This window comes from Salmo salar, chromosome 28 (genome assembly GCF_965601325.2).
Source record: "Salmo salar chromosome 28, fSalSal1, whole genome shotgun sequence".
Classification (NCBI taxonomy): domain Eukaryota; kingdom Metazoa; phylum Chordata; class Actinopteri; order Salmoniformes; family Salmonidae; genus Salmo; species Salmo salar.
In genome coordinates this window covers 9,130,975-9,252,870 of record NC_138318.1, presented here as the reverse complement: position 1 = coordinate 9,252,870, position 121,896 = coordinate 9,130,975, and the positions used below count along the sequence as shown (strand labels likewise).

The 121,896-nt window shown below is 42.2% G+C and overlaps 4 protein-coding genes, 1 long non-coding RNA gene and 1 pseudogene across 8 annotated transcripts in view; 3 read left to right on the top strand and 3 right to left on the bottom strand.

Annotated features, from left to right (window-relative positions):
• The first annotated feature begins 1,480 nt into the window (after positions 1 to 1,480).
• Positions 1,481 to 5,433, top strand: LOC123731414 (antiviral innate immune response effector IFIT1-like; annotated as a pseudogene).
• A 5,125-nt stretch (positions 5,434 to 10,558) lies between these two features.
• Positions 10,559 to 41,220, bottom strand: LOC106589385 (monocarboxylate transporter 12-B). Of its 2 annotated transcripts, none has more exons than XM_014179289.3 (6): positions 41,201 to 41,220; positions 27,974 to 28,077; positions 15,647 to 15,790; positions 14,862 to 15,450; positions 13,642 to 13,901; positions 10,559 to 12,857 (listed from the first exon to the last, which is right to left on the bottom strand). In XM_014179289.3, exons 2-6 carry the CDS (start codon positions 28,044 to 28,046, stop codon positions 12,613 to 12,615), a joined length of 1,311 nt encoding a protein of 436 aa, XP_014034764.1. In that variant the 5' UTR covers positions 28,047 to 28,077; positions 41,201 to 41,220; the 3' UTR covers positions 10,559 to 12,612. The 2 variants fall into 2 exon arrangements, with proteins under 2 accessions (XP_014034764.1, XP_014034760.1); XM_014179285.3 differs by lacking the exon at positions 41,201 to 41,220 and adding an exon at positions 35,146 to 35,340.
• Positions 20,589 to 35,150, top strand: LOC123731472 (uncharacterized). The gene is made up of 3 exons (XR_006762616.2): positions 20,589 to 20,867; positions 30,753 to 30,828; positions 31,042 to 35,150. It is a non-coding gene; the product is annotated as an uncharacterized LOC123731472 (long non-coding RNA).
• A 5,650-nt stretch (positions 41,221 to 46,870) lies between the features above and the next one.
• Positions 46,871 to 57,942, bottom strand: LOC106589384 (pantothenate kinase 1). Of its 3 annotated transcripts, none has more exons than XM_014179279.3 (7): positions 57,258 to 57,940; positions 54,072 to 54,424; positions 53,494 to 53,753; positions 52,826 to 53,002; positions 52,585 to 52,708; positions 50,224 to 50,349; positions 46,871 to 49,802 (listed from the first exon to the last, which is right to left on the bottom strand). In XM_014179279.3, exons 1-7 carry the CDS (start codon positions 57,544 to 57,546, stop codon positions 49,743 to 49,745), a joined length of 1,389 nt encoding a protein of 462 aa, XP_014034754.1. In that variant the 5' UTR covers positions 57,547 to 57,940; the 3' UTR covers positions 46,871 to 49,742. The 3 variants fall into 3 exon arrangements, with proteins under 3 accessions (XP_014034754.1, XP_014034756.1, XP_014034755.1); XM_014179281.3 differs by lacking the exon at positions 57,258 to 57,940 and adding an exon at positions 56,299 to 56,539; XM_014179280.3 differs by lacking the exon at positions 50,224 to 50,349 and having other exon boundaries at positions 57,258 to 57,942.
• A 2,048-nt stretch (positions 57,943 to 59,990) lies between these two features.
• LOC106589226 (5-hydroxytryptamine receptor 7) lies at positions 59,991 to 62,786 on the top strand. Its single transcript, XM_014178943.3, has 2 exons — positions 59,991 to 60,421; positions 60,848 to 62,786. The coding sequence occupies exons 1-2, from the start codon at positions 59,991 to 59,993 to the stop codon at positions 61,602 to 61,604; spliced, it is 1,188 nt and encodes a 395-aa protein (XP_014034418.2). The 3' UTR covers positions 61,605 to 62,786.
• A 40,154-nt stretch (positions 62,787 to 102,940) lies between these two features.
• Positions 102,941 to 121,896, bottom strand: part of LOC106589381 (kinesin-like protein KIF20B) — a 25,049-nt gene continuing 6,093 nt past the window's right edge. The window contains exons 13-27 of the mRNA XM_014179274.3: positions 119,740 to 119,879; positions 119,515 to 119,644; positions 117,717 to 117,921; positions 115,976 to 116,037; positions 115,756 to 115,875; positions 115,473 to 115,623; positions 114,213 to 115,370; positions 113,982 to 114,106; positions 113,675 to 113,839; positions 113,147 to 113,293; positions 112,117 to 112,299; positions 107,310 to 107,375; positions 107,095 to 107,230; positions 106,844 to 106,977; positions 102,941 to 103,561 (exon numbers count right to left, since the gene is read on the bottom strand). Of these exons, the coding sequence (XP_014034749.2) occupies positions 103,478 to 103,561; positions 106,844 to 106,977; positions 107,095 to 107,230; positions 107,310 to 107,375; positions 112,117 to 112,299; positions 113,147 to 113,293; positions 113,675 to 113,839; positions 113,982 to 114,106; positions 114,213 to 115,370; positions 115,473 to 115,623; positions 115,756 to 115,875; positions 115,976 to 116,037; positions 117,717 to 117,921; positions 119,515 to 119,644; positions 119,740 to 119,879 (3,006 nt within the window). The 3' untranslated portion in view covers positions 102,941 to 103,477. The remainder of the gene's footprint in view (positions 103,562 to 106,843; positions 106,978 to 107,094; positions 107,231 to 107,309; positions 107,376 to 112,116; positions 112,300 to 113,146; positions 113,294 to 113,674; positions 113,840 to 113,981; positions 114,107 to 114,212; positions 115,371 to 115,472; positions 115,624 to 115,755; positions 115,876 to 115,975; positions 116,038 to 117,716; positions 117,922 to 119,514; positions 119,645 to 119,739; positions 119,880 to 121,896) is intronic.

The following is a 121,896-nucleotide window of genomic DNA, read 5'->3' as shown; positions in this document are numbered from 1 at the left end:
AACAGTTTGACATGGGACATACACACGCATAGCCCCGGTCTCCAGAATCCCAAGATAATTCCTTTTATTGGGTGTGCTCACTTAGCCTACTAGCCTAGTTGTTAGAATGATAGTTACCCTAAGGGGGAAATACCACCGTTAGTAAAGGACCATGGATAAAGTCGTTAATAGTTCTCATTATGCACAGACTCTTGGGGGGGACTCCCTCGGAGTTTGACAGTGAGTTTCCCTTCCACTTAGTCGAAAATGAACAATAAGAAACAAAAATAAAGTTTCTTAAAAGTTGTTCACTTTTAAAAGATATATTCCTTGAAGAAATAAAACAGTCTTCATTACAGGTATTATCAAGTGTAGTGAGTTGACTACATATAAGGGGATAGGTCATGTCTCTGGTGACAGTGAAATTGTAGTGCTGACTATCAGCTTTTGAAGACGGATATTATCATGGCTGACATCATTCAATGAAAATATTCAGAAAAAGTGAAGGCATAGAGCAGCCTAATTTAAGAATTGCATGTGAAAAAACGGATGGGATATGCATGTAGCCAACTGGCTGAAAATTGTCATCCAGTGTCTCCTTGACCTGCAGCCACTTACCCAGTACACTCTCTCTCTCCCTCTCCCTTTGTGTGTGATTGTGTGGTTGGAGACTGGTGTGCTGGAGTCAGAGCGGATCCCCACCAGCTGCAACCCGTTCCATAATCAAGACCTGTACAAATGCTCAGTTCTACCACTTCCACTCTGCCAGATCGTATTCGCCGTTCAGTCAGTCATGCGTCTAGCTATTTGTTATCATTTAAGATTCTGTATCCTGTTGTGCCTGTTTCCCTGCCTTACGCGGTTTATCCTCTCACTGCAGTTTTGCTGCTCTTACTCTGGTTCCTGTCTCCTGTTCCACATCTCACCACCCTGCTACCCTGTTCTGGATTCAGCTCACCATCACTCCCTTGGATACCCCTCTGGACCCGTTTACTCTGTCCCAACCCAGCTCACTCCAACCTCAGCCTCCACATCTGGTTTCCTACAACTCATCCGAGCTTCCCCGGATCTGCACTCCATCTCTCCCTGTTACAATAAATATCTTGGTTCATTCATCCCTGTTTCCTGGTCTGAGTCTGCTCTTGGGTTCCCCTGTGCTGCTCCGCCTAACAGGTATTGTATGTACGATGCAACTTCCCTGGGAATTCTTCAAAGCCATTAATAAATTAAAGCTTGCATCAGAATTAAAGTCAGTGAGAGATCACCAATCTCTTGTCTTAAAGAGGCAATCAGCAGTTGGAACAAGGAAAAAAGCCTGTTGATGGCGCTGTGACAAACAAAGATATCAATCTGTGTGGGAGTTTGGAGGAAGCCTTAATTATATTTTCTGCATGGAACAGCTAGTAAGCCTATAGGTATTTACTTAAAAAACAGTTGAAAGCATGTCCTCAGTAAACAAGTCTTTGAGGACCAGATTGTGCAAAACCCTATTCCAGTTATAATGTATATCTCTGGGGATGCGCGTGTGAGGTAATTGTTCACTGGCTGAGAAGAAACAACATTAATGCCATGAACGTGGTTGTGGTAACTAGGGAACACTTAACTTTCGACTTGCTAACTGGGGGTAGTTCTACACATGCCTGGTTCAACCAATTAGCAAGTCGGACATTTCTGAATTTCATAGTTCCGACTAGCATGTGAACGTGGCATTAGGCTACTATAAGCAACTGGGAAAAATGGTATTGAATTGGTCGTCCAACTCAGATTTCCAAGTCGGCAATTCAGGCATCTTTCTAGAGCTGCGACTTTTCAACCTGAGAATCACTGACGTCATGATTTGACATCTTTTTTCTAGAGTTCCCAGTTGTCTTGAATGCACGATAATTGTTGTACTAATGCCACTTTCAAAACAACTGAGAACTTGGAAACCTACAAGGTCAAATTATCACTTCAGTGATCTTCATGTCGGAAAGTTTGAGTTGGATGACCGTTCAAATCTTTTTTTTTCTTTTCTTTTTTCTTCTTCTCCCATTTGGAGCTAATTTATTTTCCAGAGATCCCAGCTGTTTTGAATGCACTGAAGTCAGAGATTTCCGAGTTCCCAGTTGGTTTGAACACTGCATATCTTCCAAAGTGAAGATGCTCGCAGACAAAACATTTTTTTATTAACTTGAATCGCTATGCAGTCGATACTTTAAAAATGTACATTCTTAAACCCTTACCATGTGCCTTTGTTTAAAACGTTAATAAAAAACAACCACTGACTTTCCTCATTGCTGCATGTGCCAATTAAATCTCAACAAGGAAACAGTCAGTGGTTGTAGACCTATTTTGATTAACATTTTATTGAAAGGTATAGATTTCAGCAAATAAAGGCATGCAACAACAGAGGATAAACATAGGTACAATGTAAAGGGTTTAATAATTTACATTTTGAAGTATAGACTGCTGTCACATCCTGACCATAGTAAGTTGTTATTTTCTATGGTAGAGTAGGTCAGGGCGTGACAGGGGGTGTTTGTCTGTTTTTATATTTCTATGTTTAGTTTCTAGTTTTGTATTTCTAGGTTAGTTTTTGTTTGGCATGACCTCCAATTAGAGGCAGCCGGTTGTCATTGTCTCTAATTAGAGGCCATATTTAGGTTGATGTTTGTCCTACTGGTGTTTTGTGGGTGATTATTTTGTGAGTAGTGTATGCCTGCTCTGCGTCACGGCTTTCTTGTTTTTGTATTTCAAGTTTATGGTTTATTGCATTAGTTTCACGCCTGAATAAAAGATGTGGAACTACGATCACGCTGCGTATTGGTCCAATCCTTCTGAAAGCCCTGACAGAATCACCCACCAACCAAGGGCCAAGCACCGTGGTATGGAGCAGCGGGAGTCGTGGACGTGGGAGGAAATCCTGGATGGCAAAGGACCCTGGAGGCAGGCTGGGGAGTATCGCCGTCCGAAGGAGGAGATCGAGGCAGCAAGAGTGGAGCGGCAATACTATGAGGCGCGATATCCACCAAGAGGCAAGGACGAGAGTCAGCACCAAAACATTTTTTGGGGGTGCAGGCGGGCAGATTGGCTAAGGCGATTTTAAGACCTGAGCTAACTCCCCGTGCTTACCGTGGGGAGCGAGTGACCGAGAAAGCACCTTGTTATGCGGTGGTGCGCACTGTGTCGCCAGTGCGCACTCACAGCCCGGTGCGCTCGGTGCAAGCTCCTCACCGTTGCCGTGCTAGAGTTGGCCGCCAGCCAGGTAGAAGTGCGCCGGTTCAGCGTATCTGGTCTCCAGTGCGTCTCTTCGGTCCAGGTTATCCTGCGCCTGCTCTACGCACGGTACCCCCTTTCACCAGCACAGCCCAGTTCGTCCTGTGCCGGCGCTCCGCCCTTGCTTGGCGCAAATCACCATTCAGTCAGGACGGGGTGTGCCAGCTCTAAGCTCCAGACCTCCGGTGCGCCTCCGGAGCCCAGTACGTCCTGTGCCTCCTCCTCGCACTCGCCCTGAGGTGCGTGTTACTAGTCTGGCGCCTCCTATGCCAGCTCCACGCATCAGGCCTTCAGTGCGCCTGCCCAGTCCGGGGTGTCCTGTTCCTGCTCCCCGCACTAGCCCTGAGGTGCGTGTTACTAGTCTGTGCCTCCTATGCCAGTCCCACGCATCAGGCCTCCAGTGCGCCTGCCCAGTCCGGGGTGTCCTGTTCCTGCTCCTTGCACTAGCCCTGAGGTGCGTGTTACTAGTCTGGCGCCTCCTATGCCAGTCCCACGTATCAGGCCTTCAGTGTGCCTGCCCAGTCTGGGGTGTCCTGTTCCTGCTCCCCGCACTCGCCCTGAGGTGCGTGTTACCATTCCAGCGACGCTCCTCAGCCCGGAGCCTCCAGCGACTCTCCTCAGCCTGGAGCCTCCAGCGACGCTCCTCAGCCCGGAGCCTCCAGCGACGCTCCTCAGCCCGGAGCCTCCAGCGACGCTCCTCAGCCCAGAGCCTTCAACGGCGGTCTGCAGCCCAGAGTCTTCAGCGGCGGCCTTTAGCCCAGAGTCTTCAACGGCGGTTGGCGGTCCGAAGCCTCCGACGATGATCCATGGTCTGGTTCCTCCGGACATACAGAAGCAGGGGGATCAGCGGGCGGTGGGGGTACTATGCCCAGAACCAGAGCCGCCGCCATAGACATTAGTCACCCACCCTACCCTCCCTTTGTGTTGTGTCTTTTTTTTGGGGGGAGGGTTTGTTGTTTAGGTTTTTTGTTTTTGTTTTGTAGGTGCGGTCGGAGTCCGCACCTTTGGGGGGGGGGGGTACTGTCACATCCTGACCATAGTAAGTTGTTATTTTCTATGGTAGAGTAGGTCAGGGCGTGACAGGGGGTGTTTGTCCATTTTTGTATTTCTATGTTTAGTTTCTAGTTTTGTATTTCTAGGTTAGTTTTTGTTTGGCATGACCTCCAATTAGAGGCAGCCGGTTGTCGTTGTCTCTAATTGGAGGCCATATTTAAGTTGATGTTTGTCCCACTGGTGTTTTGTGGGTGATTATTTTGTGATTAGTGTATGCCTGCTCTGCGTCACGGCTTTCTTGTTTTTGTATTTGAAGTTTATGGTTTATTGCATTAGTTTCACGACTGAATAAAAGATGTGGAACTACGATCACACAGCGTATTGGTCCGATCCTTCCGAAAGCCCTGACAACTGCATAGCGAGCAACTCAGAGGAGTCAGAGGTTCATTTAAAAAAAACTCTAAGGAAAGTGGCTGGGGTTGCAGGTTCCTTCAGCTTTCTTGCCAACATCAAATACCTGGAGGGTTACCCAGAGGAGGCCGTGGCTAATTTGTTAAAGGCTGAGGAGCTCACAAGAGAGCAGTATGGAGAGAACTGTGAGAAACATCTGTGTCTTCTATGGAGACCTCACCTGGTTATATTACCATGTGGGTGATTACATCAAGTGCCAGAGCTACTTAGAGAAGTGAAGATCAAGGAGAAGTTTCCAACTGGTTCCACATCTGTCTTGTACCCTGAGGTCTATCGGGGAGAAAGGCTGGACCTACCTCAAGTTCTCCTATGACAAAGCTGTAGTGTGCTTCAAGAAAGCTCTGGAACTGGAGCCTGAGGAGAGTGAGTAAAATGCAGGCTATGCAGAACAAGAGCTCTCTAATTTTGACTTGCCAGCTATCAAACAGCTGAGACGCGCCATAAATATCAACCCAGAAGTCGCAGTCCTGATGGTCCTACTGGGCCTGAAACCGGCTGTCTATAAAATATTTGGCGAGACAGAGGAGCTAGTGGAGAAAGCTCTGGAGATGTCCCAAGACTGCATGCATGTGACACGATATGTAGGGAAGTTTCTCCGACCAACAGGAGCACGGTGGCAAGTCCATTGATCTGTTGAATAGAGCACTAAAGCGTACAAGCTAGTCTGCCATAATACATCATCAATTGGCTTTCTGCTACAAGAGGAAAAATGGCACTGCACTACGGAGAGGATAAAGACTCCGCCAAGGCAGAGGAACTGTTCAAAAAAGTCTTAGACAAGACTGACATTCTGCAAGTGGTCAGCCTATGCTACGGCCAGTTCCACCAGTATCACAACAAATGTGAACCTCTGGCCATCAAGCACTACAAAGAAGGTTTGGAGCTGCAGAAGGACACTGCTGAAGAGAATAGATGTATCCAGAAACTGAAGATGATCGCAGAGAAGCGTTTCTCCGAAGACCCCACAGATGAAAAGGCCTGTGGTATTCTGGGGGTTGTGTATAAAATAACAGGGGGAGAAACAGCAGGCCATAGAGTGGTATGATATGGCTGTGGTGTATGATATGGAGAATGACAAATACCTCTCTGTGCACTGTGAACTTCGTCTCTCACTGCAGTAATAATATACCAGAGTAAAACATTCATTTACAAAGTGATCTAGTAATAAATCCTGCAAGGGTGCATGCATCAACTTTATTAGACATAGTTTAGATTCTCTCTGAGTGGAGAATGATGTGTTTTATAATAGCTTTAAAAAATATATTTTAGCCAATGTATTTATTGAAAAGGAAAAGGCGCAACACTTGCACACCATAACAAAATATTTATTTTATTAAGCAAGGTTCAAAAATAAAAGTATAGTTGCTAAAATATACTTAAGTATCAAAAGTGAAAGTATAAATAATTAAAAATTCCTTATATTAACAATTTTCTTGTTTTTTAACATTTACGGATAGCCAGGGTCACAATCCAGCACTCAGACATAATTTACAAACAAAGCATTTGTGTTTAGTGAGTCCGCCGGATCAGAGGCAGTAGGGATGACCAGGGACGTTCTCTTGATAAGTGTGCAAATTGGACCATTTTCTGTCCTGCTAAACATTCAAAATGTAACAAGTACTTTTGGGTGTCAGGGAAAATGTACTGAGTATAAAGTACATCATTTTATTTAGGAAAGTAGTGAAGAAAAAGTAAAAGTAGTCAAAAATATAAATAGTAAAGTACAGATACCCCCAAAAAACGACTAAGGACAACTTTAAAGTATTTTTTACTGTAATACTTTACACCACTGACAATTGGGGAGAAAACTCTTCAGCTGGAGGTGCTAATGAGAGAGTATGTGGTAGACTTCACATGTTGGTCCTCAGGGTGAGGGGTACTGTGGACTATGTCTCCACCTAGTGGTAAAATACAGAAATGGAACCAGTAAAACAATTGGGAAGACAGTATATTTCAACCTGCAGGGTTTATAATTGATGTAAAACCATTACTATAGAATACATGTTGAATGTTAGGTATTTGGAAAAAAACAAGGCTAAGCAAACTAAGGGTATCAAAGGGCCCCTTCTCTTTGTTAGGCCAGTGACAACCAAAGGCCGAATCGTTAATATTTTAGCATTTACAATTCTTTTTATTTTAGTCATATAGCAGACGCTTTTATCCAGAACGACTTACAGTTAGTGCATCCATCCTAAGATAGCAAAGTGGGACAACCACATATCACAGGCATAGAAAGAACATTTTTACTCAATGTAGCTATCAGTAGAGTCAGAACTAGAAGGGTGCAAGTTAAAGTGCTGGTTAAGTGTTTTTTGTTGTTGTTGGGGGGGGGGATTATTTAAAATACTGTTTGAAGAGGTAGGGTTTCACATGTTTTCAGAAGATCGGCAGGACTCTGCTGTCCTATCATCAGGGGGGAGCTAGTTCCACCTTTTGGGGTGCCTGGACATAGAAGATCTGGACTGGGCTGAGCGGGAGCTGCCTACGGGAGGGCCATGAGATCTGAGGTGGCAGAACGGAGTGCTCGGGTTGGGGTGTAGGGTTTGAACATAGCCTGAAGCTAGGGAGGGGCAGTTCCTCTTGCTGTTCTGTACCATGGTGTTGTAGTGGATGGGAGCTTCAACTGGAAGCCAGTGGAGTGTGAAGAGGAGCAGGGTCACATGAGAGAACTTGGGAAGGTTGAAAAAAAGGCAGGCTGATGCATTCTGTATAAGTTGCAGGAGTTTGATGGCACAAGCAGGGAGCCCAGCCAAAAGCGAGATGCAGTAGTCCAGACTGGAGATGACAAGTGCCTGGATTAGGACCTGCGCCACTTCCTGTGTGAGGTAGGGTTGTACTCTACATACACTACCAGTCAAAAGTTTTAGAACACCTACTCATTCAAGGGTTTTTCTTTATTTGAACTTTTTTCTACATTGTAGAATAATAGTGAAGACATCAACTATGAAATAACACATATGGAATCATGTAGTAAGCAAAATATATATTTTATATTTGAGATTCTTGAAACAGCCACCCTTTGCCTTGATGACAGCTTTGCACACTCTTGGCGTTCTCTCAACCAGCTTCACCTGGAATGCTTTTTCAACAGTCTTGAAGGAGTTACCACATATGCAGAGCACTTGTTGGCTGCTTTTCCTTCACTCTGCGGTCCGACTCATCCCAAACCATCTCAATTTGGTTGAGGACGAGGGATTGTGGAGGCCAGGTCATCTGATGTAGCACTCCATCACTCTCCTTCTTGGTAAAATAGCCCTTACACAACCTGGAGGTAACCTATGCCGCTCTGACATTGCTCATCCATATATTTATATATTCTTATTCCATTCCTTACTTACATTTGTGTGTGTTAGGTATTTGTTGTGGAATTGTTAGATATTACATGTTAGATATTGCTGCACTGTCAGAACTAGAAGCACAAGCATTTCGCTACACTCACACTAACATCTGCTAACCATGTGTATTTGACCAATACAATTTGATTTGATTTGAGTTATGGGGTCATTGTCCTGTTGGGTCATTGTCCTTTTCTCTGTATACATCAATGATGTCGGTCTTGCTGCGGGTGATTCCCTGATCCACCTCTGCGCAGACGACACCATTCTGTATACATCTGGCCCTTCTTTGGACACCGTGTTAACAAGCCTCCAAACGAGCTTCAATGCCATACAACACTCCTTCCTTGGCCTCCAACTGCTCTTAAATGCTAGTCAGACTAAATGCATGCTTTTCAACCGTTCGCTGCCCGTACCAACCCGCCTGACTAGCATCACTACTCTGGACGGTTCTGACTTAGAATATGTGGACAACTACAAATACCCAGGTGTCTGGATAGACTGTAAACTCTCCTTCCAGACTCATATTAATCATCTCCAATCCCAAATTAAATCTAGAATCAGCTTCCTATTTTGCAACAAAGCCTCCTTCACTCACGCCACCAAACATACCCTCGTAAAACTGACTATCCTACCGATCCTCGACTTCGGCGATGTCGTTTACAAAATAGCCTCCAACACTCTACTCAGCAAACTGGATGCAGTCTATCACAGAGCCATCCGTTTTGTCACCAAAGCCCCATATACCACCCACCACTGCGACCTGTATGCTCTCGTCGGCTAGTCCTCGCTACATATTCATCGCCAGACCCACTGGCTCCAGGTCATCTATAAGTCTTTGCTAGGTAAAGCTCCGCCTTATCTCAGCTCACTGGTCACGATAACAACACCCACCTGTAGCACGCGCTGCAGCAGGTATATCTCACTGGTCATCTCCAAAGCCAACACCTCCTTTGGCCAGTTCTCTGCTGCCACTGACTGGAACGAATTGCAAAAATAGCTTATATTTCCCTCACTAACTTTAAACATCAGCTATCTGAGCAGCTAACCAATCACTGCAGCTGTACATAGCCCATCTGTAAATAGCCCACCCAATCTACCTACATCATCCCCATGTTGTTTTTATTTACTTTTCTGCTCTTTTGCACACCCGTATTTCTACTTGCACATCATCATCTGCACATCTATCACTCCAGTGTTCATTTGCTAAATTGTAATTACTTCGCTACTATGGCCTATTTATTGCCTTACCTCCTCATGCCATTTGCACACAGTGTATTTTCATTCGTCTATTGTGTTATTGACTGTACGCTTGTTTATCCCATGTGTAACTCTGTTGTTTGTGTCGCACTGCTTTGCTTTATCTTGGCCAGGTCGCAGTTGTAAATGAGAACTTGTTCTCAACTGGCCTACCTGGTTAAATAAAAGTGAAATTAAAAAATGTGTTATTTCATAGTTTTGATGGCTTCACTATTATTCTACAATGTAGAAAATAGTAAAAATAAAGAAAAACCCTTGAATGAGAAGGTGTTCTAAAACTTTTGACTGGTAGTGTGTTGTCGAGCATGAACCTGCAGGAGCGGGTCACTGCTTTGATGTTTGCAGAGAATGATAGGGTGTTGTCCACGGTCATGCCAAGATTCTTTGCACTCTGGGAGGGCGACACTGTGGAGTTGTTAACCGTGATGGATAGGTCTTTGCGCAGGCAGGCCTTGCCCGGGAGGAAGAGCAGTTCTATTTTGTTGAGGGTGAGCTTGATGTGGTGGGCCGACATCCAAGTTGAGATATCTGCCAGGCATGCAGAGATGCGTGTCGCCACCCGAGTGTCAGAAGGTGGGGGAGGAGAAAAGTTGTGTCATCTGCATAACAATGATAGGAGAGGCCATGTGAGGATATGACCTTGCTTAAATAAAACAAAGCATGTTTAATGGTGAGCGAGCCTTTTCAATTCTGATATTTTTGGGGGATTTCACCTTGTCTCACATTCGTTGAGCAGATGTATTTATGAAGATATCGCAGTTATGATGGTTATGAAAACTTTATGTTTGTGTGGAAATATGGTTTGTGTCATCTGAAGATATAGTTGTGAAATTTAAATATATTGTATTCTATATGTGCTTTTATTTACAATACACAAATGGCTATATTTCCACTACTGTATGATTTAAAAAATAATACTTTTATTTAAAGAAAAATCAACATAAATTCTTAGGTTTCTTCTGGACATTGTAACAGTTTTCAGAGTAAACATTTTAAATTGTGATATATTTCATTTAGCAGAAGCTTCTATCCAAAGTGACTGAGTCATGGGTGGATACATTTTACGTATGGGTGGTCATTGGAATTGAACATACTACCCTGGTGTTACAGGCTAACTCCATTAAACCCTCTGTGGAAAAGGTTCTACATGGAACTGAAAAGGGTTCTAGCTGGAACCCAAAATTGTTATTCAAAAGGTTCTCCTATGGGGACAGCAAAGAACTCTTTTAGGTTCTACACTGAACAAAAATAATAAACGCAACATGCAACAATTTCAAAGATTTTACTGAGTTACAGTTCATATAAGGAAATCAGTCAATTGAAATAAATTCATTAGGCTCTAATCTATGGATGTACCATGACTGGGAATACATATATGCATCTGATACCTTAAAAAAAAGTGAGCATGGATCAGAAAACCCGTCATTGTCTTGTGTGACCACCATTTCCGTCACATCCCCTTCGCATGGACTTGATCAGGCTGTTAATTGTGGCCTTTTGGAATGTTGTCCCACTCTTCTTCATTGGCTGTGCGAAGTTGGTGATATTTATTTATTTTAATTTATTTAACCTTTATTTAACTATTGTTGGTAACTGGAACACGCTGTCATACACGTCGATCCAGAGGATCCCAAACATGCTCAATGTGTGACATTTCTGTTCAGTATACAGGCCATGGAAGAACTGGGGACATTTTCAGCTTACAGAAATTGTGCACAGATCCTTGCGACATGGGGCTGTGCATTATCATGCTGAAACATGAGGTGATGGGGGAGGATGAATGGCTTGACAATGGGCCTCAGGATCCTAAGTCGGTTACGATGCTGAACTGCAGTCAGGTCAAGACCCTGGTAAGGACAACAACCACAGAGATGAGCTTCCCTGAGACGGTTTCTGACAGTTTGTGCAGAAATTCTTCGGTTGTGCAAACTCACAGATTCATCAGCTGTCCGGGTGGCTGGTGTCAGACGATCTCGCATGTGAAGAAGCTGTATGTGGAGGTCCTGGGCTGGCGTGGTTACACGTGGTCTGCGGTTGTGAGGCTGGTTGGATGTACTGCCAAATTCTCTAAAACGACATTGGAGGTGGCTTATGGTAGTGAAATGAAAATTCTATTCTCTAGCAAAAGCTCTGGTGGACATTCCTGCAGTCAGTATGCCAATTGCACACTCCCTCAAAACTTGAGACATCTGTGGCATTGTGACAAAACTGCACATTTTATAGTGGACTTTTATTGTCTGCAACACAAGGTGCACCTATGTAAGGATCACACTGTTCAGTCAGCCTCTTGAGGGGTTGGATTAAATGTGGAAGACACTTTTCAGTTGAATACATTCAGTTGTACAACTAACTAGGTATCCCCCTTTCCCTTTCCTGATATGCCTCACCTGTCAAATTGATGGATTATGTTGGCAAAGGAGAAATGCTTACTAACAGGGATGTAAATTTGAGAGGAATAAGCTTTTTTTGTGTGTATGGAACATGGGACCAACACTTTACATGTTGTGTTTATATATTTTTTTCAGTATAGATAACACCTTTTTTCTAAGTGGATCCAATGTGTATTATTATGTCATATTGCTGAGATGGCCTATAGCTTTTACGTTAAGCTCAGAAAGGTCAGACAAGGGTTGTTCTAATATAGAACAAGATAATTGTCCTCCTAGCCCTCTGGTGTAACTACAAAGTAACAAGTGGCAATGTAATAATACATTTTGTATATCTTTACAAAACTATACATTTGGTGTACACATATAAAGCAAATCATCCTGTCTTTTAATGTCATCAATTATTGTATAGGAAATTGGTACGAAAATGCATATACCTTTATAAATGAATAATGACGAATTCATTATTAACTTCTACGTTCCCGTCTGAAGGAAGTTTCCATTATCATTCATTTCAATAGATCATAGTCGTTCACAAAGGAGTGAAAGACTATGACTGCCCTCCCATGTCAATATAAAGTATTAACGAAACAACTGGGAAGACTGTTGTCTTCAGAAATAATCTATTTCAAACACCCTGTCTGAATCTTCAGATATTGAAATTGATCAACTTCTTCCGTTACATTTGGATTGACAGACATGGAAACCCTGAAAGAGAAAGGCACATAAAATGAGCAATAATATCACAGCTTTGATAGAGAGATCATCAGGGAAATTCCATAATTCAGCTGAAGCTGTTCTGGTTCCGGCAGAATTCTTTCTGAACTATCACGCTAGATTATGTGTACCAATTGACCATCGTTTCTTATAATCTTCAATATACTTTGGTATTCCAACAAAACAAATGCAAAACTACGCAAAAGCGTCCAATGTTAAGAATTTGCTGTGTTGATTGAAGGGTTCACATCTTTACTTGAGGCTATGTAGAAGTCTGATCGGCTGCCTTGGCAAGGATCCTGTTTGGGGTCTGTGTCTTTATTGTTTTTTCTGTGCTTTTGGGTCCTGCGACAGTGGCGTATTCCAGTCACTGTGCTGATGACCAGGGAGCTGGAGATGAGGGCAAAGCCACTGAGGAAGAAGGTGGCCGTGTAGGTGCCTGTGGTGTCAACTAGCCAGCCTGCGGAGGGAGGAGATATGAACATTCACTTAGGCTTTAACTTGATGGATGGAAGACTTGCTGACTATAATGTATGTATTAATAAATACAAAATAAATCATTTTTAAATCAGTAAAAGTACACTGGTGGGTAATTTAACAAGCTATTGGTGCACTTAATGCAACATTTTTGCATCCATGACAATTTTTTTTTTTTTTAAGTATAGTGAACATCTAACATCCATGGTGTACTCTTCGGGACGGTTTCCCGGAATGGTTTCGTCTGTTCCCGGGAAACCAGCCCTTCATGACAAAATATTTCTTTAATAACTCAACAACTACTATCATTTCCGAATCAGGACTGAATAAGCGGGTCACTTAAGAATGACATAAGGTATACTATAAGTGAGATTGTTTGCTGTTGCCTTATCTCAAAGAGACCAGCAGGCTTTCTCTACCTGATGAGAGGGAGTATATGAGAGGTCTAGAAAGAAGCCCACTGGGCACACAATGGTTGAATCAACTTTGTGTCCACGTGGAATAGATGTTGAATTGACATCTGTACCCAGTGGGAGGTAAATGTCTGCTCATTGTTTGCTGCTCGCAAATGTGGTATTTGGCAAAGCTTTTAGTGAAGCAATAACAATGGCCAAAACATGGCTTTTTTACCACTAAAAGCTTTCATAAAGACCACATTTGCGATCAGCAAACAACGCGTGGACATTTCCTCCCATATCTTTTGTTCACCTCCTGTGCTATGATCGGTTAGTACTTAATCCCTTTCCTTTCAACACAAGGACACTCACCTCCTATTGGAGGGCTGAGCAGGTAAGGAATGGCATGTAGGAAGTACACAATCCCCAGAGCGGAGGAGAGGTTAGTTGTCCCCACAATGTCTGAGGTCACCACAGGTATGAGGGCCACGTAGGCGCCATCGAAGTACCCATAAAGCACAGAGAAAGGCACCAGCAGGGCGAACGTCCGCAGGAGAGGGATGAAGAGGCAACAAAGTCCCTCCATGCCCACTGCTATCATGTAGCACACATTACGATACTTCTTCAGGCACCTGGGGGGAAGAAGAATAGGGCATACAATCAGTCTAAAAACACATCCTACTGGGCACAATGGTTGAATCAACGTTGTTTCCACGTCATTTCAATGAAATTGCATTGAACCAACGTGCACTAGACGTTGACTTGACGTCTGTGCCCAGTGGGATATTTCCCATATTGACCATCTGAATGATCTGCGGCTCAACTGTTCATGTCCTTACAGAAAAACCGCATGATTTCAGGTGGAAAATCACGTTATCACATGTTGCTTTACATGTTGTCACGTTATCACATTAACTTCACATAAGATCAGATGTGATCACATGAAAACATGTGTGTTTGGAACAATTCACGTGATCATGTGAAATTCATGTGGGTTTTCCTTAAGTGTGACTTCTAAGACGAAACCAGCTGTTTTTCACCATCAAGATAAAATTGGTAACAGCTCCATTTCTTAGAGCAGGGCTCTCCAACCCTGTTCCTGGAGAGCTACCTTCCTTTTCAATCTAACCCCAGTTGTAACTAACCTGATTCAGCTTCAATCAGCTAATTATTAGAATCAGGTGCACTAGATCAGCGTTGGAGCGAAAACCGACAGGATGGTACATTAGCTTTCCAGGAACAGGGTTGGAGATCCCTGCTTAAAGGTGAGACTACAAAAACTAGGTGACAGTTCAGTAAAAAGTGACACGGCAAAAACCAAGTGAAAACTGAATAAGAAAAGGCTGGATCCATTTTTATGTTAAAGCACAGCTTCTGATTTCATACAAACTCCAAGTGGAATGTTGCAGAGGAAGACCTACAGAAAGACACAACTCAACAAATACAGGTATGTTTTGGACCTGTCTTCCAGTCCAAATAAAGGAATGCCGGCCTATCAAAGAGCAAGGCGGGACAGAGGCACTCTTCATGGAATTAAAATACCTTTGTTGTGGTGGCATGTTCAATGGAACAAAATCTTAACTCAGGCCTACCTCCTGTCTACGAGCCAGCCGAAGGTGATGTTCCCCACGATGTCTATGACCCCCAGGATAGACATGAGGAAGGCGGCCTGGTGGTGGCTTACGCCCACATCCAGTGCGTAGGGCACAAGGTAGACGAACGGCAGGCTGCAGCCGCTGGCTAGAAACAAGAAGCTCACCGCCAGCATCAGGAAGTCAGGCATCAGCAGGAAGCGGTACTCCTGCATAGACTTGAAGCAGCGGCTGCCTTTGCTGTTGTTAATCGCCAGAGGTTCCTCTAACGTGCTCACCACCTGAGCTTTGACCCTATATCCACAGTCGGTATCCAATGGGACCGGACCATGGGCCTCCTCTTCTTCTTTCAGAGTGATAGGGCGCAGTAAGGCCCCACAGACACACAGATTGGAGACAACGCCCCCCAGGATGAGTAGGGCCCCGCGCCAGGAGTAGTGCTCTATAAGCAGCTGGACCACAGGGGCCAGGATGAAGGTCCCGATGCCACTGCCTGACATGGCGATCCCGTACGCCAGGGCTTTCCTCTCACAGAAATATGACCCCACCATGGCAATGGCAGGGGTGTAACAGAGGGAAAATCCAATACCTGAAAATCAAAAGAGGAAAAGGTTGTTGTTGGTATGCCATGATCCATACTAGGGCATGTTTTTGGTACAGTATGTCTACCCAGTATCCCTGAATTATATGACGTGTGAATTATAGGGGTTCCTAATGATACTGCAGTTGCCCTTTTAGGTGCCTGTCTGAGTGAGTGGGGCAGGAGGATGTCAGGGAAGACCCACCTGTGAGGACCCCCAGGGTGAGGTACAGGTACTCCAGGCTGGTAGCGAAAGAGCTGAGGACCAGGCCGATGGAGGACAGGAAGCCCCCAAGGATCACAGCGATGCGGCACGAGAGACGGTTCCCAATGAAGCTGCCTAGAGGAGCTTTCAATCACAACACAGTACACATGTTAGTATGGGACTCAATTCCTCATTTTATGATTGGATCCCCTCGCCACCAAATACGATTTGGTTGCACCCGGTCTCCAGAGGCAGCAACCCGTTCACAGTAAAGGGAAAAAGAGCTGAGCATGGCTTGTAAGGATAACGGAGAAATGCAATATTTTTTCTCTCTTTCCCTTTTCATCGGTCTGCATGTATTGTTTTAGTCTGCATTAACAGTTCAGCAGCACGCGCTACCCCGCTCTCTCTTTCTCTTTGTGGTGTTTGCTGAGGCGAGGTAGCGACATGTTTTGAAAGTTTAAAACGAGTAAAAGTTCATTAACATTTTATACATGTATTCCTATGTTGTGTAACTAGTGAACTATTGGTGATGAGATAACATTGTGTAAAAAGAGTGTTATACCGAGTGATACTGATGCATGCAATGTTAGGTTGGCTATTTTTGCTAGGCTAACGTTAGCTAGCTGCCTAAGCTTGCACCTAAAGCACAGTATGTGGACCTTTTCCTTTTGAATTGCAGTTTTAGATGAGCAGCTCTTAGTGAGTCAGTGTTCACCCTACAGAAAAAGTAGCTATTGCCCGTAATGGAGGTGCCAACATCAAAGAGGAGAAAAGTACAGAACATAAGATATTTTGGGGGAGTGCAGAGTACTGTAAATCAAAATCAAATCAAATTATATTCGTCACATGCTTCATAAACAACAGGTTTGGACTAATAATGAAATGCTTACACAGGGGCAATTTTCCCTCTAAACTGAACTGTGCCATGGACTGCCACACAAATGAAATATCAGTCCGCGCAGAGAATCACGAGACTGAATTTCACTTAACTTTCTAGAGTATTCCCCTTTAGTTAACACTATAAACGTTTCACTCTACTGTGGGAAATGTGCTCAAATCAACGCAATATTAGACACTTTCAATGTAACAAACCAAAACAAAATGAACTATGCAAAACTAACTGTGCAAGAGATTTTCTTGTAGGCAGAGCGCATTGGAGTAGGATTCTATAGCATTGACATGCCACGATTCAGGCCTGTACTCTGTGATTTGTGCCATTCCTTTGAACTGGACAGCATGAGCAGTCATGAGTAGATGCGCTTGTTTTGAGATCAAAGTGAGAACTGCATGAAGCAGTGGTGTAAAGTACTTAAGTAAACATACTTGAAAGTAACTCTTAAGTAGTTTTTTGGGGTATATGTACTTTACTAACTTTTACTTTTACTCCACTACATTCCTTAAGAAAATAATGTACTTTCTACTCCATACATTTTCCCTGACACCCAAAAGTACTCGTTACATTTGGAATGCTTAGCAGGACAGGAAAATTGTCTAATTCAAGCACTTAAAGACAAATCCCTGGTAATCCCTACTGCATCTGATCTGGCGGAATGACTAAAGACAAATACTTTCTTTGTAAATTATGTCTTTAGTGTTGGAGTGTGCCCCTGGCAATCCATAACTTTAAAAAACAAGAAAATCATGCCGTCTGGTTTGCTTAATATAAGGAATTTGAAATTATTTATACTTTTGATACTTAAGTATATTTTAGCAATTACATTTACTTTTGATACTTAAGTATATTATAAAACCAAATACTTTTAGACTATTACTCAAGTCGTATTTTACTGGGTGACTTTCACTTTTACTTGAGTCATTTTCTATTACGGTATCTTTACTTTTACTCAAGTATGACAATTGGGTACTTTTGCCACCCCTGGGATGTAGCCACCTGTGCACATTTGTTCATATTCTTTGCTAGTTAGTTATTAGCCCAGTTTTAGCTAATTTCTAGTCAACAATGGGGGAGCTGTTGCTTCCTACAAGAGCACAAAATGTGTGCATTTCTAGCCATCTTTGAAAAGCAAGTCAGAGAAGAGCTTTTTTTATGTCTTAAAGGGGCATTGTTGTATTTTGAGACAGTCTTGAATAAGCTAAGTAGTCAATAGGCAGAGGGTAGCATAATTTGTCTGATTCTCTGTATTCGTGGTATGGGAATCATAATGTTTTTGTTTTTTATAAAGTGGTTTCTTGCATCAAACAACACATCCTTTTCAGTCACCTTGTCTGAAGCACAAGTGGGTAAACAGGTTAATGTCAAGCCCTACATGTTTTTTTCAAAAGTCTCATGGAATGTAGGCCTACATTGAACACCACGCATTTGCTGCTACTGTAAGCTGAATGATAGAACAGCTATTTCCATGTTAAAATGTTATGGGATGCATTTTTCTCATTGTTGTTTATGTTAGGCCACTCTGCTAGGCCTACATTATGATCAAGTAGTCTACTTGGCCACTGCTAAAACTGTAACTTAAAGCGGGTACAGCCTCAGTGTTTACAGTAAACGCGCGTCGGAAATTGCACAGAAATTTCACAATGTTCAAGTTTGTGCTTCAAAGACCTGAAATTTGCTCAGTGCTGAATTTTTTTTGAGGGAATATTACTTGCGGGCCCTTCCCAAAAATGCATAGAGAAAGAAATAATAGAAAAGTAAAACACGGAATAATAGAAGTAATAATAGATACACAATGAGTGACAATAACTTGGCTATAGACAAGGGGTACCAGTACCGAGTCAAAGTGCAGGGGTACGAGGTAATTGAGGTGGATGTGTACATATAACTAGGAACAAAGTGGCAGATAGTAAACAGTAGTAGCATATGTGATGAGTCAAAAAAGTTAGTGCAAAAACTGGTCACTGTAGATAGTCCGGTCAGCTATTTGGTTAAATGTTTAACTATCTATTTAGCAGTCTTATGGCTTGGGGGTAAAAGCTGTCTAGGGTCCTGTTGGTTCCAGACTTGGGTGGCTGGAATGTTTGACAATTTGTAGGGCCTTCCTCTGACACCGCCTGGTATAGAGGTCTTGGATGGCAGAGAGCTCAGACCCAGTGAAGTACTGGGCCGTATGCATTACCCTCTATAGCACCTTGTGGTCGGATGCCGTGCAGTTTCCCCACCACGCGGTAATGCAGCCAGTCAAGATGCTCTCAATGGTGCAGCATAGGGTGTGTGTGTCTGTCACCAGATCTCACCCCAATGTGTGTGTGCGCATGTCTTAGTCACCAGATCTTAACCCACACACACACTTATGGGAGATTCTGGAGCGGCAGCCTAAGACAGCGTTTTCCACCACCATTAACAAAATGGTATATCACCAAAGCTTATTCCAGACACTTGTATAATCTATGCCAAGGTGCACTGAAGCTATTCTGGCAGCTTGTGGTGGCCCAATACCTTTATGTTGGTGTTTCCTTTATTTTGTCAGTTACCTGTAGCTAGCTAGCTAATTACACTGTACAATTCATAATAGACTGGTACTATGTAGTCAGCTAGCTAGCTACAGTGCATTCGGAAATCATCATTCATCAATCATTCAGACCCCATGACTTTTTCCACATTTTGTTACGTTACAGCCTTATTCTACAATTGATCATCAATTTACACACAATACCCCATAATGACAAAGGAAAAACTGTTTTTTTACATTTCTGCAAACATTGAGCTCAGATTGTTTCCATTGATCATCCTTTAAGATGTTTCTACAACTTGATTGGAGTCCACCTGTGGTAAATTCAATTGATTGGACATGATTTGGAAGGGACATACCTGTTTATATAAGGTCCCACAGTTGACAGTGCATGTCAGAGCAAATACCAAGCCATGAGGTCAAAGGAATTGTCTTGTAAAGCTCTGAGAGGCAAAGATCTGGGGAAGGGTACCAAAACATTTCTGCAGCATTGAAGGTCCCAAGAACACAGTGGCCTCCATCATTCTTAAATGGAAGAAGTTTGAAACCACTAAGACTCTTCCTAGAGCTGGCCGCCTGGCCAAACTGAGCAATCGGGGGAGAAGGGCCTTGGTCAGGGAGGTGACCAATGGTCACTGACAGAGTTCTAGAGTTCCTCTGTGGAGATGGGAGAACCTTAAAAAAGGACAACCATCTCAGCAGCACTCCACCAATCAGGCCTTTATGGTAGATTGGTCAGATGGAAGCCACTCCTCAGTAAAAGGCACATGACAGCACATTTGGAGTTTTCCAAAAGGCACCTTAAGACACCTGTCTATATAAGGTCCCACAGTTGACAGTGCATGTCAGAGCAAAAACCAAGCCATGAGGTCGAAGGAATTGTCCGTAGAGCTCCGTGACAGGATTGTGTTGAATACTTATGTAAATGTAATATTTCCCTTAAATTCTTTAAATACATTTGATAAAATGTCTATAAACCTGTTTTTGATTTGTCATTATGGGGTATTTTGTGTAGATTGACGAGGGGAAAAAAACTATTTAATACATTTTTGAATAAGGCTGTAACGTAACAAAATGTGGAAAAAGTCAAGGGATCTGAATGCGTTCCGAATGCACTGTATACATAATGCCTGCCAGTGAATCAATTATTTATCTAAAAAAAGCAGAATCGAATTAATGTTAATAATCTAACCCCATCATTGTTAAGGCCAGACATTTTTGTCATATGATAATGGTATTTGGTCATATGATTATGGCAGGGGTCAAAGACAGACAGTAGAGAGAGTGACAGAGAGAGAGTATCGACCATGTTGAGGCAGGGAGAGGGAAAACGGGTCGTCAACAACTCCCCATCTTTGCCGACTGTAGCCCATGTGCTATAACAAATGTTGTTGCCTACATTCTAATTTCATTTGGTTGTCATGGCAGGGGTCAGAGACAGGCAGTACTGTGACGGCCCTGAATTTGTCTGAACCGTCTCAGTGCTTCTCCTTCCAATAGGTGCGGTTCCCCTTTTAATTCCCTATTAAATAGCCAGCATCAGCTAAGCAAAAGTGGGGTTGTGATGGTGGTGCAAACGTGGATGTGTTCAACCCTCAGTTCCTGAAGCTTTTTTACTCTGTTTGTTTTGTTGTATTTAAAAGAGTGCTTTGTAGCCTTGTCTCAAGTTTAACCACCAGGATCGGATCCACTCATTTCTTCCTTTGGACTACACATCTCAGTTAGTCTCCGCTGTTTCTTCATGGCCTTTCTCTGCTGGATATCTGTTGGCTGATTGGATTGTCTGACAGACTACAACTTACTTGCATACGGTATTTCATTTGTTTGAGTGTGATTTATACCGTGTTGATTTATGTGGTCAGTTGTAGTTGAAGACTTCTGAGATGTGATACTCTTTATGGTTGTGTAGTAAAATAGTTTGATATGGTGAATGTATGATTGAGACTGGGTTTACGCTACACTTTATGAGCGGACAAACATTGAGTGACTAAGGTCACTTGGGTTCACTGAACTCCTTTACCGGGCTGGACTTTTTATGCCTGAGGTAAGGAACTTTTCTTGAGGAACCAGAGATCATGGTTTGTTATATTATTATGTGTGTGATCATTTATTTTGGTAATACAACCAACGCAAAAGAACAAAGTTGTTTTGAAGTTATTTCCAATGTTTTAAGAGTTTATGAAAAGTGTATGTCCACACTGACTTTTACATGAGTCCTTTGTATTGGTGTAGACTTGACGGACCGGATGGGACTCATTCCCTCTCAAACTAAAAGGAGAAATCTCTATTTTCTTTGGTAGGCACAACCTACCTGGCACCCTACAAACAATAACCTCAAGTCAAAACCGTTACAGTAGAGAGGGAAATAGAGCACTGCCCATGTTGATGTAGGGAGAGGACAAACAGGTCATCAGGTGAGAATTTGAGTTACAAGGCACTATCAGTCCCCCGGACCCCCTTAGAAGGGGTGTTGACACCGAAACATGTTGACCGTGACCCCCACCAATATGCAACATAAAAAGTTACGCCCTTCGGATTGTGTACTGCACTAGAGCAGTACATAGTGTCTTGTTTTTATCCAAGCAAATGTCTGGCAAACTGCTGCCAAAAGACCGGTGTATGAATGATTTGAGGCCCAGGGGGAATATGGGCAAACCAGAGCTTTACTTTTCTCACACCCTGACACAATAAAACACATGCAGATACAGGAAAAAAGGGTGGAACACCAATTCAGCATAATATTAAGCTCCGATAAGATACACTACATGAACAAAAATATTTGGACACCTGCCTGTTGAACATCTCATTCCAAAATCATGGGCATTAGTATGGAGTTGGTCCCCCCTTTGCTGCTATAACAGCCTCCACTGTTCTGGGAAGGCTTTCCACTAAATGTTGGAACATTGCTGCGGGGACTTGGGCTATTAGGCCTGGCTAATAGCCTTTATCTCAAAGGTGTTCAATGGAGTTGAGGTTCAATGGAGTTGAGGCCAATCAAGTTCTTCCACACCGATCTCGACAAACCATTTGTGTATAGACCTCACTTTGTGAGGTCTAAACACAAATGCTGAAACACATGCTGAAACAGGAAAGGGCCTTCCCCAAACTGTTGCCACAAAATAGGAAGCACAGACTCATCTAGAATGTCATTGTATGCTGTGGTGTTAAGATTTCCCTTCACTGGAACTAAGGCACCTAGCCCTAACCATAAAAAACAGCCTCATTCCTCCTCCACCAAACTTTACAGTTGGCATTATGCATTGGGGCAGGTAGCGTTCTCCTGGCATGTGCCAAACCCAGATTCGTCTGTCGGACTGCCTGATGGTGAAGCGTGATTCATCACTCCAGAGAACACGTTTCCACTGCTCCGGAGTCCAATTGCGGCAAGCTTTACACCACTCCAGCCGATGCTTGGCATTGCGCATGGTGATCTTAGGCTTGTGTGCGGCTGCTTGGCCATGGAAACCCATTTCATGAAGCTCCCTCCGAACAGTTCTTGTGCTGTCATTGTTCCAGAGGCAGTTTGGAACTCGGTAGTGAGTGTTGCAATTGAGGAAACACGGTTTTCAGCACTCGGAGGACCTGTTCAGTGAGCATGTGTGGCCTACCAGTTCTCGGCTGAGCAGCTGTTGCTCTTAGACGTTTTGACTTCACAATAACAACACTTACAGTTGACCGGGGAAGTTCTAGCAGGGCAGAAATTTGATGAATTGACTTGTTGGAATGGTGGCATCCTATGACGGTGCCACATTGAAAGTCACTGAGCTCTTCAGTAAGGCCATTCTACTGCCAATGTTTGTCTACGGAGATTGCATGGCTGTGTGCTCAATTTTATACACCTGTCAGCAATAGGTATGGCTGAAATAGCCAAATCCACTAATTTGAAGGGGGGAGACCACATACCTTTTCTATATATGTAACTCACCAACTGGATTTGGTCTTATGTAGCAAAATATGTTTGTTTTTTTAATTGGATAAAGTAGAGACTCAGAGCTACAAAATGGTATATCATACACTGCATTTGAGGAAACAATGGGAACGTAATACTGCTTTGAAAGTTGATCAACTTGTAAACTCACTTTTGAGAAAACCGTCTTTCAATGTTTTGGTACTTCTATAGGAGAGCCCTTATTTGTCTACACCCATTCAGCATTGTTCACAGTCACACCCTCTTAAGCCTTAGCCAAGCGTTCTGTACTAACTTGCCAGCTAATTCCAGACAGCTAAGAGAGAGAGAGAGAGAGAGAACAGCTAACTGAACATTATTCGCCCTAGCAGAGCTCGTTAGGCTGTTATGTTATCCAGAGCGTTGGTGACTGCAACTGTGCTGTCAGATTGTCTGTTCGTAAATTCAGAGTGTTTCGCGTTCAGAGCGCTCTGGCCAAAAAGTAGGGTTGATCCAAAAGCTCTGACCTCACGACAGTCAGAGCTAGCTAACAGTACACTTTAACTTGACATTAGGTTTATGCAGTTTTACTACGCAATAAAAAATAAATAAAATTAAAAGCCGTGTTCGACATGATTACCTAAACATACTGACCAGCTCCAATAGACAGACGCATGCTATATGGCAGACCAATACAAACTCATCTCTTGGCATGTCCGGTCCACTCATTATCTCAGCCAATCATGGCTAGCGGGAAGGTTGCTGACTTTTTCTGTAGCTAAACCAACTAGACTCGTAATTTAACAATTGTATTCATATTTACAGATGGCATAACAGTTTGATAGTAAGGCACATGAAAGTTCACATGTTCAAGAAGGCATTTCTGCCAAAAAATGCATTTTGATAAAAAAATACTTTTTACATTCAAACGGTTCTACTGTGAAGTCGTGACTTGCGACATACGCCTAGTTTCCTGAATCGGGTCACATATAGTGTACCTCACTGCCAGTTTCAACATGTATAAATAGATGCAAGTACATTTTTCTCTTTTGCCACTTTTATTGTCACTTTGGACCATTGATACTGTGAGTAAATACAAGACAAAGAGTTGCAAAATGTGAACCTAGAAGAGAGGTTTGTGATCCGCAGAAGTCCTCTGTGACCCGTGCTGACTGGCCTTGGCATACACCTGCCTGAACATGTTACCTAAGTCAGCCTTGAGTCTGCTATGAGTCAGTTTAAGGGTCTATTTTTACATGCTTTTTCAAAACAGTCTCTATCATGGTGTCAAATTTCACTGGGAGCAAGCGAAATAAACAAACTCCCTCTATGTTGGGTCATAGTGTTGTGACACTGTTTTGGTATTTCAAGATGTTCTCTGTGTGTTGCTGACTTTGTTCTCTCAAGAGCTAAATCAACAGGAAAAGAAGCAAACTCCTCTCTCTGGTGTCTGCTTTAGTCAGACATGGGGTTCTCAGTACTTCATTCGACTGCACTAATGTGTACCTACTAATAAAATACAATCCTATGATTCAACCCAAAATGTTTTTTAAGAGCAATCAACATGTCCAAAAGATCTATAGAAGATCCAAAGAAGATCCACGCACTTAAAAAACACTAAACCATAACTTCTGTTCTATGTAAGGGGGTCAAACAGGGAACATCCCAATCTAAGAACGCAGCAAAAACTGACCAATGGGTTGGCTGAGTTGCAAGGACACATTGCCAGTCAGCAGCCTGTGACTTTATCAACTTAAGCATACAGTAACTTTGCTGTGTGATTGTAAAAAGCACATTTACATGACATTGTCTTCATCATGTGTCCTAATTGGAAGCAAAATTATGTACCAAATATCAAACTGGCTTAAAAGCTTATATTGTTTTTATTTTTCCTTTGTTTAACTAGGCAAGTCAGTTAAGAACAAATTCTTATTTTCAATGACGGCCTATAAAAACCCTGGGTTAACTGCCTGTTCAGAACGACAGATTTGTACCTTGTCAGCTCGGGGATTTGAACTTAGAACCTTTTGGTTACTAGTCCAACGCTCTAAGCACTAGGCTACCTGCCACCCGAATATGTTTACATCCTATGAACCAAATCCATTTCATGACTACCCTGGTCATTGAGCAACCTGTCTAGACCACACATTCCAAGCCAGTGCCAGGCCGAGTGTGATGCCAGATCACTGTTGCTGAAGCAACACTTGACTGATGGCCATTTGTATTTATATGTATTATGTATCCCCACTAGCTGCTGCCAAGGTATAAGCTACTCTTCCTGGGGTCTGGCAAAATTAAGGCAGATATACAATTTTAAAAACATTACAATACATTCATAAAATATTTCACAACACACTAAGTGTGTGCCCTCAGGCTCCTACTCCACTACCACATATCTACAACACAAAATCCATGTGTATGTATGTTATTGTGTGTGTGTATGCATGTGTCTGTGCCTATGTGTGTGTTGTTTCACAGTCCCCATTGTTCCATAAGGTGTATTTTTATCAGTTTTTTCAAATCTGATTCTACTGCTTACATCAGTTACCTGATGTGGAATAGAGGTCCATGTAGTCATGGCTCTATGTAGTACTGTGCACCTCCCATAGTCTGTTCTGTACTTAGGGACTGTGAAGAGACCTCTGGTGGCATGTCTTGTGGGGTATGCATGGGTGTCAGAGCTGTGTGCTAGTCGTTTAAACAGACAGCTCGGTGTTTTCAACATGTCAATACCTCTCACAAATACAAGTAGTGATGAAGTAAATCTATCCTCCACTTTGAGCCAGGAGAGACATGCATATTATTGATGTTAGCTCTATGTGTACATCAAAGGACCAGCCGTGCTGCCCTGTTCTGAGACAATTGCAATTTTCCCAAGTCCCTCTTTGTGGCACCTGACCACCTGACTGAACAGTAGTCTTGCTGCAACAAAACTAGAGCTTGTAGGACCTGCCTTGTTGATAGTGCTGTTAAGAAGGTAGAGCAGCACTTTATTATGGACAAACTTCTCCCCATCTTAGCTACTGTTGTATCAATATGTTTTGATATGTTACTCCAAGCCGTTTAGATATGTTTGATATGTTACTCCAAGCAGTTTAGTCACCTCAATTTTCTAAATGTCCACATTATTTATTACAAGATTTAGTTGAGGTTTAGGGTTTAGTAAATGATTTGTCCCGAATACAATGCTTTTAGTTTTTGAAATATTTAGGACTAACATATTCCTTGCCACCCATTCTGAAACTAACTGCAGCTCTTTGTTAAGTGTTGCAGTCATTTCAGTCGCTGTAGTACCTGACGTGTATAGTGTTGAGTCATCCGCATACATAGACACACTGGCTTTACTCAAAGCAAGTGGCATGTCATAAGTAAAGATTGAAAAACGTAAGGGGCCTAGAAGGCTGCCCTGGGGAATTCCTGATTCTACCTGGATTATGTTGGAGAGGCTACCATTGAAGAACACCCTCTGGGTTCTGTTAAAGGTCACTCTTCATCCACAATATATCAGGGGATGTAAAGCCACAACATCTAAGTTTTTCCAGCAGCTTATGATCAATAATGTCAAAAGCTGCACTGAAGTCTAACAAAACAGCCCCCACAATCTTTTTATCATCAATTTCTCTCACCCAATCATTAGTCATTTGTATAGTGCTGTGCTTGTTTAATGTCCTTCCCTATAAGCTTGATACAAGTCTGTTGTCAATTTGTTTACTGTAAAATAACATTGTATCAGGTCAAACACCATTTTTTCCAAAACTTTACTAAGGGTTGGTAACAGGCTGATTGGTTGGCTATTTGAGCCAGTAAAGGGAGCTTTACTATTCTTAAGTAGCGGAATGAATTTTGCTTCCCTCCAGGCCTGAGGGCACACACTTTTTAGTAGGCTTAAATTGAAAATATGGCAAATAGGAGTGGTAATTTCGTCCGCTATTATCCTCTGTAATTTTCCATCCAAGTTGTCAGACCCCAGTGGCTTGTCATTGTTGATAGACAACAATATTTTCACCTCTTCCACACTCACTTTACGGAATTCAAAATTACAGTGCTTGTCTTTCATAATTTGGTCAGATATACTTGGATGTGTAGTGTCAGCATTTGTTGCTGGCATGTGATGCCTAAGTTTGCTAATCTTGCCAATGAAAAAAATCATTAAAGTAGTTGGCAATATCAGTTAGTTTTCTGATGAATGACCCATTTGATTCAATGAATGATGTTGTTTGCTTTTTTCCCCCAAATGTAATTGAAGGTGCTCCAAAGATTTTTACTATAATTTCTTTGTTTCACAATGTAGTTTTTTCTTATTTTTATTCAGTTTAGTCACATGATTTCTCAATTTGAGGTACGTTTGCCAATCGGTTGTGCAGCCAGACTAATTTGCCATTACTTTTGCATCATACCTCTCAACCATATAATTTTTACATTTCTCATCAATCCACTGGGTTTTAACAGTTTTTACAGTCCTTTTCTTGATGGGTGCATGCTTATTAGTAACTGGGGTAAGCAATTTCATAAATGTGTCAAGTGCGGCATCTATTTGCTCCTCATTACACACCACTGACAAATATTCTTTACATCAACAACATAGGACTCACTACAAAACTTATTGTATGACCTCTTATACACTATATTAGGCCCAGCCTTTGGAACTTTGGTTTTCCTAGATATGGCTACTATATTGTGATCACTACATCCGATGGATCTGGATACTGCTTTCAAACACATTTCTGTAGCATTAGTAAAAATGTGATCAATACATATTGATGATTTCATCCCTGTGCTGTTTGTACCAGGTTGCAGGCACTGGTTACAGTTTAACGTTTTTTCTTGAGTGGGCAGCTTTATGAATATTTAAATCACCCAGAAAATATACCCTGTTGATATCACATACATTATCAAGCATTTCACACATGTTATCCAGATACTGACTGTTAGCAGTAGATGGTATATAGCAGCTTCCCACAAGAATGAACTTTAGGTGTGGCAGATGAACCTTGTAGCCATATTACTTCAGTATTTAACATGATGACTTACCACATAGCATAGTGGTGCAGTCCACCAGACTGTGGATCCAGGCTGTCCCTGAATAGTCCCCACCAAAGTGCATCTGAAACTCCACAAAAAAAATTGAGATGCATCTGGAACAGAAGAAAAAGATCAAGATGAAGAGAAATCATGACAAATAAGGATTATCTTGCATATTTTAAAATGTCTCAGAACTTAAACATGTATGTTTCCTAGTGGTGTATCTGTCACAAATTTGACACAAGTCTCAATGGTGTGCATACACGCACACACACACACGGTCTGACAAGCACATACACACCAACACACCATTTCTGGTGTTCTCAGAACACACTGAGGTTTCTTCGATTATGTAATTACTCTTTTCCAGCTAGACATGGTGATGACCTGAGCGGTCGGAGGGAGCGATGCAACCGTAATGAATTGTGTAATCACGAAGCTGAGGGGAGAGCTGTAAAAAGCCTGGGACGTGTGGGAAGAACGCCTGCTTGGGGGGTAATGAACCACAAGCTCCTACGTCCGAGTCTGCAGAGAGGCTGCACCTGTACAAACAGAGGAATAGCACCAGTCAGGCGATAAGGCCCAGATCACTCAGTGTGAACGTGACGACCATCTGATCCTCATGTCCTCCCCAGCACTGGCCAGAGAACGCACATGTGGGGACCTACATAGGGCGGCCCTCCGTCAGCCTGCTGTTTCCTTACACACACACAAACGTGTATACACACACGCTGTCCGCTACAGCTGGTTTAGGGGTTTAAACTCACTCACTAGACCTCAAAGGACCTTGGGATCACTTATGCATATCAAGAAAGTAGAGGATCGGACTGCCTAGACTTATTACCTTTGGTTACTCTCAAACCCGTGGAAAATTTCACCCATTCCTTCCAATTCTGACCTAATATTGCAATGTGCAATAGGGTAAAGGTTCAAGGTGACAATCTGGGCAGGCATTATCAGTTTACAACCATCAGTGACCAGGTTGCTGTTTGAAAATTATTGAATAATGTTGAGAGGGACATTCCAACATGCTCTTCCTTGTTTAAATGTTTTCCAATTCTAATCTACACAAAGGATTGTCTGATGGAAATGTGAGACTATAATCTCCTTTATCACTCACCCAACAGGTCTTCATCTGACTGAACACATTTTTTTCAGTAACGCAATTCACTAAACCCCCTTCACCTGGGTAACAAAGCATGAAATGTGAAACCTTGAAAAACAACATTTTAGAGGAGACCTACAAAAATGTATTTGTTCCAGCAAACAGTTCGCCAGAGTTTTTTTTCTGGCAAGCAATTCTCTCAAGATTCTATTTGAATCTGTGGCAAACCTGTGGCAAGAATATTCATTGCCATTAGTGACAAACCGTTTACCAGAAGCCGTTTCTGGTGAACACATAAGTTCCAAGACCAGTAACCGTTGGTGACCAGTCAGGGGGAGAAGGAAAATAATTTGGAAAGCCATCTACCTAGCTACCTACCGAAATTGTCCAGTGAGCAGGGGTTGGAACCGGTTCAGGGAACAGAACCGAAAACTGAAAAATAAGGAACATTTTTAGAGGAACAGAACCAGAACCGAGAACTAAAGTGATCAATATTGTTCCAGAACAGAACCGTTATTTTAAAAGCATGGGAATCGGTTAATAATGTTATTTTATGGGCATTTTTTTCAGTCCCACAAAAAACGCAACAAAGTGCCTGTGCAAAGCCCTCACTGTCACTCAAACTTGTTCCAGTGTCTGCCTGCCTGCCTGCCAGCTGAAAATCTTTGCCAGTGTGTGTGTGGTGTACTTGCCCCTCCCCCTCCTTCCAAAGCATACATAGTCTACTGTAGCTACTGACGTTACAGGGGTGATTCAGAAATTAGGGAGAGCAATGTTTAATTAGAGAATAATGGATTAACTTTTTCAATGATAGTTAAGGATACTATAGTTGTCATGTTTCACATTGGATTTATTATCTACAAAAAGCTAAGATGTGTTTTTATTTTAATTCTGGTGGCGCTCTGAACACGCAAGCTTGTTAGCTAGCTAAGCTTGTTAGCTTAGTTTATGATCAATTAGCCTTTTAAAATGACAAACTTGGATTAGCTAACACAACGTGCCATTGGAACACAGGCGTGATGTTTGCTGATAATGGGCCTCTGTACGCCTATGTAGATATTCCATCCAAAATCTGCTGTTTCCAGCTACAGTAGTCATTTGCAACACTAACAATGTCTACACTTTCTAATAAATTTGATGTTATTTTAATGGACAAAAAATGTGCTTTTCTTTGAAAAACAAGGACATTTCTAAGTGACCACAAACTTTTGAACGGTAGTGAATATTGATTTCAGGGTTTAAAAAAGAAACAAGAACAATATAAACCGTAACTTTTTGGGGGTTCGAACTGATTCAGAACTTTATTTTGATAGTCGGAACAAAACAATTGGGAAATAATGTTGGTTCCAACCCCTGCCGTTGAGTGTCTAACTTATTCATTAAACATCATAAGAAACTTTAAAATGGTGTTAGCGAATTGATGCTTAGTTAGCAATGTCATGTTTTATCGGATAGAGTGAAACACATTTTGGCTAGTGCTTAACGTTAGCTATCATATTTTTGCACAATTAATGTGATAGTTAGCTAGCTAACTAATGATTTGCCTAGACACTTATATTTTTAGGTGAATAACTTGCTGTCTTAGTACCAATATGCATGTCAATATGCTAGTGTCACCGTTCAGTAGCATGTTAGCAACAATATGAGCTAACTTGACATCAAAGCAAAACTTTACTTTTGCAGATGGATACCGTTCCCCTACCCGTGGTGTTGGTTGAGGCTGCAATGGGAGGAGGATGCATCAACAACCTAGAAAGATGTTAGTGGTGCACTCCCTCATAACACTTGTTTTTGAGTGATAAATGAATGTATCGTCTTCAAGCTTGAAAAGGAAGCTATGTAAATGGATGTATTATTCTGATAAATGTAGCCTTCATACATTCATTCTTTGTAACAATTAGATCTCTCATTGCTTTAAACTAGTAGCTAACTCATCTTAATCACGTGTTGTTAATTCTCTCTTTCTTTCTAGAAGCAATCAGCTACAATGCAAGAAGACAGATTAAGGCCTTCAATCAGACTGAGGACAGAGAAATATGTGCGTACCTGGTTAAGGTTTCTTGCATGCATGGCTTTGTTAACAATAATTAATTTTGGAAAATAATATGAATTCCCATACTAGGCATAAATACATTTTATGTTGCATTTCTTCCACCCAAGCCTTGTACACCTGAGTCAGGAAGAAGAGACAACTAGTATTTTACATTTAGCAGATGCTCTTATCCAGAACAATTTACAGTAGTGAGTGCATACATTTTCATACTGGTCCCCCGTGGAAATCAAACCCACATCCCTGGCAATGCAAGAGACATGCTCTAGCAACTGAGCCACACAGGACAACTAAACTTAGCAAAAAAAGAAACGTCCTCTCACTGTCAACTGTGTTTATTTTCAGCAAACTTAACATGTGTAAATATTTGTATGAACATAACAAGATTCAACAACTGAGACATAAACTGAACAAGTTCCACAGACATGTGACTAACAGAAATTGAATAATGTGTCCCTGAACAAAGGGGGGGTCAAAAGTAACAGTCAGTATCTGGTGTGGCCACCAACTGCATAAGTACTGCAGTGCATCTCCTCCTCATGGACTGCACCAGATTTGCCAGTTCTTGCTGTGAGATGTTACCCCACTCTTCCACCAAGGCACCTGCAAGTTCCCGGACATTTCTGGGGGGAATGGCCCTAGCCCTCACCCTCCGATCCAACAGGTCTCAGACATGCTCAGTGGGATTGAGATCCGGGCTCTTCGCTGGCCATGGCAGAGATTGCCTGCAATGACAACAAGCTCAGTCCGATGATGCTGTGACACACCGCCCCAGACCATGACGGACCCTCCACCTCAAAATCGATCCCGCTCCAGAGTACAGGCCTCGGTGTAACGCTCATTCCTTCGACGATAAACGGAAATCCGACCACGAATCACCCCTGGTGAGACAAAACCGCGACTCGTCAGTGAAGAGCCCTTTCTGCCAGTCCTGTCAGGTCCAGCGACGGTGGGTTTGTGCCCATAGGCAACGTTGTTGCCGGTGATGTCTGGTGAGGACCTGCCTTACAACAGGCCTACAAGTCCTCTGTCCAGCCCCTCTCAGCCTATTGCGGACTGCCTGAGCACTGATGGAGGGATTGTGCCTTCCTGGTGTAACTCGGGCAGTTGTTGCCATCCTGTACCTGTCCCGCAGGTGTGATGTTCGGATGTACCGATCCTGTGCAGGTCTTGTTACACGAGGTCTGCCACTGTGAGGACGATCAGCTGTCCGTCCTGTCTCCCTGTAGCGCTGTCTTAGGCATCTCACAGTACGGACATTGCAATTTATTGCCCTGGCCACATCTGCAGTCCTCATGCCTCCTTGCAGTATGCCTAAGGCACGTTCACGCAGATGAGCAGGTGCATGTTCATTAATTGTTTATGGTTCATTGAACAAGCATGGAAAACAATGTTTAAATCCTTTACAATGAAGATCTGTGAAGTTTTGGGGATTTTTACGAATTATCTTTGAAAGACAGGGTCCTGAAAAAGGGACATTTCTTTTTTTGCTGAGTTTAGTAGATAACTGGCTCTTAATGATCAAGTCCCCAGTCTAGATTGAAGATCATAATTAGTTGATTAGTTTGAATCACTTGTGCTAATGCTTGGCTGAGAAAAATATTGTATACTGTGGCTCTCTAGGAGCAGTTCGCCACACATTTAAAGGTAGCTACAGTAAGCCTAAGCCTCAGTTTACACTAGCTACCTCATTTGTTTATATAGCATTTATACAAGACAGAAACATTGCTTCCTTGCTGAAAAATATATAGAATGTATGTTTCAGTGAAAAGCATAGCAACATCAAGGTAACATTGTAACAGCTGACGCTGTTTTTCCAAAGTCAAATCCGCCCATTAGCAGCTGAGTCTACCAATAAAAATGTTTCCAGTAATTGTTTTCAGTATCCTAATGTTGTTTTTGTTTGGTGTTTTCTGATTGTTTCTGTGCATGCATTCAAGAAGCTTTGGACGAAGGACTTCCACAAAGAACTATCTCCAAAGTTCACTCAAAAAGGCAATAGTTCTGAACTGGGTTTGATTCAGTTTTTGTTATCTAAATTATATATATTTTTTATTATCTTTTCAAATTCCATTGGTTAAAAGCTATTGCTCAGTCATCACTTGGCTCATGTAAATTCTGTAGTTAATCCATTAAACATCATTTTACATTTACATTTTTTTTTTTTTTTACATTTTAGTCATTTAGCAGACGCTCTTATCCAGAGCGACTTACAGTAGTGAATACAGTTCATACATTTCATTTCATACATTTTTATTTTTTTCCATACTGGCCCCCCGTGGGAATCGAACCCACAACCCTGGCGTTGCAAACACCATGCGTTGCAAACACCATGCTCTACCAACTGAGCTACAGGGAAGGTCATCCTAAGGTCAACATCCCCAATGTGTTCACATTTCTCTCATGTAAATGTTATTTGGGAAATATTCAGTCTTTACTTTTTTCTTCATTAGCATGCTGATGATTTCAAGTTGTATTGATTTATTTTGATCTGTTTAGACATCGAATACATGTTGTTTAGAATATTTAGTAAGTTTAGTTCAGTTTTCTCTGTGAGAAGTAAGTTCATTTAAAGTTATATGTGATTTGGTTTACGTAGATACAACATTTCAATGTTAATACAAAATTCAAAAGGCACTCGCACATCTGAGCTATCTTTGTTGCAGGTGCATGCCAACACTTGAATAAGATGAGAAAAAATAAGAAACCTGCACCCTGCTCTTGCTAGTATCACTGCTCTTTAATAAGCTTTACGTATCGGCCTCAAAGCCTTTGTCAGAGCTTTTGTGAGTGTTTATAATTTGCACCCTTATGTAGACATTGCTCCCCCCCCCCCCCCACATCTTTTCAATGCATCGAATGGGGTTGGAGTCGAGGAAAATACCCTAAAGGTCTTAATGATGAAATGCCCATGCATGTTATGTTGTAAATGTGAACATGAATTAATGCCACTACTTCAGACTACTCTGACGTTTTCTCTTGCACTGTACCAAATGATTTGTGAAAACTTAGATGATAGGTCGATGTCCTCATTGTGGTTTTACAGACTTGTTTAATGCGTTTTACGTACACGCTTTATGAGAATACTTATGAAATGCACATTGTTATATTTGGTAACACCTGCTTATTTTCCCTTGACTCCAACCCCATTCGATGCATTGAAAGAATGTGGGTGGAGCAATGTTGTTAATACACAAAGTAACCAAAAACCTGATATCATTTGCATACATAATGCTTCCCAGAATTGTTTGCCAGAAGTTCACAAGTCGCCGCAACAGTTTGCCACAAAACTAATTTCCATGTGAAAATATTGTCAAAGATTTGTCACAACTATTTGCCAGAACTAAGCCTGTTTTTTTCCGGGTAAGGGTAGATGTTAAAACACAACCATCCTCAGTCAGAGTGTATTGCGCTTCAATGTAGTTCTATACTGAAGGCCTGCTCCTGACCTGCAGGTTGTTTACCAGGCACCCAGTGTAACCTGAACTGGTAAGTGTGATGGCAGAAACACAAGATACCACTTGCCACTTTAGTAAACCGGAGTCTTCTTCTCAAGTTATACTCAGTCCAAATTGCACTAAATATAGAGTTGACTTTGACCTGTACTACATATATTATAAACATTTCATCATACCATAATAGTGTTATAGTTTGAAAATCATTTTCAGATGTATTTAAAAGGACATACAATTTTTCTGTGTAAGATGATAATAAGTATTGGAGAATAAGTATTTTTGAATACCTTTCAACTCACGCACTTTATTAGGTACATAGCCCACCATTATAGAATGGGTGGATAACCTGCATCAAGTTTGGTTAGAATTATTGTTGAGTTTTGTTTGAAATCATAATTTGTCCCACAAACTTAACTGTACTCAAACATGTAATAAAATTGCTAATAGACTGATTTGTTAGGATGCCCACATACACTGTAACATAAACACACATGCTTATCACTCCACAGTTCCCAGAGTTGGGTCAGGTCCCAGGGGATCTGCAGTGACTCTCTCCAGCTGCCAGACTTACCTAGTGACGGCACGTGTGCAAACAGTGACCATGAAGCAGCCGGCCACGATCACCCAGCCCCAGCCCCCATCAGGAGGGGGGACTGCTGGTCTCTTCTTCCCCTGAGCCATAGCCGCAGCATGAACCATGCTCAGATCCTTGTTCTGTTCACTCGGTTTTCTCCTGTTCTCAGCCAAGATGCCCCAGGTACACCTCGCAGACAGACAGCCTCACACAGTCACACCTAGAATGGGTTGCACTGATTGTTGAAGAGGCTGTTCAGTTCACTTCAGTTACACTGTTGTAGAACACAGGGAGAAGCAAAGATACTAGCTAAGACTCTATAAATAAGTCAAAAGGAGGCTTGGAATCATTGACAGGCATCAACTGAGATGCAGTATCCATAAACAAAAAACCTCAGACATCTTCTCTGGGTCAAAAACATGTCCAGCCCATTCAGCATTTGTTGAAGAGCTAGCCTACAAACAAGGCTAGTCACTGCTGATGCGCATGTTGAAATACTTCACTCCCCGGCCCAAGCAGCACAGTGAGGCGACAGGGTAATGACGTAGGAGTCCATGAGAGGAGGTGTTTACTGGCAGGGTGTCAGGGCTAACTCGGGGTGGTACAATATTAACTTCAGACACTAGCAGCCGTCTGCTGGCATGACTTCGGACCCTGTTGAAAAGCTGTGACATGTGCTACCCTATAACACTTTCCATCTCTGCAGCTTTGGTTCCTCAGATGTCCATTGGCCAGTTGATTTGGCCAACTTTCATTTCCCTTAAATGTACTCCCACGTGCAGCAAAAAAGGTTTTGATTGACGAATGTCAGTTAATGTCAGTACTTAAATCAGTAATCTTAATCAGTAATCCAGTGTAATTTAAATCAGTAATCCAAACGCACTAGCTCTATGATATCTTTATATGGAAACTAAATAAAGAGTTAACATTTTTAAATAAGAATGTGGAGGATATACAGTGCCTTCAGAAAGTATTCATACCCCTTGACTTATTCCACATGTTGTTGTGTTACAGCCTGAATTCAAAATTGATTAAATATGTTTTTCTCTCAGCAATCTACTACACACAATACCACATAATGATAAAGTGAAAACATATTTTTTTGAAATCTTTTCAAATGCATTTAAAATTAAATACAGAAATATCAGAAATTAAATACATAAGCATAAGCATTAAATACATAAGCACAGAAATTAAATACATAAGCATTCACGCCCCTGAGTCAATACTTTGTAGAAGCACTTTTGGCAGTGATTAAAACTGTAATTCTTTCTGGGTAAGTCTCTAAGAGCTTTCCACACATGGATTGTGCAACATTTGCCCATTATTGTATTAAAAATTCTTAAAGCTCTGTCAAATTGGTTGTTGATCATTGCTAGACAACCATTTTCAAGTCTTGCCATAGATTTTCCATTGATTTAAATCAAAACTGTAACTCAGCCACTGAGGAACATTCACTGTCTTAAACATTCACTGTAAGCAACTCCAGTGTAGATTTGGCCTTGTGTTTTAGGTTATTGTCCTGCTGAAAGGTGAATTCATCTCCCTGTGTCTGGTGGAAAGCAGACTGAACCAGATTTTCCGGATTTTGCCTGTTCTTAGCTCCATTCCATTTATTTAGTTTCCTGAAAAACGTACCAGTCCTTAACAATTGTGACCCGTTTGGCAGAAATGCCTTCTTGAACATGTGAACTTTCACGTGCCTTTATAACAAACTTGTATGCCATCTGTAAATACGAATAAAATTGTAAAATTATGAGCCTAGTTAGTTTAGCCACAGAAAACTGCCATACCAAGCAAAAAGGCAGTAACTGCTTTTTTGGTCGAAAATGAGTTAATGTCATTTTTGCTACATTAAATACATGCTTAATCATGTGGACAAGTATCCTGCCTCTATTGTATTGTGTTTTGGAGAAAATGGGGGTCATGTTAGCAGTAACTGCATAAAGTTACTGTGAAACCAAGGTAAATAAAATACATTTTTCTCAGTTCCACGCTATAAGCAACTACTGCGTTTTTGCTTGGTAGGGCAGAAAAAGAGAGCAACCTTTCCTCTAGCCACGATTGGCTGAGATAATGAGTGGGCTGGATATGCCGAGAGATAAGTTTGGATTGGTTTGCCATATAGCATGCTTCTGTCTATTTGAGCTGGTCAGTATGTCTAGTTAAACCTGTCTAACGCTGCTTTAAAAAAATGTATTGCATAGTAAAACTGCTTAAGTGTTGCTCTCCACTTTCCGGAGGACCGAGTTTTGAAATCTGTGGAATTCGAGTATGATAGCTAAGGAGATGGAGAAAACACCTGTCTCCGGATTACATCTTCAAATTAAGGGCAGCCATGGCATCCGACAGGAGACGCGTCCATCCATGATGTATATGGGTAAGATAGTCTATCTAGCTACATTTTCAGATATTACATGTTTCTAATTTTGACAGAAAGTGGTTTCATTTCAAGTTAAAATGCACTGTTAGCTAGCGTTAGCTGGCTGGCTCACTAGCTAATGGTACGTTTATGATATTATTATTCGTATCTCAGAGCCATTTGTTTGGCTAGTTATAGCCTAATGTTAGCTAGCTAACATTGTACCTGGTTGGTTAGCTACCTGCAGATTCATGCAGGGTAGTAATGCCATGAGCTGGGATTATGGTTCATTGTTTAGCTAGCTAACTAGCTACATGTCTTAACCTGTTATGGCTAGGGGGCAGTATTTTCACAGCCGGATAAAAAACGTACCCGATTTAATCTGATTATTACTCCTGCCCAGAAACTAGAATATGCATATAATTATTAGCTTTGGATAGAAAACACTCCAAAGTTTCTAAAACTGTTTGAATGGTGTCTGTGAGTATAACAGAACTCATTTGGCAGGCCAAAACCTGAGAAGATTCCATGCAGGAAGTGCCCTGTCTGACAATTTCTTGCCCTTCTTGATTATCTCTATCCATTACAGAGGATCTCTGCTGTTACGTGACACTTCCTACGGCTCCCATGGGCTCTCAGAAGGCGGCAAAAAGCTGAATCGTGGCTTTGCAGGCTCTGGTTGAAAAAAAGTAGCGCGTTTGTGTAGTGGCTGGTTACAGTACTGTGAGACTCAGGCGCGTGCCCGCGTCGACAGAATGCTTTGTTTTCTTTCGTCTGTTTACCTAAACGCAGATTCCCGGTCGGAATATTATCGCTTTTTTACGAGAAAAATGGCATAAAAATTGATTTTAAACAGCGGTTGACATGCTTCGAAGTACGGTAATGGAATATTTAGAAATCTTTTGTCACGAATTGCGCCATGCTCGTGGCCGTGATGGCTGGGCTATCTACTGAGAATATTGAAAAATGTGCTTTCACCGAAAAGCTATTTTAAAATCGGACATATCGAGTGCATTGAGGAGTTCTGTATCTATAATTCTTAAAATAATTGTTATGTTTTTTGTGAACGTTTATCGTGAGTAATTTAGTAAATTCACCGGATGTTTGCGGGGGGTATGCTAGTTCTGAACATCACATGCTAATGTAGAAAAGCTGGTTTTTGATATAAATATGAACTTGATTGAACAAAACATGCATGCATTGTATAACATAATGTCCTAGGGTTGTCATCTGATGAAGATCATCAAAGGTTAGTGCTGCATTTAGCTGTGGTTTTGTTTTTTGTGACATTATATGCTAGCTTGAAAAATGGGTGTCTGATTATTTCTGGCTGGGTACTCTGCTGACATAATCTAATGTTTTGCTTTCGCTGTAAAGCCTTTTTGAAATCGGACAGTGTGGTTAGATTAACGAGAGTCTTGTCTTTAAAATGCTGTAAAATAGTCATATGTTTGAAAAATGGAAGTTTTCGGATTTTAGAGGAGTTTGTATTTCGCACCACGCCCATCATTGGATATTGGAGCAGGTGTTCCGCTAGCGGAACGTCTAGATGTAAGAGGTTAACAAAAGACTCAACTATTCAAGTAACAATTTTGGGTGCATTCGATTTCAGTGCACTCTGGTCTGTGTGTGCCAGAGCGCAGAATTATGGATGAATTTACGAACGCTCAACACACGCTGAATATGACCGGTGTCAGTAAACGTTGGCAAAAAAAGCATAATTAAATTGTTGCCAGCAGCACAGTTACAGTCACCAACACTCTGGATAACAAGAAAACAGCCTAACCAGCTCTGCAAGGATGAGTAAAATGCTCAGAGTTTGGGAGTGGGCTAAAGCTTAAGAGGGTGTGAACAATGCTGAATGGCTGTAAACAAAGAAGAGTTCTCCGGTAGGTATCAAAACATTCAAAGGCCATTTTCTCAAAAGTGGGGTTACAAGTTTATCAACTTTCAAAGCATAATTACTTTCCCATTGTTCCTCAAATGCAGTGTATGATATACCATTTTGTAGCTCTGTGTCTCTGCTTTTAACCAATGTAAAAAAACACTATTTCAAATTTTGCTACATAAGACCAAATCAAGGCGGTTGGTCACAATTACAAGCATTTTTTGCAGTATTACTTTAGTGCCTTGTTGAAAACAGAATACATGTTTTGGAATATTTTTATTCTGTGCAGGCTTCCTTCTTTTCACTCTGTATTGATCCATCCTCAGTCACCATTGGCCTTATGGTGAAATTCCTGAGTGGTTTCCTTCCTCTCAGGTAACTGAGTTAGGAAGGACACATGTATCTTTGTAGTGACTGGGTGTAAGTGTAATTAATAACTTTACCATGTTCAAAGGGATATTCAATGTCATTTCTTTTTACCCATCTACCAATCGGTGCCCTTCTTCGCGCGGCATTGGAAAACCTCCCTTGTCTTTGTGGTAGAATCTGTGTTTAAATTCACTGCTCAACTGAGGGACCTTACAGATAATTGTATGTTTGGGGTACAGATATAAGGTAGCCATTAAAAAATTATGTTAAACACTACTATTGCACACAGAGTGAGTCCATGCAACTTATGTGACTTGTTAAATACAGTTTTACTCCTAAACTTATTTAGGCTTCCCATAACAAAGGGGTAGAGTACTCAGCTTTTCATTTTTTATGAATTTGTAAAAATGTGAACAAACATAATTCCACTTTGACATTATGGAATATTGTATGTAGGTCAGTGAAAAATTCTCGATTTAATACATTTTAAGGCTGTAAAACAATTGTCTACATTTCTAGTTGGTTAAAACCTGTCTGACTCCATTGCTTGAGCTGCTGAGCCCATGGCAACCACATGCCTGGTACAACATGGCCAGAGCTACATTATTGCACAGCAGGGAGAATAATCTACTGAATATCCTTTTGAGTTCATTGAATCCAAACTATTACTACATAGTCCAATCTAGGTAAATTGTCCATCTAAATGTTGCTGATAAAAATAATAATAGATCATTTCATGACATGTTTGTATATCATTGTTTTGTTAACCTTAGAACTTAGACATTTGCCACAGTCGGCAAAGTATTGATTCTGAAGTTTAGGAGATTCAATATTGCACTTAAAATTCATCAGGTAAAAACATGGGATCATGCGATAAATGTTTGAGCCTCATATAATTGAGGCTGCAGAAAACAAGACAACGCAAGCAATATATAGTATGTGTCGAATTGACACATCACAGAAGGCAGATATTGTGTGGTGGGTTCACGCGGCTGAACTATCGACAATGTGGACTGGGTCTGTAATTAAATATATCAGCCATGTTCACCATATTTCCTCCTCAGGAAATGGCAAGTTCTCAAAACGTGCAGCTGTAGTAAAATGTGTAAAACTTTTTCACACCTTCTTTTCTCTTTGTGTTATCTTAGCGTGAAATCATTTCCAGTTTATATCAAACAAAACATGTGAATCAGTAAGTGACGGAATAAACAACTTCGGCGACTTTGTAACTTTCTGTTCTTCTAATGAATACCTTTCGTTCTCATCAGCATCGGTCAAAGCGCCAACAGAACATCAGAGGCTGCTGGCTTCGTAGGCTACACTTTTTTTTTTAAACAATCAATTGGAAATAATACACAGAGCACAAATATTTGAAAATATTTCCAATAAACATTTTCCTCACAGTTTCTGAGATGGAGCAATAAGGTTCTTACCTTTCCAGACACACACATCAGCTGTTGTTGAATTGCATAGCTCAGTCAAGTCATTTACAGCCAACCTTGTCTCATAGCATTTCGTATTATTCGGTACGAAAATCCGAGACACTCCATTTGGTATGATATGTTACGTTTCGTATGGTATGTTTTAATTTCTAGATGTCCATCAGCCTGATGTCATCAGCCATCAGTATGATATGTTACAAATTACAATTCGTATGATTTGTTACACATTTTCTAAATGTACAATATGTTACGAATTGGAAAAATGTACAAAATGTTACCAATTTTCAAATCATACAATATTTTGTGAATTTGCAAAACTAATGATATGTTACGAATTCCAATTTGTTGTGGCTAACATTGGCTAGTAGGCTGGGTTGGTAATGCTAACGTTAGCTAGCTGGCTAACGTTAGCTAGGCTAGGGGTTAGGGTTAATGTTAGGAGTTAGGTTAAAGTGTTAGGGGAAGGGTTAGCTAAAAGGGTTAGGGGAAGTGTTAGCTAACATGCTAAGTAGTTGCAAAGTAGCTAAAAGTTGCTACTTATTTCAAATGCTGAAGTTGGCTGTGATGAGATTCGAACACGCAACCTTTTGGTTGCTAGACGTCCACATTATACACCCGACCAACCACCCTCCATTCGTTTTTGCCCTAAGTAACCTTTTGTCCTATGTAACCATACTAAACACGCTGGCCTCCCGAGTGGTGCAGCGGTCTAAGGCACTGCGGTGCTCGAGGCGTCACTACAGATCTGGGTTCGATCCCGGGCAGTTTTTCAGCCGCCCATGACCGGAAGACCCATGAGGCGATGCACAATTGGCCGAGCGTCGTCCGGGTTAGGGGAGGGTTTTGCCGGCCGGTATGTCCTTGTCCCATCGCTCTCTGGTGACTCCTGTGGCAGGCCGGGTGCATGCACACTGACACGGTCGCCAGTTGTACTGGGTTTCCTCCGACACATTAGTGCGGAAGGCTTCCGGGTTAATAGAACAATGTGTCAAGAAGCAGTGCGGCTTGGCGGGGTCGTGTTTCAGAAGATGCGTGGTTCTCGACCTTCACCTCTCCCGAGTCCGTGCAAGAGTTGCAGCGATGGGACAAAACTGTAACTACCAATTGGGCACATTCTTCTCTTCTTCTCTACCCTGCAACTCTTCCCTGGGTCCTTGGTGTACAAAATATGTGTTTGCTGTCATACCTGGTAAAATCATGGTTAATAAACAACTGCAAGGGGGCCTCATCAAATTATATTTTGTATTTTACTGAATTCTGTTTTCTTGTTTGAGATTTGTTTCAGTTTTTTACTCTCAATATTACAATTATTCATAGAGAAACAAAGAAAATGGATGTTCTACGTCCATGTCAAGGCTTAAATTACATCAGAAGACCATTTTGGAAAAATAAACTGACAAATGTAGATTTGAGTGTAATTCCCCTTTAATTGGGCATCTACCAAGAGAGGAATGTGTTGATCTAGCTATGTTTCTGCTGATAGGCCTACTGCTGCAGCATATGGCAGAGTTTGCAAACAATCACCACCCAATTGATACAAATAATCATTATATTGTTCCCTTGGTTAAACCTACTTTGCAGTTAACATTTTATTGAGAAATGTCTTTGGGGAAAGTCTTTCTGTCTACCCACAAAGACGGTTATCATTTGCATCGCTAACTGGCTACATATGGAGTGATAGACAAACACGCACACCAAACAGACAGACAGGAGCAATATTGCTTCAAATTAGTTGGCTTTTTAAATGAATTCAAAATCAAAAGCAAGGATGTCTTGATTGCATAGGTCTTCACACCTAAGAGTTAATTTGTGATTAAAGCTGTAAATCATTTTGTCAAAATTGCTCAAGCTCAGTCAACTTGGTTGGGAATCATTGATTGGGGATGGACAGCCCGTGTCTCTGATTTTCAAGCAGATTTAAGTCAGCACTGAGACCTTCAACACTTCTTGGAAAGCCATTCTAGTGTGCCGGCTTAAAAATAAAACTCTAACCCAGGGTTAGGTTTTCAGAAGACTGAAGCAGATTTTCCTCTATGTTTTTACCTGGACTTTGCTCCTTTCATATTTCTTTTGATCCTGACAAACTCCCCAGTCCCTGTCGGTGACAAGCATACCCATAACAAGATGCTGCCACCATAGATATCCCATTAAATAAAGTGTTCTAATTCCTAATTCTATGGCTGCCACCACAATGTTTAAAAATACAGAGGGTTTCAGTCTAAATGGATTTGACCCATACCTGACATTTTTCATTTAGGCAAAAAAATTCATTTATTTACAATGTTGTCTTTTAGTATTGGATGATTTGCAATATATATATTTTTTTTTTTAAACACAGGCTTCCTTTTTTTCACTTTGTCATACAGGCCATTAATGTTGAGTGAATGCAATGTTGTTGATCCATGCAGTTCTCTCAGCTCCGCCGATAAATTATGTCAGCTTTAAAATCATCTTAAACCTCATAGTGATATCCCTAAGCAGTTTCAATTCTCTCCCGCAGTTAGGATGGCCAGATATTTGCAGTGTCTGGGTGATATGATACACCATCCATAGATTCATTACCATACTTGACCATACTGAGGGACATTCATTGTCTTGGAATTATTTCTTAACCTCCCCTGATCTATCCCTGCCTAAAAATGTATCCCAGACATTCTCATGAATATCATTGGTGGCTCAGGTTAAATCATTTTCAGAAATTCACTATACAACTGAGGGACCTTACACAGACAGGGGGAGTTGATCTGGAATCATAAGAAGCATACATTTTAGTTTTTTACTAATTTCAGAACATTAAAAAAAAAAAAACACTGAAAATGTGGAGTAGGTTGGGAGGAAATCCCAATGTATACCCTTTTTAGATTTAAATTTAAGGCCGCAAAATGTGAAATCTGTGCAAGAGTGTGTAGACTTTAACTAGGCACTGAGTATACAAAATATTGAGTTACACCCTGAATAACTCACCACAGGTTAATGAGAAGGGTGTGCTTGAAAGGATGCACATAACTCTGCAATGTTGGGTTGTATTGGAGTCTGAGTCTTAAATCATGTTCCACACACAGTCTGTGCCTGTATTTAGTTTTCATGCTAGTGAGGGCCGAGAATCCACTCTCACATAGGTACTTGGTTGCAAAGGGCATCAGTGTCTTAACAGCACGATTTGCCAAGGCAGGATACTCTGAGCGCAGCCCTCTCCAGAAATCTGGCAGTGGCTTCTGAGTAAATTCTATTTTCACAGAACCGCTTGTTGTAATTTTGATGAGGCTCTCTTGTTCAGATATCGGTAAGTGGACTGGAGACAGGGTATGAAAGGGATAACAAATCCAGTTGTTTGTGTCGTCCGTTTCAGGAAAGTACCTGCGTAATTGCGCACCCAGCTCACTCAGGTGCTTCGCTAAATCACATTTGACATTGTCTGTAAGCTTGAGTTCATTTGCACACAAAAAATCATACAATGATGGAAAGACCTGTGTGTTGTCCTTGTTAATGCAGACAGAGAAGAGCTCCAACTTCTTAATCATAGCCTCAATTTTGTCCCGCACATTGAATATAGTTGCGGAGAGTCCCTGTAATCCTTGATTCAGATCATTCAGGTGAGAAAAAACATCACCCTGCTAGGCCAGTTGTGTGAGAAACTTGTCATCATGCCAGCGGTCAGCCAAGTGAAAATTATGGTCAGTAAAGAAAACTTTAAGTTCGTCTCTCCATTCAAAAAAACTTGTCAATACTTTGCCCCTTGATAACCAGCCCACTTCTGTATGTTGTAAAAGCATTACATGGTCGCTGCCCATATCACTGCATAACGCCGAAAATACACGAGAGTTCAGGGGTCTTGCTTTATCAAAGTTAACCATTTTCACTGTAGTGTCCAAAACGTCATTCAAGCTGTCAGGCATTACCTTGGCAGCAAGAGCCTCTCGGTGGATGCTGCAGTGTACCCAAGTGGCGTCGGGAGCAACTGCTTGCACGAGCGTTACCATTCCGCTATCTCTCCCTGTCATGGCTTTTGCGTCAACAGTATAGATACCAACACATCTTGACCACCAAAGTCCATTTGATGTCACAAAGCTGTCCAGTACTTTAAAAATATCCTCTCCTGTTGTCCTGGTTTCCAGTGGTTTGCAGAAGAGGATGTCTTCTTTAATTGACCACCCATAAACGTAACAGCTGTGCCAGGCCCGCCACGTCTGTTGACTCATCCAGCTGTAACGTATAGAATTCACTGGCTTGTATGCGAAGCAGTAATTGTTCAAAACATCTCCTGCCATGTCACTGATGTGTCGTGAATTTGTATTCATTTTATTTAACCTTCATTTAACGAGGCAAGTCAGTTAAGAACAAATTCTTATTTACAATGACGGCCTACACCTGCCAAACCTGGACGACGCTGGGCCAATTGTGCGCCGCCCTATAACACTCCCAATCACGGCTGGTTCTGATACAGCCTGGATTCAAGCCAGTGTGTCTGTAGTGATGCCTCTAACACTGAGATGCAGTGCCTTAGACCACTGCACCACCCGGGAGCCCGTGAAACAGTGTTGTTTGATGAAGAAATTGTCTGTATAGTTTTTTGGACTTTTCCCCCAGCATTGTCCCAGCCATATCCGCGGCAGCAGGAAGAATTAAGTCCTCCAATAGCATGGGGCTTGCCTGTCCTAGCCACTCGGTAGCTCACCATATAAGACTCTTCTAGCCCCTTCTTATTAATGGTATCTGTTGCTTTTAGTCTTACTACTCAAAAGTCATCTTAATTCTCACCTCCAAAAACTCCTGTGGCTTATTTTTCAAATTGGCATGTTTTATTTCTAAATGTCTGCGCAAGAGTGAAGGTTTCATCAAGTTGTTAGATAGTACTTTTGCACATATAGCACACTGTGGCTGAGGAAAGGCACTACTCACAACATAAGTGAACCCCAAATCAATGTAGTTCTCATCATACTTGTGCCTCTTCGATGGTCCAACATCCCTGTCATTTGTTCGGTGTTCTCCCAGGTAAGGGGGCAGTAGCTCTTCAGCTGCATCAGATTCACAACTGTCAGTGTCCATGCTAGCTGGGCTAGCAACAAATGTAGCACTCCTGATGCTAGCATTGAATGTACTCGTGGAAGCAGAACAACTTGTGTCGTGGTGCAGGTGTAGTACTGCTGTAGGTAGTAGCAGTACTACCAGTAGAGCTGGTATGTGTCTCTATGGACGCGGGCCTTACTTTTTATCCATTTATCAATTTTCGAGCAAACGGAATGAGCAGCAGCTACGTTTGCCTACTTATGGACCGTTAGTGTAATTCCCATGAGAGAGTAATGGTTAATGGGATTGGATATTAATAATTTGACTAGGCTACCTGAATTTGACATTGTGTTGTTATTTCGCTGAACACTAGATGGTTCAATTTTATTTTTGGCAGTGAAACGAGGCTACTCAGGCGAGAAAAAAACATCACCCAAATGTATAGCCAGTTGAAAAATCTAAATGGACTGTTTGAAAATGTGAATCCTATTTTTATTGTGCGTACCCCCAGTTTGGGAATAGTCGGTCTATGTCACGGAAAGAGCAGGTGTTCTTAATGTTTTGTACCAAGTCTTCACTAGGCAAGTCTTATAGACACACACAACAGGACAAGGCAGTACATCAGAAAGTGAATGCAACAAACTGAACATATCATCAGGTTAGAGAACAGTTTTAATGACCACAAGCAAAACTGAATCTATAGCAAGACCCAGCTCTGTAATCCAGTTCAAATAGGTTCAGAGTTACATATATTATTCGCCATGACATGTATGCAGTAATTCAATTCATAAAGCACATTTGAAAATCTGTCCTAACGTATAGCTGAAAACTCCACCAGGTTAAATTGGGATTTAAAAAAAAGTATGATGTTAGGGAAGTCAGTTTGGGGATGAGTCCAAGATGGCATCCTATTCCTTATATAGTGCACTACTATTGATCAAAATCATGGTAGGTAGGGCAGATGTATTTTTTTTGGGGGGGGGGGGTTGCGTTGGGGTTGCCTGTTTTGCACGTTATTTTGACATTAATACATGTCACATATCAGTTTGCAAACAATGCAAAAAATATATATATCATTGAGTTATTAAAGCCGCATACAAACAGGCAGCTCCAAAATGCAGGTGTTTCAGCCTAGCTCAGTGCTTTCTGTGGTGGTTGGGCAGGCCAGCAGAAAATAGGAGCATTGCACCGTGATTGGCTCAGTGTTCTGTCACTCATGGGGACACTACGTTACTAGCCTTTAGCAAGGGTAGACATCAAGAATGTGAGCCCTTTGGGTGCTGCCATAGAGTTACATTAGAAGTGCCCTTCCAAGAAGGCGCAACGTCAATGACCACAGATAAAATGACGTCAAATCACGTTATATGTACAGTAGCTTTGATTGGACTGATCATGTCAACATCTTACTTTCAAAATCTTAGCTAGCAGTCATCATCATAAATCAACTGGCAAATCCTTTTTAATCCTTGTCACATGAAGAGAAATAATGAAGATGAACTAAAGATAAAATGTATCGGTACTTAGACATAAACATTACACAACAACTTGGAAATCGCAAATTCAACAGTGAGTTGTTTGGAAGGAATCAGTGACAGTGGCTAACCGCAAGCATTGCAACTGGGAAGTCAGACTGGGAAGATACGTTTTGAACAGTCATCCAACTCGGAATTGTAAATCTTTTTCTTTGATGACAAAATTTGCCAACATACGACCGCCGCACAGAACAAGGTGAGTCCAAAAATGTCTTAAATGCTGCTGCATAAATGACGTAATATGCCAGGGAGATATGGTCAGACATATCAGCTATGCTTTTTTTAAAAGGCAGTAAACCAGGCTGAATGAACTGTTTCGCTGCCAGACAAGGCTCCGCTGATAGCCAGGTATAGCGGTGGAAAGGATTCAATCCATGGTGCTGAAAAGAAAGCTCTGTTGTTGGGACAGCTTTATGTAGGCCCTAACAGTTTGTGGGCACCGCTTGTCACCGTTATAGTGCAATTAATGTATTGTTTAGTGTTGTGTTGTGTAGTGTAGTGCCTTTGCTGGCATGCATCTAAAAAAAAATGCAGGGGAGGGGGGTTCCCTCTGAAGTGGGCAGGAAGGCAGAAGGATATGCAGCTCACAGCGGTTCACAGGCCAGCTATGCAGTTTCACTTGAAACCAAAATGCCATCATGAAATGTCATGAAATTTAACCAAGAGATCCAGTAGGAGAGTCAAATCTCCTTTCGACTAGAGTACTCAACACAGTACATCCAAAACAAATATGAAATTACTATCATAAAGCACATGCTGATTATTACAGGTAGGAAGGCAGGCATAAATGGTCCCCATCTTTGATGACAATGAAAACATCTGTAGTAAGTAAATATTTTTAAAGTCTCTTCACATAGAGGTTTCTCATGACTCACAATGGACACTTTGCGTAGCACTGCTTAGTGAGTCAGTGATTTGGCTTTGCTGAGGAACATGTACTTAATAATAATAATTAGGTGGGTGCTTATATTTGTCCTATTTCACACACGTACACGTGTGTATTAATACGCATGTGTGAATTGAAAATCTGTTTTTCTGCATATCCCAACTCCCCTGGAAAGTGGAGTCACAGACAGGGTCTATTTTGTGAGGTTTCTAAGGATAATTTAGTACTGAAGGCTTGGTTCCAAAGTTAGCTGTTTCAGTAAAACAGCAATGGAATTATAAGGCATGGGACAGGAAAGAATATACATAATACTGGATTCAAATGAATACAGAGGTAGGATTTTGGGCACTGGTCATTCTACTGCCACTGATAAAAATAGATCCATTATGTAAAATGTTGTAAGGTATTGCAGCGTATTATTACGCAAAATCAACCCGCAACATTATCAGTCAAATTTAGCTATTGCTTAATGGTCCATATTCCACAAATTGGCAAATCCACAGATGACGGGTTGACAGAATGGGTTGATAAGAGTAACTGCTTACGATTCACATATTCGGTAGGGTAATATATTTGATTATATCTCAAATCATATCACAGAACATTGGGATCGGACGATTGATTAGAAAAAAGTGCAAAAGCTAGTTGTAAGCTAATGCTATAGGTTAAAGATCAATGTATCTACTTACATCTTGTAAGTACTTTATACAATTTAAATTAAACAAATAAGGGACAATAAGATCTTTTTTGGGGGGGATCACAAAAAAAGTTAACAAAAGCAAAAACACATGAAGGATCAGGGATCAGTAGCATTTGGCTTAATCACACATTCAATATACAGTTAGGGTTTTTATAAACAATAAGTACCCAGGTTTGCTTTTCAGTGGCAAATAAAACACCAACCTCATCTCCTCCAGCCTGCATTCATAATATTAAAAATCAATTTTCTAAAACATCAGCAGACGAGGAGGAGGATAATTAGTAGAACCTCTTAAAACAGTTAAATTATTCAAATGTGTTTTCCCCATTTCATCCGGTCAGTAGCTTTTCCGCAACCGTAGAGTAGCAGTGTCTTGTGGTGAGAGTTAGGGTTTCGTCTGTCTCTGTCTCAAAGGTCATCTGTTATCCTCAATAGTTCCAGGAAGGCACCGACGGCCCCGAAATAACCCTGAAAAAAACAGAGGGCTCGGGTTAGTTCATTATCTGTTTAGGTATTTGACCAGGTTATCATCAGCAACCTTGATATTCATGCTGAGCCCCTATTGTAACCTATCCAAAAATATATGCAGATGATCTGTTGTTTACCACTTTTATGGTAAAATTAGACTAAAACAACAAGTGTGCTGAACATCCCTCACATAACACAGAACGTGGGTGGCGGGTAGCCTAGTGGTTAGAGCGTTGGGCCAGTAACTGAAAGGTTGCTGGATCGAATCCCTGAGCTGACAAGGTGAACATCTGTCGTGCTGCCCCTGAACAAGGCAGTAACCCACTGTTCCCCGGTAGGCCATCATTGTAAATAACAATTTGTTCTTAACTGACTTGCCTAGTTAAATAAAAAGAACACATATATATTGCAAACTGCTTACCTCATGCTCTAAGAAGAGAGCTTTTAATTGTCCTTTGGACCAAAAGTCCATGGCGTACGCAAGCAGCTTCGTTGACACAGTATTGATTCTCAGGAAATTCCCAACAAACACCACTCTTTCAATTTTCTGAAAGACAACATTGAACCATTGGTAAGCCAGACATTTTTAGAGCTTGCAAGAATGACTGTTTCATAAAGCGAGACAGAATTGGATATTTCCAAAGTAAGACGTAAAAAAAAATATATATATTTTTTTTTAATGACCTTAGGCCAGCTCTCTCAGACTAATAGCCATAGATAAGGGACGTCAAATTCATTCCATGGAGGGTTTAGTGTCTGCTGGTTTTAGTTTTTTCCTTTCGAATAAGACCTAGGCAACCAGGCTTAACATTCACATTTTTAAATGTAACCTTTATTTAACTAGGCAAGTCAGTTAAGAACAAATTCTTATTTACAATGACGGCCTCCCCGGGCCAAACCCAGCCGATGCTGGGCCAATTGTGCGCCGCCCTATGGGACTCCCAATCACGGCCGGATGTGATACAGCCTGGATTCAAACCAGGGACTGTAGTGGCGCCTCTTGCACTGAGATACAGTGCCTTAGACCACTGCGCCACTCGGGAGCCCAAGGTGAGGGGAGTTCCTTACCAATCAGTGACATTAATTCGGCCCTCCATGGAATGAGTTTGACACCTGGATTAGATGGATGTCTTGCTGCCATCTAGGGAAGAGAACCTGACATTACAGCAGTGGGAGGAGCTGTCTCATGCTTCAGTGACTCAGCAGCAAGGGAGAAAAAGATTGAGCAATAGCCAAGAATGAACAGCTCAACTCCCGTGAATGACATAGTTGCGGGGCTAACAGAGTTACAAGCCCGCTCATTCTAAGTAAAACTCGGCGCAGTAAAAAAGCGGTGCACTTTGCAGGCTCGTTTTAAGACTTCCCCCAATTCATACACTGTACTCTATATGCATAGGTAGCTAGAAAGCTGAATCAAATGAACATTTGTGTACCTCGAGCTCAAAACATTACAATGGGGTTACTCAAGGGGCAGATCATTTGCCCACTTGATATTTGTGTCAGAAAGCTTCCTGTTGTTGTTCTATGTGCTTTGATAGCCCTGTACAATGCTGCTTGATCTCCATGCCACAAGGCAACACTGTAAAGAAGCTGAAAGCACACAGAGTCCATTCCCATCATCCATCATACTGGCTGCTGACTCCACTTCACTCCTTTGTTTTACGGTGAAAGAAAATCACTTTGAGAAAGTTGACACTTGTGTTACAGTCACACCACAGTATGGTATATTCTCACTGTTAGAATCAGTGTTCATTTTGGCAGCTATTTTAGATATAGTTTTAGTCTTAAAATACATTTTAGTCTTAGTCACGTTTTAGTCATTTCATCCTTTGTTAGTTTTAGTTATTATCAGTCGACTAAAACTAGACTATTAAATAATGAATATTTAGGATACCTCTAACTTCCATCATGTGCACATTCAGATAGGCTTTTCCAACTAGGCCTACTATCCCCATGTATACCGTAGCTGGCTACATTGATATTGTGGCAGATTGTAAAATATAACAGCCATAATTAACCATGTAGGCTATAAGCCTTGGCTACAGGTTAAACAATTTAGAGCTCAGATTTTCTCCCCATCATAATTGTCAAGGGGGGTAAATAACAGTGGTTTCCTTGAAAAGAGGAGAACTTAAAAATGCTAGAAGTATTACTTTACTCGTAATATCCAACAAATAGCATGTTTTTCCGATAGGGAACCAGCTACCGCAACTCGCATCTGCAGACCGCGGCATGAGAATAACAGTGCACAAGGGTAAATAGAGCTTCTGATGTGATCAAAGCGAAAATAGCCTACATGAAAGTACAAGAGAGAGTAAACATTATTGTTTCTAGTTGAGGTTAGTTACAAGTCAAGTGTCCTGGCTTCTCATCAGTTCAAAAGACTGACGACTGATTGAAGTGATCACCTGGGAGCTGTGTGGGACAGCCGGGCCGATCAGCTCAGACCGTGCGACTGAAAGATGTTAATTCTGCCAATGAGAGGATTGCATGAAATACTCCGCATACATGTACGCTTCATGTCAAATTAAACGTTAATTAGTTTCATGTGGAATTCTCAGCTTGTCACATTTCTGTAGACTAAAATGAAAAGTAATTAGTAACAGTTATTTAATAGGTTTTTCAGCATCTCGTTTCGTTATTGTCACAGTTTTAGTCAGGAAAAAATAGGTTGTCGGCAAGTATTTTTTGTCAGAGTTATTGTTGACGAAATTAACACGGGTTAGAATTACTCATTGAAGTAAGACTTCCACAGAAACAAGTAAATACATCTACTTTGTACCTCATTCACCGCACACATACGAGCAATAGAACCAATGTTGTTGGTGATGGTGACGAGAGTGGCTCGGGCTAGGTCCTCCTTACTGATGCTGACACGCTTCTCCTTGCTCATCATATGACCAAAACTGCAATGAATTATTCACTGGGTTAGTTTCCATAATACTCCTGTTTTCAAAGCATACTGTTACTGGAAGTCTTGAGGTTGCAACATGTATCATGTATCAGCTAACTTTGAACCTCACCTAGATGCAACTGCAGACCCCTGGAGGCCGAAGCGTTCATAGTCTCCTCCGTAGATGTCCTTCACCAGTTTGTCCACGTTGCTGCTGTCCCCCTTCGCTGCCATTTCCAGGGCCTCCTCGAAAGTCTCGCAGCCAGTCAGCAAGCAGCACAGGCCTAGGAAAGTACCACCTCCTAAACTGTGGGGGACAGGCAATTATGTGACCTACTGTTCAGCTTGCAGGAAACAACCCACTGGGCAGAGACATCATGTCAATGTCTAGTTTTGGTTTACATTTGATTGAGTTGTCAACTAACGTAAATTCAAGAAAAAATATCACCATGTCATTGGATTTAGGTTATAAATTTGGTGAAAATAAAATACAAAATTCCCTTACGTTGATTGCTTTTTCTTTTATCACATTACATTTTTCGTTTGTTGAGATTACATGGAAACACCAGTTTTTGCCCAGTGGGAAAGTTGTATTTGATTAAGAAGTTATTAACTAGTTACCACGGTAACTATTATCTAGACTCAAAACAAGAATACTTTGAATACAGATGAATGTGAGCAATGAGAGGACTGTGTTACCAATGTCAGATCAAATAAATACAGCTATCATGACGTGGAGTGACACAGGATTACATCTGTTTGCCTACACTAAAACAGCAACAGATTACATTTGTTTACCTGGTGCCTGTGACCCGTTTGTAGTTGTCCTTCGAATAGACTGCCAGGATGCTGACCCCTGAGCCAATGTTTACCAACAACATGGGGAAGGGGTTGTCAAGGCAACATGCTCTCTTGACACAGTTCTCACTCTCGGGATCAGAGGGGTTCTCGAAAAAGTAGCACTTTGGATGGCCATTGAACCCCACTGAGTCCACATAGAGAAGACCATGGATAAGACAGTCCAGTTCATCTAGCTTCTGTAGCTCTAGGTTGGCGATCTGGGAGATGGAAAGCAGAAGATCTATAAGACTATAGGACAGAAAGAGAAACTGGAGTGGTTTTGATATGCAATGTTAACTCCTCCAAGAGCATGAACTGTCTATAACACACCTCAACCAGGCAAGCCTGAACCATCAACACCTACTCCCATCTAATCACATGAGAAACCATGTTGCCTGTAATGATCATGCCACAATATATTTAACTGACTAACGACATGTAATAACATGCAATAGGACATGAATTCACATCGCCTGTCACTTTCAGTCATTCTCCCTGGCTGACAACACCCAATCGTTCTAGCAACCACCACGCACCGTCCTAAAGTCATCCTCAAACTTGTACGCCCCTCCGCCGGTGGCACAGAGTGTGGTGTGCAGGCTGGAGAAGTTCTTGTCTCTGCCCATCTGGATGAAGCCCAGCATGTCTTGGGTGGGGAAGCGGATGAAGTGCAGGTTGCCCTTCCGGCCGCACATGGTCAGGTTTTTCAGCTCTAGGTGGACATCGCGGATGCCTGTGTCGCCGTAGGCCACATTGGAGGTCAGGTAGTGGCGGATGCTCTTCAGGCTCTCCACCTCCTCCTGCTCCTCCTCTGCTGTGATGTCCTTAGGCTCAAAGTAAACCAGCTTCACCAGGGTGCCGCCGATGTCCATCCCAAACCAGGGGAAGGCTGGAACAGAAAACAAAAGGTATTTTGAGAGATTAAGTTAGTAGATTCAGGAAAAGCTTGGTCACCGTTGCCTGTAGAAAAGCACTGTTTAGCTCTTTTGGAATTGTGCAAAATCCTCTATGGAGAAATGCATACACAAGCGCTCAAAACAGAGGGCTCTAGTATTCTGTCTATGTCACAACTAAGCTATTGCTCCATATAAGTCCACCAATGAACTGTGCTAACTGAAATTTACTCAAACCTGTTGCATTTTCTAACTTGATTTCACTGAAGACGAAAGCATGATGGCATATTATGCACACATCATGTCTTCATATTAGTAGATCATTGTGACATGTTTCTCTCTTTTTTTTGGAGAGAGGAAGGAGGGGAGAGAAAGAGGGTCGTCTTAAATTCACAGCAGTGTGTTTGTTCTGCAACAAAAGATGAGGGCTTTGTTGCCATGGAAACACCAGCATGGAGAGAAGATTGCCTGGATATCCTGCCTAACTCTCAATTAACTCTTGAGTGTACAGTACAATGATTATATAGTCAATACATCGGCAGGCAAACTGGTTCAATAGCACTTCATTTGACAGACTATACGTCCCTTACGGCTCATTCCACCAACCAGCCTGGTTACATTCAACTATGTGTGAAGCTACAGAAAATCAGTAACCAAAAGACATGCTTGAGGTGCTTAAAATAGTCAAATTTGAGATGTAATTGTTGATTTGGTTCTGGCTTGCAATGATACCCAGATTACAACACCATTACACCTCTGATATATGGTTGATCCAATATATCAGAGGTGTACTGGTGATGTAATCTGGGTTGGACAATCAATTTCTAATAGAGGAACTTGACATAACATGAATATATTGATCTCAGCAAATGTGTGAGTGTCTACTCTGGAATCTTCACTGACTTAATCACCTGCATTCAATATCTTCAGTCAGTTGTGCTACAGACAGATCCTGCATTGCAATGGTTTCACTGTAATTTTACAGAGGACTGAATGCTCGAATTTCTGCCACTCATTCTCAAGTAATGGCTGAGCTATATTGCTTTTACTATAATTTCACAGTGGTCACATGCATGTGCAACAAAGGACCAAAGCTCAAGTCAATGGAAATGACTTTAATGGCATAAATTTTCATCGTTGAGTCTGATTGGCAAAGCCTAAGTCTATTTGGGCTCCCGAGTGGCGCAGCGGTCTAAGGCACTGCATCTCAGTGCTAGAGGCGTCACTACAGACACCCTGGTTCGATTCCAGGCTGTATCACAACTGGCCGTGATTGGGAGTCCCATAGGGCGGAGCACAATTGGCCCAGCGTTGGCCGGTGTAGGCCGTCATTGTAAATAAGAATTAGTTTTTAACTGACTTGCCTAGTTAAATAAAGTTTCAATAAATTCGGATTCAGTTTGTTGCATTCAAGTGGGAACTACCAATAAGAGACATCAGCAAAGCATATGATGCTTATTTAATTGATCATACAGGAAGGTAAAAATGTGGTTATTTGTTTTCATGCCAAGTGCATTTTAGCAACTTGCAGCAATTGTCCACAATCCCTTCTATTCAATTATATAATAGAAGTGGTATTTTGGGATTCCAGACTTCTTTCCACAGTTCCCAGAGGAATGCAGACAAGCCAGCAGTGTTGAAGCAACCTCTTGGACAAATGGCTGGGTTGCATGCATTGAAGACAGATAAAGGCCGCTTCTTACTACACCAGCCAAATAGTTCCTGGCGCCAAAGTGTAAAATTTGTAAAATTGCTGTTTGTTTGCTTAGATTTGATTCTGCCGAGGTAGCAGGAGATGTAAATAAACAAATAAATGAAAGTATGCAAATACGTATATTTCATCCATTTAAAATAGAGTAAAAACTCGTACCTGGTTTTTTTAACAACAAACTTAATTGTGATCCTCAGGTCAAGTTGCTTAAGGTCAAATTCACTTCATACCAAGTAGTATCACTCAATCCTAATGAATTGTGGCATGATGTCATCACAGCAATAAGTCACACTACATTTCCCTGACATAGTGACACATTTGTTTTACAGTGTTATATTGGAGACAAAGAAAGATCTGTGCTATTCATGGAGCTCACTGCTCTGTCAATTTCTTCAGCCAACTTCCTTAGGCAAATGCTGACGGCTGATTGGTCGAAATGATTTGGCTCTCATATCAGCAGCGATTTCAGCACACCTCCTGACTTTGGAGCGACCAATGAAAAATGGCTCGACGGACAACATCAAAGATCTCACAATAACAAAGGGGAGGAGAGAAAGAGAGGCTACAGCTCTATTACCAGGAGGGTTACATTCGTGTAAACTACAAATCATTATTGCATCGTATGATTAAAACATGTATAAATAACACAGAATATGGTGCTTGATTCTCATTGCTTGCTAAATTGTGCATTTCTCATAGACATAAATAGCTTATGGAATGTAGTTTGAGGATACAGGAAAACAAATAATTTCTCCACATAGGCGTCCAGGCCCATTATTCATTGCAGAAGCAGTATCAATAAGAGAATTGGGCGGATAGGCTTCCTTATTTACATTCTTGGAAAAGCCTCGCAACGCGATAAAGCGATATTCTATCCTGCAGCATAATGTCTTAACTGGTTCATTGTATCATACAAATAGACTAGATATGGCACCATAGAAAATCTAGGCGACTGTCACTTTGGACACCCAGAGTTATGTGCAATCAATAAAGACCCGAATGTGTAGTTTCAATGTCGTATCATTTTCATAATGCACATAAGTAGCCGATTTTAGACAGCCGACATGATTGACATGTCTGAAACAGTGTGGAAACAATTCATATTGTGTCCTACTTACGCGGTCGGTTCTTTTTGCCAGAATCCATCCTTCTCCTGAGTCTGCACCGCTTTGGAGGCGACCCATTATTATGGGCATCCTCCTGAAGATGGTGGACATTTTCAATTCCATTATGGCTACAACCACCAGCACTACTACTACACCCTCCACTACCACAGCTACTGGTTCCGTTTGAACCTAAAACATTGCAGCTCCCGTTGTCAGTTTGTGTAGGCTTGAATCCATTTGTCAAACCATTCTCTTGGCAAGCGCCTGTTCTTTTCTGATCCGATGCTTTGCCATTATCCATTTTTTTTTTTTTTTTTTGCGCAGGGAAAGCACTAGCGGGCAGTCTCAGAAAGGCGAAATCAGTCCGCTTTCCTCGGCGATGTTTCTTCAAAAGAATGTCAGGCTATTTGGTAAAGATCTATTACGACGATAAAAAAAATATGATTTTTGGTCGATGAGGATAATGGGACAACAACTGCTAGGACGTTTGACTGAGGTCACTGTCTTTATACAATCTATGGGTCACTGTCGGTCATCTTGCTTCATCATGCTCCTCTTGCGGCAGCTTCAGAATTAAAACAGCCAGCAGCCTACGTCATTGTATATAGGCTGTTTCTTACAACCCCCAATTTCCCCTGGGGGTATTATTATTACATTGCTTTAACATGCTCCTCTTGCGGCAGCTTCCGAGTTAAAACAGCCGGCAGCCTATGTTATTGTACAGGCTGTTTCATCAGCCAGGTCTCAGAGCATTTTGTATTATTCTGTACGTAAATCCGATACACTACTTTTCGTATGATATGTTACATTTGGTATAGTTACATAATTTTACGGTGGATCGGTGGCCATATAACACCAACGGCTAGCAACCCAAAGGTTGAGAGTTCAAATCTCATCATGGGCAACTTTAGCATTTTAGCTAATTAGCTACTTTTCAACTATTACAATTTTTTAGCTACTCTGCAAACTAATTTACATGTCAACTAAACCTTCCCCGAACCCTAACCTTAACCTGTTTAGCTAAACCTTCACCTAACCCTAACCCTTTTAGCTAACCCTAACCTTACCCTTTAACCAACTCCTAAACTTAACCTTAACCCGGACCCCTAGCCTAGCTAACGTTAGCCACCTAGCTAGTTTTTGTAACATGTCATATGTTTTGCACATTTTTAAAATATACGTTTTGCAAATTCGTAATCCATTGTAGGTTTCATAAATTCGTAAGATATTGTACGTTTTGCAAATTCATAACATATAAAACGAATTGTAATTTGTAACATATCATTGATGGACATCCACAAACTAGTACATATCATGCGAAACGTAGCATATCATACTAAATGGTGTCAGATTTATGTACAGAATAATACGAAATCCTCTGAGACCAGGTTGGTTTATTACATTTCTAAACGACTCTTATTTCTATCTCCCTTGCCCAAATCAGTTACTGTTTTTTTTGGGTGGGGGGGGGGATTATGTGTGTATTGTTTTTTATTGTTATTATTGCTAGGTATTAGGCCTACTGCCCTGTTGGAGCTAGAAACGCAAGCATTTCGCTGCACCTGCGATAACATCTGCAAATCTGTGTACTCAACCAATAAAATTTGATTTGATGAACTGACTAGGCTAAATTAACAGTGTATTACTGTGTAATTATTCTTGTAGTGTAGCCTATCAAGAATTGGGCTAATTATGTTACATTGTTACACTCTAGGTCTACTTAAGAACAATGTAAAAAGCCTCATTACAATTATAGGCTGTGTTGTATCCTACCTACAAGTAGGCCTAATAAGAACCCAGTACTGCTAGAACAAAAGGTGTGTCCAGTATATTTTTCAAAAACTTAAATAGAAAAAAATAGCTATCCTACATTTGATTAGGACTACATTTATAGATTTAACCTACCCAAATTGCCCCTTGCCATTAAAATAGATTAATCCTAAATAGGCTATAATATGACCTATATAAATCTATGTGAAAAAAAATGTGATATTGTTACGTATACCTAAAATAAAGCCACAGGATGGCGCCAAAGGATGTGTTTCAAAGTGTATCAATCGCCCCCATCTCCCCTCCCATCTCCCCTCCCCCTCCCCAGCTTCTGTTCTCTCTCTCTCTCTCTCTCTCTCTCTCTCTCTCTCTCTCTCTCTCTCTCCTCATCACACACACACACACACACACACACACACACACTTAAATGTAAATGTGTTGCTCCGTAAAAAAAAAAGTACAAATAGAGCATGAAGTTCTGTGATAGGCCTATGAATATACTTTATTTTGATTGAATAATGTCCAACCAGACTAGGCTACATCTACACGGGTTCTTCTGACGTCATCCCGGTATATTCCCTTTCGCCAATAAAACATTTTCTCAGTGAGTTCTTTGCTGCGGTAGCCACTCGCGTGATGGTGACCAATGAATCGCATTACATTGACAATGTATTACAAACCAAGCTTGTTAACCGGAATCTGTTTATCCCATTAATCTGCTCTATCCCATTAACCTGCTGATTTGGCGCCGGTGGATGGATAACTGGCCTACCCGGACTGGTAATTTGGAAGTTGTGGAAAAGACAAAGGTATCAATTTAGTTGGGAGGAAATTAACATTGTGATTTGATGGATACCCAATGCATTATTAATAACGGATTAATAGGCATTAAATGAATGGTTCCAATGAAATAGTATTCATCTTATGAGATCATATTTGACCAAAGACCTGATGAAGGAATTTGCCAGGACCAGCATGACTACAGCGGGGATGGATCTGCGTCTGCTGAGAGCGCCCCAAACAACCATCGCAATTTTGCCAACTCTGAGCTTCACGGAAAATGACACCAGCTGCGGGGAGCAGATTCTTAGCCACAGGAATGTGGAGAAGGTGCTTATCGGAGGAGTTCTCACGGTGCTCACTTTGTTCACTATTTGCGGGAACTTACTTGTGGTGATATCCGTGTGCTTTGTGAAGAAGCTGAAACAGCCCTCCAATTATCTAATTGTCTCTCTGGCCGTGGCTGACCTGTCCATAGCGGTGGCGGTGATGCCCTTTGTCAGCATCACGGACCTCATCGGGGGGCAGTGGATCTTCGGACAGGTGTTCTGCAACGTTTTCATTGCCATGGACGTGATGTGTTGCACTGCTTCGATCATGACCCTGTGTGTAATAAGCATAGACAGGTGAGTCAAGATGCCGTCCCTAATGATAAACCAACAAATCTTTCAATTATTGCAAATGTTTTTTTTTTTCTTTTCCCAAAACCATTATCTATGCAGGTTAGTCTAATTTATAAAAAAATATGTCAACAGCAATTAACACCAAAGTACTTGCTTACATTTTTTTATTCTACCATTAATGAATCATTAAGAATGGATTATCGGTGGCCAACCCTCCTCCTCGAGAGTCACTGGGGTGTGCAGGGTTTTACTCTAAGCCTGCTTTAACACACCTGCTTCTAATGAGCTGCTCATCGGGATCTTGATTAGCAGAATCAGGTGTGTTAAAGCAGGGCTGTAGCAAAAACCTGCAAAGCAGCTCTCCAGGAATACATTTGGACACCTCTTGATCTATACTAATATTTTAAACTAATCTCTTTGCTGTCACAGGTATCTAGGCATAACTAAACCCTTGACCTACCCTGTGCGACAGAGTGGGAAATGCATGGCCAAAATAGTTCTGTCTGTGTGGCTGCTGTCTGCTTCCATCACCCTGCCCCCGTTGTTCGGCTGGGCCCAGAACGTCAACGATGACAAGGTGTGTCTGATCACCCAAGATGTGGGCTACACCATCTACTCCACCGCCGTTGCATTCTACATCCCCATGTCGGTGATGTTGATGATGTACTACCGCATCTACCGAGCAGCCAAGGTGAGCGCCGCCAAGCACACCATCCACGGCTTCCCCAAGGCGGAGGACGAGCGTAACAGTGTTGACTGCGTGACAGCGGCCCTGAAACTCCAGAAGGAGGTTGAGGAGTGTGCCAGTTTCTCTCGTCTGCTGAAGAACGACAGGAAAAACATCTCCATCTTCAAGCGGGAGCAGAAGGCGGCCGCCACGTTGGGGATCGTTGTGGGGGCCTTCTCTGTCTGCTGGCTGCCCTTCTTCCTGATGTCCACGGCCAGGCCCTTCATCTGTGGGGTAGAGTGTAGCTGCGTTCCCCTCTGGGTGGAAAGGTTTCTCCTCTGGCTGGGCTATGCCAACTCCCTCATCAACCCATTCATCTATGCCTTCTTCAACAGGGACCTGAGGACCACCTACCGTAACATCTTGCTCTGCAGGTACAGGAACATTAACCGCAAACTCTCCGCCGCCAGCATGCACGAGGCCATCAAACTGGCTGAGAGACCAGATCTGGAGATCTAGAACAGTGTTTCTTAAACTTCTCGAACACTTTGTTACACAAGGACCGGCAAACTATGGTTTAGATCAGGGTGTCAAACATACGACTGCGGCCTGTGGGTGGTTTGAGTAAAAAAACAACTTCAAATGTAGTGATAATGGACCTACATTTTTACAGTCTCTTCACTCTGTCCATCTTGTTAACAATCATCAAAACGAAAGCCTAACAGTCAGGGAGCATCAAAATTACAAAAATGAGGCGCAAAAGGAGTTTGACACCCCTGGTTTAAATGAACTTGGGCTTGACATATGACTAAATTGGAGCAGATAACCATCTGTGGTCCACAGGTCCACAGACCAGGGGTTGAAAAACACTACTCTAGACTGAGGAATCCTATTCAGTTCATGAGTAGAGAAGGCTATATGCATGTGTATAGAATAACTGACATTATTGTTCATACCTGGCACACACAAGAACATTAGATCCACATCTTGTCAGGTTATACACAGTACATTTTGCAGTGTTCATTTCACTTAAAGAGTTCATTTTAACACTACGTCAGATAACATATAGTCCCACTCTACAGAGTGTAAAAAGTACTCTGATTGTAGTGTTACATTTTGAGTGTTAATGTAACAATTCATATTATAAAATATTAACATTGCATTACACGTGCCACTCTTACAGTAAGTGATTTTGGGTGTTGTTTTAACACTATTTGGTGTAAAGCCTAATTTGCATATTTCCCATGGTGCCTTTTATTTTCGATTGAATTGTAGCGTTACCACCCTGTATTTGTTAGTGACAGACATGGTTGTTGAATTCTTTCCTTTTAAAGACCTGTTATAATTAAAAATATAGCTTTATGACAATACATTTCATATATCATAAGGCTTTAATTTGATGGCCTAGTTTTATGCTAACAAATCCTGGTTTACAAATTACAGGCCACATCAGGCCTGCAAGTCCCATTGTGCTGACTGGCAAAGTGATGTGTAATTCATTTTTTAATCCAGCCAGTTAGGATATCCAACAGTTGGAATTTCTATTTACCCTCAACCTGCATTCAGAATGACTACCAGAGTTAGCAACCTTGTCTCAGAGCATTTCTTATTATTCTGTATGTAAATCTGAGACACTCCATTTAGTATGATATGTTACGTTTGATATGGTTACATAAGACAGATGGTTACTTAATGCAAAAACAAAAGGACGGTGGTTGGTCGGGGGGTGGTTGGGTGGGCGTATAACACGGGATGAGTGGGTGTAAAACATGTACATCAGGCAACCTAAACAACTTTGCAACAACTTAGCATGTTAGCTAACCCTTCAGCTAACCCTAACACTAACTTTAACCCTTTAACCTAACTCCTAAACCTTAACCCTAACCCCTAGCTAGTTAACGTTAGCAAGCTAGCTAACGTTAGCCACCTAGCTAGAATTCGTAAAATATCATACATTTTTCAAATTCACAACATAAAATACGAAATGGGTGATGGACATCCACAAATGAATACATAACATATGAAAAGCAACCTATCATACCAAATGTGTGCCTCAGATACAGAATAATACAAAAGAGTAAAATCCAATCATATTTCATTGGTAACATACACATGTTTAGCAAATGTTATTGCGGGTGTAGCAAAATGCTTGTGTTTAGTCTTAGACCAGGTTGGGGTTAGGCACTCTTAAAAAGGAGACTTCCTAAACCATATAGACCGGAACAACCATTTCACTAATGGGTGCAATAAATCAAACTAATTGACTGGATTAGTTTAGAAACATGTATGTTATTTATCTTTGTATCGCATAAGATTAATCAATCAATCAACGTACATGCAAAAACACAGATATTAAAACAATCAACGACAAAAAACTACATGCATAGCATGCTGGGAAATATGATAATGATGGTTGTGGTTTTGATGGGACTGTTTTACTCTCCACAGTGTAAAACAATAACTCTGGTTATTAACACCAACACTGGGGTTCTTTTACACCAATGAGTGTTCATTTCACTCTAACAGAGGGAATTTAAAGGTGCATTATGCAGAAATTACTCCACCATTTCCTGATTGCTAAAAATACTGTGTTTGAAGCTGATGTACAAAACCGAAAGTAAAAAACTAAACTTAAGAATGGGAAGCATAAAAATATTTGGTCGTGTCGCCCAACAAGTTACATGTTCCAGCTTTAACTCTGAAACTATTGTGTGCTGTAGCTTGGAAAATAAGTAAATAAATATGACTCTGGATGACAACATAATGATGTTTGTTTCCAACATTAGGGCTGTTATCCGAAAACAGTTAATTACGGTTTGTGTTTTGTTTCCTTGCCAAGATTCTTTCGAGTATTGTGATAAGGTATCGTCCCGGCCCTAACTGAAATGCACATAACTCCTCCTTTGGTCGTCTCTCTTTCCAGTTCTCTGCTGCCAATGACTGGAACGAACTACAAAAATCTCTGAAACTGGAAACACTTATCTCCCTCACTAGCTTTAAGCACCAGCTATCAGAGCAGCTCCCAGATCACTGCACCTGTACATAGCCCATCTATAATTTAGCCCAAACTACTACCTCTTCCCCTACTGTATTTATTTATTTTATTTATTATTTTGCTCCTTTGCACCATATTATTTATATTTTAACTTTGATCTTTCTTCAAATTATAAATTTACCATTCCAGTGTTTTACTTGCTATACTTTATTTACTTTGCCACCATGGCCTTTTTTGCCTTTACCTCCCTTATCTCACATCATTTGCTCACATTGTATATAGTCTTATTTTTGTCTACTGTATCATTGATTGTATGTTGTTTTACTCCATGTGTAACTCTGTGTTTTTGTATGTTGTCGAACTGCTTTGCTTTATCTTGGCCAGGTCGCAATTGTAAATGAGAACTTGTTCTCAACTTGCCTACCTGGTTAAATAAAGGTGAAATAAATAAATAAATAACATTTGTAGATAACATAGCACACTATTGTATTTGATGACAGGGCAAATAATAGTCTACGACTGTGACAGGACAAAATGATGCTGTCATGTTATTTTGTTTTATATATCTCTGTGTATTTGGTACTTGAAATTGAAAATCATTCCCAGTGCATAAAGTTTGTGTGAGTAATGTACTTGGTTAAAAAATAAATAAAAAAGAATGTCAAATTTTACAACATCCGACACAGATGTTGAGTCAGGGTTCTAGTTGTGTATTGAGTAACAGGGAAACTATTCATTTTATGGTGTGTTCAAGGAACAACCTACGAAACCATGTGAAATTGTAATGATTATTTATAGAATGTTGACCCATATCAGAAAGTCATGCAACACAATCATGTTAGTAACCTACTTATATCTGAATAGTATGACAGTTGTTGATATGGACATTTGGTTAAATTTACCATGTACGTTTGTTCATTTGTTCATTTGTATCAACCTTTTTTCAACCTGTGTGATAACAAGAAGGAACACGTTGCACAGTATGCACTGATGTGTTGATGAACAATTTTGGTAGCATTTTTTTTTTTTTTTTGCCTCACAGTTTTGCTTTGAAATGGTTTATATCTTACATCAATACACTAGGTCAATACATCATGTCACAATACTACATTTTGGTCATTTGACAGTGACGTGATTGTTTCATGCCAAAGCCTAGTCAAACAACGTATCTAAATGTTGAAGAACCAAAAGGAACACAATGTACTAGAAGAGACCAGAGGATCATCGATCTCTCCTCCCACAGGTGATCAGCATGTTCCTCTTGGCCCTCCACACAACCATCTGATAGGACTGCTGATCACAAGCTTTAATGTGGAAACGTGATGGGCAGAGCTGTATTCACCAGAGGAGATTAGTATAACTATTAGAACCAAGGCATTAATTGTCTTGCCGGGAGAAAGGCAGGGGAGGGCGCAGACTAGAGTCAGACTAAGCAGGTAGCTCTCATTCCATTCGTCAGGCACAACAACAGATGGCAGCCAGTAAATCAACAAGCGGTGATCGTGCTGACTGTAACAGTAAGACGTGGGCACTTCCCCTCAAAACAGCCTCAATTCGTCGGGGAATGGACTACAGTACAAGGTGTCGAAAGCGTTCCACAGGGATGCTGGCCCATGTTGACTCCAATGCTTCCCACAGTTGTGTCAAGTTGGCTGGATGTCCTTTGGGTAGTGGACCATTCTTGATACACACGGGAAACTGTTGAGCGTGAAAAACCCAGCAAGCAGCGTTGCAATTCTTGACACACTCAAACCGGTGCGCTTGGCACCTACTAAATACCATACCCCGTTCAAAGGCACTTAAACCTTTTGTCTTGCCCATTCACCCTCTGCATGACGCACACACACAATCCATGTCAATTGTCTGAAGGTTTTAAAAAATCCTTCTTTAACCTGTCTCCTCCCCTTCATCTACACTGAATGAAGTGAAATGAAGTGGGTGACATCCATAAATGATCATAGCTTTCACCTGGTGAGGTATCTTTGTTTTTGACCACTGGATGTATAATGAGTCTCAGATTGAGGGGGAATGAATTCAGGGGACTCAGCTGCCGCATGGATCACTGCTTCCAAAGCAATTGGCTTGGCTGGTTCTTTAAAGTGGTATTTGTTTTGAGGTGTGAATCATAGACCAGTGAGGGACAGCTTAATTTACCGAATTTTTATTATCCTGTGGCGCACCCTATAGATCATCAATAATACAAAGCAAATCTGCTGTATGGGAGAATTTTAGATACCTCCATTCTCCTGTGCTAGGATGTGAACAGAGCTACCATTGACGCACATATGACCTTCAAACAACAATGGCATCATGATGAGACAGTGGAACTGAAAGACGATATTACCGCAACTTGAAAACCGCATGGGAGAACATTTAAGACCATTTACCTTTCCAAAGGAAAGACAGAGAGGAACACGCGGTGAGATTGCATGAGGACAAACAATAATACAGCAATAGAGGTTGAATGATAATCAAATCAAATGTGATTTGATTTGATGATCGAGCTGGAGCCACTACAATGAGTCTGTCTCTGACAATAAGCGGGCTTTGTACTCTCTCCGGCCTTTTATTGCTAAAGCAGACATCAGGGACTGTGCCCTCTGAGTAAATGAAATGTGTCTTTGGCTACAGTGACAGTAGCATCACTGAGACAGTGAGGATAATGGAACCAAGGTGTGAAAAATGACCTTGAGTTTATTGTTCATCTTGTTCCTCGATGCACTTGCACCACAAATCTCTTTGAATAATCCTAGAAAATTGATTGATTCATCCTCTTAAATGATCCAATGGTTTTTCCTTTTCAATGACCCAATGCTAAGTTGACCAGTACTACAGAGAGAAAGAAAGCCACAGAATTGAGTTAAGGATAGAGGTTGTTTCCTCTTGTGCCTCTTGAGGGGTAATGCTCAGTGATAGTGGGTGGGAATGCTGGATGGACATTGCATTCTTGAGAAATTGCCCTATCGGGTGGGTCCTTTTTCAAACTTCTGTTAATAATTCTCAATCATTAACACTTTTAAAGTGCCCAAAACGTTGAATTCCGGTTGGTCCACAATCCACACTGAATTCCAGCACAGATATGCACATTCAAGGTATAACTGCAGTATGACAAATGGCATTCCATGAAATAGCATGCCACATTAAATCCTCTCTGTGGGAAAAAAAACAAGATATTGCTCGTTACTACTAACCAGGTTTCCATCCAATTTTTTAGTGCGAGTAAAGTACATGTCGGATAAAAAGTAATAACAGGCCTGAAGGAAACAGAAGATTTGGCGGTAAACTTTCCAAAAGTCGACAAAACAAAATACGCCAGACAGGGTGGGATCTTTTTGTGTCTGTAAATAAATAATGTGAGAAATGTCAGTGGAAACGCTTTTGTGCTCAAATATTTATATAATAATCATATCGAAGTAAACTTGGAGTCTTGTGATGACATGTTGTGTTGTCGTCCCATTACGACTCGTCGGGAAAGCGTTCAGTTTATTTGGCTACAGATGAAATTCTGCACACCACCTGGTATGGCAACTGCTCGGCATCCGACAGTAAGACGCTACAGAGGGTAGAGCGTACAGCTCAATACATCACTGGGGTCAAGCTTCCTGCCACCCAGGACCTACAGTACCAGTCATAAGTTTGGACACACTGTCACATGGAATGACACTGGAGAGACGAAGCAGGTACAGGGAGTAAAATATTTAATAAATAACGGACATGGAATGAGACAGGAACAGCATCATCAAACAGGTAACACAAACAAAAGACAATGCAGCAGCAGGTTCAGAGCAGGGGAACTGAAAAATATAAGAGAAGGAATAAACAGATGATGAGGGATTCCAGGTAAGTCCAATATCGCTGATGCGCGTGATGAGGGAAGGCAGGTGTGCATAATAGATGATAGGAGTGAGTGACGCAGGGCAGCCTGGCGCCCTCAAGCGCCAGGGGGTGGGGGAGAGCGGGAGCAGATGTGACACACACCTACTCATTGAAGGGTTTTTCTTTATTTTTACTATTTTCTACATTGTAGAATAATAATGAAGACATCAAAACTATGAAATAACACATATGGAATAATGTAACAAAAAAGTGTTTAACAAATATTTTATATTTGAGATTCTTCAAAGTAGCCAACCTTTGCCAATGACAGCTTTGCACACTCTTGGCATTCTCACAACCAGCTTTACCTGGATTGCTTTTCCAACAGTCTTGAAGGAGTTCCCACATATGCTGAGCAATTGTTGGCTGCTTTTCCTTCACTCTGCAGTCCAACTCATCCCAAACATCTCAATTGGGTTGAGGTCTGGTGATTGTGGAGGCCAGGTCATCTGATGCAGCACTCCATCACTCTCCTTGGTCAAATAGCCCTTACACAGCCTGGAGGTGTGTTGGGTCATTGTCCTGTTGAAAAACAAATAATAGTCCCACTAAGCACAAACCAGATGGGATGGCGTATTCCTGCAGAATGCTGTGGTAGCCATGCTGGTTAAGTGGGCCTTGAATTTTAAATAAATCACTGACAGTGTCACCAGCAAAGCACCCCCACACCATCACACCTCCTCTATGCTTCATGGTGGGAACCACACATGCGGAGATCATCCGTTCACCTACTCTGCGACTCACAAAGACACGGGGATTGGAACCAAAAATCTCAAATTTGGACTCATCAGACCAAAGGACAGATTTCCACCTGTCTAATGTCCATTGCTCGTGTTTGTTGGCCCAAGCAAGTCTCTTCTTATTAGTGTCCTTTGGTAGTGGTTTCTTTGCAGAAATTCGAACATGAAGGCCTGATTCACGCAGAGTCTTCTGAACAGTTAATGTTGATATCTGTCTGTTACTTGAACTTTGTGAAGTGTTTATTTGTGAAGCGTTAACTCTTATGAACTTATCCTCTGCAGCAAAGGTAACTCTGGCTCTTCCTTTCCTGATGCGGTCCTCATGAGAGCCAGTATCATAATTTTTGCGACTGCACTTGAAGAAACTTTTAAAGTTCTTGATATTTTCCGGATTGACTGACCTTCATGTCTTAAAGTAATGATGGACTGTCGTTTCTCTTTGCTTATTTGAGCTGTTCTTGCCGTAATATGGACTTAGTATTTTACCACATATGGCTATCTTCTGTATACCTCCCTACCTTGTCACAACACAACTGATTGGCTAAAACGCATTAAGAAGGAAAGAAATTCCACAAATTAACAAGGCACGCCTAATAATTTAAATGTATTCCAGGTGACTACCTCATGAAGCTGGTTGAGAGAATGCCAAGAGTGTGCAAAACCGTCAAGGCAAAGGGTGGCTACTTAGAAGGATCTCAAATATAAAATATATTTTCATTTGTTTAGCACTTTCTTGCTTACTACATGATTCCATATGTGTTATTTCATAGTTTTGATGTCTTCACTATTATTCTACAATGTAGAAAATAGTAAAAATGAAGAAAAACCCTTGAATGAGTACATGTGTCCAAACTTTTGACTGGTACTGTATATACTAGGAGGTGTCAGAGGAAGGCCCAACAAATTGTCGAAGACTCCAGTCACCCAAGTCATAGACTGTTCTCTCTGCTACCGCACGGCAAGCGGTACCGGAGCGTCAAGTCTAGGTCCAAAAGGCTCCTTAACAGCTTCTACCACCAAGCCATAAGACTGCGGAACAATTAATCAAATGGCCACCCGGACTTTTTACATGGACCTCCCCCACTTTTGTTTTTTACCCCTACATACATGTACATTTTACCTTGACTAACCTGTACCCCCACACATTGACTCTGTATATAGCCTCATTATTGTTATGCAATTTTATTATGTTACTTTTTATTAAATGTTTTACCTTAGTTTATTTAGCAAATATTTTTTAACTCAAATTCTTGAACTGCATTGTTGGTTAAGGGCTTGTAAGTAAGCATTTCACAGTAAGGTCTACACTTGTTGCATTCGGCGCATTTGACAAATAACATTTGATTTGAAGTTATGATGAACTTCACAGAGTGGTGGTGAAAGTGCAGGGTGATGAGCCTGATGCTCCTTTCCAATAAATATGGAGGTTCTTATTCTGCTGACATGATCATCAATGATTGGCTGCTGTTTGACAAATACAAATATTCTTGCTCTTTTGTTCACAATAATCTCATATAGGCTATACCTGCGCTGTATCTGTGAGCTGCTGGCTAGAGCGCATGTGCCAATACAAGAGTGGGCATACTCGCTATATAACAATTTATGGGGGGAGAAAACCATCTTTAGAGTTGAAAATGTGATGAAAACCCATTTAACTTGTTTTTTTTGGTACATGGGAATTTAACCGCAAAATAGTTTTTTTATGTTCACTACATCATCATGCACAGCCTTTTATCCACAAGTCAATTTGATGGAAACACATCTCTGGTAGGAAAATGCGCATATTGTTTTTAGGTGAATTTTTGAATATTCGCATCCTTTTTAATTTACCTTTCCACTTAATAGGGCAGAGATGGAATGTCCACCGGGGCAGGCAGCATCACAAAATCCTCTTCTAGGGTAGACTTTTATGCTCTAATTTCTCAGTCTAATAAACATCCTAATAAATCAGACATTATTATAATTAGACTTTAAAAAAAAGAAGAAGTAGAGGGGAAGTTGGGGCTTAATTTAAGTAAAAATCCTGCAGACACGTGGTGCATGGTGCTCCCGTGGGCCATGTCTTGAAGCAGTGTCTACTCCCCTCCACCCATGGTGAGGTAAACATGGGCAGGGCTGTGGTGCTCAGAGACAAAGGAGTCTCAGGTCCAATAAATCATACAGTCCAGTGGAATATTCCCCCATGCATTTAGAGAAGCAGACTTGTGTATTAATAGACCACCACTAGCGGAGTTCTGACACAAATTGGACATGAAGCTCGCTGAAGATTCTCATTAGGTGGAGAATGAAGAAGGTGACACTGGGTGTTGGGATCGTCAGATAGAGGGTGTACATGCAATCCGTCATCGGCATCATTACCATTGGATGAGTGTGGGTGGGACAGGCTGGTAGCAGCAGCTTCTGTGAACTGTGTACAACATGTAGGGCTTATGCATTGCCATTGAGATATTTAATTGACCATTACTCAAATGGATAGAAATCTCTGTAAATGATATAACATGGCTGAAACCTCCTAGGCCTCCCTGTGTCTGTCCATCTGTCCAGTGTCTCACTGCCACCCAGACCTCTGTCCTTTGCCCTGCGGACTCTGGGGGACATTGAGAGGAAGTGTGACAATGTGATTAATTCCAAATGACCAAAGTCAGGGATAAACAGCTGACAGCAAAATTCTGAAGGTAACGCACTCAGAAAATCTGTAATTCATCCGTATTGAATTCATCACACTTGGAGATGAGATGAAATTAAATCTATACATTTCCATCGCTGTCACAGGCGTCGAAATGAGTAGACCAAGGCGCAGCGTGTATAGTGCTCATATTTAAACTTTTAATGAAGACACTCGAACCAAAACAATAAAACGACTGACAACAGTTCCGTAAGGTACACTGACAAAACGGAAAACAACTACCCACAAAACCCAAAGGAAAAACAGGCTGCCTAAGTATGGCTTCCAATCAGAGACAACGATAGACACCTGCCTCTGATTGGAAACCATACCCGGCCAAAACATAGAAAACAAAACATAGAAATAGAAATCTAGAAAAAGCCCACATATAAACAGAAGATCCAAAACCACCCAAAACAACCACCTGTCACGCCCTGACCACTCTACTATGGAAAATGACCTCTTCCAAGGGTCAGGACGTGACAATCGCTTTTTTCTTGTAGGTGGAAACAGGATTCATTGGATGACTTATTTTAATACACAAGGGACTGATAGACCAGATTGAATAGTTCAGATTTGTGATGAGTCAAATAAGACAAGTTATTTCACCCTATTTAGAGACAGAGAAAGAACAATGACATGTACTGTTCCAACATAATAATTTCCTCATGGCAATAGCACTTCATGCAAATTCAATCTCAAATGCTGATCAATGGTGGATAGTCAGGCACTAATCCATTTTAGATGGCATGATCAAATTAAATTATAGGTCCTTTAGTGTATTTCAAGGTGTTGGATAGCAGAGATCACAGTTCTAATTGTCCCATTATGTCTTCACGCCTGCCCAGCAGATGCCTGGTTGGAAGTACACGGAACAAAAATATAAACGCAACATACAACAATTTCAAATATTTTTACTGAGTTACAGTTCATATAAGGATATCAGTTAATTTAAATAAATTCATTAGGCCCAAATCTATGGATTTGACATGGCTGGGAATACACATATGCATTTGTTGATCACAGATACCGTACACGTCGATCCAGAGCATCCCAAACATGCTCAATGGGTGATACGTCTGGTGAGTATGCAGGCCATGGAAGAACTGGGACATGTTCGGTTTTCAGGAATTGTGTACAGATCCTTGCGACATGGGGCTGTGCATTATCATGCTGAAACATGAGGTGATGGCAGTGGTTGAATGGCATGACAATGGGCCTCATGATCTCGTCACGGTATCTCTGTGCATTAAAATTGCCATTGATAAAATGCAAGTGCTCATTGTCCGTAGCTTATGCCTGCCCATACCATAACCCCACCGCCACCATGGGGCACTGTTCACAGCATTGACATCAGCAAACCGCTCGCCTACACGATGCCAGACACACTGTCTGCCATCTGCCTGGTACAGTTGAAACCGGGATTCATCTGTTAAGTGCACACTTCTCCAGCATGCCAATGGCCATCGAAGGTGAGTATTTGCCCACTAAAGTATGTTACAACACCGAACTGCAGTCAGGTCAAGACCCTGGTGAGGATGCATATATGAGCTTCCCTGAGACGCTTTCTGACAGTTTGTGCAGAAATTCTTTGGTTGTGCAAACCCACAGTTTCATCAGCTGTCCGGGTGGCTGGTCTCAGACCATCCCGCAGGTGAAAAAGCCAAATGTGGAGGTCCTAGGCTGGCGTGGTTACACGTGGTCTGCGGTTGGAGGCAGTTTATGGAAGAGAAAATAACATTCAATTATCTGGCGACAGCTCTGGTGAACATTCCTACAGTCAGCCATCAAAACTTCAGACATATGTGTGTGACAAAACTGCACATTTTGGAGTGGTCTTTTATTTTTCCCAGCACAATGGGGAAAATCAGTTTTTCCAGTTTTTGATATGCCACACCTATCAGGTGGATGGATGGATTATCTTGGCTCACAAAAAGGGATGTAAACAAATGTGTGCACCAAATTTGCGAGAAATAATATTTTTGTGCATATGGAACATTTCTCGCCTCTTTTATTTCAGCTCATGAAACATTGGACCAACACTTAACATGTTGCGTTTATATTTTTTTCCAGTGTATATTACCACACTCTTATTTCATTGAGGTCTCTGGACAGCCCCATCAACTGAGACACCGCAGGCCACCAAGCTCAAATATCGATCTTTAAAGACGAGCTTTACTATCTTATATTTCTCATATCATTACCAATAAGATTTACTTTTACCACGTTGACATTGCTGATAAAAGGTACATATCAAATCTGTACAGTAAATTAAAACAATGTCATGGAAAGTAGTACGTCTTCACCACTAGCGTGCCATTTTAATGAGGCCATAGCAAACTGGGCCGATCATAGGAGGACCTCCACACAGCACACACCAGCCAGTTCTCACACACACCCTGTGGAATCCTAATCAGTACATCAAGGCTGCTGCAGACCCCAGACCAGACAGCATGACAAGGTTGTTACAGACTCCGCCCCTCTCCTCCCTTCCCCCCAAGGCCCCACCAGTGTCCAATTCCACCTTAACAAGTTCAGATGATGATCATATAACCACTGCAACAAACGTGTCAACAAAAACATTAATCAGTGTGGTAGGGCGTCTGTGCTGCACTGCCTGCAGTGTCTTGTTTGAATATCAGGCGACCTAGTTTAGACAAAAAAATGTACTGGGCATGTTGCTAGTGTCCTATCAACAATTAACATTGCCCGCACTTCTATCGACTTTTAAAAAGTATCTCCCGCTTTGCTGCTTGGCTGAATTCAGCGTTAATTTGGCTAGTTCTGAATCTATAAAAACAAATGGGCAGAACGCAAATAAACACTTGTTACGTTCGCAAGCAGGAAAACCAAATAATGTTGCTCAAACAGAAGGGAGAACAAACAAAGAATCAATGAACAACAACCAAAACAAAACTGATGGGGTTTTATGAGGGGTTCTGAAAGACACTCATGAGGGTGTCTACTGAAAGTTGCTTAGCAACAACAATTTGGACCTAAAAGACACCCACCATGAGCGCCCACAAAATTATTGTTTGCCACTCTTAAATAGCACCTAGGCCAGCCCAGCTGAAATACCTTCCCACCAATGAGATAACAACCAGCAAAGGTGTAGCACATACTGACTAATGAGGTGACGCCAATCGGGCGCCCGCCCTATGTGCTAACGAGCTATACGTGCTAAGGTCCAACCTCAAAACATAAATGGAAAAACCAAAGCCTGTAACACCTTAAAACAACAAATATATCCTATATACAAGTTTGCTCACAACCAACAGAAAACAACTTCCATTTCACAACATGATCAACAAAAATGTGTTACTATTTATAATGCGTTGCCTCCAATAAAACGTGTCTGTCAACAATTAAAGACACAACACACACATTTTTTATGTAAAACTATGAAATAACATGGAATCATGTAGTAACCAAAAAAGTGCAAAATAATACAACATTTATTTTAGCCACCCTTTGCCTTGATGACAGCTTTGCACACTCTTAGCATTCTCTCAACCAGCTTCACCTGGAATGCTTTTCCAACAGTCTTGAAGTAGTTCCCACATATGCTGAGCACTTGTTGGCTGCTTTTCCTTCACTCTGCGGCCCAACTCATCCCAAACCATCTCAATTGTGTTGAGGTCGGGTGATTGTGGAGGCCAGGTCATCTGATGCAGCACTCCATCACTCTCCTTGGTCAAATAGCCCTTACACAGCCTGTAGGTGTGTTGGGTCATTGTCCTGTTGAAAAACAAATGATATTCCCAATAAGCTCAAACCAGATGGGATGGCATATCACTGCAGAATGCTGTGAAAGCCATGCTGGTTAAGTGTGCCTTGAATTCCAAATAAATCACAGACAGTGTCACCACCCCCACACCATCACACCTTCTCCATGCTTCATGATGGGAACCACACATGCGGAGATCATCCATTCACCTACTCTGCGACTCACAAAGATACAGCGGTTGGAACAAAAAATCTCACATTTGGACTCATCAGACCAAAGGACAGATTTCCACCAGTCTAATGTCCATTGCTCCTGTTTCTTGGCCCAAGCAAGTCTCTTCTTCACATTGGTGTCCTTTAGTAGTGGTTTCTTTGCAGCAACTCGACCATGAAGGCCTGATTCACGCAGTCTCCTCTGAACAATGGATGTTGAGATGTGTCTGTTAGTGAACTCTGTGAAGCATTTATTTGGGCTGCAATTTCTGAGGCTGGTAACTCTAATGAACATATCCTCTGCAGCAGAGGTAACTCTGGATCTTCCTTTCCTGTGGCGGTCCTCATGAGAGCCAGTTTCATCATAACCCTTGATGGTTTTTGCGACTGTACAAAGTTCTTGATATTTTCCGGATTGACTGACCATTATGTCTTAAAGTAGATGGACTGTCGTTTCTCTTTGCTTATTTGAGCTGTTCCTGCCATATGGACTTGGTCTTTTACCAAACAGGGCTATCTTCTGTATACCACCCCTACCTTGTCACAACACAACTGATTGGCTCAAACTCATTAGAAGGAAAGACATTCCATAAATTAACTTTTAACAAGGCACACCTGTTAATTAAAATGCATTCCAGGTGACTACTTAATGAAGCTGGTTGAGAGAATGCCAAGAGTGTGCAAAGTTGTCATCAAGGTGATGGGTGGCTACTTTGAAGAATCAAAAATCAAAAATATATTTTGATTTGTTTAGCACTTTTTTGGTTACTATATAATTCGATGTGTTATTTCATAGTTTTGATGTCTTCACTATTATTCTACAATGTAAAAATAGTGAAAAAAATGAAAAACCCTTGAATGAGTAGGTGTGTCCAAACTTTTGACTGGTACTGTATATATATTTTTATAAAGCTGCCGAATACGGTATGTTTATATAACTCTTATCACTATAAACGAATGCAACCAAAACAATACATCTCCAAAATGGCAAACCATGCGGTCATAATACATTTCGAGCCAGGACAACACACGGAGGCCAAATTCTTTGAAAAGTACCCCACACGGTGCGCAACGTTGTTATCGTCTTTTTGTAGGAGCACAGTCCCTACTCCGACATCGCTGGCATCAGTATACAAAGCAAATGGACGAACAAAATCCAGAGCAGCTAACACCAATGCAAAGACCAAAAAGGTCTTTGTCTTCTCAAAAGACTCCTGACAGGTCTCCAATGGAAAACGACTTTCGCATTGGTCAAATCTGTAAGTGGAGTAACAACCTCAGCAAAGTTCTTACAAAAAGCAGAGTAGTAACTAGCCATTCCCAAGAATCGGTGCAGTTCCTGGTGAGATGCTGGCACTGGAAGGCTATTGATGGCCTCCCAATTTGCCAGGACTGGTCGAACTTCCCCTTGCCCCACCACCTTTCCGAGATATTTGACTGTGGCTCAGGCAATTTCGCTCTTAGACAGGTTAACTGTCAGGTTGGCAGCTGCTAAACGCCCAAACAGACTCCAAATATCCTGAAGGTGTTGGGACCAGGTAATGCTAAGTACGACCACATCTAAATATGCCTCAGTATTTTCTAGTCCACTTAACACAATGTACATGAGCCTTTGAAACATTGCCCTGCCATTTCGTAACCCGAACGGAAGACGAAGGAAGGAAAACAAACCATGTGACAAAAGCAGACAACGCTTTGGCATGCTCACATTAGAGGGACCTGCCAATATCCCTTCAGCAGTTCAAACTTGCTAAGGTACTTAGCAGCGCCAACACGGTCCACACAATCGTTGACGCTGGCCAAAGGGTATGTGTCCGACTTAGTTACGGCATTGAGTTCCAAAAATCAGAACAAAATCAGAACAAAACCACAGAGACCAACCCGCTTTAGGCATTAATATACCGGACGAACTCCATGGATTGTTGCCATGTTGTGCTCAAGAATGAACTCTACCTCCCTGCGGAGATTCTCTCTCTTTTCAGGGTTCATGCGATAGGCATGATGTTGTTTGATTGGGGTTGAGTCCCCAACGTCAATGCTCTTGTCTGCTCTTGTATGCTCTTGTACATTTGTCTGGGTTGGCACATCTGAGAATAAACCCTGAGATAATTTTTTTAAATAATTATTATTTTACCCCCTTTTTCTCCCCAATTTCGTGATATTACAATCTTGTCTCATCGCTGCAAGTGCCCAACAGGCTCGGGAGAGGCGAAGGTCGAGTCATGCGTCCTCCGAAACATGACCCGCCAAACTGCGCTTCTCACCCGCTCGCTTAACCCGGAAGCCAGACGCACCAATGTGTTGGAGGAAACACCATTCAACTGACGACCGAAGACAGCCTGTAGGTGCCCAGCCCGCCCAAGGAGTCGCTAGAGCGCAATGAGCCAAGTAAAGCCCCCCCCCCCCGGCCAAACCCTCCTCTAACTCGGACAACGCTGGGCCAATTGTGCTCCGCCCTATCGGACTCCCAGTCACGGCCGGTTGTGACACAGCCTGGGATCGAACCCCAGGCTGTAGTGACGCCGCAACACTGCGATGTAGTGCCGTAGACCGCTGCACCATCGGTCTGGACCTAAACCCTGATATTCTAAAAGCAGAGCAACAATGTCGCCTTTTCCCTCCAGAGACAACTGTGCTAAAAATACATCAAGGGTTTTCCAGAATCTCTGAGTAACTCAACCGTCCAACCAGCACAGCACATCTCTTCCAAGAAGGTGTAGCAGTGGGATGTCTGTTTTGATTGTCTTGTCCCGTCCCTTGTATATATCGTTTTTTTCATTGTATATATTTAGTATATATTTTTAATCTCATTTTCCATCTACGGACTGAACATAGTCTACTGCAACCCGCCTCACCCAATGTGGTATGGATCTGCTATTTTTTATACTTTAGAACCGGAACCCCCTTCAGGAGCTAGCCAGCTAACTAGCAACTAACTACTAGTCAGTTAGCCACTGTTAGCGGTCATCACCGTTAACTCGGACATCTGCCAGCCTCAGCCAGGTCAACTCCTGCCAGCCTGCACAGAGCGATATCAACCCAGAGCATATCGGACTGCTTTTCTCTACCACATCTCCGGATTCCTACCGCAAGCTCTGAACCTTTACTCCGGATCATCGCAGCTAGCTAGCTGCTATCCGTGTGGTTACTCCTGGCTAACGTCTCTGTCCCGAAGCAAGCACCAGTTAGCCTGGAGCTAGCCTCAAACTAGGCCAATCTCCCGGCTAGCCGAAGAGATCCATCAAGCAATTCCTGGGCTTCAATTACCTCTTTTGCCAATTGGCCTGGACCCTTTGCTGCTGACACGGAGCCCCGCCAATCCATCACGATTGGTCTGCCGACGTAACCGTCCGAGGGGGTTTCAACAGGCTCTCCCATTGCGACGTCCCCCTGAGTCCCATCTGCTAGCCCCGGCCTGCTAGCTGTCTGAATCGCCGTGCCTTCAGCTCGCCTAGCTACTCACTGGACCCTATGATCACTCGGATACAAATGGCTCTCCGTAATGTCAATATGCCTTGTCTACTGCTGTTTTGGTTGGCAATTTTTGTCTTATTTCACTGTAGAGCCTCCAGCCCTGCTCAATATGCCTTAGCTAGCCCTTATGTTCCACACCCCACACATGCGGTGACTGCACCTAGCTTAAATGGTGCCTCTAGAGACAAAACCTCTCTCATTGTCACTCAATGCCTAGGTTTTCCTCCACTGTACTCACATCCTACCATAACCTTGTCTGGTCATTATGTCTTGAATCTATTCTTCCGCGCCCAGAAACCTGCTCCTTTTACTCTCTGTTCCGAACGCACTAGACGACCCGTTCTTTTAGCGTTTAGCCGTATTCTTATCCTACGCCTCCTTTGTTCCTCTGGTAATGTAGAGGTTAACCCTGCAGCCCCCAGCATCATTCCCATTCCCCAGGTGCTCAATTGTTAACTTCTGTAACCGTAAAATCATTGGTTTCATGCATATTAACATTAGAAGCCTCCTCCCTAAGTTTCTTTTATTCACTGCTTTAGCACACTCCACCAACCCGGATGTCCTAGCCGGGTCTGAATCCTGGCTTAGGAAGGCCACCAAAAATCCTGAAATTTCCATCCCTAACTTCAAAATTTTCTGACAAGATAGAACTGCCAAAGGGGGCGGAGTTTCAATCTACTGCAGAGATGGCCTGCAGAGTTCTGTCATACTATCCAGGTCTGTGCCCAAACAATTTGATCTTCTACTTTTAAAAATCCACCTTTCCAGAAACAAGTCTCTCACCGTTGCCACTTGTTATAGACCCCCTTCAGCCCCCAACTGTGCCCTGGACACCATATGTGAATTGATCGCCCCACATCTATCTTCAGAGTTTGCATTGTTAGGTGACCTAAACTGGGACATGCTAAACAACCCGGCCATCCTACATTCTAAGCTAGATACCCTCAATCTCACACAAATTATCAAGGAACCTACCAGGTACAACCCTAAATACACCTCTGCTGTCTTCAACCAGAATCTCAGCGATCACTGCCTCATTGCCTGCATGCGTAATGGGTCCGTGGTCAAACAACCACCCCTCATCACTGTCAAATACTCCCTAAAACACTTCAGCAAGCAGGCCTTTCTATTCGACCTGGCCCGGGTATCCTGGAAGGATATTGACCTCATCCTGTCAGTAGAGGATGCCTGGTTGCTCTTCAAAAGGTCTTTCTTCTCAATCTTAAATAAGCATGCCCCATTCAAAAAATGTAGAACTAAGAACAGATGGTTCACCCCAGACTTGACTGCCCTTGACCAGCACAAAAACATCCTGTGGCGTTCTGTATTAGCAACGAATAGCCCTCGCGATATGCAACTTTTCAGGGAAGTCAGGAACCAATATACAAGGTCAGTAAGGACAGCTAAGGCTAGCTTTTTCAAACAGAAATTTGCTTCCTGTAGCACTAATTCCAAAAGGTTTTGGACACTGTAAAGTCCATGGAGAATAAGAGCACCTCCTCCCAGCTGCCCACTGCACTGAGGATAGGAAACACTGTCACCACTGATAAATCTACAATAATCGATCATTTCAATAAGTATTTTTCCACAGCTGGCCATGCTTTCTACCTGGCTACCCCAACATCTCAGCACCCCCTGCAGCAACCTCAGCTTCTGAAATGACTTCCTTGCCTGGTTCACCAACTACTTCTCAGATAGAGTTCAGTGTGTCAAATCGGAGGGCCTGTTGTACGGACCTCTGGCAGTCTCTATGGGGGTGCCACAGGGTTCCATTCTCGGGCCGACTCTTTTCTCTGTATATACCAATGATGTTGCTCTTGCTGCTGGTGATTCTCTGATCCACCTCTACGCAGACGACACCATTCTGTATACATCTGGCCCTTCTTTGGACACAGTGCTAACTAACCTCCAACCGAGCTTCAATGCCATAGAACACTCCTTCCGTGGCCTCCAACTGCTTTTAAATGCTAGTAAAACATAGTGCATGCTCTTCAACTGATTGTTGCCCGCACCCTCCCGCCCGACTACATCACTACTCTGGACGGTTCTGACCTAGAATATGTGGACAACTACAAATACCCAGGTGTCTGGATAGACTGTAAACTCTTCTTCTAGACTCACATTAAGCATTTCCAATCCAAAATGTAATCTAGAATCGGCTTCCTATTTCGCAACAAAGCCTCCTTCACTCATGCCGCCAAACACACCCTCGGAAAACTGACTATCCTACCGATCCTTGACTTCGGCGATACAAAATAGCCCCCAACACTCTACTCAGCAAACTGGATGTAGTCTATCACAGTGCCATCGGTTTTATCACCAAAGCCCCATATACAACCCACCACTGCAACCTGTATGCTCTCGTTGGCTGGCCCTCACTACATATCCGTCGCCAAACCCACTGGCTCCAGTTCGTCTATAAGTCTTTGCTAGGTAAGGCCCCACCTTATCTCAGCTCACTGGTCATCATAGCAACATCCACCCGTAGCACGCGCTCCAGCGGGTATATTGCACTGGTCATCCCCAAAGCCAACACTTCCTTTGGCCGCCTTTTCTTCCAGTTCTCTGCTGCCAATGACTGGAACGAATTGCAAAGATCTCTGAAGCTGGAGTCTTATATCTCCCTCTCTATCTTTAAGCATCAGCTGTCAGAGCAGCTTACCGATCACTGTACCTGTACACAGCCAATCTGTAAATAGCACACCCGACTACCTCATCCCCATATTATTACTTACCCTCTTGCTCTTTTGTACCCCAGTATCTCTATTTGCACATCATCATCTGCACATCTAATAACTCCAGTATTATTGCTAAATTGTCATTATTTTCGCGTCAATGGCCTATTTATTGCCTACCTCCCTACTCTTCTACATTTGCACACACTGTACATAGATTTTTCTATTTTTCTTTTATTTTGTGTTATTGACTGTACGTTTGTTTATGTGTAACTCTGTGTTGTTGTTTTTGTCGCACTGCTTTGCTTTATCTTGGCCAGGTCGCAGTTGTAAATGAGAACTTGTTCTCAACTGGCCTACCTTGTTAAATAAAGGTGAAATAAAAAATGAAAAAACAGTAAATTGAGCTTTCCTCATAGTCTCGAGGAAGACCATAGTCAACGGTGAGAGCAGCGGCCACAGGCAGAGCATCACTACCAGTTTACACTGACTTCTCCGCCCAATCATAGCGGGTTAAGTATGGTTTCAACATGTTGACATGACACAGGCTGGTTTTCTTCCTGCGCTCCGGTGTGGCAACGATGTAATCCAGGTTACCAATTTTTTATACTATGGGGTAAGGGCCTGAAAAGCGAGCCTGCAATAGGTGACCCCAGAACGGACAAAGAAACCAGGACTTGGTCACCCACATCAAAATTATCACTCTCAATCCCACAGGCGTGGTGTAATCTGTATCGAAAAGGTCTTATGTTCTCCAACAGATTAGTTTTTGTGTTTAAGGTGTCATCCTGCAACAAGCTCTCTCTCAGCAAACTCAAAGGACCTCTGACATGATGTCCAAACACGAGTTCATTTGGACAAAAACCGAGAGATTCCTGAATAACCTCCTGCGCTGTAAACAACACAAGAGGAACCTCTTCATCCCAGTCTTTCTCACGCAAAGCAGTAAACTCTCAACATAGACTTCAAAGTCTGATGAAATCTCTCAAGAGCACCTTGAGAGTCAAGGTGGTAGGCAATAGAGGGTCAATGGGTTACATTCAACTGTTGTAGCACTTGCTGGAAGACCTTTGACATGAAATTATATCCTTGGTCTGACTGCACTAGCTGCAGAAGTCCAAATGTTGAAAATAATTTCACCATGGCCTTAACAATACTGGGAGCCGTGATTTTCCTCTGTGGAATGGCCTCAGGAAAACAAGCGGGAGCACACATTATGGTTAAGAGAAACTGGTTACCACTCTTGGCTTTGGACAAAGGACCAATACAATCCACCAGAACCCTGCTGAAAGGTTAGTCAAAAGCAGGAATAGGCTGCAAAGGTGCAACCGGTTCAGCTTGGTTCGGTTTACTCATCCACTGACAAACGTGACACGATTTACAGTAAGCCACAACATCCTGTTTCAGACCAGGTCAGAAGAAGTTATGCAACATATGGTCATACTTTTTGTTAACCCCAAGATGGCCTGCCATACTACCATCGTGAGCCAACCTCAGTATCTCTTGTCGAAGTGTAACTGGAAAGACAATTTGAGATACACTTGGCCAATTGTCTTGCCCAGAAGTAGCGCGAGAACGCAATTTCCTCATTAGAACCCCATCTCTGTCAAAGTAACCCTCACAAACTTCATCAAACTCCTCCTCCGGACATATTTCAGCAAAAAGAGGGTAGAGGGAAAAATCTTTACTCTGTTCCACAATCAGCTGCTTCCTAGAGATCGAAGTGTCAACTGTAGGGACCCTCTCTTCCTTTGTGGTTTTCAAAGGAGAAGTCAACACAGGAGGTTTAGCAAAATCAGGATCACCCATAAACGTGTCGGACAGATCGACCATGGTGGAATCGCTGACATCCTCCAGAACATTAGACCTTCTTGGACATACCACGTATAACGGCATATGCTGGGAACAATCTAGGGTACTTTTCTGATAACCCATCAGTTTTCTCTACTCTTGGTTCCTTATAAATGGCAGGATTCGGCACAACCTTCCCTCCAGCCAAATCATTTCCCAAAAAGAATGATACTCACTTCACTGGTAGGCTAGGCCTCACTCCAACAACAACGGAAACAAGAATTAAGATCAGACTTGAGTTCCACATTATACAAAGGAACTTCCATGCAACCCATCCCCACACCTTGTACCAACACACTGTAAACAGTTGCTGAAGTGTCAGACAAAGGCAAAACACCCCCCACCCCCCTCTGCCAGATCAGAAGCAGTAGGGATGACCAAGAATGTTCTCTTGATAAGTGTGTGAATTAGACCATTTCCCTGTCCTGCTAAGCACTTAAAATGTAACTAGTACTTTTGGGTGTTATGGAAAATTTAAGGAGTAAAAAGTACATTATTTTCTTTAGGAATGTAGTGAAGTAAAAGTAGTCAAAAATATAAATAGTAAAGTACAGATACCTAAGTAGTACCTCAAAGTATTTTTACTTAAGTACTTTACATCACTGATTAAAAGGTCCACTAACAACAGGCTGAAATGCCATAGAGGCACCAATTCCGATCATTCTATATGTAAGGTGAAAGGAAATGAAAGGCCGATTTTCCTAACTCTCTAGACACCAAAAGAGTCTCCAGAGTTAACCAACCCTGTGAACAGGTTTGATAACTTGTAATTTTTAATCTTAACAGTGATGTTAGGTAAGTCGGAAGTTTGTGGAGCAGGGCTTTGTAAACAAAAAGAGCATAATGATGTGGGTTTGTGCCGTGGCGGAGATCTTCGTGGGTGTAACGCCTGTCGTTAGAATTAGACCAAGGTGCAGCGGAGGATGTGTATTCATTATTAAAGATTTTAATGAACATAAACACTCTATACAAAACATGAAAAGAAACGACAGCAAACAGTCCTGTCTGGTCCCAAATGAACACAACAGAAAACAATCACCCACAAAAGCTAAAGGAAAAACAGGCTACTTATGTGTGTCTCCCAATCAGCAACAACGAACTACAGCTGTGCCTGATTGGGAGCCACACACGGCCAAACCAACGAAACCAGCCAACATAGAAAAATGAACATAGAACGCACACCCAATGTAACACCCTGGCCTAACCAAAATAAAGAACAAAAAAACCTCTCTATGGCCAGGGCGCTACAGTGGGCTATACTCAGGATAGTAAGTTGGTGTTTGAGGATATCCCTCTAGTGGTGTGAGGGCTGTGCTTTGGTAAAGTGGGTGGGGTTATATCCTGCCTGTTTGGCCCTGTCCATGGGTATCGTCGGACGGGGCCACAGTGTCTCCCGGCCCCTCCTGTGTCAGCCTCCAGTATTTATGCTGCAATAGTTTGTGTCGGGTGGCTAGGGCCAGTCTGTTATATCTGGAGTATTTCTCCTGTCTTATCTGTTGTCCTGTGTAAATTTAAGTATGCTAATTCTCTCTCTCAACTGTTCTGCCTGCAGCTATGGAACCCTGACCTGTTCACCGGACGCGCTACCTTGTCCCGCACCTGCTGTTTTCAACTCTCTAGAGACAGCAAGAGAGGAGATACTCTGAATGATCGGCTATGAAAAGCCAACTGACATTTACTCCTGAGGTGCTGACCTGCTGCACCCTCTACAACCACTGTGATTATTATTATGAACATTTGAATATCTTGGCCATGTTCTGTTATAATCTCCACCCGGCACAGCCAGAAGAGGACTGGCCACCCCTCAAAGCCTGGTTCCTCTCTAGGTGCCGGCCTTTCTATGGAGTTTTTCCTAGCCACCGTGCTTCTACACCTGCATTGCTTGCTGTATGGGGTTTTAGGCTGGGTTTCTATAAAGCACTTTGTGACATCAGCTGATGTAAGAAGGGCTTTATAAATAAATTTGATTGATCTGGCCAGGTCACAGTTGTAAATGAGAACTTGTTCTCAACTGGCCTACCTGGTTAAATAAAGGTGAAATAAAATAAATTTAAAAAATCTACGTGAGTTAAAAGATGTCTAGCCAACCTTTAGGTAAATAATACAGTGATGAGTCTTCTGTGATAAAGCGAAGGGCGCTATGAAAAATGGCATCCAAGGGTTAAAGAGTAGAGGCATCTGCATTTTGATAAATAGTGTTGTGGAATTTCTTATAATGGACACTCAAAGTCAATATTAAATGAATTACTCTTTATTGTCAGCAAGCTGGAGCGGTCAGAGTCAAACTTAGATGTATAAAGTACCAGTCTGAAGTGAGATCTAAAAGGGCGTTCCTTAAATAGAGCCTTTATACGGCTACATAAAAACCCACATAAACATGATTCATTGGATTGGTTCCTACATGTGACTGGCTCAGTCTCCTACCTTAACTTAAAGAACATATTCTGGGTGTTCTGCCAGATGATCCTACGGAGGGAAGTCATGACGGCCCTCCCTCGTATCTTTACCAGACACAGGCAGGAACCAAGAATTGTTTATTACACCAAAGATAAGATGCACAAAGTAACATTTTCTTCCCAATAGTATCACCATAATCAAGAACAGGTAGAAAGGTTGACTGCACAATCTGCTTCCTGCTGACTAGAGAGAGACAAGATCTGTTTCTGTAAAAGAAAAATCCACGTGCCATTGGAACACAGGAGTGATGGTTGCTGATAATGGGCCTCTGTATGCCTATGTAGATATTCCATAAAAAAATCAGCTGTTTCCAGCTACAATAGTAATTTACAACATTAACAATGTCTATACTGTATTGCTGATCAATTTGATGTTATTTTAATGGACAAAAAATGTGCGTTTCTTTCAAAAACAAGGACATTTCTAGGTGACCCCAAACTTTTGAACAGTAGTGTAGAGTACAAGAAAACTTTTATAAAGTCTTCCAAGTGACTTTAAATCAAGGTCAATTGGGAAATGGAATTAGGGTGAAGTAATTCAGTCTCAGATGGCCATCATGTTAATGACAAGGTCAGCACATCCTTAATGCCATAAGCAATCTTAATGTTTCAATTTAGCTGTCCATAAACTAAAACTTGTCTCCAAAGCTTCCTCAACCCAACTTCAAATGCATCAGCAAACATTTCCTCTGTATGTTGAAATAAGCAAAGTCATTTTTTTTCAAGTGTCAGGGAGTTACATGGTAATAGAATTCAGAAACATTTTCAATTACGAAATGGAATGACTGGGCAAATAAGATGAGAGAATCAAACTGCATCCCAGAACTCAGGATGAGGATATGACTCAACTCCAAATGCATGTTTTCCCTCGATGAATGTGAAAGGCCAATTTAATACCTTATTTATTTATTGGATGGAAGACAGAATATACTGTTTGCAGCTATTGCAATCCAATATTCAGAGTAAACCAGGCCTTCTACACTACCAGTCAAAAGTTTTAGAACTATTTTCTACATTGTAGAATAATAGTGAAGACATCAAAACTATGAAATAACACATATAGAATCATGAAGTAACCAAAAAAGTGTTAAACAAATTAAAATATATTTTATATTTGAGATTCTTCAAATAGCCTTGATGACAGGTTTGCACACTCTTGGCATTCTCTCAACCAGCTTCACCTGGAATGCTTTTCCAGCAGTCTTGAAGGAGTTACCACATATGCTGAGCACTTGTTGGCTGCTTTTTATTCACTCTGCGGTCCGACTCATCCCAAACCATCTCAATTGTGTTGAGGTCGGGGGATTGTGGAGGCCAGGTCATCTGATGCAGCACTCCATCACTCGCCTTCATGGTAAAATAGTCCATACACCACCACACCATAACTCCTCCTCCTCCATGCTTTACAGTGGGAAATACACATGCGGCGATAACCCGTTCACCCACACCGCGTCTCACAAAGACACGGTGGTTGGAACCAAAAATCTCCAATTTGGACTCCAGACCAAAGGACACATTTACACCGGTCTAATGTCCATTGCTCGTGATTCTTGGCCCAAGCAAGTCTCTTCTTCTTATTGGTGTCCTTTAGTAGTGATTTCTTTGCAGCAGTTAGACCATGAAGGCCTGATTCACACAGTCTCCTCTGAACAGTTGATGTTGTGATATGCTGTTACTTGAACTCTGTGAAGCATTTATTTGGGCTGCGATTTCTCAGGCTGGTAACTCTAATGAACTTATCCTCTGCCACAGAGGTAACTCTGGGTCTTCCATTCCTGTGGCAGTCCTCATGAGAGCCAGTTTCATCATAGCACTTGATGGTTTTTGCGACTGCACTTGAAGAAACTTTCAAAGTTCTTGACAGTTTCCAGATTGACTGATCTTCATGTCATAAAGTAATGATGGACTGTCATTTCTCTTTGCTTATTTGAGCTGTTCTTGCCATAATATGGACTTGGTCTTTTACGAAATAGGGCTATCATCTGTATACCCCCCCTACCTTGTCACAACACAACTGATTGGCTAAAAACGCATTAAGAAGGAAAGAAATTCCACAAATGATCTTTTAAGAAGGCACACCTGCTAATTTAAATGTATTCCAGGTGACTACCTCATTAAGCTGGTTGAGAGAATGCCAAGAATGTGCAAAGCTGTCATCAAGGCAAAGGGTGGCTATTTGAAGAATCTCAAATATATTTTGATTTGTTTAACAGTATTTTGGTTACTACATGATTCAATGTGTTATTTCATAGTTTTTATACCTTCACTATTATTCTACAATGTAGAAAATAGTAAAAATAAAGAAAAACCTTTGAATGAGTAGGTGTTCTAAAACTTTTGACCGGTAGTGTATGTATTTACCCTGGGATGCTCATCAAGGGCCTGAAATTGTGACTGAAATTTCACTCATGTTTGAAGTTCCCTCAAATTTCAGATTGTCAGGGAATAAAAAAATACACATATCCACAGTGCCTTGCAAAAGTATTCACACCCCTTGGATTTCTTCACATTTTATTGTGTTACAGTGGGATTAAAATGTGCCATTTTTTTGTTGACAATCTACACAAAATACTCTGTCAAAGTGGAAGAAGAATTATTTTAAGATATATACAAAATGAATAACTAAAATAGTATTTGCATAAGTATTCAGCCCCTTTGTTTAGGCAAGCCTAAATTAGTTCAAGAGTAAAATATGGCTGAATCAATCACATGATTTTTGAATGACTAACCCTTCCTCTGTCCCCCATACATACAACATCTGTTTGGTCCTACAGTCAAGTACTGAATTGCAAGCACATATTCAACTACAAAGACCTGGGAGCTTTTCGATAGCCTCAAAGAAGGGCAGTGATTGGTAGATGGGTAACAATAACAAATCAGATATTGAATATCTCTTTAAGCATGGTCAAGTTAATAGTTATGCTGTGGATGATGTATTAAACCACCCTGACACATCAAAGATAGTGTTCCTTCTGAACTGAGCTGCAGGACAGGAATGAAACTGCTCAAGGATGTTACCATGAGGCCACTGGTGATTTTAAAACAGCTACAGAGCTCAATGGCTGTGATGGGAGAAAACTGAGGATGAATGAACAACATTGTAATAACTCAACAATAATGACCTAAATGACAGAGTGAAAAGAAGAATACAAATATATACAATACAAATATTCCAAATTATACAACAGGTGGGTCTAATCCTGAATGCTGATTGGTTAAAAGCGCATTCCAGCCGGTGTCTATTCCACAAGTTACCACTGGCTAAGTCGATGACGTTAAAATGCCGATTTACTCTGTCCCATCTGACTGCGCAATCCACTGTCTCATCAGCCCAGCCAGGCAATTTATAAACTTGATCTCCACTACAAAAAGCAGTTAGACATTACGAATCCCCGAGGTGACAAGGTAAAAATCTGTCGTTCTGCCCTTGAACAAAGCAGTTAACCCACTGTTCCCCAGGAGGCCGTCATTGTAAATAAGAATTTGTTCTTAACTGACTTGACTAGATAAATAAAGGTTAAATAAATTAAAAAAATAAATACATACTTTAATTTAGTTTTCAACAGCGGAGATTTGTATAAACCTTACAGTCTGTCTCTCTGACATTTGCAACATTGTTTCAATATTCAAATTCGATCCCCAGCTGTCAAATAGTAATGAACGTGTCGGGAGTCGGGATGAGACAAACAGGCAGGCAGTTTTTCTCAGACAGACAAAATCACGAATCAGTCAAATTTTTATGGATAAATATACAAAGAAATATCAATAGAAAACAGGTCAAACGAAACAAAGTGCATCTAGTTTGCAGTCTTTCCATATTCAGTTTGAAGTGATTGTGTTAGCTGGGTTGTTGGCTAGCTCCTCTGAAGAACAGTGTCTTGACGAGAGCACATTTTCTATGCCAGGTAAAATATCGCCTCATTAGCTCATTGTTATGGATGTATAAATGTCACTGGAAATCAGCTTAAACAAATGCAGCTACTATGAGGTTGGATTAATACTGGGAAATTATGGTAATGCCCTTTAAGTGTAAGAGCTTTTTGAAAAGACTGAAATTCAGCCTGTTTTGGTGGGATTGGGTTTTGGCCTGTCACTACGCGATTAACTAGTTAATGGACCAATAAGAAAGCGAGTTCAAAACCTCTCTGCCAATAACAGCTAGTTTTCAGTTTGCCCCTCCCCACTCAGACCACTCCCAGAAAGTCAGAGCAAAATTCTTGCTGGAGAAATGGCTCTTGCACCATAGTCTCCTTCAAGCTCAGGACCCTGGTACTGAACACCTCCCTCTGCAACTGACAGGCAGTCCCCAGACGGTGAAGAATGTAAGAATGCTGTTCATTGACTACAGCTCATCATTCAACACCATAGTACCCTCCAAGCTCATCATCAAGCTGGAGGCCCTGGGACTCAACCCCACCCTGTGCAATTGGCTCCTGGACTTTCTGACGGGCCGCCCCCAGGTGGTGAAGGTAGGAAACAACATCTCCACTTCGCTGACCCTCAACACTGGGGCCCCACAAGGGTGCGTTCTCAGCCCCCTCCTGTACTCCCTGTTCAACCATGACTGCATGGCCATGCATGCCTCCAACTCAATCATCAAGTTTGCAGATGACAACAGTAGTGGGCTTGATTACCAACTATGATGAGACAGCCTACAGGGAGGAGGTGAGGGCACTCGGAGTGTGGTGTCAGGAAAACAACCTCTCACTCAACGTCAACAAAACAAAGGAGATGATCGTGGACTTCAGGAAAGAGCACCCCCCTATCCACATCAAAGGGACAGCAGTGGAGAAGGGCTCTCAAGAGGGTGATGCGGTCTGCACAACGCATCACTGGGGGCAAACTACCTACTCTCCAGGACACCTACAGCACCCAATGTCACAGGAAGGCCAAAAAGATAATCAAGGACAACAACCACCCGAGCCACTGCCTGTTCACCCCACTACCATCCAGAAGGTGAGGTCAGTACAGGTGCATCAAAGCTGGGACCAAGAGACTGAAAAATAGCTTCTATCTCAAGGCCATCAGACTGTTAAACAGCCTAACTCAGAGGCTGCTACCTACATACAGACTTTAAATCATTGGCCATTTTAATAAATGGATCACTGGTCACTTTAATAATGCCACTTTAATAATAATGTTTACATATCTTGCATTACTCATCCCATATGTAATAGACTATATTTTATACCATCTATTGCATCTTGCCTATGCCGCTCGGTCATTGCTCATTCATATATTTATATGTATATATTCTTATTCCATCCCTTTACTTAGATTTGTGTGTATTAGGTAGTTGTTGTGGAATTGTTAGATTACTTGTTAGATATTGCTGCACTGTTGGAACTAGAAGCACAAGCAGTAACATCTGCTAACCATGCGTTTGTGACCAATACAATTTATTTGATTTATTATAGAAGATCTAGAGTTGACTTTACCTTTTGAGCATACCCTCTTCTATTTTTGTACATACACTGAACAAAAAGTTAGAAGGAAATCAGTCAATTGAATTAATTAGCCCGTAATATATTGATTTCACATGACTGGGAATACAGATATGCATCTATTGGTCACAGGTACCTTAAATAAAAGCTAGAGGAGTTGATCAGAAAGCCAGTCAGTATCAGGTGTGACCACCATTTGCCTCATATAGCACGACACATCTCCTTTACATAGAGTTGATCATGCTGTTGATAGTGGCCTGTGGAATGTTGTCCCACTCCTCTTCAATGGCTGTGCGAAGTTGCTGAATATTGGCGGGAACTGGAACATGCTGTCGTACACATCGATCCAGAGCATCCCAAACATGCTCAATGGGTGACATCTCTGGTGAGTATGCAGGTCATGGAAAAACTGAGACATTGTCAGCTTCCAGGAATTGTGTACAGTTTTTTGCGACATGGGGCCGTGCATCATCATGCTGAAACATGATGTGATGGCAGCAGATGAATGGCACAACAAAGGACCTCAGGATCTTGTCACAATATCTATGTGCATTCAAATTGCCATTGATTTTACAGTGATTGTGTTCGTTATCCGTAGCTTATTCCTGCCCATACCATAACCCCACCTCCACCATAGGGCACTCTGTTCACAATGTTGACATCAGAAAACCGCTAGCCCACATGACGCCATCCCAGGCAGATGCTGTCTGCCATCTGCCCGGTACAGTTGAATCCGGGATTCCTCTGTGAAGAGCATATTTTTAGAGCGAGCCAGAAGCCATCGAAAGAGAGCATTTGCCGACTGAAGAAGGTTACGATACTGAACTGCAGTCAGGTCAAGGCTCTGCTGAGGATGACAAGCACGCAGATGAGCTTCCCTGAGACGGTTTCTGACAGTTTGTTCAGCAGTTCTTAGGTTGTGCAAACCCACAGTTTCATCAGCTGTCTTAGTGGCTGGTCTCAGACGATCCCGTAGGTGAAAAAGCCAGATGTGGAGGTCCTGGGCTTGCGTGGTTACACGTGGTCTGCGGTTGTGAGGCCGGTTGGACACACTGCCAAATTCACTCAAATTACGTTGTAGGTGGCTTATGGTAGCGAAATTAACATTACATTATCTGCCAACAGCTCTGGTGGATAGTCCCGCAGTCAGCATGCCAACTGCACACTCCCTCAAAACTTGAGACATCTGTGGCATTGTGTTGTGTGACAAAACTGCACATTTTAGAGTGGCCTTTAATTGTCCCCAGCACAAGGTGCACCTGTGTAATGATCATGCAGTTTAATCAGCTTCTTGATATGCCACACCTGTCAGGTGGATGGATTACCATGCTCACTAACAGGGATGTAAACAAATTTGTGCACAAAATTGGAGAAAAATAAGATTTGGAAAATGTCTGGAATCTTTTATTTCAGCTCATGAAATATGGGACCAACACTGTGTTTACATTTTTGTTCAGTGTAAATTAATTGGAATGACTGGAAATCTGACAGACCTTGGTTTTTAATGTAAATATATATCCTAATCATATTATAATCTGTAGTAGATAACAATGGGTTAGAATAAACCAATAAAGTAAAATGCAACATCCATTTATAGCCAGCTATGTAAACTCTAATATTGATTTACCCTGCAATAGAGGTTGTTTAATTGGTAATATTCATTTTGTCTTCCAATGCCTCTTAAGGTGAAAGTAACGTAAAAGTAAATGAAAGTAATCAGATTACGATACAGAGTTTGGTTAATGCAAAAGTTACGTTGATGAGTACAATTTTGTACATGTAACTAACATTACATTTAGAAAGTAACATACCCAACCCTGTCTACCTACACTAAGTGTACAAAACATTAGGAACACCTATTGAGTTGCACCCTCTTTTGCCCTCAGAACAGCCTCAATTTGTCAGGGCATGGCCTCTTTAAGGTGTCAAAAGCGTTCCACAGGGATGCTGGCCCAGAGTTAGGGTAACCCTGACCCAGTTGTGTCAATTTGGCTGGATGTCCTTTGGGTGATGGACCATTCTTGATACACACGGGAAACCCAGCAGTGTTGCAGTTCATGACACAGTCAAACTGGTGCGCCTGGCACATACTACCATACCCCATTCAAAGGAATTTAAATCTTTTGTCTTTCCCATTCACCCTCTGGATGGCGCACATACACAATCCGTCTCAAGGCTTACAAATCATCTTTAACATGTCTCCTCCCGTTCATCTACACTGATTGAAGTGGATTTAATAGGTGGCATTAATAAGGGATCATAGCTTTCACCTGGATTCACCTGCTCAGTCTGTCATGGAAAGAGCAGGTGTTACTAATGTTTTGTACACTCAGTGTATATGTGCACAGCTAACTCAATTACATCATACCCCTGCACATCGACTCAGTACTGGTACTCCCTGTGTATAGCCATGTTATTTTAACTAATTATTTTTATTAATTATTCACCGTGTATTTAATCCTCATGTTACTGTTTCTATTTTTTAACACTGCATTGTTGGAAAATAAACTGTAAGTAAGAATACACCTGTTGTTTGCGAAGTATGTGACAAATAAAATGTATAAGGTATTTGTTTTCAATCAAAATGGTAAGAAATTAACGATCACAGTAAGGTACTTAATTGTTACCCAGAAATGATTGAAAAATGGCTGCTTTGGGCCTTTAAAACTGGAAACAAAAGATATCCAATAACATCCTCTGCCAAGGCTCCACATAAATGACACCTCTCTGTATGTCATTTCTCACACCTATTGGCCAGAGTGGAAACACTCAGGACTTTAATCAGAAACAATAGGCTGCTGTAGCTGGAAGAGGTAAAAATCGATGTTGAGACAGATTGGGGGGGGGGGGTGTATGTTCCCCTGCTTGGTTAGATCTGATTATTGATTTCAATTGAGAGCCATACAGTAGTCATGAAGCAATGCGGAACATTTACATCAAGAGCACTCAGTAGAGAAACTGGTCCTTGATAAGAATCCACATACCATCACTAATCACCTTGGTGAGCTACAGAGCTTTTCCATTATCTCCCTTGTCCTCAGAGCTGACCACTGATTGGCCACAAGCACTAGCAGTCTTCAATGTGGTGATTGTTGAAAATATTTTCTTCTGGGTGACTGCCTACACGCATGAAAGTGATGATCAGTCATTCCCAACACAGTGCCGATGTGCTGTGCTGTGACCGCTTCAAACCCCCCAGGACTGCTAACTTAAGTACATATATTCAAGTAATGATTTTATACTGGGGAGTGTTGCAGTCCATATTTTCTGATTTTGCACAATGCAGCCAAGACATTGACAGTTCAAGTTGAGCTATGTTCATGAATAAATGATGTGGCAGAGTGTGGGACTTGCCATCGTAAGGAAACCATTATCTTGTCTACTGTTAGGCTGGTAAGCCAAATCCTTCTCTGCCTGTATGTTAAATTCAGTGAAGAGTTATCGGTGAGCAGTAGCACATTGGGAAGATGGATTTAGACAAAATGCCTGATAAGGATGAAGTGACAGATTGCCAAAAGGAGAAAACCTCAGCGCACTCCCAGACTATATGAATAAATGTGTCAGGCATACCCTGGGGGCAGAGCATACAGACAGGGATTGAGTTTATGTTTATCAATTTTTTTGGAGTCGCATCTCATATGGGCAAATTTGTAGTGGGTCATTTGGTGATTTAGGTTTCTTGATGAGAATGTGATATTGGACCAGACAGTACTCCAGTTAATACAGTATCTACTGCTGGTATATCTCTGTTCCATTTTGAATAGATTGGTAGTACTGTATGTTGGTTTGAGTAGCAGTGTACAGTATATAATTTGGAGACTATGCCCTTACCCTTGCTGTCATTATTTTGTGGATAGGATGAGACACTAGATCTGAACCCCAGTGTACTCCATAAGCACGTAGAGCAGAACGAAGCTGCAAATAAAATAAAAATTAAGAACCAGGTTGATTGTGTTGCTTTTTCAAGTCTTGGAACTACAACTGTCCACAATGTCAGCGAGATTATGAATTCCCCTCCAAGCTGGAAAATATATTGTCTGGCCACCCAAGAGGAGAGTGTAAGTATTAAACAATTGCATATGGGGGTGATGATTCATAATATATTTGCAATGCCTCCTCATTGAACGCCATATTATAAGCATTTGTGTGATGATAGGGCCAAAGGTGAGTTTGCCTTTTTTGATAGAGATGTTGGAATATGCCAGATCGTGGACCCTGTAAGGTTTTGCTAAATTCTCCTTCAGGGTGCGCCAGGCCACTGGGACATTGGGGTTCAGCCACATGTAGTGGGCCTAGAATAAAGGCCAATAAACATAATTTAAATTCAGGGAGGTTTTGGCCTCCAGAACACTTTTTGATCCGAGGGCGCTTTCCCCTCCATATAAAGTTGGAAATCAAAGTGTGCTGTTTCTTCCTATATTCATAGAGCTGTAAAAGTTTATCAGAGGAAGTATTGTCATCTTAATGATTGAAATACATGTCTAAAAAGAGTTTGAATTTGTGCATTGAGACCAACTTTGTAGGTCTGACTCTTCTTAATAATAAACACTAGTTAAATTGGTGGTGATGATCACCAATTTAACCCTCGCAAGGCTGCTGGGCCAAATGGCATCCCAAGCCGCGTCCTCAGAGCATGCGCAGACCAGCTGGCTGGTGTGTTTACGGACATATTCAATCGCTCCCTATCCCAGGCTGCTGTCCCCACATGCTTCCTGTACCCAAGAAGGCAAAGATAACTGAACTAAATGACTACCGCCCCGTAGCACTCACTTCTGTCATCATGAAGTGCACTGAGAGACTAGTCAAGTATCATATCCCCTCCACCTTATCGGCCACCCCAGACCGACTTCAGTTTGCATACCGCCCCAAAAAGTCCACAGATGATGCAATCGCCATCACACTGCCCCATCCCATCTGGACAAGAGGAATACTTATGTAAGAACGCTGTTCATTGACTACAGCTCAGCATTCAACACCATATTACCCTCCAAGCTCAATCATCAAGCTGGAGGCCCTGGGACTCAACCCCGCCCTGTGCAATTGGCTCCTGGACTTTCTGACGGGCAGCCCCCAGGTGGTGAAGGTAGGAAACAACATCTCCACTTCGCTGACCCTCAACACTGGGGCCCCACAACGGTGCGTTCTCAGCACCCTCTTGTACTCCATGTTCACCCACGACTGCGTGGCCATGCACGCCTCCAACTCAATCATCAAGTTTGCAGATGATGACAACAGTAGTGGGCTTGATTACCAACTATGACGAGACAGCCTACAGGGAGGAGGTGAGGGCACTCGGAGTAGTGGTGTCAGGAAAACAACCTCTCACTCAACGTCAACAAAACAAAGGAGATGATCGTAGACTTCAGGAAAGAGCAGAGGGAGCACCCCCCTATCCACATCAAAGGGACAGCAGTGGAGAAGGTGGAAAGTTAAGTCCCTCGGCGTACACATCACAGACAAACTGAAATAGTCCACCCACACAGACAGTGTGGTGAAGAAGGCGCAACAGCAGGAGGCTGAAGAAATTTGGCTTGTCACCTAAAACCCTGACAAACTTTTTCAGATGCACAATCGAGAGCATCCTGTCGGGCTGTATCACAGCCTGGTACGGCAACTGCACCGCCCTCAACCACAAGGCTCTCCAAAGGGTGGCGCGGTCTGCACAATGCATCACCGGGGGCAAACTACCTGCCCTCCATGAGACCTACAGCACCCGATGTCACAGGAAGGCCAAAAAGATCATCAAGGAGAACAACCACCTGAGCCACTGCCTGTTTACACAGCTACCACCCAGAAGGCGAGGTCAGTACAGGTGCATCAAAGCTGGGACCAAAAGACTGAAAAACAGCTTCTATCTCAAGGCCATCAGACTCCTAAACAGCAATCACTAACTCAGAGAGGCTGCTGCCTACATTGAGACCCAGTCACTGCCCACTTGAATAAATGGATCACTAGTCACTTTAAACAATGGCACTTTAAATAATGCCACTTTAATAATGTTTACATATCTTACATTACTCATATCATATGTATATAAAGTACTTTATACCATCTATTGCACCTTGCCTATGCCGCTCGGCCATATATTTACAGTTGAAGTTGGAAGTTTACATAAACTAGTTTTAATGACTCCAACCTAAGTGTTTCAACCACTCCATAAATTTCTTGTCAACAAACTATAGTTTTGGCATGTCGATTAGGACATCTACTTTGTGCATGACACAAGTAATTTTTCCAACAATTGTTTAGACAGATTATTTCACTTATAGTTCACTGTATCACAATTCCAGTGGTTAAGAAGTTTACATACACTAAGTTGACTGCCTTTAAACAGCTTGGAAAATTCCAGATCGTACTTTTTGGAGAAATGTCCTCTGTTCTGTTGAAACAAAAAAAGAACTGTTTGGCAATAATGACGGGGGAAGGGGGAGGCTTGCAAGCCGAAGAACACCATCCCAACCGTGAAGCACGGTGGTGGCAGAATCATGTTGTGGGGGTGCTTTGCTGCAGGAGGAACTGGTGCACTTCACAAAATAGATGGCATCATGAGGCTAGAAAATAATGGGAATATATTGAAGCAACATCTCAAGACATCAGTCAGGAAGTTAAAGCTTGGTCGCAAATGGATCTTCCAAATGGACAATGACCCCAATCATACTTCCAAAGTTGTGCCAAAATGGTTTAAGGACAACAAAGTCAAGGTATTGGAGTGGCCATCAACCCATAGAAAAATTGTGTGCAGAACTGAAAAGCATGTGTGAGCAAGGAGGCCTACAAACCTGACTCAGTTACAGTGGGGGGGAAAAAGTATTTGATCCCCTGCTGATTTTGTACGTTTGCCCACTTACAAAGAAATGATCAGTCTATAATTTGAATAGTAGGTTTATTTGAACAGTGAGAGACAGAATAACAACAAAAAAATCCAGAAGAACATGTCAAAAATGTTAGAAAATTATTTGCATTTTAATGAGAGAAATAAGTATTTGACCCCTCTGCAAAACATTACTTAGTACTTGGTGGCAAAACCCTTGTTGGCAATCACAGAGGTCAGACGTTTCTTGTAGCTGGCCACCAGGTTTGCATACATCTCAGGAGGGATTTTGTCCCACTCCTCTTTGCAGATCTTCTCCAAGTCATTAAGTTTGAGGTTGACGTTTGGCAACTCGAACCTTCAGCTCCCTCCACAGATTTTCTATGGGATTAAGGTCTGGAGACTGGCTAGGCCACTCCAGGACCTTATTGTGCTTCTTCTTGAGCCACTCCTTTGTTGCCTTGGCCGTGTGTTTTGGGTCATTGTCATGCTGGAATACCCATCCACGACCCATTTTCAATGCCCTGGCTGAGGGAAGGAGGTTCTCACCCAAGATTTGACGGTACATGGCCCCGTCCATCGTCCCTTTAATGCGGTGAAGTTGTCCTGTCCCCATAGCAGAAAAACACCCCCAAAGCATAATGTTTCCACCTCCATGTTTGACAGTAGGGATGGTGTTCTTGGGGTCATAAGCAGCATTCCTGCACCTCCAAACATGGCGAGTTGATGTCAAAGAGCTCCATTTTGGTCTCATCTGACCACAACACTTTCACCAGTTGTCCTCTGAATCATTCAGATGTTCATTGGCAGACTTCAGAAGGGCCTGTATATGTATTCTTGAGCAGGGGGACCTTGCGGGCGCTGCAGGATTCCAGTCCTTCACGGCATAGTGTGTTACCAATTGTTTTCTTGGTGACTATGGTCCCAGCTGCCTTGAGATCATTGACAAGATCCTCCCGTGTAGTTCTGGGCTGATTCCTCACCGTTCTCATGATCATTGCAACTCCACAAGCTGAGATCTTGCATGGAGCCCCAGGCCGAGGGATATTGACAGTTCTTTTGTGTTTCTTCCATTTGCGAATAATCGCACCAAATGTTGTCACCAAGCTGCTTGGCGATGGTCTTGTAGCCCATTCCAGCCTTGTGTATGTCTACAATCTTGTCCCTGACATCCTTGGAGAGCTCTTTGGTCTTGGCCATGGTGGAGAGTTTGGAATCTGATTGATTGATTGCTTCTGTGGACAGGTGTCTTTTTTACAGGTATCAAGCTGCGGTTAGGAGCACTCCCTTTAAGAGTGTGCTCCTAATCTCAGCTCGTTACCTATATAAAAAACACCTGGGAGCCAGAAATCTTTCTGATTGAGAGGGGGTCAAATACTTATTTCTCTCATTAAAATGCAAATCAATTTATAACATTTTTAACATGTGTTTTTTTTGGATACTTTTGTTATTCTGTCTCTCACTGTTCAAATAAACCTACCATTAAAATTATAGACCGATCCTTTCTTTGTCAGTGGGCAAACGTACAAAATCAGCAGGGGATCAAATACTTGTTCCCCCCACTGTACACCAGCTCTGTCAGGAGGAATGGGCCAAAATTCACAAAACTTTTTGTACGAAGCTTGTGGAAGGCTACCTGAAACGTTTGACCCAAGTTAAACAATTTAAAGACAATGCTACTAAATACTAATTGAGTGTATGTAAACTTCTGACCCACTGGGGATGTGATGAAATAAATAAAAGCTGAAATAAATCACTCTATTATTCTGACATTTCACATTCTTAAAATAAAGTGGTGATCCTAACTGACCTAAGACAGGAAATGTTTTCTAGGATTAAAATGTCAGGAATTGTGAAAACCTGAGTTTAAATGTATTTGGCTAAGGTGTATGTAAAGTTCCGACTTCAACTGTATATGTACAAATTCTCACTCACCCCTTTAGATGTGTGTATTAGGTAGTTGTTGGGGAATTGTTAGATTACTTGTTAGATATTACTGCACTGTCGGAACTAGAAACACAAGCATTTCGCTACACTCGCATTAACATCTGCTAACCATGTGTATGTGACCAATAACATCTGATTTGATTAGGAATGAGACCTAGCAGTGTGGTGCCAGGACAACAACCTGTCCCGCAATATTGGCAAGACAAAGGAGACGAGCGCATCGAGAGATTCAAGTTCCTCGGAGTCCACTTCACTAAGGACTTATCATGGTCCAAACACAAACATAGTCGGGCACTACAACACCTTTTCCCCCTCAGTAGACTGAAAAGATTTGGCATGGACTCTCAGATCCTCAAAAGGTTCTACAGCTGCACCATTGAAAGCATCTTGACAGGCTGCATCACCGCTTGGTATGGCAACTGCTGGGTATTCGACCGCAAGGCGCTACAGAGGGTAGTGCATACGGCCAAGTTCATCACTGGGGCCAGACTCCCTGCCATCCAGGACCTATATGCTAGGCGGTGTCAGAGGAAAGAAAGAAATCATGCTATGCCCTGCGACGAACCATCAAGCAGGCAAAGCGTCAATACAGGACTAAGATTGAATCATACTACACTGGCTCCGACACTCATCTTATGTGGCAGGGCTTGAAAACTATTACAGACTACAAAGGGAAGCACAGCTGCGAGCTGCCCAGTGACACGAGCCTACCAGAGGAGCTAAATCACTTCTATGCTCGCTTCGAGGCAAGCAACACTGAGGCATGCATGAGAGCATCAGCTGTTCCGGACAACTGTGTGATCACGCTCTCCGTAGCCGACGTGAGTAAGACCTTTAAACAGGTCAACATACACAAGCTGCGGGGCCAGACGAATTACCAGGACGTGTGCTCCGGGCATGTGCTGACAACCTGGCAGGTGTCATCACTGACATTTTCAACATGTCCCTGATTAGGTCTGTAATACCAACATGTTTCAAGCAGATCACCATAGTCCTTGTGCCCAAGAACAAAGGCAACCTGCCTAAATGACTACAAACCCGTAGCACTCACATCCGTAGCCATGAAGTGTTTTGAAAGGCTGGCAATGGCTCACAACACCATCATCCCAGAAACCCTAGACCCACTCCAATTTGCATACCGCCCAAACAGATCCACAGATGATGCAATCTCTATTGCACTCCACACTGCCCTTTCCCACCTGGACAAAAGGAACACTTATGTGAGAATGCTATTCATTGACTACAGCTCAGCGTTCAACACCATAGTACCCTCAAAGCTCATCACTAAGCTAAGGCTCCTGGGACTAAACACCTCCCTCTGCAACTGGATCCTGGACTTCCTGACTGGCCACCCCCAGGTGGTGAGGGTAGGTAGCAACACATCTGCCACGCTGATCCTCAACACTGAAGGCCCTCAGGGGTGCGTGCTCAGTCCCTCCTGTACTCCCTGTTCACCCATGACTGCATGGCCAGGCACGACTCCAACACCATCATTAAGTTTGCAGACGACACAACAGGGTAGGCCTGATTACCGACAACGAGACAGTCTATATTGTGGAGGTCAGAGACCTGGCCGGGTGGTGCCAGAATAACAATCGATCCTTCAACGTAATCAAGACAAAGGAGATGATTGTGGAGTACAGGAAAAGGAGGACCGAGCACATCCCCATTCTCATCGACGGGGCTGTAGTGGAGCAGGGTGAGTGTTTCAAGTTCCTTGGTCTCCACATCACCAACAAACTTGAATGGTCCAAACACACCAAGACAGCCGTGAAGAGGGCACCACAAAACCTATTCCCCCTCAGGAGACTGAAAAGATTTGGCAGATCCTCAAAAGGTTCTACAGCTGCAACATTGAGAGCATCCTGACTGGTTGCATCGCTGCCTGGTACGGCAACTGCTCGGCCTCCGACCGCAAGGCACTACAGAGGGTAGTGCGTACGGCCCAGTACATCACTGGGGCTAAGCTGCCTGCCATCCAGGACCTCTACACCAGGCGGTGTCAGAGGAAGGCCCTAAAAATTGTCAAAGACCCCAGCCAGACTGTTCCCTCTGCTACCGCATGGCAAGTGGTAGCGGAGCGCCAAGTCTAGGACCAAAAAGCTTCTCAACAGCTTTTACCCCCATGCCATAAGACTCCTGAACAGGTAATCAAATGGCTACCCAGACTATTTGCATTTCACTGTAAGGTCTAAACCTGTTGTATTCGGTGCACATGACAAAGAAACTTTGATTTGATTGTTGTTATCCAACTGTTTCTAAAGTGCTGATAGTAGTAAACTAGCTAAATCAATGGCCTTGCTAACATTTACTGCTGAGCAGTTGGGGAACACTAAAGGAACACTGTCTTAAGGTTCACATCCTTTTTGCCTATCAGACTTAGTGGGGTCTGTTTCTTCTTTGTGGTCTCCTTTTACATTGACAACTGTCAGGAGCTGTTGACATGGGACAAGATAAAAGTAGAAGTTTAACAAGCAAAGTTCAGAGATTAGATGCATCAATTTGTAGCATAGTGAAATAGTTGAGTAGATTCCATATTCTCTTCTCACCTGCACGTTTACCCTCAACCGGATGTTCTACTTGGCCTCTCCCCACAGGATCCTGAGACACAGATTGCTTTCCAACTGTTTTCTAAAAAAAAGTGTTGACGGGAGTAAACAAGATAAATCAACGGTCTCTTGATACCCTGCTAAACAGATGGTCCAAATCTTATTGGTCACTTACACATATTTAGCAGATGTTATTGCGGGTGTAGGGAAACACTTGTGTTCCTAGCGCCAACAGTGCAGTAATATGTGAGAAATACAAAAATAAAATACTGCAAAGTTGCTTAGGAGCCAGAAACAGAGGACATGTTGATCTGCACAATCTTGCCCCCCATTTTCTATTAAAGTGGCTCTAACCAGACTTCAATTCCTGTAGGCTATTATGAATTCTAATGCATTGTCTATTGTTTATTTTTTTTAAAACAGCCAGGCAATGCAAAGAACAAAATGCATTTAATCAGACATGTTTTCAATGACAACAGCAATGACGTAGACAAACACTGGCAATTGTTGCATTAATTGCCCACTTGAGACTGAACCTGACTGGCTGTGAGTATGGGACCTGTCAGGGGCCCACCACAGAGAAGGGGTGAGAAATGAGCTGTATTATTTACTCTCTTCAGATGACAACCACCCCTGACGGCTGCCACTAAAATAAATGACCATGACATTCTACACTTTTGGCCCCATTCAAGCAGGACAAAACAATACTCTATTCTCCAATGTGTCCCTTGTCTACTGCTCTCCAATCACAGGCTGTGTCTCCAAATGTACATTTACAAAACTGTTTGGTACTTGCCACGTTCCCTATAAATGTGTATACCATTTTCAATTTTTTTTAAATGAAAAAGAATCTGAGAAAGTTTAAAACATAATGTAAAAGAATGAGAAACAAAATATGAAAATATTCACATATGTACATGGCTAGTTTAACAATAGTTTTTAAATCAAGTAAGCAATATCAATGACCAAGTCATTTCCTTGCTGTTCTTGATCTAAGCTGCCTCCTGATAATGAGATGGTCGCTTTCTTTCTCATCTTGATCAAGACCAATGATCTGCAACATAAGAACAAAACAATATTAGCTTGCACCAGTTGTTTGTTAATACCACCTAAATAGATAAAGATGACAATGTGTCTCTTTTTAAAGAGAGAAATCATCAAAGTCCCACCACCTGATGAGACGTCGGGCCATCCTTCCAAATCTTGTTAATGCAAGTATGGAAAACTTCAGTATTGGATTTTTTGGTTTGTTTTATTGGAAACGCTCACTGGCTGTTAACGCTCATATTTGATTAGCTCAAATTAGAAATTACATTTCTCCCCAGGAGAGGGAGAATACCGTTATTTTTTGTTAAATTTGCAGTAACTAAAGTAAAAAGCAAGGCAAACACTTTGGCTTTGGTCCACCGTGTTCCGAATGCAGCTACCAGCTCTGCCATACAAAGGCAAAGAACAGTAACTACACAAACAGTGAAACTATGAAAAATGGCTTTACACTTCATTTGCTGTCCAGACAAATACAGGTGAAGTCGGAAGATTACATACACTTAGGTTGGAGTGATTAAAACACATTTTTCAACCACTCCACAAATTTCTTGTTAACAAACTATAGGTTTTGGCTAGTCGGTTAGAACATCTACTTTGTGCATGACACAAGTAATTTTACCAACAATCGTTTACAGACATTACTTCACTGTATCACAATTCCAGTGGTTCAGAAGTTTACATACACTAAGTTGACTGTGCCTTTAAACAGCTTGAAAAATTCCAGAAAATTGTCACATTTTAGAAGCTACTGACAGACTAATTGACCTCATTTGAGTCAATTGGAGGTGTACCTGTGGATGCATTTCAAGGCCTACCTATAAACTCAGTGCCTCTTTGCTTGACATCATGTGGGAAAAAAAAATCAAAAGAAATCAGCCAAGAACTCAGTAGACCTCCACAAGTCTGGTTCATCCTTGGGAGCAATTTCCAAATGCCTGAAGGTACCATGTTCATCTGTACAAACAATAGTACTGTGGCAGACCCGGGGGTTTGGGCAAGACTTTTACCCATATCAGACACGGACAGAGAAGGATTAGCTCAGTTACAAGGGTGTTTATTTAAATAATAGATCAAAAAGAAAAGGTCTCCCCTATGAAACCCCCTCCGGGATGCCGTCTTCAGGTATTCCGGGTCTGGCTGTATCCTGTCTGGCACAAAACTGAACTCCCTCTTCTTACCTCTGCAACCGTCAACAATACCACGGGAGTCCTTTCTTCCCCCATTCCCTCCTGTGTGCTGGGCCTTGCGCAGCTGGTGAGCAATCCGCCCTTGATTACTCACCAGCTCCCAATCAGCCCCAATTAGTCCTGGCTGGAGAGCCCGTCGAGACCTGGCACGTCCAGCAGATGGAGCCATTGACTCGTGATGTATACGCCATCTGTTACCTGGCCTCGACAAGTCTCCCCCTGGTGGCTGACCTGCTGTACGCCACAGTACACAAGCATAAACACCATGGGACCACGCAGCCGTCATACCGCTCAGGAAGGAGACACGTTCTGTCTCCTAGAGATGAACATACTGTGGTAGGAAAAGTGCAAATCAATCCCAGAACAACAGCAAAGGACCTTGTGAAGATGCTGGAGGAAACAGGTACAAAAGTATCTATATCCACAGTAAAACGAGTCCTATATCAACATAACCTGAAAGGCTGCTCAGCAAGGAAGAAGCCACTGCTCCAAAACCACCATGAAATAGCCAGACTACGGATTGCAACTGCACATGAGGACAAAGATTGTAATTTTTGGAGAAATGTCCTCTGGTCTGATGAAACAAAAATAGAACTGTTTGGCCATAATGACCATCGTTATGTTTGGAGGAAAAAGGGGGACGCTTGCAAGCCGAAGAACACCATCCCAACTGTGAAGCACGGGGGTGGCAGCATCATGTTGTGGGGGTGCTTTGCTGCAGGAGGGACTGGTGCACTTCATAAAATAGATGGCATCATGAGGCAGGAAAATGATGTGGATATATTGAAGCAACATCTCGACATCAGTCAGGAAGTTAAAGCTTGGTCGCAAATGGGTCTTCCAAATGGACAATGACCCCAAACATACTTCCAAAGTTGTGGCAAAATGGCTTAAGGACAACAAAGTCAAGGTATTGGAGTGGCCATCACAAAGCCCTGACCTCAATCCTATAGAAAATGTGTGGGCAGAACTGAAAAAGCGTGTGCGAGCAAAGAGGCATACAAACCTGACTCAGTTACACCAGCTCTGTCAGGTGAAATGGGCCAAAATTCACCCAACTTATTGTGGGAAGCTTGTGGAAGGCTACCCGAAACATTTGACCCAAGTTAAACAATTTAAAAAGGCAAGGCTACCAAATACTAATTGAGTGTATGTAAACTTCTAACCCACTGGGAATGTGATGAAAGAAATAAAAGCTGAAATAAATATTATTCTGATATTTCACATTCTTAAAATAAAAGTGGTGATCCTAACTGACCAAAGACAGGGAGTTTTTTTTTACAGGGATTAATAAATGTCAGGAATTGTGAAAGACTGAGTTTAAATGTATTTGGGTAAGGTGTATGTAAACTTCCGACTTCAACTGTATGTTGTAGGTAGACAAGTGATAAAGCACTGATGCATTATGTTATTATGAAGTCATTTTTTTATGCATATCAACCATGACCACTAAGTCAAATAAATGACCATACAAGTCAAAACAAACAAAAAAAAAACAATTAAGTCAGATGAACACATTTAGATTGTAGATACTGCAGTCAAATATATATATATTTTTAAGTTTAAACATTCTGCGTGATGAAATAGTCCTTACCTTATGGCGGAAAAATGTTGAGGGTTACTAGAATACAACATTCAAAACATGAAGACATAACTAGATTAAACCATTAAATGCAGTTGGAACTCAAATGGTTTCCATCTAACAGAAACATTTCCACGAAAGTTGGATAAACACATTTAGAGATTGATGATAGCTCGCTTTGCCTTACCCATATAGTCGTTTAAGGTCATACAAAGGCAGAGTGCAGTGTCTGCATTTTAGGGGTCATACGTTAAAATCAGTGGTCATGGTTGATATGCATAAAATATTACTTCATAATAAGATACATCACTTATCGACCTACAACATAATAGCTGGCTAACAAAAAAAAAATTAAACTGAGAAATGGCTTTACTGTTGGCACAGTTACTGCTTTTGCCATTGTAGGGCAGCAAACTCTACCCCTTTTTATTGGCTTCCTGGGGAGAGTTTTCCCAGGCTTTCAAACAGAACATAAGAAGCCTGGGCTTCTGAGGCCAAGTTCCACCCAGCTGCCACTCACCGGATGAGATGGGATGTCCAGAGGAGAGGAGATCTCTGTCTTGTACAGTTTCCTCTTGGTCCTCTTCGGTTTCACTGATGTGGCTTTCTCTCGCTTGGTTGATCTTCCATTTACAATCCCCATAATTGTCTTAGCTATGGATAGAGACAGACATGTAGTATATAAATAAATATATATATTTAAAAAGACAATGTCTGATGTGTGTGCAGAACATTGACATCAGTAAAGGACAACAGTCAAGTCTTGCTAACCTTCACCCCCGAGCAGAGTTGGGGAACTCTGGATGAAGTCTCCAATCTTCTGGAGGGTTCCATCCTTTTTGGCTTTCAGACTTACTGGTGTCTGTTGCTTGTTCTGGTCTGTTTTTACACCGAGCACTGTCGGCGACTGTTGACATGACATATATACAGGATAAGCTTTACTAGTGACAGTCAAATAGGATTATAAATCTAGATTATCTTCTCACCTGCATGTTCACTCTGTTGTTCACCCTCAACTTGATATTCTTTTTGTTCTCACTTTCCACAGGGTCCTAAGGGACAGAGAACATTTTATGATTAGTGACACACACACATCAAATCGATCACAAACACATATTTAGCAGGTTACTGCGGGTGTAGCGAAATGCTTGTGTTCCTTGCACCAACAATGCAGTCGTATCTAAAAAGGATTCACAACAATACACAAATCTAAAAGAATGGAATTAAGAAATATTAGATTGAGCAATGTCAGAGCGGAATACTAAAATACAGTAGAACACAGTATATACATTTGAGATGAGAAAAGCAGAATGTAAACATTAAAGCGACTAGAGATTCCAAGTCTATGTATATAGGGCAGCAGCCTCTAAGGTGCAGGTTTGAGTAACTGGCTGGTAGTCTGCTAGTGATGGCTATTTAACAATCCGATGGCCTTGAGATAACTGTTTTTTAGTCTCTCGGTCCCAGCTTTGATACACCTGTACTGACAACCCCTTCTAGACGATAGCGGGGTGAACAGGCTGTGGCTCGGGAGGTTGAGGTCCTTGATGATCTTTTTGGCCTTCCTGTGACAACGAGTGATGTAGGTGTCCTGGAGGGCAGGTAGTTTGCCTCTGGTGATGCGTTGGGCAGACCACATCACCACCTGGAGAGCCTTGCGGTTGCGGACGAAGTTGCTGTACCAGTCAGTGATACAGCCCGACAGGATGCTCTCAATTGTGTATCTGTAAACGTTTCAGTGTTTTAGGGGACAAAGTCAAATTTCTTCAGCCTGCTGAGGTTGAAGAGGTGCAGTTGCACCTTCTTCACCACACTGTCTGTGTGGTTGGACCATTTCAGATCGTCAGTGATGTGTACACCGAGGAACTTGAAGCTTTCCACCTTCTCCACCGCAGTTCCGTCTGTGTGGATAGGGGCGTGCTCCCTCTGCGGTTTCCTTGAAGTCCACGATCAGCACCTTTGTTTTGTTGACATGGAGTGGGAGGTTATTTTCCGGGCACCACACTCCCAGGGCCCTCACCTCCTCCCAGTAGGCTGTGTCGTCAATGTGGGTAATCAGGCCTACTACTGTTGTGTCGTCTGCAAACTTGATGATTGAGTTAGAGACGTCCGTGGCCAGTCATGGTTGAACAGGGAGTACAGGAGGGGGCTGAGCACACACCCCTGTGGGGCCCCTGTGTTGAGGATCAGCGAAGTGGAGGTGTTGTTTCCTACCTTCACCACCTAGGGGCGGCCCATCAGGAAGTCCAGGACCCAGTTGCACAGGGCGGGGTTCAGACCCAGGGTCCCAAGCTTAATGATGAGCTTGGAGGGTACTATGGTGTTGAATGCTGAGCTATAATTAACAAACAGCATTCTTACATAGGTATTCCTCTTGTCCAGATGGGATAGGGCAGTGTGCAATGCGATGGCAATGGCATAGTCTGGATCTATTGGGGCGGTAAGCAAATTGAAGTGGCTTGGATATCAGGTAAGTTAGGGGTGATATGATCCTTAACTAGCCTCTCAACGCACTTCATGATGACAGAAGTGAGTGCCGTCTGGGCCGGCAACCCTGTAAGGGTTAACACTCTTAAAATGTCTTACGTCGGCCACGGAGGAGGAGCCCACAGTCCTTGGTAACTGTGCCGCCAGCGCGGCCCACGTTATCATCAGTGGGCGAAGAAGGTGTTTAGCTTGTCCGGGAGCAAGACGTCAGTGTCCGCGACATGGCTGGTTTTCCCTTCGTAGTTGGTGATTGTCTATAGACCCTGCTACATACGTCTCGTGTCTGAGCCGTTGAATTGAGACTCCACTTTGTTCTGATGTTTTGCCTGTTTGATTGCCGCGGAGGGAATAACTACACTGTTTGAATTCGGCCATATTCCCAGTCACCTTGCCATGGTTAAATGCGGTGGTTCGCGCTCTCAGTTTTGCGCGAACGCTGCCACCTATCCACGGTTTGGGTAGGTTTTTATAGTCAGTAATCTCCTATACACTTTTTGATGAACTCAGTCACCGTATCCGTGGATGTCATTCTCAGAGGCTACCGGGAACATATCCCTGTCCATGTGATCAAAACATTCTTGAAACATTGATTCGGATTGGTCAGACCAGCATTGAATAAACCTTAGGCAGAAACTCAAACAGGAAGTACCCGTGCTATAGGAAGGGAGGAGCAAAATGGAGGCGTGATCAGATTTACTGAAGGGAGGGCGGGGGAGGGCCTTGTATGCATTTCGAAAAGTTGAGTAGCAGTGGTCCGATGCTTTACCAGAGCGAGTACTACAGTCAATGTGATGATAGAACTTCGGAAGCGTTTTCCTCAAAATTTGCTTTGTTAAAATCCCCATCTACAATAAATGCGGTCTTAAGCTATGTGGTTTCCAGTTTGCATAAAGTCCAGTGTAGTTCTTTGAGGACCGACTTGAGGGGGAATATACATTGCTGTGACTATAACCGAGAGACTTATCTTGGGAGGTAATACGGTCGGCATTTGATTGTGAGGTATTCTAGGTTGGGTGAACCAAAGGACCTGAGTTTCTGTATGTTATCACAAACACACCAGGAGTAGTTAATCCTGAAACATACACCACAGCCTTTCTTCTTCCCGGAGAGTTCTTTATTCCTGTCGGCACTATGTACTGAGAACCTAGATGGCTGAATGGATGGGGACAGTATATCCCGAAAGACCCATGATTCCGTGAAACAGAGTATGTCTCTTTGGAAGGAGTCCTCGCCCTGAGCTAGTCTACTTTATTATCCAGAGACTGAACATTAGCGAGTAATATATACTCAGAAGCGGTGGATGGCGTGTATGCCTCCAGAGTCGAATACTCCGAATACCTCTTCTCTGCCGGTGGTGTTTTGGAGCAGCCTCTGGAATAAGTTCAATTGCCATTGGGGGTACGAACAAAGCATCCAATTCGGGAAAGTTGTATTTCTTAATGCTGGGGAGTTACCGCTGCTCTGATATCCAAAAAGTTATTTCCGGCTGTATGTAATAACACAAAAAAAATGGGATCTAATTTCAAAAGGGATCTGGTTAAATCTGTTATCACTTTTTCCAAAGTAACTAAGAGGAAAAGCAACCAGGACCTTTACTGTCCAATCTGGCCTGAGACTGAAATGTGAAGGGACTGAAGGGATTGTGCTTGTAGTTCCAGGTTCCCACAACTGTTTATAAGCTTCATCTGTTGACGTTGCTCTTGTTCCTTTGGCATAGATCTGTTAGTGAAAGCCATACGGGGGGGGTTGATTTAGCAGGATAACACAATAAGAATGTTTGGAAAGGTCCTCTGGACTGAACGTTAACGCAAAGCCACTATCTACACAATTCAGCTTCTGTAGGTTTGTTATTATTGTTCACTGACCTTAATCCTACTGAACAAAGAGAAGGGTTGCTTTGAGGTAGTTTGTCAGTGCAGTGAGAGAGGACAGACACAGTTGTGTTTATAGTTGTCTATCTGCGGCTTGGTCTCTGGAAGGGCTGGGTAATACCCAGTCTGTTTGTTAAGATGTTCTTATCCCCTCCACCTCTTACTCAAATCTCTCACACATCCATGCACAAGCAAAATCAAATGCAAGGCAACCCAATGTGACAGAACCGGCTCTCCATGTCTACATTTTGGAGGAAGTGTAATGAGATTGAATAGATATGTAGTTATAGTTCATGGTAAAGTCCACACCTGTTGTATTCGCCGCATGTGACAAATACATTTGATATGCCATGTTAGCCTAGTGGTTAGAGCGTTGGCCCACTAACCAAAGAGTCGCTGGTTCAAATACCCAAGCCGACAAGGTGAATAATCTGTTGATGTGCCCTTGAGCAAGACACTTAAACCTAATTTGCTCCAGGGGCGCCATATTACCATGGCTGACCCAGTAAAACACCACATTTCACTGCACCTATTAGTGTTGCACGGTATACCAAAACTTCTGTACTTTTTCTTAATAGAACCTGAAAAACTGTTCGGTACTAGAATTTGTTCCTACCGGCAGTTCTGTCAAAAGTGTTTCACGTTGTCTACTGATTGAGAGAGGATCAAGTCTCTCCATCAGCGCAGCCGATGTCCCCTTATAGTGCTAGAGCACAGTGCCTGCTCCACTTACTCATTGCCAGCTCTAGCCGGTCCCAAGGAACCACTGCCCTCACTGAGTCTTGGCTGCATCACCGCTCATGCAGCAGAGGAGTTAACATACTTGAATAAGGCAACACAGCATGTAGAAATGTTGAAAACGTTAATTACTGTTCGCAAAACAATGTCCATTACAGGCTAGAACACTTCACATTGCAAGAAAATACCGGTAGCTTCCAGCGTTGTAGGCTAACTTTCCTTGCTAGCTTACAGCTGAAGGTAACATTTCACTATCCTAGTACCTTGTTTGTGATATGCAAAATATTGCTCATTTCAAAGCTGATTGTCACCAAAAACGTTATTAATTCACATCATCTCCCCCCACCTGCTTTACGTCTCTCCCAGTCAAGACTATCTTTCCTCGAGCCTCAAACTAAGTGTTTGTGTGAGAGAATGAAGGAATGGGTCTTACAGAGCGCACACTTTTATAAAAGAAGATTGTTTCTTCTATGCACAAATGTTGATCAGTACAATAGAAAAAGGCCCAAATGGAAGGGAAATATATTTTATCGGTTGCCGCATGAAATCAGCCAAAACAAGCTCAATAACTCAATGCATGCATGTGAGAATAAAACATTTAAAAAATGTTATGGTTCTCAGTCAAATGTCTTCTGGACCTTCTTTTCGAGACATATCCGTTATCCTATCACACACACACACACACTTTGAAATGTACCTTCTCCATCTCGTTGCTATTCCTCTTCCTGGCTGAGCGGGTGATTTTGATGTTCACAGACTTGTTCTCTCCCTGCCTCCGGACGTTCAGCTTGTTGGGGAGCAGAGGGGTGAACTGGCTCTCCAGCTTGGAGAAGCAAAGCTCTCGCCTGCCGTCAGTGGACACCTGCGGGGAGTCCAGTACCTGCCCAGACAGACAGGCCAACATCACACACACACACACCACTATTTATGATCTGATTCATCAAATATGAAATGTTTCTTTACACCCCTACTGGGATGAGTTCGTCCCTGATTTTGTGGCTGAAATTGCAAAAAATGACAAGAAAATAGTCAAACATGAGAAGCAGCTATACTGAACAAAAATATAAAACGCAACATGTAAAGTGTTGGTCCCATGTTTCATGAGAGGAAATAAAAGATCTCGGAAATTTTCCAAACACGCATTTCTCTCAAATGTTGCTAATTTGCTAACATCCCTGTTAGTAAGTATTTCTCCTTTGCCAAGATAATTCAAGTTGAGGGAGCGTGCAGTTGGCATGCTGACTGCAGGAATGCCCACCAGAGCTGTTGCCAGAGAATTTAATGTTCCTTTCTCTACCATAAGCCGCTTCGCCTCCAATGTCGTTTCAGAGAATAAGTAAGTCCAACCGGCCTCAACCGCAGACCACGTGTAACCACGCCAGCCCAAGACCTCCACATCCTGCTTCTTTACCTGCAGGATCGTCTGAGACCAGCCACCCGGACAGCTGATGAAACTGAGAAGTATTTCAGTCTGTAATAAAGCCCTTTTGTGAGGAAAAACTCATTCTGATTGGCTGGGCCTGGCTCCCTAGTGGGTGGCCCTCCCAGGCCCAAACATGGCTGCGCCCCTGCCCAGTCATGTGAAATCCATAGATTAGGGCCTAATGAATTTATTTCAATTGAATGATTTCCTTATATGAACCGGAACTCAGTAAAATCGTTTAAAATTGTTGCATGTTGCTTTTATACTTTTGTTCAGTATAAATTATTCTCTGATGTATACTGACCTCTTGTGTTTGGAAATTGGAGTGGTCTTGGAGCTCCCTGAGCTTGCGCCCTTTCTCTGCGTTTCTCTCCTGCATCTCTAATTTGAGGGCCTCAACTACAGAGCCACTCTCCTCTTCTTTCTCTGAAGGTTGTTTTGACAATTTCACCTGGAAAACAGACAATAGCTTAAAAGGCAGACAATACTTATGGTGAGAAATACTGTCAATTGCTGTGTGAAGTGCACCCGCTTTCCCTGCAACTACATACATAATTTAGAGAGAAAGAAGTGATAAGACACAGGCTGGTAACTTCTCGTCAATGATATGTGGATCAACGTTAATGCTATTAGAATTTATGTGATCCTCAGAGATTAGAAAGGTAAAAAGTTAGCAATGTCCCACTAAATTATGCAGAAATTAGGTCACAGAAACCCCCATTCTGAACGTCATTCATCAACTTCCTACACACTCTGAAACTCCATTGAGTACTTCCTCTCGCTCAGCAGTTCTAATGTGTTTATTAAATCAGAGTCAGGATGATCCCATTACCTCTTTAGTCTGCAGCGTGCTACAGCAGAGCTCCTTTTGACACTCCCTCATCAAATCTGGAGCCAGGCCCTGACTCTCCTGCTCTGGCCCGTTGGCTCCCTCGATCAGAATTGCCCTCTCTTCAAGGCACTTCTGGTTCTCCACCTCCTGCTGCTCATTAACCAGCTAGGAGGACATCAAAAGGAATGATTACTTCCCTCACCACGTATGCATACAGAGTCCAGCTTCAAACAGAAACGTAAATTGCTAGAATTTCAGAGAGACTGAGAATGAGTGTGAGCATCTGTGATCAAATGACAGCTCATACCTTCAAGCGCTCTTCAGTCCGCTGACGTTCCTGCTTCACGTTCTCGCCAGGACAGTTGATCACATGAGAAAACTTGGCACTATTCATGTTTTTTGGAAGGCAGCTGTCCTTCAAACTCATCAGCTCTGAAATGCAAAATGTAGACATTGGTGCAAATTCCCCCCAAAGATTCTGAATGAAGACATGCTTGAATAAGTGGGTATTTATTTTTTTAATCCTGTGACCACTCACCTTGACTTAAAGCCTCAATCTCTTTCACCTCAGCCTCCAGAATCTGCTCTTGTTCTGTTTGTGTCCTCTCCTGCTCTGTCAGTGTAAGACGCATGTCTTCAATCAACTTCTCCTTGGACTTATTTATATGACTTTCCTCCACCTGGGCCAGTTTCCGTTGAGCCTCCTCTTGTCTCGCTTGCAGAGCTCCGCCCTGGGCCTCCCTCTCAGCCAGCTGCTTCTCCAACTCCACAACCCTCTCAGAGCTGCCTCCAGAGGCCTGCACCTGAACCTCCAGGCCCACGATTCGCTCCTTCAGGTGGCCTGCCATTTGTTCGAGATCAGAGTAACTCTTCGTAATTTCATTGTAAGCCCCCTTCTCTAATTCGTAGTCCTGCAGGTTGAATTGTGCCTCTGACCGCAGTGTCTCTAGCTCATGTCTCAGCTGGCTGCAGAGTTCTTCCTGTCCAGAGAGCTGCTCTCTGACCTGGTTGAGCTCCTGCTCCAGGTCAACTATCCACTGGCTCTTCTGGAGCAACTGTTCCACCATGCTCTCACACTCCCTTTTCATGGCATCTATGGTATCATGGAACTTGGAGTTGTTCCTCTGCACAGAAGAGACCTTCAGTTCCTCCGCTTCCTTCCGGAGTCGTTCAGTTTCCAAAGTCAAGGATTCAGTGGTTTGGGATTTTTCGTTGGATTTGTCTTCGAGCACCTTCAAGAGTGCTCTGGCTGTTTCTAGCTCCTCTAAAAGATTGGCGGACCTCTCAGTCTGTTCAATAAGTTCTGTTTGGAGAGTTTTCACTGAAGACTCCGCTTTCAGTGATGTCTGCTGGAGCTGGAAGATGCCATTGACCAGTGCTTTGTTGTCTTTAGAGAGCCTGGCCGTCTCTTTCCTCTCCTTCTCCAGCGAAGCCATCACAGCTTCACAGTCACCCGTCTGCTCCTCCAAATCATCAGTGAGCTTCTGTAAGGTCTGTTCGAACGAAACCTTCTCGCGTTTGAGCTCATCGGAATCTTCGTTCTTTCTTTCCATCTCTCCTTTGACCGTCTCCAAATTCTGAACCGTCGCCTCATGTTCTTCTTTTAACTGTGAAATGGTCATGTCTTTTTGACGACATTCCGCCTGGAGTTTCTCCAACTCGCCTGCTAGAATAACACGCTCATCCTCAAGACTCCCTGGAGAGAGAGGGGCTGGTCAGACAGATATAGAACTCTAAAAGTAAATAAGGAGCATTAGCCCCGATACAAGATGTAACTCCTTTCATCTTTTATGACTACCTTTCTTCAGGGCAGGCTGATGATCAAGGTTTTCCAGGACATCAGCATGGCGGTTCCTGCCCTCCTCAGCACTGGAACCGTCCCGGCTCATACAGTTACAATTCCGTTTCAAGCTCAGAATCTCCTCCTTGATGGAGTCAACCAAGGCCGTCTGTGGACAAAAACAGTGAAAGGGAATGCATATTAACATATAGATGTTCTGTGATTCACATATTACAAAGCACCCCCATATCACCATTAATGTAAGTATGAAATCATTAGTTCAAGTAAGTAATTTACTTACATCCCTAGTTGCAGCCTCACTATTCTGGTCTATTGCTTCCTGCAGCTTGGTTATCACGTCATCTTTCTCATGGCAGATTTCCATTAAGGCCTCAAACGTCCGTGTCTGAGATTCCAAATTCTGCATAAAACCAAAATATGGAGAACCATTAACTTTAACCCAACCTTTCATTCAGTATTCACATGGAACAAAACACATCTCAATATCAAGCCAGGCTTACCTCCTTCGCATCCTCTAGCTGCCCACACAATTGTTTCAATTCCATGCTCATTTTGTCCATTTCTGTAAACAGAGAGAAAACACACTGAAAGGGATACTTGGGAATTTTGGCAATAAGGCCCTTTATCTACAGAGCATCCACATTTTGTTACATTACAACCTTATTCTAAAATGTATTAACATGTTTTTCCCCCCTTATCCAAATCATATTTACATAAGTATTCAGACCATTTACTCAGTACTTTGTTGAAGCACCTTTGGCAGCAATTACAGCCTCGAGTCTTCTTGGGTATGATGCTACAAGCGTGTCACATCTGTATTTGGGGAGTCGCTCTCATTCCTCTCTGCAGATTCTCTCAACTGTCAGGTTGGATGGGGAGAGTCGCTGCACAGCTATTTTCAGGTCTCTCCAGAGCTGTTTGATCGGGTTAAAGTCCGGAATCTGGCTGGGCCACTCAAGGACATTCAGAGACTTGTCCCAAACCCACTCCCGCATTGTCTTGGCTGTGCACATAGGGTCGTTGTCCTGAGCGCTCTGGAGCAAGTTTTCACCAAGGACCTCTGTATTTTGCGCCGTTAATCTTTGCCTCGATCCTGACTTGTCTCCTAGTCCCTGAAAAAACATATCCACAGCATGATGCTGCCATCACCATGCTTCACCATATGGATGTACCGCTTTCCTCCAGGAGGGACACTTTACATTCAGGCCAAAGAGTTCAATCTTGGTTTCATAACACTAGAGTCTTAAGGTTCCTTTTGGCAAACTCCAAGCGGTCTGACATGTGCCATTTACTGAGGAGTGGCTTCCGTCTGGCCACTCTACCATAAAGGCCTGATTGGTGGAGTGCTGCAGAGATGGTTATCCATCTGGAAGGTTCTCCCATCTCCACAGAGGAACTCCAGAGCTCTGTCAGAGTGACCATCGGGTTTTTGGTCACCTCCCTGAACAAGGCCCTTCTCCCCCAATAGCTCAGTTTGGCCGGGCAGCCAGCTCTAGGAAGAGTCTTGGTGGTTCCAAACTACATCCATTGAAGAATGATGGAGGCCACTGTGTTCTTGGGGACCTTCAATACGGCAAAAAAATGTTGGTACCCTTCCCCAGATCTGTGCCTCGACACAATCCTGTCTCGGAGATCTACGGACAATTCCTTCGACCTCATGGCTTGGTTTTTGCTCTAACAACTGTGGGACCTTCTACAGACAGGTGTGTGCCCTTCCAAATCATGTCCAAACAATTGAATTTACCACAGGTGGACTCCAATCAAGTTGCAGAAACATCTCAAGGATGATCAATGGAAACAGGATGCACCTGATCTCAATTTCAAGTGTCATAGCAAAGGGTCTGAATACTAATGTAAATAAGGTATCTATTTTTAATACATTTGCAAAGATTTCTAAAAACCTGATTTCAGTTTGTCATTATGGGGTATGTGTGGGTCTGAATAATTTCCGAAGGCACTACTTCCCCAGAGTCAGAGCTCTGTCCAGTATGAAAGAAGCATGCTTGCAGATACCCATAGACTTCCAGTCATTGCACTAACGCTAGTTAGCATTGGCTTGCGAAACTACCTCCAACTTCCTTCATACTGGACACAGACATAAAAATGATATCCATGAGTTCATCTGACTCTGGGGAAGTAGATAAAGGGCATCATTGCCAAAATCCCAAAGCACCCCTTTAAGCTAAATCCTGAATATTTATCAGACATGGACAAATCACAGTTGAAACATACTATACATACCATTTGTTTTGAGGTTGAGTTGCTGCTGGGTCTTGAGGAGCTCCTCTGATAAGTCATCCACTTGCTTCCTCAGGCTGGCTACAGTGCCAGGAGACTCAGGCAGGTCCACCAAACAGGTCTGTGCAGCCTCCGCATCCCTCCTGATTCTAGCCAGGTCATCTCGCATTGCGTCAATGATCCCCTCCAAGAGCTCTACCTTATCCTCCTGCGACGGAAAAGTCAACTCATTAAACAAGGACAGGTAAAGATGTTAGTGGTGAAGTTGTATTTTCTGCATGATCTGATATTATAACCTGTGTCATGACGCTAGCCATTTCAGTCAATTGGCTAGCAGAGAAGTGAACAACCCCCCCGTCTCTTGTTAGGGGGCAGTTATGACTATACAATCACGTTGTACATTTCTTGCAGAGAATCTTGTCTCCCTGACCATGCCGTAAAGGAGAGAGAGGGTCACAGAACAAATTCTACTACATCCCAGAATTTGAGAATTGACCAATATTCCTATTTTGGAGAACCTGTAAACGGTCAGTGGAGAAGCCAGCTATGACCCGGTCTGGTTTGTTTCATGATTGTGACCTCCTGAATGACAATACTGCCACATTAATCTAACTCTGTTATACAGGTTCCTCAGTTGAGGCTTGCATCTAATTCTTGTATAAAATGAATGAGTAAAGATGAAACTATATGCAAAATTATGTAATGTCATGTTAACCTTTAAAATTAGAGAATTGGCTTCCCATGTAAAGTTAAACTAAGTCAGTAGCCACTCCCAAGCGAATAAACATTGGTTGGAAATGAACCAACCCCTTTTCCACTCTTGAATAAAAGCCTCCGTGACGAAAAGTCAACTCGGTTCAAAATACCGTGAGGACTTGTCCTCACGTTTAAAAGGTCTTATTATAATTTCAACTCCACAGACCAGGAAATGAGAGAGCTTGCTCCACACGTGAAATGGTATGAGCTCTGAACTATTGATCCCTTAAAGAAGAAGTGCATACTAATCTAGCATATCAGACTGCAGCTGAACATATGCGCAAATTTAGTATGAGAACACTGACCGACGTAGAAGCATCTCCAGAGTGAGATGAACCTCTCAGACCACGTGATTCTCTCACACGACAACCCGGAAGAATCTACAAAGGACAATGGCAACATCGACTGGGCAAACCAGAGCCTCACATCACCAGCTCAACTATCGAAGCAAGCTTCACGTAAATACAATGCATTGCTTTTCCGAATGAGCTATCGTTAGTGGCATATGTATGTGATAATAGCTTCCCAGGTCCGATAGACCCATGTTCCTTAGTCTCTTTCTTCCAAAACCCCCTTCTCTCTCCGAATCTATCGTGTTATAATCAAACTGTTTTTGTTTAGTCCACTAGGGACGGTATTAACTGTATAATGTTATTATGGATTGTATATTCTGTAATTGTTTAATTAGTTAGTAAATAAATTGAGCCAATTTGTGTATGGATGATTCATAAGTAAAGGCTGGGTTCGTGCAGATAACCAATAATTTTACGAGGTTCAGATGACACTGACGGAAGGTAATAATAATACCAATAATTCATTAATAGAAGACTAATTGATCAGATATTAAAATATCTGAAGTGTTAGTCGGAAAAGTATGACTCTGTAAACCAACATTTTCCATGGTACCCTGACTTCCTAGTTAATTTAATTAACATGATTAGTTTAATCATTTAATAATAATTACAGAGAATGGATTTGATAAAATAAGTCTTCACATTTAATGATAAGTCAGAGACATGACACCTGTGATGTGAATATGACTTACCTTTGTCATGTCCTCGTCACCAGTGACACTTGCACACTTGCTGACACTTTTGCTGACTAAATTCTTCAGGATCTCCAACCTCTTGTCCGCTCTGTCCTCGATGATCTCCCTCTCTTTGGCAAGACGCTCACTGCATGACAAAAACATTGTTCAGTCAATGCATCTACAGACAATGGCCAAGATTGACAGATCTTTCAAAGAGAGGGAAATACGACGACTACTTACTTGTAATCACTTTCCATTTTGGAGAATAGCTCCATGAACTCGATGGTGACCTCTTCACGGATATGAGACTCCAAAGTCAATTTCTCAGCTTCCTCCTTCAGAAGTTTCTCCCTCAGTTCCTCCACCAGAGCAAACTGGCCCTAAAATACACAATCAAATCCATCTTTTCTATTTGTACTTAAGGATCCCCATTAGCTGCTGCCAAGGCAGCTACTCTTCCAGGGGTCAAACAACATTAGGGCAGTTATGTAATATTTTAATTTGTGAATGTAACTAAAACTTTTCACAACATATTAAGTGTGTTCCCTCAGGCCACTAAACTACATCCACATCTCTACAATACAAAATCTCTGTGTGTCTCGTCACAGTCCCTGCCATTCCATAAAGGTGTATTTTAATATTTTATCTGATTCTACTGCTTGCATCAGTTACCTGATGTGGAATAGAGTTCCATGTTGCCATGGCTCTACGTAGTCTGTGCACCTCCCATAGTCTGTTCTTGACTTGGAGATTGTGAAGAGACCTCTGGTGGCATGGCTTGTGGGGTATGCATGGGTGTCAGAGCTGTGTGCTAGTCGTTTAAACAGACAGCTCGGTGCATTCAACATGTCAACACTTCTTACAAGTAATGAAGTCAATCTCTCCTCCACTTTGAGCCGTGAGAGACTTACATGCATATTAATGTTAGCTCTCCGTGTACATTTAAGTGCCAACCACGCTGCTCTATTCTGAGCCAATTTTAATTTTCAGAGGCCCCTCTTTGTGGCACCTGACCACATGACTGAACAGTAGTCCAGGTGCGACAAAACTAGGCCATGTAGGACCCGTCTAGTTGATAGGGTTTTTTAAAAAGGCAGAGGAGCGCTTTATTATTGACAGACTTCTGCCCGTCTTCGCTACTGTTGTATCAACATGTTTTGACCATGACAGTTTACAATCCAAGGTAACTCCAAGCAGTTGTCACCTCAACTTGCACATTATTTATTACAAGATTTAGTTGAGGTTTAGGGTTTAGTGAATGATTTGTCCCAAATACCATGCTTTTACTTTTTGAAATATTTAGGACTAACTTATTCTTTGCCACCCATTCTGAAACTGCAGCTCTTTGTTAAGTGTTGCAGTGATTTCACTCGCTGTAGTAGGTGACGTGTATAGTGTTGGGTCATACGCATACATAGACACACTGGCTTTACTCAAAGCAAGTAAAGATTGAAAAATGTAAGGGGCCTAAACAGCTGCCCTGGGGAATTCCTGATTCTACCTGGATTATGTTGGAGAGGCTTCCATTAAAGAACACCCTCTGTGTTCTGTTAGACAGGTAGCTCTTTATCCACAATATAACAGGGGGTGTAAAGCCATAACACATACGTTTTTCCAGCAGCAGACTATGATCGATAATGTCAAAAGCCGCACTGAAGTCTAACAAAACAGCTCCCAAAATCTTTGTCAATTTCTCTCAGCCAGTCAGTCATTTCTGTAAATGCAGTGCATGTTGAATGTCCTTCCCTATAAGCGTGCTGAAAGTCTTGTCAATTTGTTTTCAGTAAAAGAGGATTTAATTATTTTTTTTTTAAATGTTAACTAGGCAAGCCAATTAAGAACAAATTCTTATTTACAATAACGGCCTACCCAGGCCAATTGGGCGTTGCCCTATGGGACTCCCAATCACGGTCAGATGTGATACAGCCTGGATTCAAACCAGGGACTGTAGTGACGCCTCTTGCACTGACATGCCGTGCCTTAGACCGCTGCGCCACTCGGGAGCATCTGGTCAAACACAATTTTCTCAAAAAATGTACTAAGGGTTGGTAAAAGGCTGATTGGTTGACTATTTCAGCCAGTAAAGGGCTTTACTATTCTTAGGTAGTGGAATTACTTTTGCTTCCCTCCAGGTCTGAGGGCACACACTTTCTAGTAGGCTTAGATTGAGTTCTACTTGGATGTGTAGGGTCAGTGTTTGTTGCTGGCATGTCATGTCTAAGTTTGCTAATCTTGCCAATAAAAAATATCAGCGGGTTATGTGATGAATGAGCCATCTGATCCAATGAATGATGGAGCTGAGTTTGCCTTTTTACCCTACATTTAAGGTGCTCCAAAACTTTTTATTATCATTCATCTTTGTTTCATAGTATAGTTTCTTCTTTTTATTCAGTTTAA

Excerpts from the sequence above, each read along its gene's own strand:
- LOC106589384 (XM_014179279.3), bottom strand. The coding sequence starts at position 57,546 with ATGGATAATGGCAAAGCATCGGATCAGAAAAGAACAGGCGCTTGCCAA. Across the intron at positions 53,754-54,071 it reads TTGAGGATGACTTTAGGACG|ATCGCCAACCTAGAGCTACA; the intron begins GTGCGTGGTGGT and ends TCCATCTCCCAG. Across the intron at positions 50,350-52,584 it reads GTATGTGTGCGGTGAATGAG|AAAATTGAAAGAGTGGTGTT; the intron begins GTACAAAGTAGA and ends GTTGTCTTTCAG.
- LOC106589226 (XM_014178943.3), top strand. The coding sequence starts at position 59,991 with ATGACTACAGCGGGGATGGATCTGCGTCTGCTGAGAGCGCCCCAAACA. Across the intron at positions 60,422-60,847 it reads TGTGTAATAAGCATAGACAG|GTATCTAGGCATAACTAAAC; the intron begins GTGAGTCAAGAT and ends TTGCTGTCACAG.
- LOC106589385 (XM_014179285.3), bottom strand. The coding sequence starts at position 35,273 with ATGGTTCATGCTGCGGCTATGGCTCAGGGGAAGAAGAGACCAGCAGTC. Across the intron at positions 28,078-35,145 it reads TGCACACGTGCCGTCACTAG|ATGCATCTCAATTTTTTTTG; the intron begins GTAAGTCTGGCA and ends CTTCTGTTCCAG. Across the intron at positions 13,902-14,861 it reads GGCTGGCTCGTAGACAGGAG|GTGCCTGAAGAAGTATCGTA; the intron begins GTAGGCCTGAGT and ends TCTTCCCCCCAG.